This window comes from Triplophysa dalaica, chromosome 10 (assembly GCF_015846415.1).
Source record: "Triplophysa dalaica isolate WHDGS20190420 chromosome 10, ASM1584641v1, whole genome shotgun sequence".
Taxonomy (NCBI): domain Eukaryota; kingdom Metazoa; phylum Chordata; class Actinopteri; order Cypriniformes; family Nemacheilidae; genus Triplophysa; species Triplophysa dalaica.
In genome coordinates this window covers 750,641-894,819 of record NC_079551.1, presented here as the reverse complement: position 1 = coordinate 894,819, position 144,179 = coordinate 750,641, and the positions used below count along the sequence as shown (strand labels likewise).

The 144,179-nt window shown below is 39.3% G+C and overlaps 5 protein-coding genes and 1 long non-coding RNA gene across 8 annotated transcripts in view; 3 read left to right on the top strand and 3 right to left on the bottom strand.

Annotated features, from left to right (window-relative positions):
- Window positions 1-9,723, bottom strand: part of LOC130430247 (polyunsaturated fatty acid 5-lipoxygenase-like) — a 10,312-nt gene extending 589 nt beyond the window's left edge. The window contains exons 1-8 of the mRNA XM_056759283.1: window positions 9,559-9,723; window positions 8,903-9,034; window positions 8,586-8,783; window positions 7,833-7,919; window positions 5,764-5,933; window positions 5,539-5,660; window positions 5,294-5,394; window positions 5,043-5,213 (exon numbers count right to left, since the gene is read on the bottom strand). Coding sequence (XP_056615261.1) covers window positions 5,043-5,213; window positions 5,294-5,394; window positions 5,539-5,660; window positions 5,764-5,933; window positions 7,833-7,919; window positions 8,586-8,783; window positions 8,903-9,034; window positions 9,559-9,723 — 1,146 coding nt within the window. The remainder of the gene's footprint in view (window positions 1-5,042; window positions 5,214-5,293; window positions 5,395-5,538; window positions 5,661-5,763; window positions 5,934-7,832; window positions 7,920-8,585; window positions 8,784-8,902; window positions 9,035-9,558) is intronic.
- A 26,937-nt stretch (window positions 9,724-36,660) lies between these two features.
- LOC130430450 (uncharacterized) lies at window positions 36,661-39,250 on the top strand. Its single transcript, XR_008907803.1, has 3 exons — window positions 36,661-36,724; window positions 37,546-37,592; window positions 39,047-39,250. It is a non-coding gene; the product is annotated as an uncharacterized LOC130430450 (long non-coding RNA).
- A 55,639-nt stretch (window positions 39,251-94,889) lies between these two features.
- On the top strand, window positions 94,890-105,788 carry LOC130430244 (polyunsaturated fatty acid 5-lipoxygenase-like). The gene is made up of 9 exons (XM_056759280.1): window positions 94,890-95,054; window positions 95,579-95,710; window positions 95,830-96,027; window positions 96,694-96,780; window positions 98,687-98,856; window positions 98,960-99,081; window positions 99,226-99,326; window positions 99,407-99,577; window positions 105,609-105,788. The coding sequence occupies exons 1-9, from the start codon at window positions 94,890-94,892 to the stop codon at window positions 105,786-105,788; spliced, it is 1,326 nt and encodes a 441-aa protein (XP_056615258.1).
- Window positions 105,789-125,796: 20,008 nt separating this feature from the next.
- On the bottom strand, window positions 125,797-127,041 carry LOC130429815 (natural killer cell receptor 2B4-like; the record flags this gene model as incomplete). The annotated part of the gene is made up of 4 exons (XM_056758632.1): window positions 125,797-125,895; window positions 126,157-126,248; window positions 126,330-126,635; window positions 126,750-127,041. Coding segments are annotated over 4 exons (789 nt in total), but the record flags the coding sequence as incomplete, so codon positions are not given.
- Window positions 127,042-128,308: 1,267 nt separating this feature from the next.
- On the top strand, window positions 128,309-131,813 carry LOC130429512 (natural killer cell receptor 2B4-like). 2 transcript variants are annotated; one of them, XM_056758116.1, is made up of 5 exons: window positions 128,309-129,115; window positions 130,242-130,556; window positions 130,675-130,956; window positions 131,264-131,368; window positions 131,471-131,813. In XM_056758116.1, exons 1-5 carry the CDS (start codon window positions 129,070-129,072, stop codon window positions 131,653-131,655), a joined length of 933 nt encoding a protein of 310 aa, XP_056614094.1. In that variant the 5' UTR covers window positions 128,309-129,069; the 3' UTR covers window positions 131,656-131,813. The 2 variants fall into 2 exon arrangements, with proteins under 2 accessions (XP_056614094.1, XP_056614093.1); XM_056758115.1 differs by lacking the exon at window positions 128,309-129,115 and adding an exon at window positions 129,991-130,097.
- Window positions 131,814-133,237: 1,424 nt separating this feature from the next.
- LOC130429515 (SLAM family member 5-like) lies at window positions 133,238-143,932 on the bottom strand. Of its 2 annotated transcripts, none has more exons than XM_056758122.1 (6): window positions 143,829-143,932; window positions 141,202-141,516; window positions 140,793-141,089; window positions 134,656-134,772; window positions 134,507-134,574; window positions 133,238-133,567 (listed from the first exon to the last, which is right to left on the bottom strand). In XM_056758122.1, the coding sequence occupies exons 1-6, from the start codon at window positions 143,911-143,913 to the stop codon at window positions 133,514-133,516; spliced, it is 936 nt and encodes a 311-aa protein (XP_056614100.1). In that variant the 5' UTR covers window positions 143,914-143,932; the 3' UTR covers window positions 133,238-133,513. The 2 variants fall into 2 exon arrangements, with proteins under 2 accessions (XP_056614100.1, XP_056614102.1); XM_056758124.1 differs by lacking the exon at window positions 143,829-143,932 and adding an exon at window positions 142,376-142,665.
- Window positions 143,933-144,179: the final 247 nt, after the last annotated feature.

Here is a 144,179-nt window from a genome sequence, read left to right as displayed (position 1 = left end):
TGCGTATTCATCAACTTCAAGGTGGGAATCAAGAGATTCAAATCATCATTTTGACTCGTTCAATAAATAATAAATGATTCGTTCTTCGGTGTCTGACCATTTTTAGGTAAATTCACCTTCTCTGATCAAGTAATAATTGGAAATAATAAGTAAAGTTTAATTCTAATTTTTGATTATTTATTATTGATAATAATTAAGAAGATGAATGTTACCTGCTGACAATGGGTTAAACTTCCTCCATTTTCCTTCCTTCCTACATTGTAGGTTCTAAAGATTAACATGACATATGCAGAAACTGCATGTGTTGCCCCCGCTTTAATAATTATAATATATAAAATGATTTACACTTTAGTATTATTCTATAATTTATAATGTACAACAATAGTTTAACACCAGTCTTGTCACAAAAACAACAAGCATATTTCTAATTGCAGCATGTATTCTGTGCCTTAAAACTGTCTTATATTAAACATTCTTTTTAATTCCTAATCGTTTTGGAAAAAAAAATTATTTGTTTGATTGCCTATAAGCCAATTTGGCGTATAGTCATTATTAATCTTGTTAATTAAACTTCTGCTTATTTTTAGAGAGTGTAGTTCAGTTTTTTTGAGAGAGTAATAATGAACCCACCATTCAAGCAATTGCTGCCCAGAAAAGCCACTCATTCAAAAGTGAGCTGATACAATGTAAAATGTGTATGATCTCACACGCTGATGGAAAATATTCTCACCATCACATGCCTAATACATATGTGACCCTGGAGCACAAAACCAGTCATAAATGAGGTGAATGGATTATCTCCGCAAAGAGCTCAATAACATAGATTTAGACAGATTTGCCAACAAAATTAGAGAGACATTGGCCTTTTGTGTACATAGATAAAGTCTAAGATCTTTGAGTTCAGTTCATGAAAAATGGGGTTCCCTTTCTGTCGGTCTCTCGACGTTGTGTCGAGAACGACAGATGGGGTTCGCCCTTGAGAACCAATCAACTCTGACTACTATAGAAAAGGCCAATGAAATTTGGCGAATGAAATTTGCATGCCGGGCTCCGCCCCCGGATATCCGGTATAAAAGGAAGCCGGCGTGCAGCATTCATTTACCTTTTTTTCTTCAGAGCCTTCGCTCATGACTACGAACAGAACGAATTCTATGCATTCTTCGTCTTCTTCTACTGTCGGATCTACGACGTGTAGCAGCGGATAGTCCCTACCTGCAGCGACCTTCCCCTGGGCGTCTCGGCAGTTCCGAGGTGTGTGTGATTTTATCTAGAAGTCCTTTTCAGGACTGACAGAGCATTCTCCACACATCTGCACTGCGGGCAGATTGTCATTCAGAAGTTGCGGTCACGGGTGGCTGTCTTCCTACAGGAACCAGCCACAATTTCGTCTGCTACCCGGGCTGTGACATCTGTGGCTACGGCCCGGATGACCACCCACGTTAGCAGCGTTAGTGATATGGGGAACTCTGCAAACGTAAACCCGCCAGCTAAGTGCTCACGTGCCGATCGCACCCCGATTCGCTCTTCTGAACGTTCCCCAACCGGCGGTGGCATACCGTCCGGATTCTCACGCAAACACATCGGGAACGATGTGTGACGTAGATGAGATGTCGCTCGCAGCATCGGAGGGAGACTGACATCCGGCTCTGACGAATCCGAGCTCCACCCCCAGCGGTCGAGCTAGGAGGAAGCAGAAATGATGTCATTCATGCTAACCAGGGTTCCGGAGGTGCATGAGGAGCTGTGTAAAACTTGGAGCGCTCCACTCACGGACCGCTCCAGTGAAAACCAGCTCCACCTCCCTTACTTCCCTCGATGGTGGGGCAGCCAATGCTGCCTCCTCTCTCTTCGCCATGGCCAGCCTGCAGGTCCACCAGGCCAAGGCGTTGAGAGAGCCCCACGAGGGTAAGGCCGACCTGGGTATAATGCAGGATTTCCGTGCCGCCGCTGACAGCGCTCTACGGGCGACTATGGCGGCTGCACGGGCCCTGGGTCAGACGATGTCCACGGTAGTGGTCCAGGAGAGACACCCCCTGCTAAACCTTGTGCAGAAGAGTGACACCCAGACACTGTGCAAGGTCAGGGAATAGGAGCACCAAGTGTTATTGGTTACACCGCACTGGTTTAACCACACTTGGCTTCAGAGTTGATGCTCTGGACAGCGACTCCCCCTGAACACACCCTGACGGAGGACCTGCTCTCTCAGGGGAAGGACACGTTCTGGCATCCCAGATCAGACCTCTTGAACACCCAGGTCTGGTCTCTAGACGGGACAGAAGATCCTGAGATGGCTACTCCCCCTATACGGCTGAGACCATCACCCAGGCTAGGGCCCCATCTACTAGGCGTTTAGCCCCTCGGAGGTTCCGATCTTCCTCACCTGAGTAAGACGGCCCTCCTGTAGGCGCTCGCTTCCGTCAAGAGGGTAGGGGACCTCCAAGCATTCTCTGTGTCCCCATATTGCCTTAAATTCGGTCCTGGCTAACTCTCACGTTATCTTGAGAACAAGGCCCAGATGCGTGCCCAAAGTTCCCACTTCTCCCTTCGGGGACCAAGTAGTGGACTTGCAGGCGCTCCCCATCGGGGAGGAAGACTGGACCGCACGCAGAGCTTCAGTAGCTCTGACCAGCTCCTTGTTTGTGTTGGAGGACAGCAGAAGGGGAAGGCTGTCTCCAAGCAGAGGCTGGCGCACTGGGTCGTGGATGCCGTTACGACGACATTCCGATCTCAGACTCTCCAATGCCCATTGGCAGTGAGGGCTCACTCCACACGGAGTTTTGCCACCTCCTGGGCACTGGCAGAAGTGCCTCTCTAGCAGACATCTGTAGAGCTGCGCGTTGGGCTACGCCCAAACACCCTCGCAAGGGTTAACAACCTTCGCGTAAACCCGGTGTCAGCCCACGTCCTGCGTGGCGACATGTAGGACTGGCATCCGGGGGGGCGTATGCCTGCGAAAGCACCTTCCCACCCTCCAAGAGGTTGGGTTAGTGTGCTATCTACCCTTTTCTTCTTACCCAAACACATGGCTAAGAAACTGGTATCTCACCAACCTCCCTTCTTACCCAGACACTGGTTAAGAACAGGCACTCCATCCATCATTAAGCAAGCACCTCCTGGGGGTTGGCTGGGCAGAGCAGCCTTCCCCCTTAGGACGGGATACCTTATGACCTAACACAGATAGTTCTAACCGGACCTGTGCTATCGGACGCAGTAACACCCCCACCGTGGGCTGTTCCGTCTGTTATATCCTCATGACTATGGCTCCCACACCTGGTAACCCATGAACTTCCCCAGGTGGACCTCCACCTCGCGGTACTACCCAGTCCGCACGTTCCATGCGTTCTCCTCCACGGACGAGACCATATCATATCTCCACCATATTCCTCCCACGGGTAGGAGGTGGCCTCTGCAGCGCTTCTCTGATTAAGAGTTGCGCTTTTCCCGGTGTAAAACCGATCTGGACGGCCTCTCGCCTGTAGAGAGCTAAGGCCCTGTCCGTGAAAGCTTACCGGTCAGGGCTGTACCCATCTTTCTCCAAGAAAGCTCTGGAACCCCCGACCACCACACTGGAAGGTTACAAGTTTCACGAAAGCTTCGAGATGACACGCCCAGGCTTGTTACCGTCGCTTCGCTAGAGATTGTGATGCGATACAGCGTTGTGCCGTTTTCCATAGGCAACCCCATCTGTCGTTCTCGACACAACGTCTAGAGACCGACAGAAAGGGAACGTCTTGGTTACGTATGTAACCTCAGTTCCCTTATGGAGGGAACGAGACGTTGTGTCCCTTATGCCACAAAGACGTATCGTATTCTGCTGCAGTCGTGAGAGGCTCTCAGGCTGTTCAGAACAAGAGGTAAATAAATGCTGCACGCCGGCTTCCTTTTATACCGGATATCCGGGGGCGGAGCCCGACATGCAAATTTCATTCGCCAAATTTCATTGGCCTTTTCTATAGTACTCAGAGTTGATTCGTTCTCAAGGGAGAACCCCATCTGTCGTTCTCGACACAACGTCTCGTTCCCTCCATCAGGGAACTGAGGTTACATACATTACCAAGACGTTTTGTGTTTATAATTTCGTTCAGTGTATATAATTTGGTTTTACCCATTGTGATGAATGATTAAGGGGGTTTGGGCTTTGTGGTACTAATATTTATACTCCTGTGAAACAAGACATCATCACTGGACAACAGCATGTTTCTAGTCACCTTGGTGTGCTAAGAAATGTAAAATGTAATATTCAACACGGCTGGACTATTGGTACCTGGATACAGAGCGCGGTGGCAAACTACTTCCTTTTTTACCCAGAAGTGCCTAGAGAGCTCACAAAGACCTGGAACGCCGCCTTTCCCTCGACACAAAGCAGCTAAGGGATATGTTGATGTTCCCCAGGCTGAGCGTGCTGTTGTGGAACATTTGTCCCCGCAGATGACCGCCAGCTGAAGGGAGCGACCAAGGGTCCCTTCCAAAGCATCCTGCAAGTCCAACAGGCCAAGGCATTGAAGCAGCTCGAAGAGGGAAAGTGCTACCCAGCGGTTACGTAGGACTAAGGTTACGGCGAGCGCTGGGTCTTTTGATGTCTACACTGTTGAGACACCTATGCCTCAACCTAGCGCAGATGAGAGATGCTGAGAAGGAATGCTTTCTCGATCCGCGCATCGTGCAAGGTGGCCTGTTCGCGACACCATCAAGGAATTCTAATAGCAGTTCTCTGTAAAGTAGTAAAGAAGCAGACGGAGGCAATCAAGCACATCTTGCCCCGCCGCAACCTGGCGCGTCCTTCTCCGTACTCTAACAGTAACCAACATTGTATGTTAACAACTTTGCAACAATGCAAAATTCTGAATATGGCGCGATATAAGTAAAACAAAATTGAACTGTAGCAAGAAAATAATCTTCAGCTATTAGTATCATTTTAAATGTATTTGAACCAACATGCATTTTAAAATGATATTTGCCCTTCTGTGTTTTCATGTTATTTGAAAGAGGCTGCTGCCATGTCCTCTACAATTTAAAATGGAAAGTAAAATCAGATGTCAAACCTCATTTTCCTGGAACCGACTGAGCCCCCAAGCTGTTCCGAGAACATTAATGGAACAATCACGGTCAGGCAAAGTATCCATGATATATTCCAAATTCACAAAGTCCTTATTTTGTGGAGGCTGCTTGCGCATATTAGGAGGACTGTTGGGGATCCAGGCATGCCAGTCTAACTAGAACGCAGAAGTTTACTCTTTAAATATCATGCAGAATTTTGCCGGGCATAGAATAATCTGTAAATTTGTTATCTCACCTGTCCAAAATTGACGGCAGCATGCTGTGCTGAAGCATTGAATATCACTGCAGTCAGGTATTTAGACAGCTCCTCACGAGTTTTCAGAGAGTGTGGAAACTCTGTAAACGGTGACGATTTGCTTTTATCTTGTCTTCAATTAAAGTTGATTTAATGCACAAGCATACATTTAGAATATATAAAAATGGATTGCTAGTTCAGATTAACATACAGGGTCGTTCTGCTAAAGATGAACCTGTACTCACTTTCACCCTTGGTGTCCTGCATGCCATATTTGGAAACGTCCTTAACAAATTCTTGAATCTCCACATCTTTTTGAACCGCCTCGTCGCTGTCATAGTAGATTTCAATCACTTCAGAAACAAACCTACAGGAAGATCCATAAAATGATGCCAAACATGTTCATTGGGCTAATTTGTATTTTTGCACTAGTAGTACAGAATCTGAACCATTGTTACCCAACCACCTACCAGTTAATGGCCTCCCAGACCTTCATTCCATCATCTCTATAATAGTATTTGGGGGCATCTTCCATTCCTCGCTCTTTTATGGCCTCAGGGAAACACAGGGACTTGAAGGTAAAAGTCTTCGTGGCCCTCTTCATTAATTCATTAATCCCAGCAGCACTTAAGCTACTAATCTGGATACAGATAATTCAGTCATTAATTGTCTAAATATTAAGAAGTCTTAAGAAGCCAAACTGAGATAAAAGAATGGTGTTGTGTGCTACTAATTGAAAAGGATAAACACAAAGAAAAATACATATCACTTCAACAAATTGAATTACTAATCAACTTTTAGAACACGTCTTTATGTGTGTTTACCTGCAGCGCCTGCGCAACACTGCGGATGAGCGAGTGAGTTTTTCACTCCCGAACATTAAGATGTAATGTCATTTCCAGTTGCACCACTACCTGCTCATTTTGTACTTTATAATCTGCTCTGTTCAATTGTAATATGTATTGAGGCTCTAATTTGCATCAAACAACCCTAAACAATTTGCTTTTATTTATTTTCGTTTGATAGTTTATAGTTCTTTTATATTGGTTTTAACGCTTCTCTCTCAAAAATGATGAATGGCAAGACAATGTTAAAGGCAAGGTTAGTATTTTTTCAAAAGCGTTTGAGAATATTTTGAGTCGGGCCGAGTACAAAAACAAACTTGTAGCAAATCCGCAGTAAGGGGCATGTCTGCTCATGTTGATGGAAGGAAAAGAGTAAGCAGCCATTAGAAAGTAGGCTTGCACGGTGTTCCAGTGCTGTACGGTAGAATCACGACGCTAAAGCTTCTAAATTCCTGCAATGCTCCTTGCGTAGTGCCGTCACTAATGTTGCATATGCGCATAAACATTCATTTGAACACTTTCATCTGTATTTTTGCTGTGTTTCTCTCCTAAATGAATCTGTGTTTTGAATGAGCCGGATGAGATAATGATTCAGTGAGTCATTCATCAAGACAATTGCTTCGTTCTTGAATGGATCTGATGTTGAACCAGTTGGTTGAATAATTCACTGACATAAAAAATTGGGGCCACCTACTGGGCGTTTTAGTCACATTTAAAGTAAACCTAACATTTTCCTTTATAAGCAATGCTATAAATATAATTTGTCGCACATTTATTGAATAAGTTTCATTGTAAAAACATTAATTATTTAGTAGTTACTACAGTAAACGTTGCTAAAATTACTAGACACTTGTGTTTTTAAATCTTAACAAAGTAAATATTATAGTATACTACAGTATTTGCTAAAACTTATCCAATTTCTACAGTTAACACCAGAAAATATTGTAGTGGACAGTATAATACAGTTCACTAAATACAAGATATTTCATCTAGATCTGTGTATTAAATAGTTTTTGTTTATTTTGTAGATTTTAATTTTGAACATGACACAGCATTGCAATACTACGTGTTATTGTGGTACTTTATAAGGTATAGTATCGTACGATATGTTTATGGTACCGTGAAATCCCTATTAGAAAGACTGTAGAAATAGCGATGTCTTATGTATTACATAAAAGGTCTGTGGATTTTAAGTATAAAAGGAAGGATAAAGTCATGCAGGAGCTAGGACCCGAGTTAGCATTATAAATACTATCCAGCGAAGGCATGTTAGAAGACGCGGTATGGAAAAAGGCTTTTAGCCTAGAAACCCTAGGACCCACAACACTATGAAGGCTATCCAGCAGAGGGACGTTGGAGGGAAAGATAGTTTAAAGAAAACCCCCGAGCAGGTTGCTTTGATTCGGATCAGTTTGTCAGAGTCAAGATATTTTGTTGTTGTAAGGGAACAGTTTTGTGTGCTGCCCTCCCCTTAGAGAGTTAAGAAATGCGATTGGCAAGTTTATCGTAGAACCATTGATCTCTAGGATCAACTCATAATGCTGTTAACACTGTGTTCACCTTTAAACCTATGTCAAGGACAGAAATGATGCCTTGCCAGACAAAGACGATATAATCACATATGAACAGAATTGCTTTGGATCCAAACAAGATGCTGTTTATATGTGGATATATTAAATTAGATGCAAATCTACCTGGCAAAAGACCCCGTCTTCATTGATGAGTCTTTTACGGGCCTCTGTATTGATTGCAATTGTGAAACGGACATGAGGTGCCAGTAACTGTAAGAAGCAAAGAATTCATTGAACATGTGCATTACATCATAAAAATGTATTCGGGAAGCCTAACCTCAAACAAAAAAACAGAGGACACATTGGGGAATGCATCTGGAATGACTTGTGTGTGTCTTATCACAAACTTGATGAACTTGACATTGACTGGTAACAGCCAGTGATGTCACTACTGGTGCAACTGCAAATACAAAAGGGCTGAGCATGCCATTCACTCCTTGTGTTCAGTGTTAATTTTTTCGGCTGTGCTGTGCCTCAGCTTTTGAGCTGTAGTTTCCACAATATAAGAATGATGTTGGGCTTCCTCTCAATATAAGAATCATTGTGCACAAGCCCCTCTTCCATTTTATCAGTGTTATTATATTCAAAGGTCAATGCTACTGGCAGACGATAAGCCATGGTGGAGTGGGTATTGGTTCCCCAATGTGTGCACTAGGGCAGGGTTTCTTAGTTATCGAAGCGGTCCTGAAGGACCCCCAGCACTACACATCCTGATATATCCCTTATCTAACTTGAATCGGGTGTGTCTAATAAGGAAGGTATAAAAATGTGCAGGGATGAGGAACCTCCAGAACCAGGTCATACAGGATGAATAACACAATTTTCAGTTTTGCACTTAACCAACATAACATGACTGTGTATGAGAACAACACATACCTTGTATGCAGGGTGGACTGGAGAGAGCTGTCTGTACATGGCTACTTCAAAAACCTCTGACATCAGATGTGTCTTAAGAAGGTGTGTGACCAGCTGGTGTACATTAAAGTCTGAAGACTTTACCCACATCTTGGCAAGCATCCAAACGTAACCATCGTCATTTGGGAGAAAGATTGGGCTCCCTGGTTTTTGACTGAGCTGTTTCAGCCAAGCATACATTTTGGTCAAACAACACATATTCCTGAGCAAATTTCCTCACTTTAACTTTCAGTTCATTCCTTTTTTCAGTTCACACTGATTCTTTATGGGACACATACCTGAATGGCAATTGGCACAATTTGCTTCAGTCTGTTGTTGTACAGTAGGCAGATGGGTGCAGTCAAATAGTACTTGGGGGTCTTATCCAATCCATCCAAGATTTCATAATCCGCTATGTAGATGTTTCCTGCCTAGAATCACAGAGCTATTTTATAAAGTGAACACCTATGTATGTTAGTGTATCAATTCAAATCACCTTTATTGTCACACTTCCATATGCACAAGTGCAACAGTAGGTGAGAAGCTTGTGTGCAATTCTGGCAAATATAGCAGTACTAACAATTACAGGACACTAAATACAATACACATATTGTACAAAATCACAGTTCTGACAATAAACATTTTCTATACATACAACAAGTGACAAAGTTAAAGTAAAACTTTATACATGTAACTACATAGTAGCAATATAATGTGTGTATAAGGCACCTGAGCTAGCAGAATGACCGAATATGCTGTCAAGTGGTGGTAGTCTAGTTTAAATATTATATGAGATTTGTTATTAATGTGTTACAGTTTGAAACAAATGGTTTGTAAGTTAAAATAACATTGTAGAGAGTAATTTACTAAATGATGTAAAGGATGTAACAATGCATCAAGCAAGTCTTGGAAGTGATAACTGACCGGCTGTTCTAGTTATTTACAAGTTTCTGACCTCTAATTCCTGTTGTAAGGTAAGACCTCTCTGCAGAGAGCCCTCCACCATCTCATGTCTGACTGGAAATTTCGCTGGAAGATTCTCGCACTTCCTGATCATGACAGGATTGCAGCCATTCAAATATTGATAGCCAAACATGTTATCTGTAGTCCAGTTTTCCATCACACTCTCTGTCCGGTTTTAAAAGAAGAAAACTGAATCAAGCGTCAAAGGTTTTACACGTGTGAAAAATGGCCCCACATCGTTAGTTTTCCACAATCACTCTTGATAAAGAAACAATCCAAACCTAGATGAGTCTCCTTGAAGTGAAAAGCTTCAAATATCTTTGCAAAATCTGCTATATGCTCCCAGGATTGGAACCAACGTTTAAATTTGTCCAAATATGATCTAAAGATTCTGAAACAGAATATATACTGTGATTTTACACATTTTGGAAAAAATCATTACAAAATAAACGAGCACTGTGGCCATTATACATTTGCCCAAACGTACACTACACCGAAATTCCATTGAAAGTTCCATTTTTTTTCTTCATCAAACTGAACGTCAGAAGGCAGTTGATCCAGTTTGGTATCAATGATCTGAGGGAAGCCATCTTGCTCTTCTTTCCATCTTGAACAAGAAAAATTTAACATGACATTAAATTGACATGCTTCTGGCAGATGCTTTTGTCCAAAGTGACTTAGATTGCAATATTCTATACATTTATGTACAACCCCATGGGATCGAACCCACAACCTTGCGTTTATGAAATCACTGCTCTTACCACTGAGCTACACGAAAAACATTATTTACTTGTACAATCACAAAAAGAATTAACACAAGATAAAAAAAAAAAGATTTTTGAAGGAAAAGCCAGTTAGTTGATAAATTAGTAAATAAGATGTTTATTGGTCCTCTTTGGGAAATTATATCGGAACATTGGCATTTACAATGGCAAACTTCCTTTGGTATTAACAGAATCCTTGGCCAAAAGGCTCGCCAAATTACACGTTTAAACTTATTAAAGGGGAAGTGTTCATTTTGACCTGAAAATAGGATGTTTGGAGAATTGGGTGATATGATATGGATTTTAGTTTACTGTTTTGAGAATACAAGCCATCATTACAAGAAATGTGTCTAAGCAATCGAGAAAAACTTTTATCCGATCAACATCATATTCATGGCATTCTCATCTTAAGGATTTTGACTTTTCATTGGGGGACGTGACCCTGGTGGCCTGCTAAAATTTTCCGTTTTGCCTTGAACAGGAAGTCGTCAAACAGACCCCAGACTTCACACATTTGATAAAAGTCCTGGCCTGAAGACATCTAAATGGTTATATTCAGAAACAGTTATATGGTCACCTGCAGGAAACAGGAAGTGGCATGTTTTAAACTGTGATTAACTCATCATAGAGATTCAAACAGGTCGAAGCATAGCTGGAAATTATGATCTTCAGACTTTTGCAACTATACATTGCAAGATCCTGACTTTTCGTAGAGCGAGGGCCCTATGATATCTGCTTGCAGTTTTAATGTCTAATTTCTGGATTCTTGAAGTAAAAGATTTAAAATAACACATTTATCCAAAATAGATATCTTTAACAATATACACTCCAACATTACTGCTTAATAAATATTTATAAGAAAACATTTAAATTCATCTACAACATTAAAAGTACAGCAATTGAATCTTGTTCAAGACTAGAACCGTTTCATCAAACCTGAAAAACTTCTTTCTTTCTGATAGTTCGTTTTCTCTTTCCGTTCCAATTTTTATAGATTCATCCTGAGGCAATCGAGCTATGACACACAAATAAATACATAATAGACACAAAACAAAAACAACAACAGTTATGCTTTATTAACAACTGGATAATGAACAAAGTGCGTCTGTACATACCACTGCCCTCTCTGATAATCACTTCCTTTTTGTGTAACCAGCGATAACAGGGGAACTCAAACCACTTTCCAGAGGGAGCTTTCACTCTTATATTCCTACAAAACCATGAATAATTGTCCAGCTCAAGTTTCACATGGGTAATGTCTCCAAGGTCCTTTTCCGAACTGATGTCAAAGATGATCTCCTGTAAAAAAAAAAAATCCTTATTCCGAGACTGACAGAATGGGGTTTGACTTGAGAACCTATTATCTCCGATTATACTTTGAAAAGGCCAATGAACTTGGCGAATGGGACGGCATGTAAATGCCCCTTCATTCACCTTTTTGTTCTTTGGAACAAAGATTGATCTTCGATTCTTCCAACTTAACCTACGACGCAGAGCAGCGGAACTCATTCTGGCATTTTGCGACTTCCCTTGGGCGTTTCAGTAGCTGAAGGTGTCTTCACAGAGCATATTTCTAAAAGAGCAAATTCTCCAACAGGGTCCCTATGTCACCAGGCAAGCCTCGCTGCTGTAGTCTTAGGCGCGACCGCCTCATCCACGAGCCAGACAGGCACGATATCTGAGTCACATGTCTGGGTCCTCAGCATGCTGAGGTAGCCTTCGTGTTAATGGTATTGCGGTCACGTTTGGCCGTGTTCGCTTGGAAACGGCTACAACCCCGTTTGCTTCCTGCTCGCTACCAAGCAGTTTGCAGCAGCGAGTGGCGTTGCTGATTTGAGAATCCTGTGGACGTAAATCTGTTTCAGCATTGCCACGGACTGTCCGGGCCCTGTCACGGACCAACGGACCTGTCTTCTATGGGTGTCACAGATTGTCCCATAGCGGAACCACGCCTCATCATGCAAAGGATGAGAGTGCAGTTGCAACATTGGGTGGCAACTTTCTGACATCAGATGCTGAGGACTCCCTGCAGCTCCAGGCTACGGCGGGAACTGCACACCGCCACAGACCTTCCTTCTGGGCGACCAAACTGGTTCAATGACCATGATGTTACTGTGCTTGATTGGCCAGCAAACTCGCTTGACCTGAACACCATTGAGAATCCACCATCTTGTGTTTTTCTTTGTGTTTGTTCAAATGTTGAACAGCAGGCGAAGATTGTAGATAGGAGATCCTGTGGGTAGTCCCTGTGATGTCGAAGTGTAAGACATGTTTCTTTCAGTTGCTGGGCATGCGGGTACTTGTTGGCCTGTGAGATTTACTGTGTTAAGTCTACCACGATAAAATAGCAAAGGTATTTTTTCGTCGTTAGAAGCTTATTGAGTCCGGTTGCCAGCATTTTGGCCTGTACACGCATTCGCCAGCGTGTAAATGAATTTATTATTATTTTATATTTCTGCAACTAGATTACGCGCAGATTCACCCATTGTTAAACATGTGAACAATCACAAATAAAAACCCAAGATGACCCCTGTGCTCCAGTTTCATTCCATATATTCACACACATTTCATTCAATTGAATTGCATTCTATTTAGTTAGTCTATTTAGTCCATATATTAATGTTTAAATCCATATATTCATACTTTACTTCAATATATTCTGTTTCATGTTTCATTCCATATATTTGTTATATTAATTATAATATTTGGACTTTCATTCCATATATTTAACACTCTCATTCCATAGTTTCATACTGTAAATTGATAAATTCTAGTTTTATTCCATCTATACAGACTTTCATCCATATATTCAACCAATCATTTTATAAATACTTTAATTTCCTGAACAGCCTGCCATAACATGTATATACGCATAAACATATATATATATATACACACATATATATACTCATATACATATATATGTGCTCAAACAAAACACAACAATTTCAGACAAAACCATATTTATATATTATATTAAAATAATCAAATTCTTACCCTTCCCAAACCACCAAAAATGGTGGCAGACAGCCAAGATTTTGTCATTTGAAATCGCTCACTGCTCACTTTGCCCGAGGTTAGCAGCGTCAGGGAAAAACTTCTTACATTCTCACAACCAGTATTCAAAAACACCTTGTACGGCGGTCTGGCTGCATGAAAGAAAACATAAAAATATTAGTAAATGTTAATGTATTCAGTATGATTAAAATACAATATAATGTTCATTTATTCAGCACATTTAAAGAACAATGCAAGTTGATCAAAGCGACACACTGTTATGAAACTGCTCCGAGACATGAAGTGCTTTGGATCTAAATGAAACTTTAATCTACAGAGTTCCAGAAACAGGCAAAGATCAGGCAGGCAGCAAACATTCTAAGACAAAGTGATTGGCACTTTCGAAACAGGCTTCATGAAACCTCAATGCCCGTATAGAAACATTTGTATTGAATCAGTGCCATGAAATGCATATAAACTGGTTAAGTCACGTGATTTTAAGCAAACGAGGCTTCGTTACGTCATTACTTATTCGATATGTTTCATTGATGACATTTCGCCACTAGATTAGATTATATTCAACTTTATTATCACTACACATGTACAAGTCAACGAAATGTAGTTTTGTCTGAACCGAAGTGCAATAGCAGCAAGTGCAGGATAGAAAATAATCTGTATTATGAAGTAGTTTACAAATGGGTATGTACAATAAACATAATATACAGATGGCTATAACTATAAACAGAAATATACAGATGGGTATATACAACGATAAGTCAGGCTATGGTGAGTATTAGTGCAATTCAGTAGTGCAATAAATTATGGACAGAAGCTATCCAAGAAACAGTGCAGTGGAAGAAGTGCAAAAGACATTTCATAAATGTCTTAACACAAGTCTAGAGTGCCTATTTGAGTCAATTTGTCAGTGAGCCTTTCAATGGGATACATGGGCCTGTCCTTCTCTTAAGATCTTTACATTTCTTGGTGGAAGGGAAGCTACTGCTGTTATCAGACTATTTTCAAGGCAAAGTCTGTTTCTTTGTTTCGTTTTTATATGAGTCATTGCTTAAAATGAGGTTTCACAGAGATAGGTAGAGCCAAATGGGAGTAGGTGTTCCAAAGCATGTTCTCCCCTCACACACACCCAAAACTCTGTCAGGGAACAGTTTTCAAAAGTAGTCTCCGACCCATGGTCTGTGGATAAATCCAATAGCTCCTTCCTCAGGTGAACAGGTAGCGTGACCAACTTGTAGTGTCCCTGCCTTGCAGATTGAAGTGAAAATGATTCACCAGCCCTGAGTTTATCCACCAGTTGTTACATATCAGTCACCATCTTGTCAATTCTATGCGAAACTGTGTCATGTGACAGAGGTACAGTTTTGATCTTGTCTGCTGCGGTTTTATCCATTATGGTCTGAGCGAGCATAGCTCCAGCAGGAATTATCAATTCCTCAGCCAGGCTAAATGGGTTTTTAGCTTTCGCCAAAATTAAAGACACAGCATACGATGCTTCGAGTGTTTTTGCTGATGCACTTGTGGCTTTTTACATGTTCCCTTGGAATGTAAAATCATTCAATCATTAAATCTTTTTATCAGTTTAGTCATCCTCAGATTGAAGTGTCATCACTCTGCATGACAGTTTTGCTCCAGCAGCGTCTGACCTATTTGCGCATAGACGTATTTCACAGCGTGACGTGTACAAACCGGAAGTAGGTTAAACGCTTGTCTGGTCAATAGTCTAGCTCAGGGGATGGGCAAACTTTTCACCTGTGAGGGCCACATCAAGTTTTGGACTCCTTGTGTCATGACTTGTAGTGAAAATAGAGGGTCGGAGACTCAATTGCAGGAAATCTGTTTATTTGGTACAGTCCACAAAAAAAGAAGAGGAGAATCTAGGACTGTGTCTCTTCGCGAGTGCGTGGGGAGAAGCCTCTACCCACCGGCACTCACGGTAAGAATCTGAGAATAATCCGAACTGGATCTCTTGAGTCCTCCAGGAGCGAACGCTCAGCGGGGAGGAGTCTCGACCCGCCGGATGAATCCAGACGCGCCTGACGTTCCTTAGTGGAGAGGTGCTGGTAGTGGGAAGAACAGAGATCCGGAGCGCCAGAGAACATTAGGAGGTATAGGTAGAAAATAATAACGAGACAAAAACACTGGAGCTGTGATGAATCCGAGAAGCGGAACTATAGAATAACTATGATAATCTAACAAGACTTTAACAGTGCTAGACACGCTAGACTGACAGTCAGAACTGGCATATAACACGCAACGGTCTGACGCTGGACGAGAGCACAAAAGGGATTTAAATAGAGGGAAACTATCAGCGGAAAATAATAATAAGACAGTAAAGAATGAGAAACCAGGGGAGAGTACTAATGGGGACAAGCTACAGGAGTGTGGGTGATGAGGTGATGGAAACCCGGTGAGGGGAAAGCCTGATGAGGAGACAGGGGGGCGGGGCCAGTGATGTAGACACCAAACACGTGGAGGATAATAGAACGATTCTCCACGAAATGACAAAACAAACACACACAAGACCATGACAAAGACTGGGATCCTGACACCTTGTGAAGGGCCGCATATTAATCGCACATTAAATTAAATCTTTTTTATTTATTCCAAACTGAAATTTAACTACTGTAGTGTATGTGGATGCAATTCCTTCTAACCTGTGTTTTATAAACACTTTTGTATTGAAAATAAGGCAAAACATTTGCACACTGTCATAAGACACATTATTATAATAATTTACAGGATACATCATTTTTAATCTTGACATTTTTTCAAATATTCCTCTAATTCAGGGGTGTCCAATTAATCCCAAGGGGCCACATGGTAAAATGGGACTGTTCATTTAGAATTTCGCTCAATATCGAATTTATGGCTTTTAAAATGCAGTAAATATTTGATCTCATTTAACTTTTAAATTGAAAAAAACATTTGAACAGGTTATAGCTTACATGTATATACTAAAATCAGTTATGTAATATTTAGTTTTAAAATTAAAACATTGTGGTATTACAATAGGAGTTAAACAATTGTGAACCATATTTACAATTATTCTGGTTCTCGAATCTGATTGGCTAAGAGCCATGCCATATTTCACCAGTATATATATAGGAACTATATATATCTATGACGGGAACCATTTCACAAGTCGGACTTCAAGTCAAAGTTAAACCAGTCTCTCTAAAGCATTTCACAGCAACAGTTACCGAGTGCAGAACAACAGTACCATACTTCACAGCCGTATCTCTTTCTCAGTGCTCAGGGTGCAAGTGTCTTGAGACGCGCTTTTGATAACAGAAATTGCCATGTCATGCTATAGTAAACCAAAGCTCATAAACACTCGTCCCGCATCAGCGCGAGAAGCTTCAAAAGACACAAGACACGAACGAAGCAATGTTATTGAATACATTTAAAAACCGCCTTGAAATGAAATTGCTTGGGAGGCCAGATTTGGGGCCACGGGCAGTAGTTTGCCCACCTCTGCTCTAGCTCAAATCACTAAACAGAACAGTTGCGGAGACCAGAAGTTAGATATTTAGCGCTCCCTTTATGCTGATTTGTCTAACATATATCAGACCTTGATAATAAATAGACATCTCAAAAAACAATGTTTTGTAATGTTGGTTTTCCATATTTTTCCATATATCTCCCAGTAAACCATAAATAAATTTGATAACATATGCAACTTTTGTTTTTGGTAAATAAAATGAACGCCTGTAAGAAAACAAGCCAAATGAATGAATGAATGGCTATAGCAGCAGTGCGTCTGAGAGGGGTCTAGCTTCTAAAACCGCGGGGAAAACGTCTCCGGTTACTTTCGTAACTTCGGTTACCTGGAAGCGGGAAAGAGACATTGCGGAGAAACCGCATATGAAACTCCTCCCCTTTTTCACTTTTCCTGAAGTCTTATTGGATAACGGCAGTAAAAAAACTGGCCAATTGTCGCAAGAATGCAACAGTATGCAAATACTGACGAATCCAATCAGTATAAATACAGTGCATGTGACGACAATCCTCAGAATCTAAGAGAGAACGCCTGCACGGTAGTTATGCGCGGATGGCGGTTAAATCCGCAGGTGCGGTCGGGTAATAAAAAAATAGATTCTGATTCTGCGGGTGGGTCGCGAGTCGATAATATCATATACAATATTAACAAAATTTCTCAAAAAATACGAATATGTTTTAAACAAATTTTTATTCGAGCGCTAATTTGCAGTAATTTAAAAGAAATGCGCGCAACATTATTTATTCTCGTAACATTTCGACTTTATTCTCGAAACATTTCGACTTTATTCTCGAAACATTTCGACTTTATTCTCGTAACATTTTGACTTTATTCTCGTAACATTTCGACTTTATTCTCGTAACATTTCGACTTTATTCTCGAAACATTTTGACTTTATTCTCGTAACATTTCAACTTTATTCTCGTAACATTTCGACTTTATTCTCGAAACATTTCGACTTTATTCTCGAAATATTTCGACTTTATTCTCGAAATATTTCGACTTTATTCTCGAAACATTTCGACTTTATTCTCGTAACATTTCGACTTTATTCTCGTAACATTTCGACTTTATTCTCGAAACATTTCGACTTTATTCTCGTAACATTTTGACTTTATTCTCGTAACATTTCGACTTTATTCTCGAAACATTTCGACTTTATTCTCGTAACATTTCGACTTTATTCTCGAAACATTTCGACTTTATTCTCGTAACATTTCGACTTTATTCTCGTAACATTTCGACTTTATTCTCGTAACATTTCGACTTTATTCTCGAAACATTTTGACTTTATTCTCGTAACATTTCGACTTTATTCTCGTAACATTTCGACTTTATTCTCGAAACATTTTGACTTTATTCTCGTAACATTTCGACTTTATTCTCGAAACATTTCGAGAATTTGTTTTTATTTTTAACGTGGCACTAAAACGCCATCGTAGGAGGCAAATCAGATCCGAGAGAAATTTAAAAAGGGAGAATTGAAAACAAAACAAAAGGTAGGAAAGAAAAGTACCGTGTGGGAGCGTTTTAGCGAAGTGTTTAACAAGGTAGAATAAAGTGCTGGGTTTGAAATATGCAACTACTGTGACGCACTGTATGTATATGAAAGCGATAAGACTGGTACCTCTTATGGTACATCATGTGTGTGCTAAATCGAAAGATTAGATTTAAGCATTTACAGACAAAGACAGTGCTAGAAAATTTACTGAGTAATTAAAGTGATGATCGGGTCCGGGTCGGGTGCGGAAATCTATATCAGAGAAAATTTTACATGCAGACGGGTGGCGGGTGGATAATTTATTTGAAGCAGCGGATGCGGTTGACATTTTTGCTCATCCGCGCTTCTCTACTGCACGGTGATGAGCGGCGAACACGGCGATCTACGCAATGTCTCGTTCCCGCTCCTCAGGGAACCGAGGTTACGAAAGTAACCGGAGACGTTCCCTTTCGAGAGCGGTCACTTCGACATTGCGGAGAACCGCATATGGAACGGTAGTACAATCCCGCCGTGAGAGCTTGCAAAATCAGCCAGAAAAACTGGGTTAAAACACACACGCATGGGAAGCATACAATTTTAACCATTCGCGAGGTCGCCCTAAGCGTCAACAGCTGATTGGCTTAAATCGGCCAATTAACTGCTAAATCACTGAACAGGCCAATGAACTGCTAGATCGGGCTCCTGCCAAATTTGCTTATCCAAACCCAACAAATCCAGCGGGCTGCGCTGAAAGAGGGCAGACACCACAACAGTAAGAGCCAGCACGGATTCCCGGGCGGATATAACAGAGATCATAAAAGTACACCAAGCACAGCGTGAACAGCAACGCGGCAACAACTGTGTAACATAAGCGACAGGCAAAGAAATGACCTGTGCTCTAAATGGGGTAGACATAGACTTTGGCACATAACCCGATTTCGGCCGGAGAGTGACGTTGCAGTCGCCGGTTCCAAAATGAATGAAATCAGCACCGACTGAGAGCGCTTGTAGATCCCCTATGCGCTTAGCCGAAGCAAGGGCAAGAAGGAGAACAGTTTTTAGAGTGAGCTCTCTTATGGAAGCCGCGTCCAAAGGCTCGAATTGGGGAGAAGAGAGAGCCTTCAACACCAGCGCTAAATCCCAAGGCGGCACCGAAGGGGATCGCGTGGGAAAAAGTCTCCTCGCTCCTCTGAGGAATCTGACCACCAGCATGTGCCTTCCAATCGATTGCCCATCAACCGGGGAACGAAACGAGGCGATAGCAGCCACATAAACCTTCAGTGTTGACGGGAGTCCGCCGTTGTCCAGCCTGTGCTGCAGGAAGCATAAAATATCAGACCCGGGGCAGGACATCGGGTCGATATTGTTACTACTGCACCATTTAACAAACACAAATATGAGAGTGTATAAACGCCTAGTGGAAGGCGCACGACACTCCGAAATAGTGTCAAGAACACGCCGAGGAAGTGCATTTAAAACCCCCGAAGAGGCCAGGCATGAAAGCTCCACAGCTGCGGGCTGGGGTGAAATATCGTGCCGTTCGCTTGGGACAACAGGGAATCCGCCACGGCGGTGCCGTTAACAATTCGCTCAGGTCCGGAAACCAGGGTTGATTCGGCCAAAACGGAGCGACGAGGATCACCGTCGCCGTCTCCTCTCTGATTTTGCACAGCACCAGGGGCAAGATCTTCACCGGAGGAAACACGTAAAGCCGAACGTCCGGCTAACGCACCGTCAGAGCGTCGCTCCCCATGGGGGAGTGGGTCAGCGAGAAATACAGCGGGCAGTGCGCGTTCTCGCTTGTCGCGAATAGATCCACTTCCGCCTTCCCAAAGCGCTCCCAAAGTGACCGCACTGAGTCGGGATGAAGCTTCTATTGCCCGTGCGGAAGACCTTCCCTCGAAGGCATGTCCGCTCCGCAGTTCAGACGACCGGGGATATGCGCTGCCCTGACAGAGAGTAGATGCCGATCTGCCCACATTAGAAGACTCGCAGCCTGTTTGAAAAGAGTTCCTGAGTGGACTCCTCCCTGGCGATTTATGTACGAAACCACGGACATGTTGTCGGTGCGAATCAGGACATGTTTCTTCTCCAGCCTCGACTGGAAAGTATGGAGAGCTAGAGACACTGCCTTCAGCTCCAAACGATTTATATGCCATTTTCTCAGTGACTGTGTCCATGCCCTCGCACACTGCGCCCTATCCGGAGGACGACGCATCCGTCGAAACGACTATGCGTCTCGTAACCAGCCCCAGGGGAACTCCCCGACTGAACATGCTCAGGTCGCGCCACGGGCTCAGGGCACTGAGGAATTGAGTGTAACCGGGACTCGCACTCGACCCGCACCATGCTTTCCATGGAACCCGAGCCTTCAGCCAAAACTGTAGCGGTCGCATGTGCAGAAGACCCAGGTGGCAGACCACCGAGGCTGATGCCATGAGACCCAAAAGCCTCTGAAACTCCCTCAGGGGAACAGACCGACCCGGCCTGAGCAAATGTAGAGCTGAAGAGTTGGACTCCGTCCGCTCTAGAGAGAGTCGAAACATACCCCCAGATACGTTATACACTGACTCGGAATGAGCTTGCTCTTCTGCATGTTCACGCGCAGCCCCAGGGATGTCAACTGACGAAGCAGCATCTGCGTATGACCGGATAGCGCCTCCCGTGAATGGGCTAAAATCAACCAATCGTCCAGACAATTCAGAATGCGCTTACCGCTCGCTCTGAGAGGGGAAAGCGCCGCATCCACGCACTTCGAGAATGTGCGTGGAGCTAATGCCAGTCCGAACAGGAGTACAGCAAATTGGTACGCTAAATCCGCGAAAGCGAATCGCAGGAACTTTCGGTGATGTTTGGCTATCTGAACATGAAAATACGCATCCTTCAGATCCACGGATGCAAACCAGTCCCCGGGACGCACTTGTGCCAGGATCTGTTTTAGAGTTGTCATTCTGAACACTCGCTTGTGAAGGGCTCGGTTGACGGGTCTCAAATCCAGAATCGGCCCGAACCACCATCTCTCTTAGGCACTACAAAAAACCGGCTGTAAAACCCGCTTTCTCGCTCGTTCGGAGGGACGCGCTCGATCGCTCCTTTCGCAAGCAGGCTGCAAATTTACTGTTTCAGCACAGGCGCATTTTGCGCTGACGTAAGCGACGGAACCACACCGCTGAAGCAGGGAGGTCTGCGTCTGAACTGCAGGGTGTACCCGTGTTCTACCACATTTAGTAGCCAATGAGAAATGCCCGGAATGGCTTTCCACGCGTCCAGAAACAGACATAATGGCCGAATCTCTTCGGGCATTACCGTCAGTGGACCGTTTAGGGAAGCACGCTGGTGCAACGAGGCTAAGTGCACTGGCGGGGAAATGGCTCGTGCGTGAGACTCCAGCCGTCTCTCGAGAAGCTGGAGCGGAAGCAGCGTGCTGTTTGGCCGGTCTCTGCGTGGAGTGCAGCGCGGATGAAGAACGGGCTCTCGGAGACGGTTGATAAGAGCATCGCGGGACCACGTGACTCATGGCCTTGGCGCGCTTTACCACCGACACCACGACGTCACCAAAGAGGCCGGAGGGAGTGATAGGGCCGTTTAGAAGAGACTTACGATCAGCGTCCTTTAGGTCCGCCAACATAATCCACAGATGACGGTGGAGGACGACCATAAATCCCATGGATCGGCCGATAGCTTGTGCGGTCCGCTTTGTAGCCATCAGAGCAAAGTCGGTCGCTGCCCTCAGATCCCTCGTGGCGTACGCCTCCAGGCTGCCGCTATCCATGCCGCAGAATGCAGCCTCCGCATGAGCCAGGCCCAGGCAGGCAATGCAGTGCTCGTGCGTATCCTGCGGGTCAATGGGACCCGCGCAAAGACAACAGAAAGAAGCCATCGGATGCGGTGAAGAAGTATCCAGTTGCGTCTTCAACGATGGCAGCGTGAAAAAGAAGATTCTGAGGAATTTCATCACATGCACTGTATTTATACTGTCTGGATTCGTCAGTATTTGCATATATCCATTCCAATTGGGGAGGAGTTTCATATGCGGTTCTCCGCAATGTCGAAGTGACCGCTCTCGAAAGGGAACGCGAGCTGCACCGCATTCTCTTTTTTTCCAAAGTGCCTGACATTGCGCTCTCCTGGCGTCTGTCATCGTTAAGCAACCATGGGCTACGATAGCAGTTGAGAAGAGGAGGTATAAACATAGGATAAATGGATTGTATGCACTGAGAATACCTTGCAATAACTCTAATACTAGATTTACTTATGCTGTGATCATATGTGTCTCTATTTTCATTGAGCTTGTCTATATTGGCTGGTTGGTAGCCATAGACTTTCAACTAGCACAAAAAAAGTATCGCCAACCCTCATTTTAACAACTAATTTAACTTATCTACTCTACTTCTAATAACATGTTTTTTTTCCTGATAATACCAGCCAGGACAATTTGCCAGCCAGGACAATTTGAAGAATTACGTCGGAAGAAAAACTACATATCCCATGAAATATTGTGTGCTGGTGTCTCATCTATCGAGAGTTTCATGGCGAGTTCTTCTTGTTGAACAACGTAAGTTAAAGCCGTTGTTAGTTAAAGTTAAATATAAGAAAATGATTTACCAGTCGTCGTTCTTAATAATGTATTACCTTTCTCGTTACTGCTATTTTTCAGTAATGTTCAAAAAGTGGTGGAGACAGAATCGACGTTTGTCCATGGCTTTTAAGCTTTATTTTAGTGAGGAGGTGGGGCTGACCCTACTGCTACATTATTAAAATATAGTTTGGTTGTTAAGATTTTAATTCATTTTGTTTGAGTAATTTTAATTAATCCAACTCAATTTTATTATGTTAGAACCATTTAAACTGGTCAAATTAAGTTTACTTATTTTTTTGTGTTGAGACCACATTTATCATTTTTTTAGATATCACTAACTCGGCAGTTGATCTGTAGTTCCCAGCATACTTTGTATCTGACTGCATTAGGAGATACATTTTCAAGATTAAAGGTCATTTGTGTTTGTCATGAAGTGTGTTATTTCACATATTGAGCAGTTACTGTGCTAATACCAGTACAAAGACCACCAGTCTCTTTTTACTTGACCATCTGTGTTGTAAAAATTATATATATTCAATATGAAAGTAAGTGATTTGTGATGTTTAAGTAAGACATATGTTTTTGTTCAGCGTATAATATTTTGTTTTGTTTACTTTAAGTAATATTTACTTTATATTTTAACCAAAACTAAATGTATTTAATGAGTAGAATTAACTTTATTCTGGTTAGTAAGTTGTACTTGAATTATAGCAGCAGTTTTTACTTAACTTAAAAGTTATTGTTATATAATTTTTTTATTTGTTTCAGTTTTTATATAATTTCTTTATTTTTTTCCATGCTGTTAATGTCAACTTATGGGAAAGAAAATGAACGGTAACACAATACATTTATGCAATTGCTGTTATTGTTTGTTTGATCACTATAGAAAGCTGTGACAGAACCAAATCATGTTTGCCGCATATCTGCACTTCTCCATTTGGTAAATTTGTTAATGTAGTGATTTCTTCTATTTCTGCGGCTATGGCATTTCTGCGCTGTATTCGAGATGTCGGCGTGTCTCAGAATCTGTCAAACAAACATGAACCCTGCATGATCTAATTTGCTGTGTCTAATTAAATCACTATCATTCAATTTAATGGAATTTAATTTTATGGCGCTTTTACAATTTGCATTGCATCAAAGTAGCTGAACAAGAAAACTAAACTAACCAATACATTAAACACACACACAAAAAAATCTGATAAACCTAAAAGTAATATGGAAATTGTCATGCACTGCAACACATTTCTTCTCACTTTTCGTATTTTGTCCAGTTTGTGTGCTGCTAAAGAAACGCTTAATTCTCTTTAAAGTCCTCCTTGCTACTAACAGTTATGGACCTTAAGTTGATAGGAGTAGCGAGGAGGACTGTTACAAGACCTAAGAGTTTCTTTAGCAGCACAGAAATGGACGTATTGATGAACCTGTGCTATCCGTGTGGGGAACCACTGAAATAACTAACGAATGTTAGATAAAATAATCTACAATGAAAACCGGAATACATTTTAATAAGTAAGCTTTTAAATGTTTCTTTTTAGTTTAATTTGCCACTGAGACTCCATAAACTTTCACTGTATTTCTGTGTCTCAAGGGTGCACTTTTATTATCCAGATTTAGCATAACTGGCCTTACCTCTTTGTTGAAGAGGAACCTTCTTGTAAGTTGATTTCTTGGGTGTCCTTGTGGAATGCACGGTTGAAGACATTAAGTCAAACATGGGCTCTTCTTCTTGATTGGCAGTCAGTTGACCTTGTAAAAAACAACATGTATCCATGTGAAGGGTTCAGATGCAAAGCCCTCTAAAAGATACCTCCATCAAAAATGATATTATGATGTCAAAGGAATACTTCACCCAATAATTTTACCATTTACTCACACGAGTTGTTTCAAATCTATATACCTTTCTTTGTTCTGATGAACACCGAGAAAGATATTTAGAAGACAGATTATAACCAAACAGATCTCAACACCTCCAATAGCTGGAAATAACAATGTTACTCAAAGGTGCCCCAGAACTGTTTGCTGTAATTTTTCTACTATAGGAATCAATGAGTGTCGAGATCTGTGAATATGAATTCTTCCAAATATCTTTCTCCGAGCTCATCCCCAGCAAACACAGAACGTTCCCCTATCATTAGTTCTTGGTTCCCTTTTGGTAATTTTTTTGGGAACCAATAATTACGTTCTTAGAACGTTCTTTTAAGGTTTTATTTTTCAACCAGAAAGTAACGTTCCTTAAACGTTGCAGGCTGTTTTTTTAAATAACCAGAAAATGACCAGAAATAGTTTTTGGGTTATTATTTTGCAACCAGAAGATAACCCGAACATAACGTTCCTGTGGTAAGGAAGACGTGACGAGTGCAGTGAGGTGGGGCCGGTTGTGTGATTGATAGTTTGAATCAGCTGTGGGCACACCGGTCCCGCATCTCATGGCAGAGATTGGGAGCATAAGAGGACGAGCGACGGGACTGTTGACAAGAGAGGACCGGGCCCGAACATGTTTTATGGTTGAATTTTTTGTTTTGTGATTTGTTTTGTTCGCCGGCGGTCGGCTATGAGGGGCCGTCGGCTGTAATTAATTATATTAAAACTTTATTTTAAATGTCTGCCGGTTCCCGCCTCCTTCCATCCCTACTTTGAATTTTTCTACAGTTCCCTTTTTTGTTTATTTTCTAATGGTAAAAATAGTCAATTCTACTAAAAGTCAGTCATATCTGAAATGCTAAGATCACATTAACACATGTTGTACTGACCAAATGAAATCAATAAATGTGGCCTTTAACGGCTGAAAATAATAAACTAATTAAGTTTAATTAAAATACAATCATATATATTCATGTGTATTTCTTTAGTGTGGTTGTCTGTTACTGTATGTGTGTGTCATTTAAAAATGAATGATCATTTGGTTTTACCTCACCCACCATCACATTAGTTTAGCGGTTTATTTTTTATTAAAAAACGTACAGATTTGAGAGTAAACTTGTATTTTAGTGATTTTTGATTGATTTGACACATCTAAATCAACAGACCATGATGTAAGGACTGAAACTCAGGGCTTTTGATTGTTACATCTAAAGACAGAGCCGTGCTATACTTCTGTGGTGAGACAAGAATATCATTAGTCTGAAGATAATTAAATGTTGTAACGAGGAAGGCAGGGCGAGTGCAGTGGCTTCATGGCTCTCGGCCCACCTTCCACGTTACAAATGTTTATTCTTCAGTCAATAAAAAAGTGTGTTGAAGTAATTGCTTATTTTATTTCAATAACTAAAATGTCTGATGTTGAGGTAGGCCTACACACAGTGTGGTTTTATTGGAAATGATATACTGTGCTGTTTAATTAAAGAAATAAGGCTACTTCAGTAATGGAAGAGGAATTATTAGGCTAAAAGTATAATCTAATGCATTGATTTCATCGTTCCATATTGTGTGTGATGATGTATTTTACTTATTTTAATTAGATGAGACATGCGATGGATAAAAACACAGCACGTTTTCATTCGTTGTGCCGTGTAGAGGCCAAACGGAGCAGAGAAAAATATTTTAGGTTAATGTTCTGAGAACGTTCCCCTAACGTTAGTTTCTGGTTCCCAGAAAGCTTTTGTAAGGTTTGTTTTTGGTTATCTTACTGAAATAAAACTTTAGTTTCATGGTTTCTACACGTAAAGATAACCTTTCCCTTACGTCAGTTTTTGGTTCCCAGGACGTTATGGGAGCCTGAAACTAACGTTCTACTACATAAAGAGAACTTTCCTAGAGAGCCAAAAACGAGAATTAGAAAATAACGTCTGGGAACCAAAAATTGTTAGCTGGGTCAGAACAAGGAAATGTATACACATTTGGAAGAACTCGAAGATGAGTAAATGATGACAGATTTTTCATTTTTGTGTGAAGTATTACTTAAAGTGAATGCTCTCCACACATGGTATACGTTCATCAAATAAAATCGGCAATCTGCAATTTTATGTTTCAAACAGAGAGTAAAAAATTGCAGCTTCAAAAATACATAAAACTTATAAAAAATATTACAAATGCATTGGTAATTTAAATGCTCTTGAACTCGTTTGAAAAATAATTTTCTAATAATGTTCTCAAATTGTCATTGGCAAAAAAATAGATGATGAACTCACATACCTTCATCATTAGGTGCTTTTTTTGTGTTTCTCCGTTTAGATGTTTGCATAGACGCCCCTGGAGAATATTCCTGTGTCGACGCCATCATAAAGGATTGCTTTACATGTGAGTGAGCGACACCTCTTTTATAGTCAGTGGACAAAGACATGGATTTTTCCTGCCTTTCTTGATTGGTTAAACTAGTGAATAGTTACATTTATGATGTACACGCCTCAAAGCCTGAGGCTCAAGGCTGTGGTTTATTCTGCCTTTATGTGCACTGGCCCATACACAGATAAAGAAAACCTCTGCTCTAACCTTCCTGTCTCTTAGCAGGTACTACCAGTGGTGTAGACCTTAAAATGTATATAACATGTATTAAGTTATATCAATGTACACTGCAACCAATTGTTGTAGTAAAACCATTGTGTGCCAAAAAATATGTTTTTCAAACTGGCTTTGTTGTCCTCACTTCCCTCGAGGGGGAGTAGCTAGGGGCTAAGTTTTAGTCTAAGGTCAATATAGTCAGTTTCTGTTCCTGTGATGCCTGTGTTTATCATTTATCTTGTTCCTGTTTTACCCCCTTGTGGGTTTTTGCTTTGTGTTTTGTCTAAATAAATTATTGTTAACCCCTTCATCCGTGTTGCTGCCTGTGCTTGGGTTCTTCTGCCTCAGTTTGAACATCACAAGACAAACTGTCATCACTCCACTGAGACACCGATACTGCCTACAGCAGTAAACAAAACAATACCCCATACCAAGTCATTAAACCACTTGACGATTACAGTTGAAGGTGCAGCAGTTCACATAATGAAGCTCTGCACAAAATGCAACACAGCTCAAAACGACATGTCTCCAAAACAACAGTTCCATAGATCCCACACATGCAAGATTCTGCGAAGAGGATCAAGTTACATCACGAAATGCATTGGAAGTCTAACATTCATGGTGGATCACGATGAAGTTCAATTAACCATCACAAACTCAACACACTGGTCAAATCCGAATGCAACCCGGATCTCATGGACTCGAAGAGTACCTCCTCACAGCAGGACCTTTAACAACACAGTACACATCTGACAAACAAATAACCTCCATTGCTAAAACAACTACAGAGCACCAGCAAGAGAAATCAAACATTGATGAAGAATTGGGTGCCACTGTAGAGTCCTGTTCTACTAATATTCCTGTACCGTCTGTTTCAGGGTCAACCAAAAGCCTGAGTACTCAACAAACAGCACAAAAAAGACCTACACAATCTGAGTGCCCAACACCAGACGAAGTTCAAAAACCTATAAACCCCAGCAAAGTACCACAACCTCTTCCAATCTACAAGTGTTGTGTCAAATTCGATCTTCAAATGTTGAGTTAAAAACGAAGACCAAGAAGTCTAGTTTCAAAGGTTTCAATCTTTAATTTGTTTGAACAACTCAAAGAGGGACATACAGAGTTCATCTGTAGATGCCCAACGAATACACATCTGACTTCATTTTTTATACATTGTTTTCAAGTTGTTATAACAGTTTAAAGCAATCATGTTTACTTGACATCATCTTCTTCCAATCATTTTTCGTATGATATCACCTTTTCACTAGCCCGTCCCTCTGTGCTCATAGTTCTGGCCTACCATATTAGGATTTAATGGTTGCGTGCACCTCTCAAAAACAAGTGCCTCTTTATCTTGACACTTTTCCAGGGCTTTCGGATGATACATCATTTACACTTGGTTTTATTACAAAAGAAGAAAGCAAATGTAAAACATTTTACAATGCAGACAGCACATCATCTATTAAACTACATCTATGGAACACATACATCAATCTTGTATGAAACAACCAATCTTAGTGTTTCACATCAAGCCACTGAAGACACAAACTATGCCTAAAACAGCAAACAAACCTGTCATGGTTCCACTATCATGTCATGTTTTATTCTTGTTTTACTTTGGAGCCATGGCATAGCCTTTGGTTATGTGGTGGGAGAGAGACTGTTGTAACACCTATGTGTCTGCATACTCTCTCTCTCTCTCCGGTCTCTGTCATTTTTCCGCCATCTCGTTCCTCGTCAGCCTTTCCTTAGTGCTAATCCCCAGCACCTGTTCCACGTTAATGATCCTGTGTTTGTCACCCTTTAAAACACCCTCGTGTTCATTGTCATGTGCTCGTTCATTGTACGTCCTACTTCGTCCGTAAGCTGTATGTGCGTGTATATCATACCTTGTTCTTTGTATCAGATTTTCCTTGTTGCTGTCTTGCTGTTCCTGTACGTTGTACCTCGTTCCTTGTGCTTTGTCAAGTAAGTCTAGTTTAGTCAGTGTAAGTGATTAGATTCAAGTGTTTGTTTTCTTAGTTTAGTTAGTCCGTGTCCTTGTTTTTGTTTATAGTTTATTTCAGTCTTGTTTTCCCCATCGTGGGTTTTGTTTTGTCTTTTAGTAGTGTTTATTGTTAATAAATATCATTGTTTACCCCTACCATCTGTGTGTGCCTGCAATTGGGTTCTCCTGCCATGTCTCCCTGTGTATTTCATGACACAGAACCATGCCCCATACCAAGTCAGTAAACCATGTTATGTCTTCACAAACATTTTCAAAGGTAACAAAAAGAAATGTAACGGTTCATATTTTTTTAAACTAAACTTAATAGTTGGATGTGAAGTTTCATAAAATGCAATACTGTAAACAATTTGAAGTTATTTATTTCTGTACTGTACAAGTATATTTTGATTTTGATGATGTTAACTAAAGCTCAAAATATTTTCAAATTTATTTTCAAATAACAAGAACATTGCCTTATATGTTGATAAATGTAGAACCCTTTGTAAATATCTCAACCCTTATTTTATTCACTTCAAGTTCAAAAAATTCTGTAATTTTAGTATAAATTTTGTACATTTCTACATTTTGTCTAAAATAAATTGTATTTTCACATCTTAAATGCATCTAGATATATATACATATTTTTTATTATACGATACCAAATAGCACTGTTTAACTCTTAATGTTACGTAAAAAACGTGTTCTATACCTGTCGTGAATACATATATAACACTTATTTTATACACTGCATGTTAAAACAGTTCTTTAACCTATGTATAAACAATATACATTTTGTCTTACTCTTATAAATCTGTCTACTGACAATCACAATTTTGCTAGTGCATTTCTTTGTTAAAAGCAATGACAATACATAGTTTCAAACAAACTTCATCTTTGTCCACATGTTATTTTATTCAAACCAGGGTTCCTACACAATTTCCATATCAAAATTCCCTACTTTTCCAGACTCAAACATTCGGACTTACCTGGAGATTTTTTGCACCATATATAACATCTTAAAAAATTACTTGTTATAAAAAATGTTCTGTTCACATGTACATATTATAAACGGCCAACAGTCTGCTTTCAAAAGACACCAAACTTATGCTTTTAGTGCAAAGGCTTTATGATAATGTGATAGTTTTCTGGGGACACTGCCTGGAAGATCTTGTGAAAGGTAGTCATTAAAAAATTCAAAAGAATGACGAAATATCTTAATTTCCTATGAAATCCCCCCCCCCGCATGTCACTCAAACTAAATGCTCAAAGATGTTTTGCTGTCATTGGATGCATTTTTACTGATGAATGATACGTAAAGTCATTAAAAATTTCAAAAGAAAATAAGGTTACGAAATAGCGTCATTTCCTAAGAAAATAACCCGCCCGCATGTCACTCAAACTGAATGCTTAGGAAGCAGTGACAACTCCTTAATAACTGGTTTGTATTTGAATCGAAATTTCAACTTTTTATCAATAATTATTTACATTCAAACTCCACAGAATTCATCAGTGTTGGTTTGGTTCCGATCAAGCGAAAAACCAGAGACTAGTTTGAAAACGTGTAAGTTGCATAAAATGCTAATTAGTGGAAAACCTTTCCGGGTGCAAATAAAATTGGAGATAAAGGTTTTGTTCGGCTTTAGCCACCACTTGGGTGTGCGACAAACGGTTTAGGAGTTATGAGCCTAAACGCGTTTGTGATCGCTGTAGCGCCCCGTACCGATTTGGCCGTCTTTCTGTCTCTGAGTAGCCAACAGGAATACAACCATCTGACAAACTATCAAGTCTCTGGCCTTACGGTTCGGGCTGCACGATCAGTTTTGGGGGGGAAGTGCCCTGTGAGCAATTATAAATAACATTAAAGCTCCAAGCAGCATTTAGCGGGTTCGAGCAATTTAAGGTGTTTAAGGTACTTCTGCAATCGCCGACCAGGCTCGGGAATCGCACCATAGCAGATCCACGACAGACGACACTCTAGCACACTAAGTAAAATGTCAGAAACGTGTAATACAGTTGCAGAGACATAGATCTTGCTAAAAGGTTGCTAAGTTAATCCGTTTGGTTGCTATGGGCTGGGAATGGCACCTGCCAATTAATAACACATCAAACCACAAGTCATGCGAAACAACCCCAGTGTCTCTATGATGCTCTATTGCAGAGATAGTGGTCTAGCTTAATGGTTGCTAAGTTAACAGTTTAGTTGATATGGGTGTGGTATCTAACCTGCCAATTGATAACACATTAAGCTACAAGTGAAATTAACCGAACCCCTGTGTCTTTACAATATTCAACTGCAGAGATATAGGTCTATGTAAATGATTGTTAAGCTAATCTGTTTAGTTGCTAGGGGCATAGCTTGTCACCTGTCATATTATAATACACTTTTCCATTAGTAGAACGAAGCAACTTCTTCGTCTCTATGACATTCGATGGCAGAGATGTAGGTCTATTTTGTTAATTTAATGCATATTTTTCAAAATAGCCTCTTTTGTGTTTTGAAGAATTCATATTGAATAAAAAATCTAGGACCATTTTAAATGGATACATTGATTCATATTCATGAATACATTGTGGTCAGTAGGACATTGACATTGTCTGCAATAATAATTTAGAAGGCCGTGCCATTTAAATTATGTTTCTTTGGTACACACACCTCACATGATATATCAGATTTCTTCTCAATTTTGATGTTTGGTTTGAACTTCAGGAAGTCATGTTTACCATGTCTAAATACTTTAATGCATTGAGTTGCTGCCATGTGACTGGCTGAGTAGCAATTTGGGTTTACATGCAATTAAACTGGTGTACCTAATAAAGGTGTGTTAAATATATAAATCAGCACAGCATCTTAAAGACAGCCAGACATGTGCTATATTTGTCAAGGTGAGACATGGTCAGAACCCAATTGCAGGCAGACACAGATGGTAGGGGTAAATACGGGTATTTCTTATTTAAACAGGAAACAAAACAAAGACCCACGATGGGGTAAAACCGAACAAACAGAATACGGGTTAAAGACTAACTAACACAAGACTGAACTAAATATCACTTGATAAAAACTAAATTTAAACACTTACTAAGACTGGACAGGAGCTTTGACAGGTACAACCCAGCTAACAGGGAACGTTCCCGTAACTTTGGCTAACGTTCTCTGAAGGTTCTCTCAAAGTTAGCAAAAACGTTGTTTGTAGAACGTTTTCTTAACGTTATCGGCAATTTATAAACGTTCTTAAAACGTCCGCATTAAAAACGTTATAGTTGCATTGTTAGCAAAACGTTCTTAAAACATTTGCTTTGAAAACGTTGCTATTGCGTTGTTAATGTAACGTTCTTAAAACGTTAGCATTAAAAACGTTATAGTTGCATTGTTAGCAAAACGTTCTAAAAACATTAGCATTGAAAACGTTACCTTTGCGTTGTTAATGCAACGTTCTTAAAACGTTAAGATTAAAAACGTTATAGTTGCATTGTTAGCAAAACGTTCTAATAACATTAACATTGAAAACGTTACCTTTGCGTTGTTAATGTAATGTTCTTAAAACGTTAGCATCAAAAACGTTATAGTTGCATTGTTAACAAAACGTTCTAAAAACATCTGCTTTGAAAACGTTACCTTTGCGTTGTTAATGTAACAGCCTTAAAACGTTAGCATTAAAAACGTTATAGTTGTATTGTTACCAAAACGTTCTAAAAACATTAGCTTTGAAAACGTTACCATTGCGTTGTTAATGTAACATTCTTAAAACGTTAGCATTAAAAACGTTATAGTTGCATTGTTAGCAAAATGTTCTAAAAACATTAGCATTGAAAACGTTACCTTTGCGTTGTTAATGTAACGTTCTTAAAACATTAGCATTAAAAACGTTATAGTTGCATTGTTAGCAAAACGTTCTAAAAACATTAGCATTGAAAACGTTACCTTTGCGTTGTTAATCCAACGTTCTTAAAACGTTAAGATTAAAAACGTTATAGTTGCATTGTTAGCAAAACGTTCTAATAACATTAGCATTGTAAACGTTACCTTTGCGTTGTTAATGTAATGTTCTTAAAACGTTAGCATCAAAAACGTTATAGTTGCATTGTTAGCAAAACGTTCAAAAAACATCTGCTTTGAAAACGTTACCTTTGCATTGTTAATGTAACGGCCTTAAAACGTTAGCATTAAAAACGTTATAGTTGCATTGTTACCAAAACGTTCTAAAAACATTAGCTTTGAAAACGTTCCCATTGCGTTGTTAATGTAACATTCTTAAAACGTTAGCATTAAAAACGTTATAGTTGCATTGTTAGCAAAACGTTCTTAAAACATTAGCATTGAAAACGTTACCTTTGCGTTGTTAATGTAATGTTTCCTAAAACGTTAGCATCAAAAACGTTATAGTTGCATTGTTAGCAAAACGTTCTAAAAACATTAGCATTGAAAACGTTACCTTTGCGTTGTTAATCCAACGTTCTTAAAACGTTAAGATTAAAAACCTTATAGTTGCATTGTTAGCAAAACGTTCTAATAACATTAGCATTGTAAACGTTACCTTTGCGTTGTTAATGTAATGTTCTTAAAACGTTAGCATCAAAAACGTTATAGTTGCATTGTTAGCAAAACGTTCAAAAAACATCTGCTTTGAAAACGTTACCTTTGCATTGTTAATGTAACGGCCTTAAAACGTTAGCATTAAAAACGTTATAGTTGCATTGTTAGCAAAACGTTCTAATAACATTAGCATTGTAAACGTTACCTTTGCGTTGTTAATGTAATGTTCTTAAAACGTTAGCATCAAAAACGTTATAGTTGCATTGTTAGCAAAACGTTCAAAAAACATCTGCTTTGAAAACGTTCCCATTGCGTTGTTAATGTAACATTCTTAAAACGTTAGCATTAAAAACGTTATAGTTGCATTGTTAGCAAAACGTTCTAAAAACATTAGCATTGAAAACGTTACCTTTGCGTTGTTAATGTAATGTTTCCTAAAACGTTAGCATCAAAAACGTTATAGTTGCATTGTTAGCTAAACGTTCTTAAAACATTAGCATTGAAAACGTTACCTTTGCGTTGTTAATATAATGTTCTTAAAACGTTATCATTAAAAACGTTATAGTTGCATTGTTAGCTAAACGTTCTAAAAACATTAGCATTGAAAACGTTACCTTTGCGTTGTTAATTTTAACGTTCTTAAAACGTTAAGATTAAAAACGTTATAGTTGCATTGTTAGCAAAACGTTCTAAAAATATTAGCATTGAAATGTTACCTTTGCGTTGTTGATGTAACGTTCTTAAAACGTTAGCATTAAAAACGTTATAGTTGCATTCTTAGCAAAACTTTCTAAAAATATTTGCTTTGAAAACGTTACCTCTGCGGTTTTAATGTAATGTTCTTAAAACGTTAGCATTAAAAACGTTACAGTTGCATTCTTAGCAAAACGTTCTAAAAATATTTGCTTTGAAAACGTTACCTCTGCGGTTTTAATGCAACGTACTTAAAACGTTAGCATTAAAAACGTTATTGTTGCATTGTTAGCAAAACGTTCCGAAAACATTTGATTTGAAAACGTTACCTTTGCCTTGTTAATATAATGTTCTTAAAACGTTAGCATTAAAAACGTTATAGTTGCATTGTTAGCGAAACGTTCTAAAAACATTAGGATTAAAAACGTTACCTTTGCGTTTTTAATGTAATGTTCTAAAAACTTCACACCCACCACCAGACGTCTTTTTGACGACTGGGATAAGCATTACAAAAGCTATAATTGCATTGTTAGGGGGACATTCAAAAAAAATTAGCAATGAGTGCCATCAATCAGCCGGACTTGGTTCTGTGGTGCAGCGCCAGGACAGTCCTCATAGTTGAGTTGACTGTACCTTTGGATGAGGTCATTAACAAAGCATTTGAAAGAAAGAATCTAATGCCAACTTGTCAGCGAAGGCTGAAGATCGGAGCTGGACATCGAAAGTGTTCCCCGGTGGAAGTGGGCTACAGGGGCTGTGTTTCCAATTCCACTATAAGGCTGCTTAAGAAAGTGGGGATCATAGGAAAGACCAAACGAACACTAGTCAAAGAACTTGCCACTCTCGTTGCGAGTTAGGCCACTGGCTCTGGTTGAAACAGAATGACAGAATATGGGCTGCCAAGTGACCACATAAAAAAATAGTGTTGTTTTATGATGCCATATGGGACCAGGGGCTCTGAGCTAACATTAACGGAGCCAGTGGGACTATAACAGCCTTAGCCAATGGTTTGGTGTATTTGGTTGCGTTCATTTTGGTAATGTGTTGTAATGGTATGCCATACAGGACTGTGGGGGACTGAGCGCGCATTAACGGTTTGGGTAGTCTTGGCCTAATGGTTAGAGAGTCGGAATCGTGACTAGAAGATTGCCGGTTCGATTTCTCAGGGCCGCCAGGAAACGACTGTGGTGCCTTTGAGCTGCTGTGATAGCTGCACACTGCTTCTGCCAGATGACCTTGTAACAATGCGCAACACACCCAGGTCTGATTAATCTGCGGTGGGCCTACCTTGGCTGAGGGTGTCTTGTGATAAAGGGCTGAAACACCCAATGAGGCTGAGGTGCACAACTGACGATGTGTCGCATTGATGGGAACCATACAAAGGGCACTATCAGCAGCACCTCACCAAAAGGCATGGTATTGTGATGAAATTGGGACACACAACTCATGAGATGTCTCTCTGACAATGACAAGGAAAGGTAAGTATGCTATGTATTATAATCATTTATGACCAGACACAGAGGATGGCTACCCGACGAACCAGTGCAATCTCAGACATCCTTTACTCTATTCATATTCTTGATTGCTTCCCTCTGTATAAGGCATGGGAAATGTCTTATTGGGCAATTTAACTGTGCTGTAATGCGATTATAACAACTAGTCCTATTAAGCGAATCTGTTAGGAGATTTTTTTTCGCTCATTTTTGCTCATATTTCTGATCCGAAATACAATTCTCAAAACTACTTATTCAAACTCCACAACATTTCTCAGCAGCGGAAGTTGTAGTGAATGGGAGAGTACCACAAATATTTTTTCCATTCCCATTTGCTCAAATAGCCAAAAATAGCCACAAAATAGGAAAAAATATAGAACTGAATGCAGTCAGCAGAGAGAATGAAATCAAGTTTACAGAAGCTGCATAAGAAACACCCCCACATTAGCATTAACTAGTTTTTTTTCTTGTAATTTGATACAAAGGCAGTATAATACCAAATATAATCTTATAAATGTACATTTGTTTAAAAAATATAAATACATATGAAAAACTTTCAAGGATTAACGATGCTGAAGACCGTGATAGTATGGGCGTGGTTTAAGAGAGCACACCACGTGCGTTTTCAAACAGCGGGACTAACGGACGGACGACTTCAGAGCTACTTCGAATTTCAGGTAAGCAAAGAGACATTTGCTGATTCTATGAAAAATACATTAATAACAATGTTGATCATCTTAGTTTTGCAGCAGTTACTATTGTTTTAATGAGGTTATGATTGGGTTAACCGTAGGATTGAATTATCTCGAAAACTGCGGCCGTTATTCACAGAGCTGTTAGCTATAGCTATAGGCTAACGTTATTTAACGTAAGGAATACAGTTGAATGTCTTTGATAAATGTTTTTGCTAAGGCGATGTTTTTCCCGACCATTTAGTTCACTCTTTTGATTTATCGAAATGTTTTTCGTTGGACCACTTTCTTGATATTCAAACCAAATCGGCTAAGAGCCTCGTCGGTCCTGGAGGGCCGCGTTAGAGTTTATAGCTCCAACCTTAATAAAACACACCCTAAAAAGCTAATCTGTGTATCGTGATTAACGTTATTAACCCAGATAGCAAGACTTGTGTTTGATGAGGGTTGGATCGAGTTAAACTCAGCTAGCGCGGCCCTCAGTACCGACGTTGCCTTCACTGGGCTAAAATTAGATGACCGGATGAACAAGACGCGCAATTTTACCCAAAGAGTTAAAGTTAGTTTGACGTTTGATATTCATTAGACATTTAGGCATTTGCGCGTGTTATGTTTTCATATACGGTACTGAATCCATGTTTTTATGTTTAATATGATGTACTTAAATTCATTTAACTCTGCCACCGTTTCAGATAAAGTTATCAAACCAACTGTCAAATTATCAGAATATTATTCACTATAACGCATCAGGCTGGTTTTATTTTCAGATTAATTAATTTGTCTGTTTTTTCTCATTTCTTTGACAGTGGTAAGTTTACAAAATATATCCCTCATGGAGTCTGACCGGGACTGGGTATGACCATTTTGTTCCCCCCTTTTAGTTTTTTTTATTTAAATTATTTTTTATATTTAAATTCAATTATTTTCAATATTTGCCATGTTAAAAATGTCTTTAAAATATTATTTTGCGCAAGGTAGAAAATTGAAACTCTTGTAAATAAAAAATATTTTTAACGATACAATAGCGAGACTATTTTGATGCAGTAATGCTCAGTGTTTGAATATTAGTTGTAAATACAAATGAAGAGTTTGGTTTTCAATTTTCAAAAATCATGTTTTTTTATTATGTTTCATTGTGTTAATTAGCTGTATTTTTTGAGTTAGTATGTCTTAAATCAAAACAAACAAACTGCAGTTTGATTGATATCACTCAATTGGAATGAACAATAATTTTTTTTAAACATAACTTTATTTTGGAATTATTGTTATCTCATTTTGGAGCATACTCTTCAAATACTAACTTAAAGGAACACCTGTCCATAACTCTGACTAATCATTAGTTCATAATACTTAAACAATAAAAAAAATATTCGCTCCTTTTTTTATAAGATCTTCTGCATGAGCAACTACAGTGTTCCAGTTATTTTATACTAAATCTCGCCTCACTTAAAGGGGAAGTTCACCCAAAATTATACTTGGTGTGATTTTTTTTTTTTTTACTCACCCACATGACGTTAATCATGTTTATACAACTTCCGGCATCTTTGGACTACAAATAAAGTTATTTAGGTGACATCCGAGAAATTTCCAGGCCTCCTCATAGACATCATGGTGTCAGTTTTGCTAAGGTCCAGAAAAGTACTACAGACATCGTCAAATTGGTCCACCCGTGCATTGTGGCTCAGTTGAAATTTTTTGAAGCGACGAGAATGCTTTATGTGCGAACAACACACCAAAATACAGATTTAATCGATACATTCTCCTCTGTCTTTTCAGTGTATTCACAAGAGCACTTCTTCATCTTCTTCTTCTTGAATGAGAGCACATTGACGCATGCGTATTAGGTTTGTGTGCCGAACAACGCATGGGGATTGCCCCTATTGGGCATTCTTACTCATAACACGGAAGCGCAACTCTGTGTTTCTTCATGCAGAAGAAGTGCTCTTGTGAACGCGTGGCATACACTGACATTCGTCAGACACTGACACAAAACGGTAGTTTGGTTTGTTTTTCAAACATAAAGCATTCTTGTCGCTTCAAAAAATTCAGCTGAGCCACTATGCACGGGTGGACCAATTTAACAATGTATTTAGTACTTTGCTGGACTTTGGCCAAAACTGACACCATGATGTCTATGAGGAGGCCTGGAAGTCTCTCTGATGTCACCTAAATATCTTCATTTGTGCTCCAAAGAAGCCGGAAGTTCTCTAAACCTGTTTAACGTCATCTGGGTGAGTAAAAAATCACACAAAATTGATTTGTGGGTGAACTTCCACTTACAATACTGTTGTCTTTTTGTCGTTCCAGTATCTCCCAACATTCTCTGAAGCTTAGGTCCACTAAGATGTCCCGTTGATTGAAGCTGACATGGAGTCACAGTGACATCCTTAAAAACTGTTGTCATGTATAATACATCTCTGCATCTTAAAGTATTTCTCTGCATCTTTAAATATTTGTTTTTTTATTTTTTGTCTATGTTTAAGATTTAAGTGTTTAAGCTGTTTTCATGAAAAAATGTTGCCATGTCTACCTTTTTTTATGAATGTTCTAAATATTTTGAATAATTTCAATCCATTTAAAATTCTTAAAGTTCTTAATTTTGTTTTGTTTTGATTGTTTTTCATGTTTTATATTGATGTGAACTGGAAATACTGTTTGATCTGCAAGTTAATTATATTATAAACGGAATATAACTAAAATATAAAGTATACATTGAATTGTATCTTTGTACATGTCATTGATTTTGTATCCATACTATCTATACATTTGACCCATACAATGTATTGTTTGCTGTTGCTACAAAGAACCGGAATAGTATTTTTAGTTTCCTTATGTTTTATATAACGTTCTTAGAACATTTTTATAACAAGAGACTGGAACGTTCTTAAAAGATTTTGCTAACTTTCTTATAGCCAAACAATAACGTTAATACAATGTTTTAAAACTGGTAGTTTTGAACGTTCCAAGAATGTTCAAACATAAACGTTTTTAAAACTTTATGTGAACGTTAGGAAAACGTTCTTAGAATATTAATATAATGGCAAATGGAACGTTTTAATAACATTTTAAAAAACGTTCTTGGAACATTACTATAATGGAAAATGGAACGTTTTAAAAACGTTCTTAGAACATGTTTATAATGGCAAATGGAATGTTTTTATAACGTTTTTAAAAACGTTCTTAGAACATTAATATAACAACAAGTGGAACCGTTCTAAAAACGTTTTGAATAACGTTCTTATAACCAAACAATAACGTTAATACAACGTCTAAAAAACTGGACGTTTTGAACGTTTTTAGAACGTTAAAACATAAACGTTTTTAAAACTTAATGTGAACGTTAGGAAAACGTTCTTAGAACATTCATATAATGGCAAATGGAACGTTTTAAAAACGTTCTTAGAACATTGTTATTATGGCAAATGGAATGTTTTTATAACGTTTTTAAAAACGTTCTTAGAACATTAATATAACCTCAAATGGAACCGTTCTAAAAACGTTTTGAATAACGTTCTTATAACCAAACAATAACGTTAATACAACGTCTAAAAAACTGGACGTTTTGAACGTTCTAAGAACGTTAGAACATAAACGTTTTTAAAACTTAATTGAAACGTTACAGGAACGTTTTTATAACGTAAAATTGTTAGCTGGGAAGGTAAACAGGTAATACAGAACTAGGCAAGGCACACTCTGCATAACAAACAGCTATAAGACATGAACATCTCAAACAGCTACAATGAACGAGCACAAGAATAAACATGACATGATAGTGGATCCATGACAATATTTATAGATGTGTAAATATGGAGCAATGTTTAATGTGTAATACATTTTTTTCTAACACTGTCTTCCTGTGAGACACCTTTCATTCCACACACATGCACAGTCTCAATCACACACAACACACAGAACTATACAGTACATGCACACTCTTATTATACAGAGAGAAATAATATCCATAAATACACACACACCAACAGAATATGTAATACATACACACGTATGCACATATAATACACACTGCAGTGCACGAGACTACAACGCGTTTCAGTGGATAGTGAACACAGCTGCAAAAATATTTTTTCAAAACTACATGCATTGTGATCTGCTGCCAATAAAAAAGTCATTTGAATTAATGATATTTCACCTTTTTGAATGTCATGAAGGCATGCCTCTTCCAATGAGCATCATTTTGCATGCTTGTTTAGTTTCATAAGATGTATAATATTACGTAATGGCAAGTCAGTTGGATTATTCATTAAGGAGCAGCAAGCTTTCAGGTGGACTTTTTAGGTTAATATAATAAAGGACCCTGTTATGGTCACACAAATGAAAAAGTTCAACATGTCTTTGATAATTATTCATCTAGAGAGTCCAGAGAATTGTACTTTGGTGGAAATTTTTAAATTGCTTGAAAGACCTAAAATTAGTATGCAAAAGTAGGTTTTAAAATCATCATCGATAACTCCCGAAATGTTTGATAGACATCAATGGATAAAGAGGCAACGTTGTTCAGAATGAGGAGAACTATCATCTGCTTATATTAGTTTGAGTGAATGACAAATGTCACGTGACACACAATTGTTTAAGCAATGAAATGCGCATCAATTTTGCCATTTTTACTGTTTTAGCGCCACCTAGTGTCCAAACGACACGTTGTTTTGTAGATGAGTTCACAGTGATGGTCTTAACAAATAGACCGAGCCCCATGATGATATACTAAAAGGTTCTGGATTAATGGCCATTTTAATGGTCTAGGCTCCGCCCATTTTTATATTTTAGAGCCCCTAAGCGACCGTAAAAGGAAATTTCTACTTTTTTTCGATAATTATTTACCTTCACTTTCCACACAAGTCATCTACATTGGTTTGGTTCTGATCGGTCAAAAACTCAGGCACAAGCTTGCAAAGAAAGTTTTTTTTTCCTTATCTGCGATAACTCACGAACCGTTTGATCGACAGAAGTGGTTCCAGAGTCAAGGTTGCTCAGAATAAGGAGAGCTATCATATGATTCCATTAGTTTGGGTATATGTCAAATGTCACGTGATACACAATTGTTTAGAATCTCCTAAAGCGTTATTTCGCCCCCCGGTGGCCGAATGAGTTCACATTTCTTACAGACCTTGAGGACGATAAGACGAATAAGCCCAGCGAGTGTCGTTTTAATCGGCCTTAGTTAACCCGGTGTAATGAGTGCTGAAACTTCTTTGGCCAATGGCGGCCATGTTTTTTGAGATACGGCCTTTTGAATATTAATAGTGCATGAGACAAAGACACATCATTACAAATATCAAGTTTTTCAGGCAAAAGGTTGTGTAGTTATAGCCTTTTTCTAGTTTATTAGAATTATAGCGCCACCCTGCGGGCTCGAACCCTAATAAAACATACAAATACAATAGGTTTCTAGCCCTTCGGGCTCGAACCCTAATAAGAAGAAGAATAAAACATACAAATACAATAGGTTTTTAGAATTTCGGGCTCGAACCCTAATTAAAGCTGCAAGCAGCCTTTTCCGGGTTCGAGTGCTTAAATGGCTCTTATGTAGGTTTGCCTGGCATGTTTGGTATCGTAGTTCGAAGTTGTGAGCCTGCAAATAGATAAACGACTGAGGGGATTTGCCAAAGTTGTCATTTTCACTGTTATAGCGCCACCGTGTGTTCAAATACCAAGTTGTTTTGTAAGTAACCTTGGAGTGACGGTCCGGTCGCTTGTTCTCTTATGCTCCCGATCTCCTCCGTGACACGAGACCGGTGCACGCACAACTGGCGCTCACTAACACTCATTTAATTAAATTGTTATAAAGGGTCTTACCACTGGAAAGTGACTTTTACTTGTGATACTGGACTGTTGTGCTTTGATATTCATCACTTAACTTCGGTTGTATTAAAATACATCAAGTTCTGAGACGCAAGTACAGCGTGATACGTCACAAGCATACTAATTACCTCCTAACGCCACCTTGTACCATAGTGAAGGGTAATAATAGATTATGACCGATTTTTACGAGCCTGTCAGTCAAAAGGACAAAATAAAAAAGTGTAGGTCATCCTCTGGTGTCTATGTCTGTAACTGCGTGTAATGCAGTCAGACAGAGAGGTGAGGAGCCTGTCAGTTAAACAGAGTGGATGTAACAGTGGATGATGAAAGAAGATGAAAAAAACAATTATTGTGAATAATGTTAAGTTAAGGCCTGAATCTTCCAAAAATCATAAGCAATGCTCTGACGTGGAGTCGTCCAGCTCCTAGGTTCTGTCAAGCCCTGCTCCATTTATCTTGAGATCTTTTCATTTTAAATCTCAGTTCAGTGAAGCGCTTTAAGCACAAACACTTTTTTAGTAAGTAACCTTTCTTGTAGATTTGTGCTTCAAATAAAGAACTTTGTGTTGCTCAGATTGTTAATTAATCATTTACAAGTACATTTTGACTCTATGGACATAAAAAAAGGAACTTGTAAAACCATTTAAATGTTAAATGCGTTAAATGCGATGCGGTTGAAAATTTGGGTGCACCTAAAGTTTGTGCCGGTGCACCTAAGAAAAAAAGTTAGGCGCACCAGTGCAACAAGTTAGTCTAGAGCCCTGTGATGTTTGAAACTTGAAGAAAACTGAGCATCTTCTCATCTCACCATAGACAGTCAGATTGAAGTGTTTGATGAGAACAGTATTTCCAGTGATCTCTAGTTTATAGCGTCCAGTGTGTTGAGTTGTGATGATGAGAGATCCAATCTGATCATCTATCTCTACATGATTCTTCAATTTCTCAATGATAGATGATTTATGGTTTTCCTGTTGATTTCAGCTATAATTAGATTAGATTAGATTCAACTTTATTGTCATTACACATATACAGGTACAGTGTAACGAAATGTAGTTTAGGTCTAACCAGAAGTGCAATTAGCAAGTGCAGATATACTGTGTGAATAAATACAGAATACAATATTAGGAAAATAATTTACGATGGGCATGTACTATGAAAATATGACAATCGGTATGTACTATGAACAATATATACAGAAGGCTATATACTGTGAACATTAATGTACAGGAGGTTATGAACAGATAACAATATAGACTATACAATAGTGCAAGTGACTTGAGTGTGCATTAATTACAGACATTAGCTATTAAGGTTACAGTGCAGTAGATGAGTTAATGTGGTTATTAAAGGTACGGTGCGATACATGAGTAGATGCAGATATACAGTTACAGTGCAGTAGATGAGTTATTGCAGTTATTAAAGTTACAGTGCAGTAGATGAGTTAATGTGGTTATTAAAGGTACGGTGCAATACATGAATAGATACAGATATACAGTCACAGTGCAGTAGATGAGTTAATGCAGTTATTGAAGTTATAGTGCAATAGATGAGTAGATGCAGTTAGTTATGCGATAGATGCAATAATTCAATAGATGAGTTACAGTGCAGTAGGTGAGTTAGTGCAGTTATTAAAGTTCCAGTGCAGTAGATGAGTTAATGCAGTTATGAAGTAGTCCATTAGTGCAAATGAGCATTCAGTGTAATGTTCCTGGTGTGCAAGTGAGCAGTATAGAGTGCAAGTGATGCGTGTAAACAGTCCGGTAGAGCAGATACATGAAGTACTGGTGTGTACAGTTCCGTCATGCATGGCAGCCCTGTAGTGCAATGTAAACATTGTAATAGCAACATTAAGTTAAAGTTATGAGAGGTAGTGAAATCAGTGGGGAGCAGAGTTCAATAATGAAACAGTTCTGGGAAAAAAGCTGTTTCCTAATCTGCTGGTTCTTGCCCGGAGGCACCTGAAGCGCCTACCCGAAGGCAGGAGAGTAAACAGTCTATGAGCGGGGTGAGAGGAGTCCTTGAGAATGCTGCGAGCTCGACGCAGACAGCGTTTCTTCTGGATGTCCTCAATGGAAGGGAGTGTAGTTCCTGTGATGCGCTGGGCTGTTTTCACCACCCGCTGCAGTGCCTTGCGCTCAGCAACAGAACAGTTCCCGTACCAGACTGTGACACAGTTGGTCAGGATGCTCTCTATCGTGCAGCGATAGAAGTTCACCAGGATAGTTGAAGACAGTTGGTTCTTCTTCAGTGTCCTCAGAAAGAAGAGACGCTGGTGAGCCTTCTTGACCAGGCATGAGGTGTTGGTGGTCCAGGACAGGTCCTCCGAAATGTGGGTCCCCAGGAACTTAAAACTGGAAACACGTTCAACAGCCGTCCCGTTAATGTGGATGGGGTCGTGTGTGCCTCCTTTCGCCTTCCTGAAGTCCACGATGATCTCCTTTGTCTTTGAAGTGTTAAGGAGCAGGTTGTTGTTTGAGCACCATGTGGCAAGGTGCCGTACCTCCTCCCTGTAAGCAGTCTCATCGTTGTTGCTGATGAGACCAATCACTGTTGTATCGTCTGCAACTTGATGAGGGAGTTAGATCCATTCACAGGCCTGCAGTCGAGTGTGAAAAGGGAGTAGAGAAAGGGGCTCAGTACGCAGCCCTGTGGTACACCAGTGTTGAGGGTGGTTGTGGTGGAGCAGATGTTGCCTAACCTAACAAGCTGAGGCCTGTTCGTCAGGAAGTCCATAATCCAGTTGCAGATTGAATTGTTAATGCCTAGGTTTCCAAGTTTGATGATTAGCTTGGAAGGGATTACGGTATTGAATGCAGAGCTGAAGTCTACAAACAGCATGCGTGCATAAGTGTCCTTATTGTCCAGGTGTGTGAGCACGGAGTGCAGCGCCATGGACACTGCATCATCTGTGCTCCTATTGCTACGGTAGGCAAATTGGTATGGGTCCAGTGTGGATGGTAAAGAGTCTTTTAGGTGTGACAGGACCAGCCGCTCAAAGCACTTCATAACAATGGGTGTGAGTGCTACAGGGCGGTAGTCGTTCAGGCATGTCGGGCTTGAATGTTTTGGAATGGGCACAATGGAGGTGGATTTGAAACATGCTGGAACCACTGCTTGGGCGAGGGACAGGTTGAAGATGTCCGTGAAGACCCCAGCGAGCTAATCTCATCTGGACTCTGAACACCAAACATCCACTCGATCAAATCATGTGTGTGCAGTTGAGTATCAGTGTGTAGAGTAACAGAATGTCCATCCATCACTGACACTGACTTCACTTCATCACCAAACACACCGGAACAACACAAACATATTTTAAGAGGCTACAACACATTTTAACACATTCACGAGTTCACCTGAGCAGATAGAAGGGGTAGTAAAAGTATGCGTGTTTGGCGTGCTGTCCGGGGAGCAGGTTCCGAGCTCGCCTATTCCATCCGATCCCGGAACGCTCCCGCCCCCCAATAGGGGCGAGTAAACAGAGCTCGGAAACGGCCGAACCCAGAACTCACCCCCCGGAGTTCTGCTATCAACAAGAGCTCAAGTAGAGGAGCCGGGGAGGTGGTGGGATGTGTAATCCTTTAGAGATGGCTTCAGATAAAAATCTTTCTCTACTTATGTGCTGGATCGCTTGAGCTAATAAGGTAGAGTCTATGATTGCTGATTGCGAACCAGCCGGTCTTAATTATATGCTCTGGCTTCTCCCGAACTTTGTTAATCTACAGTCATCCATTAACAGCATTTACAGTTGAAAGAAAAAGTATGTGAACCCTTTGGGCTTACTTGGATTTCTTCATAAATTGGTCATAAATGTGTTCTGATCTTCATCTAAGTTTATTTAGATTCTGATTCATTTGAAGTTGATGGTGATTCTCGTCTGGATCTGATGTCATAAACCAGAACAGCAGCAGTAGCCACGCCCATTACAGCAGAGACGACCAATCGGATCACAGTTTTAATGAAACTGCAACGGAGGACACCATCTAAAAAATAATTAAAGAAACACTTTGTTAAACATGATATAAGAACAAAATATAGCTGCAAGCAGCAATCTCGGGATTCAAGCGATTTCTAAGGAACCCTTACCTTCACCGAGTAGGCTCAGGACTCGCACCCTAACACAACCAAGATGACCAAAACTTTTTTTGAAGGTGCTGCTTCATCTTATGGTGCCGTCTTATATTATATTCTTTACAAACAGTAACAACTTTGTTGCAGATAAACCACATCGGCTTGCATTCACTTAACATTTTCATAGTTGTCTTTCCATTCTTTTGTATGCCCTATTTTCACTGCCAACTTTCCTCTTTAGACTCTTTGATAGGCCATCTTCTCTCACCATCCAGCTGGCGTAAATATTAAGATCATTCTGTACGTGAGGTAATATTGAACCCCCAGCAGACAAAAAAAATGCAGTTTAGTATGTGAGGATTGTAAAAAATAGGCTACTTTAAATAATGATATAACTATTATATATTATAACTATATATTTTAAAGTAGGCTATTATTTTATATTATATATTTTTCATCAATTGATTTCTGAAATTATCCTTTGACGATGTTCTGGTGGATTAGTTTTTTTGGCCTGATGCCAAATTTACTTGCCGACCCCTGGCCTATAAAGTGTAACGCTGTGATGTCACACACAGGAAATCACAAATAGACGAGAAGCTGAAATACACTTTATATTAATAAAACAATCCATGTTCATCTAAAAAATATTATACAGTTGTGTTCAAAATTATTCAACCCCCACTGAAATTGACTGTTTTGGTCGGTTTGACATTGACTATGATCATTCAGTCATCCTGCTTACAATTAAATCAAAGAGGCACGTGTAGGTCAGAAAAATATAACATAACATTTAATGAAATAACCACAAATGTCTTTTCTGAGCTATTCATAGGCCCTCCTCCAAACATAGCGTTGATCCATGGGCCCAAACAGTTCTAATTTTGTTTCATCAGTCCACAGAACACTATCCCAAAACTTCTGTGGTTTGTCCACATGACTTTTGGCATACTGCAGTCGACTCTTCTTATTCTTCGGGGACAGCAAGGGGGTGCGCCTGGGAGTTCTGGCATGGAGGCCTTCATTACGCAGGGTGCGCCGTATTGTCTGAGCAGAAACTTCAGTACCCACATCTGACAAATCTTTTCTCAGTTCCTCAGCAGTCACACTGGGACTTTTCTCCACTCTACGCTTCAGGTAGCGCACAGCAGTCGAAGTCAGCATCTTCTTTCTGCCACGACCAGGTAGCGTTTCAACAGTGCCCTTTGCCTTGAATTTGCGAATGATGCTTCCTATGGTGTCTCTTGGTATGTTTAACATCTTTGCAATCTTCTTATAGCCATTGCCCTTCCTGTTCTCTTGTCTTCCTGGACCATTCTCTTGACCTCACCATGTTTGTAACCACACCAGTAAATGTCTAGAAGGAGCTGAGTATCACAGTCATTTTAAAGCTGCCTAATTGGTGCTTATTAGGCTTTATTGCTGCTCCCTGATATCCACAGGTGTTTCAATACCTGATTGAAAACACTTCATTGAACCTCTGTTCTTCAGAGTGGTAGTCTTTAAGGGGTTGAATAATTATGTCAATGAAGAATTCACAAAAGAAACATTTACTACTGTATTACAAAACTAATTGATGTCATTTTAGTTGCATATGGTTCTTTAAGAAGTCCTTGTAGGATTTCATTCTGAATACAATTACAAATGTACACTAAATTCCCTAAAACCATTTACAGCATTGGGGGTTGAATAATTTTGAACAAAACTGTATTGTTTGAAAATATCTGTCAGTGTAAAACCTGTGAGTTTGAGTGGCGTGTGTTGATTGAGCAACAACTGAATGTCTGAAAACCTCAAGACTTCACCTGCCAGTCGAATAACACGAACACAAATCATCTTCTGACACATTCCTGATGCTTTGATCTCTTTATAAAGATTATTATGTAACAGATACAAAAGATTTAAACACACAAAAGATCACTAGAGAGATTTATTGTGTGTGTGTGTTTATGCTCCTCCTCCATCAGTCACACACACACACATATAATTTATTTATAATCTATTGAACAATGTGCTTGTGATTTGATTCATAAACACTAAAAACTTAAAAACATAAAAAACATGTAAAAAAAATACTGACACGTGTATTTAAAAGCAGATGCAGTAAATGAAGATAAAACATCTTATGGTCTTTGTGTGGTTATGGACAGAGAACACACACACACACACAAACAGACAGATATACACACACACTCACACTTATCTGTGATCAAATATGTGTTTTGGGTCAAAAATGTCGTGCCAAGCCTAAGTAACATTTATTGTTAGACCACACAATTAATATGACGTGTGTGTGTGTTATTTCCATTGAAACCACAATCAACTCAACAATCTCTGTGTGGTCAGATCTGATGTGTATTTGATCTTTCACAACATCACTTCACCACAGCAGGACATTCTGTCTCTTTAGTCAATGATTTAAAGTCACCAAATCTAAACAACACAATTTCACATCAGGGTTTATTTAAATATATTTTAAACGTCATGTAAAAGCTTTAGTTTGACTTCACTTACATAAACACTCATTTATTAACTCCTCAGATCAATAAATAAATGTGAGGCCTCCATCTGATCTGTGTAAAGTCACCTGCAGTTTCTTCTATTAAACACTAGAGGTCTCTATTACACAGAGTTGTGTTTTATTTATCATCGTCTAGATGTTTTGGTGTGTAAATATACACTTTCCAGCTACATCTCATATAATATATGTTGATTCTATCTTCATTTATTTCTCTGTTTTAATGTATTGATGTATTTATTTACTATTTATTGTATTATATTTATTTATTGATAAATTCAGATTTAAGGTGAGCATCACTTGTCATGATTCTGCCCCATCATGTCATATTTCTCTTGATCTAGTGACAGGATCATGACAACTTATTCGATATTTAAATGCATTTAATTGTTATTTCGTATGGAACTTGATAAAAACAAACAAGCAAACAAACATAAAAAGTGGATGGTGTTTAATTTGAAAAATGCATTGAAAGCTGCAGTGACCAAAAACATTTATTTTTGTTTGTTTGTAAATATGTTTACTTAACGTTCATAATCTTTAGCAAAGACAAATGAGTTTGCTCTAATTTATTTCTCTAGTCCTATAAAATGGCAATTTTGATTGATGAAGAATAAAATTCAGTAGTTGAAACTTGACACGTTTTTCCTGCACATATTTAAATCCAAAAATAAACGTTTTGAGACGTTAAATCAAACTCTTCTTTAAACTTAACACACATTTGATCTGTGTCACATTTATTCTACATCAGTAGATGTCAGTCTTTTTGACTTCAATGCGTATCATTCTAGAGCTTAAGATACCTAGAAGAACATGTTTTCATGATAATAATATCTCAAGATTGATTTAATGTCTGTTGTGTCTGGAGAGGAGGAGAGTTGAGCTTTAAAGATGTGAAATTAACTCCTGCAGTTTCCTCAGATGAACACCAGATGTCACTAACACACGCTGATAGAATGTCATGATGAAGAGTTTGTGTCAGTAAAATGATCTTTATTATATTTCATCATCTTAGAGGTCACTGTACATTACAGTACAGATGATTTGTGTATTATGATATTTTAATCTGGACAGGTTTTATTAGGTGACCCACAGTCTCCAGATATCAGACATCAGTTTCATCATCTCACCACTAGAGGTCATCATAACACAACACACAACTGCCTCTCAATGAAACATGTACTTGTGTGAGTTTAATGATAGAAATGATATTAAAAGTGAATGAAAAGTCAAATACATCTCTGTTTTAAACACTGAGTTCAGTCAATTTGATTTTAATTTAATTAGTTGAAATGCTGTAATATGTGTAAAGCACCTCCGTCATCTCAGACTCCTGTAAGAAAACAGAAAAGAGACGAATATATGAGACCAGTGAGTGGAAGAAAACAGCATTTCATTTTCATTTCATCAGATCTTCTTTTATAAAATAAATCCCTTCTTCAACCTTTTGAACAGACTGAGACTTTGTGTTCATCAATAAAATATTTTCTTTCTGCAAAATTATAGGATACAAGGATAGAAATAAAGTAGTTTTCTCCATTTTTCTTGTAAATGTGTCGTCTTGTTCTGTAATTTTATAGTTTTTCTATTTCAAAAATAAACTGAAGAAAAAGAAATCTTATTAAAATAACAGAAATTTTCTGCCAGCTGTGAAGAGGCTGGAGAGCCGGAAATAAACTTCAGAATAACAGTTATTTCCTGTAAAATACACTTTCCTCCTGGTTGCTTGTAATTTTACGTTTTTTGACCACATTTAAAAAATACATTAAAAAATCTGTAAAAAACAACAGAAAATTCCTTTATTTTCACAGTGATGTCGATCACATGATCCTTTAGTGTTGTAAACTCACTTCACGATGAGTGTTAAATCAGAACCAGAGGATAAATCTCTCACATCTTTATCAGAACTCAACAATAAGAGACTTGTGTTGACATTAACACACATAACAAACTCTCTTAATCCCTCAGTGACAAACACACAATGACCCTTACTGCCCCCTAGTGGATAAAACATGTATAAATACACCACATCTAGTGTTATGAGTTTGATTTCAGATGTATTTTCAGAAGTTGATTTGAATGAATGACTGTAATAACTACACATGATCAGTCATGAATGATCTCACCGGTTTATGTGTTGTTCTTTCACACAAGGTTGGTTCTGCATAAGTGATCTCATCTTCACCGGTCTGATCTGTTTCAGTAATAATGAGTTTAGTTTCATCAGTATTCACATTTCATTTATGAACATTTAAATGTTTTATATATAACTTACAATCTTTATTTGTTTTTCTGTGTTTCCTGCTGATGAAGAAGATCAGAAGTGTCGTTACAATCATCAGAAATCCAACAACTGCACAACACATCACAACTTTATGAATGAAGGTGAGACTCGATTCTGTAAGAAATAAAGTCAGTGAATCTGTCAGTCTGATATTAAATCATAAATAACTAATAGTCATGTCTGATATTACCTGCACACGTGTGACAGAGTTGAGTGATGTGTAGATGTTGTGTGAGGTTTGTGATGGGATTGTTGACCACACATCTGTATGTGTTTGTATCCTGATATTCCACCTCCAGAGGTAGAGAGAGTCTGATGTTGAGATCAGACACACTGATGCTGGACAATAAACTCTTTCCTTTGTACCAGGAGACACTCACATCATGTGACACATTCATCACTGAACACAACACACAACAACAGTGCAACAAGTTAGTCTAGAGCCCTGTGATGTTTGAAACTTGAAGAAAACTGAGCATCTTCTCATCTCACCATAGACAGTCAGATTGAAGTGTTTGATGAGAACAGTATTTCCAGTGATCTCTAGTTTATAGCGTCCAGTGTGTTGAGTTGTGATGATGAGAGATCCAATCTGATCATCTATCTCTACATGATTCTTCAATTTCTCAATGATAGATGATTTATGGTTTTCCTGTTGATTTCAGCTATAATTAGATTAGATTAGATTCAACTTTATTGTCATTACACATATACAGGTACAGTGTAACGAAATGTAGTTTAGGTCTAACCAGAAGTGCAATTAGCAAGTGCAGATATACTGTGTGAATAAATACAGAATACAATATTAGGAAAATAATTTACGATGGGCATGTACTATGAAAATATGACAATCGGTATGTACTATGAACAATATATACAGAAGGCTATATACTGTGAACATTAATGTACAGGAGGTTATGAACAGATAACAATATAGACTATACAATAGTGCAAGTGACTTGAGTGTGCATTAATTACAGACATTAGCTATTAAGGTTACAGTGCAGTAGATGAGTTAATGTGGTTATTAAAGGTACGGTGCGATACATGAGTAGATGCAGATATACAGTTACAGTGCAGTAGATGAGTTATTGCAGTTATTAAAGTTACAGTGCAGTAGATGAGTTAATGTGGTTATTAAAGGTACGGTGCAATACATGAATAGATACAGATATACAGTCACAGTGCAGTAGATGAGTTAATGCAGTTATTGAAGTTATAGTGCAATAGATGAGTAGATGCAGTTAGTTATGCGATAGATGCAATAATTCAATAGATGAGTTACAGTGCAGTAGGTGAGTTAGTGCAGTTATTAAAGTTCCAGTGCAGTAGATGAGTTAATGCAGTTATGAAGTAGTCCATTAGTGCAAATGAGCATTCAGTGTAATGTTCCTGGTGTGCAAGTGAGCAGTATAGAGTGCAAGTGATGCGTGTAAACAGTCCGGTAGAGCAGATACATGAAGTACTGGTGTGTACAGTTCCGTCATGCATGGCAGCCCTGTAGTGCAATGTAAACATTGTAATAGCAACATTAAGTTAAAGTTATGAGAGGTAGTGAAATCAGTGGGGAGCAGAGTTCAATAATGAAACAGTTCTGGGAAAAAAGCTGTTTCCTAATCTGCTGGTTCTTGCCCGGAGGCACCTGAAGCGCCTACCCGAAGGCAGGAGAGTAAACAGTCTATGAGCGGGGTGAGAGGAGTCCTTGAGAATGCTGCGAGCTCGACGCAGACAGCGTTTCTTCTGGATGTCCTCAATGGAAGGGAGTGTAGTTCCTGTGATGCGCTGGGCTGTTTTCACCACCCGCTGCAGTGCCTTGCGCTCAGCAACAGAACAGTTCCCGTACCAGACTGTGACACAGTTGGTCAGGATGCTCTCTATCGTGCAGCGATAGAAGTTCACCAGGATAGTTGAAGACAGTTGGTTCTTCTTCAGTGTCCTCAGAAAGAAGAGACGCTGGTGAGCCTTCTTGACCAGGCATGAGGTGTTGGTGGTCCAGGACAGGTCCTCCGAAATGTGGGTCCCCAGGAACTTAAAACTGGAAACACGTTCAACAGCCGTCCCGTTAATGTGGATGGGGTCGTGTGTGCCTCCTTTCGCCTTCCTGAAGTCCACGATGATCTCCTTTGTCTTTGAAGTGTTAAGGAGCAGGTTGTTGTTTGAGCACCATGTGGCAAGGTGCCGTACCTCCTCCCTGTAAGCAGTCTCATCGTTGTTGCTGATGAGACCAATCACTGTTGTATCGTCTGCAAACTTGATGAGGGAGTTAGATCCATTCACAGGCCTGCAGTCGAGTGTGAAAAGGGAGTAGAGAAAGGGGCTCAGTACGCAGCCCTGTGGTACACCAGTGTTGAGGGTGGTTGTGGTGGAGCAGATGTTGCCTAACCTAACAAGCTGAGGCCTGTTCGTCAGGAAGTCCATAATCCAGTTGCAGATTGAATTGTTAATGCCTAGGTTTCCAAGTTTGATGATTAGCTTGGAAGGGATTACGGTATTGAATGCAGAGCTGAAGTCTACAAACAGCATGCGTGCATAAGTGTCCTTATTGTCCAGGTGTGTGAGCACGGAGTGCAGTGCCATGGACACTGCATCATCTGTGCTCCTATTGCTACGGTAGGCAAATTGGTATGGGTCCAGTGTGGATGGTAAAGAGTCTTTTAGGTGTGACAGGACCAGCCGCTCAAAGCACTTCATAACAATGGGTGTGAGTGCTACAGGGCGGTAGTCGTTCAGGCATGTCGGGCTTGAATGTTTTGGAATGGGCACAATGGAGGTGGATTTGAAACATGCTGGAACCACTGCTTGGGCGAGGGACAGGTTGAAGATGTCCGTGAAGACCCCAGCGAGCTAATCTCATCTGGACTCTGAACACCAAACATCCACTCGATCAAATCATGTGTGTGCAGTTGAGTATCAGTGTGTAGAGTAACAGAATGTCCATCCATCACTGACACTGACTTCACTTCATCACCAAACACACCGGAACAACACAAACATATTTTAAGAGGCTACAACACATTTTAACACATTCACGAGTTCACCTGAGCAGATAGAAGGGGTAGTAAAAGTATGCGTGTTTGGCGTGCTGTCCGGGGAGCAGGTTCCGAGCTCGCCTATTCCATCCGATCCCGGAACGCTCCCGCCCCCCAATAGGGGCGAGTGCACAGAGCTCGGAAACGGCCGAACCCAGAACTCACCCCCCGGAGTTCTGCTATCAACAAGAGCTCAAGTAGAGGAGCCGGGGAGGTGGTGGGATGTGTAATCCTTTAGAGATGGCTTCAGATAAAAATCTTTCTCTACTTATGTGCTGGATCGCTTGAGCTAATAAGGTAGAGTCTATGATTGCTGATTGCGAACCAGCCGGTCTTAATTATATGCTCTGGCTTCTCCCGAACTTTGTTAATCTACAGTCATCCATTAACAGCATTTACAGTTGAAAGAAAAAGTATGTGAACCCTTTGGGCTTACTTGGATTTCTTCATAAATTGGTCATAAATGTGTTCTGATCTTCATCTAAGTTTATTTAGATTCTGATTCATTTGAAGTTGATGGTGATTCTCGTCTGGATCTGATGTCATAAACCAGAACAGCAGCAGTAGCCACGCCCATTACAGCAGAGACGACCAATCGGATCACAGTTTTAATGAAACTGCAACGGAGGACACCATCTAAAAAATAATTAAAGAAACACTTTGTTAAACATGATATAAGAACAAAATATAGCTGCAAGCAGCAATCTCGGGATTCAAGCGATTTCTAAGGAACCCTTACCTTCACCGAGTAGGCTCAGGACTCGCACCCTAACACAACCAAGATGAACAAAACTTTTTTTGAAGGTGCTGCTTCATCTTATGGTGCCGTCTTATATTATATTCTTTACAAACAGTAACAACTTTGTTGCAGATAAACCACATCGGCTTGCATTCACTTAACATTTTCATAGTTGTCTTTCCATTCTTTTGTATGCCCTATTTTCACTGCCAACTTTCCTCTTTAGACTCTTTGATAGGCCATCTTCTCTCACCATCCAGCTGGCGTAAATATTAAGATCATTCTGTACGTGAGGTAATATTGAACCCCCAGCAGACAAAAAAAATGCAGTTTAGTATGTGAGGATTGTAAAAAATAGGCTACTTTAAATAATGATATAACTATTATATATTATAACTATATATTTTAAAGTAGGCTATTATTTTATATTATATATTTTTCATCAATTGATTTCTGAAATTATCCTTTGACGATGTTCTGGTGGATTAGTTTTTTTGGCCTGATGCCAAATTTACTTGCCGACCCCTGGCCTATAAAGTGTAACGCTGTGATGTCACACACAGGAAATCACAAATAGACGAGAAGCTGAAATACACTTTATATTAATAAAACAATCCATGTTCATCTAAAAAATATTATACAGTTGTGTTCAAAATTATTCAACCCCCACTGAAATTGACTGTTTTGGTCGGTTTGACATTGACTATGATCATTCAGTCATCCTGCTTACAATTAAATCAAAGAGGCACGTGTAGGTCAGAAAAATATAACATAACATTTAATGAAATAACCACAAATGTCTTTTCTGAGCTATTCATAGGCCCTCCTCCAAACATAGCGTTGATCCATGGGCCCAAACAGTTCTAATTTTGTTTCATCAGTCCACAGAACACTATCCCAAAACTTCTGTGGTTTGTCCACATGACTTTTGGCATACTGCAGTCGACTCTTCTTATTCTTCGGGGACAGCAAGGGGGTGCGCCTGGGAGTTCTGGCATGGAGGCCTTCATTACGCAGGGTGCGCCGTATTGTCTGAGCAGAAACTTCAGTACCCACATCTGACAAATCTTTTCTCAGTTCCTCAGCAGTCACACTGGGACTTTTCTCCACTCTACGCTTCAGGTAGCGCACAGCAGTCGAAGTCAGCATCTTCTTTCTGCCACGACCAGGTAGCGTTTCAACAGTGCCCTTTGCCTTGAATTTGCGAATGATGCTTCCTATGGTGTCTCTTGGTATGTTTAACATCTTTGCAATCTTCTTATAGCCATTGCCCTTCCTGTTCTCTTGTCTTCCTGGACCATTCTCTTGACCTCACCATGTTTGTAACCACACCAGTAAATGTCTAGAAGGAGCTGAGTATCACAGTCATTTTAAAGCTGCCTAATTGGTGCTTATTAGGCTTTATTGCTGCTCCCTGATATCCACAGGTGTTTCAATACCTGATTGAAAACACTTCATTGAACCTCTGTTCTTCAGAGTGGTAGTCTTTAAGGGGTTGAATAATTATGTCAATGAAGAATTCACAAAAGAAACATTTACTACTGTATTACAAAACTAATTGATGTCATTTTAGTTGCATATGGTTCTTTAAGAAGTCCTTGTAGGATTTCATTCTGAATACAATTACAAATGTACACTAAATTCCCTAAAACCATTTACAGCATTGGGGGTTGAATAATTTTGAACAAAACTGTATTGTTTGAAAATATCTGTCAGTGTAAAACCTGTGAGTTTGAGTGGCGTGTGTTGATTGAGCAACAACTGAATGTCTGAAAACCTCAAGACTTCACCTGCCAGTCGAATAACACGAACACAAATCATCTTCTGACACATTCCTGATGCTTTGATCTCTTTATAAAGATTATTATGTAACAGATACAAAAGATTTAAACACACAAAAGATCACTAGAGAGATTTATTGTGTGTGTGTGTTTATGCTCCTCCTCCATCAGTCACACACACACACATATAATTTATTTATAATCTATTGAACAATGTGCTTGTGATTTGATTCATAAACACTAAAAACTTAAAAACATAAAAAACATGTAAAAAAAATACTGACACGTGTATTTAAAAGCAGATGCAGTAAATGAAGATAAAACATCTTATGGTCTTTGTGTGGTTATGGACAGAGAACACACACACACACACAAACAGACAGATATACACACACACTCACACTTATCTGTGATCAAATATGTGTTTTGGGTCAAAAATGTCGTGCCAAGCCTAAGTAACATTTATTGTTAGACCACACAATTAATATGACGTGTGTGTGTGTTATTTCCATTGAAACCACAATCAACTCAACAATCTCTGTGTGGTCAGATCTGATGTGTATTTGATCTTTCACAACATCACTTCACCACAGCAGGACATTCTGTCTCTTTAGTCAATGATTTAAAGTCACCAAATCTAAACAACACAATTTCACATCAGGGTTTATTTAAATATATTTTAAACGTCATGTAAAAGCTTTAGTTTGACTTCACTTACATAAACACTCATTTATTAACTCCTCAGATCAATAAATAAATGTGAGGCCTCCATCTGATCTGTGTAAAGTCACCTGCAGTTTCTTCTATTAAACACTAGAGGTCTCTATTACACAGAGTTGTGTTTTATTTATCATCGTCTAGATGTTTTGGTGTGTAAATATACACTTTCCAGCTACATCTCATATAATATATGTTGATTCTATCTTCATTTATTTCTCTGTTTTAATGTATTGATGTATTTATTTACTATTTATTGTATTATATTTATTTATTGATAAATTCAGATTTAAGGTGAGCATCACTTGTCATGATTCTGCCCCATCATGTCATATTTCTCTTGATCTAGTGACAGGATCATGACAACTTATTCGATATTTAAATGCATTTAATTGTTATTTCGTATGGAACTTGATAAAAACAAACAAGCAAACAAACATAAAAAGTGGATGGTGTTTAATTTGAAAAATGCATTGAAAGCTGCAGTGACCAAAAACATTTATTTTTGTTTGTTTGTAAATATGTTTACTTAACGTTCATAATCTTTAGCAAAGACAAATGAGTTTGCTCTAATTTATTTCTCTAGTCCTATAAAATGGCAATTTTGATTGATGAAGAATAAAATTCAGTAGTTGAAACTTGACACGTTTTTCCTGCACATATTTAAATCCAAAAATAAACGTTTTGAGACGTTAAATCAAACTCTTCTTTAAACTTAACACACATTTGATCTGTGTCACATTTATTCTACATCAGTAGATGTCAGTCTTTTTGACTTCAATGCGTATCATTCTAGAGCTTAAGATACCTAGAAGAACATGTTTTCATGATAATAATATCTCAAGATTGATTTAATGTCTGTTGTGTCTGGAGAGGAGGAGAGTTGAGCTTTAAAGATGTGAAATTAACTCCTGCAGTTTCCTCAGATGAACACCAGATGTCACTAACACACGCTGATAGAATGTCATGATGAAGAGTTTGTGTCAGTAAAATGATCTTTATTATATTTCATCATCTTAGAGGTCACTGTACATTACAGTACAGATGATTTGTGTATTATGATATTTTAATCTGGACAGGTTTTATTAGGTGACCCACAGTCTCCAGATATCAGACATCAGTTTCATCATCTCACCACTAGAGGTCATCATAACACAACACACAACTGCCTCTCAATGAAACATGTACTTGTGTGAGTTTAATGATAGAAATGATATTAAAAGTGAATGAAAAGTCAAATACATCTCTGTTTTAAACACTGAGTTCAGTCAATTTGATTTTAATTTAATTAGTTGAAATGCTGTAATATGTGTAAAGCACCTCCGTCATCTCAGACTCCTGTAAGAAAACAGAAAAGAGACGAATATATGAGACCAGTGAGTGGAAGAAAACAGCATTTCATTTTCATTTCATCAGATCTTCTTTTATAAAATAAATCCCTTCTTCAACCTTTTGAACAGACTGAGACTTTGTGTTCATCAATAAAATATTTTCTTTCTGCAAAATTATAGGATACAAGGATAGAAATAAAGTAGTTTTCTCCATTTTTCTTGTAAATGTGTCGTCTTGTTCTGTAATTTTATAGTTTTTCTATTTCAAAAATAAACTGAAGAAAAAGAAATCTTATTAAAATAACAGAAATTTTCTGCCAGCTGTGAAGAGGCTGGAGAGCCGGAAATAAACTTCAGAATAACAGTTATTTCCTGTAAAATACACTTTCCTCCTGGTTGCTTGTAATTTTACGTTTTTTGACCACATTTAAAAAATACATTAAAAAATCTGTAAAAAACAACAGAAAATTCCTTTATTTTCACAGTGATGTCGATCACATGATCCTTTAGTGTTGTAAACTCACTTCACGATGAGTGTTAAATCAGAACCAGAGGATAAATCTCTCACATCTTTATCAGAACTCAACAATAAGAGACTTGTGTTGACATTAACACACATAACAAACTCTCTTAATCCCTCAGTGACAAACACACAATGACCCTTACTGCCCCCTAGTGGATAAAACATGTATAAATACACCACATCTAGTGTTATGAGTTTGATTTCAGATGTATTTTCAGAAGTTGATTTGAATGAATGACTGTAATAACTACACATGATCAGTCATGAATGATCTCACCGGTTTATGTGTTGTTCTTTCACACAAGGTTGGTTCTGCATAAGTGATCTCATCTTCACCGGTCTGATCTGTTTCAGTAATAATGAGTTTAGTTTCATCAGTATTCACATTTCATTTATGAACATTTAAATGTTTTATATATAACTTACAATCTTTATTTGTTTTTCTGTGTTTCCTGCTGATGAAGAAGATCAGAAGTGTCGTTACAATCATCAGAAATCCAACAACTGCACAACACATCACAACTTTATGAATGAAGGTGAGACTCGATTCTGTAAGAAATAAAGTCAGTGAATCTGTCAGTCTGATATTAAATCATAAATAACTAATAGTCATGTCTGATATTACCTGCACACGTGTGACAGAGTTGAGTGATGTGTAGATGTTGTGTGAGGTTTGTGATGGGATTGTTGACCACACATCTGTATGTGTTTGTATCCTGATATTCCACCTCCAGAGGTAGAGAGAGTCTGATGTTGAGATCAGACACACTGATGCTGGACAATAAACTCTTTCCTTTGTACCAGGAGACACTCACATCATGTGACACATTCATCACTGAACACAACACACAACAACATGATGATGAAGATGATGAAGAACATTGAGAAGAGTCTCTGATGATGACAGGAACAGACAGACCAGCTGAAAAACACAAAGAATCAGAGTAAATAACAGCAAATCAAATACTTATGCTCGTCCAAAGTTTATAATAATCTATGAGTTCTTATCACACACAGAATTATTAAACAATGATATGATGTTTGAAACTTGAAGAAAACTTCTCAACTCACCATAGACAGTCAGATTGAAGTGTCTGATGAGAACAGAAGGTTTTCTGATGATCTCTACTTTATAAAGTCCAGTGTGTTGAGTTGTGATGTTTGTGATGATGAGAGATCCAGTCTGATCATGGTCCCTGTACTTTTGCGTCCATTCGTTTTTCTTTTTTTAACCATGACGATAAAAATAAAATATAAACGGTTGTTGTATTTTAAGCAAAAAAAGTTACATTCAAAATTTTGAATTAGAACTGTATTCAGAACATTCTACGAAAAAAATGTATATTGACTTATTTTCAGATTTTTGTTTATGACTTTTTGCACCTTACTTTACATTTATAAAATACACAAATTAATATCGAATAAAAGCGAATTGTACTAGTTTTCTGAGGCCAAATTAGTGACCCGGAAATATTTTTTCCCGCACCATTGAATGCGAAGCACCATGTCTCTGGAACCGTACAGACATGATTTTAAAACATCACACACACAAGGACGTTGCTGAGCATCTGTCTCAAATTGGTGTTGGACGAGGTTGTTCGGCGAGGACTGTTAGAAGATTTAGATTTTTGAAGCCATGATCCCGAGCTATCCGTAGTGCAACTAACACAAATTGCATATACATTACATTAAATATCCAGAAGTTAGACAAGAATTATTTAAAAAAATTGCATTTTTGTAAAACTGAAAAAATAGTTGTATACCAATAATTTGATTTTCATTTATAAAATAATTTTAAATAAGAAAATGTACTTTGTTTGTGGTTAATCTCTCCATTAACTTGAAAACAAATATAAAGAAAAGCACATTTTTTGTTTTTTATATAGTTGTTAAAAAAAGAAAAACGAATGGACGCAAAAGTACACGGACCGATCATCTATCTCTACATGATTCTTCAATCTCTCACTGATAAATGATTTATTCTCTACTCTGTTGATTTCAGCTATAATCTCATCTGGACTCTGAACACCAAACATCCACTCGATCACATCATGTGTGTGTAGTTGAGTATCAGTGTGTAGAGTAACAGAATGTCCCTCCATCACTGACACTGACTTCACTTCATCACCAAACACACCTGAACAACACAAATATTAAGTGTCTAAAATACATTTTAACACATTATATTCACGTGCATATTTTCAAATAATTCTAATATTGTCGCTTATACAAATCCTATAAGAAGTAAAATCATAAAAAGCATAAAGAATTGACTCACCGTTCAGACGCCACACACACAAACACAGTAAAACTGTCACACAAATCATATTCTGCTGAAGTGTGTTTGAGAAACTGAGCGTCACTTGTGATGTGACAGGAAACATCAGTACATGTGTTTATCTTCACCTTAAAACAGTCACATGAACACACACACATGAACATACACACATGAACACACACACACATGAACACACACACACACACGCCATAATAATTGTGTGGTCTAATAATACATGTTAATTGGGCTTGGCACGACATTTTTGACCCAAAATACATATTTGATCACAGATAAGTGTGCATGTGTGTGTATATCTGTCTGTGTGCGTATTTGCGTGTGTGTTTGTGTGTGTGTTCTCTGTCCATAACCACACAGACACTATCAGATATTTTGTCTTCATTTACTGCATCTGCTTTTAAATACACGTGTCAGTATTTTTTTTACATGTTTTTTATGTTTTTAAGTTTTTAGTGTTTATGAATCAAATCACAAGCACATTGTTCAATAGATTATAAATAAATTATATGTGTGTGTGTGTGACTGATGGAGGAGGAGCATAAACACACACACACAATAAATCTCTCTAGTGATCTTTTGTGTGTTTAAATCTTTTGTCTCTGTTGCATAATAATCTTTATAAAGAGATCAAAGCATCAGGAATGTGTCAGAAGATGATTTGTGTTCGTGTTATTCGACTGGCAGGTGAAGTCTTGAGGTTTTCACACATTATGTTGTTGCTCAATCAACACACGCCACTCAAACTCACAGGTTTTGCACAGACTGATATTCTCTAACAATATAATATTTTTTAGATGAACATCCATCCATCCATTTTCTACCGCTTATCCGAACTACCTCGGGTCACGGGGAGCCTGCGCCTATCTCCAGAGTCATCGGGCATCAAGGCAGGATACACCCTGGAGGGAGTGCCAACCCATCGCAGGGCACTAGATGAACATGAATTGTTTTAAAATGTATAAAGTGTATTTCAGCTTCTCGTCTATTTGTGATTTCCTGTGTGTGACATCACAGCGTTACACTTTATAGGCCAGGGGTCGACAAGTAAGTTTGGCGTCGAGCCAAAAAAAATAATCCGCCAGAACATCGTCAAAGTATAATTTCAGAATTGATGAAAAATATATAATATAAAATAATAGCCTACTTTAAAATATATAGTTATAATATATAATAGTTATATCATTATTTAAAGTAGCCTATTTTTTTACAATCCTCACGTACTAAACTGCATTTTTTTTGTCTGCTGGGCAAAGCAGACCCCCCCCCACAGATCACACAACCTTGGATGGATGGCCGGCCGGCCCACATTATTATTATTATTAATCATCAGGAGCGGTAGGTAGGCCTATTATCATTACTAGGCTATTGTTATAATTGGCAGTAGAACCAGACTCCTAATGTGAGCTTGCAGACATTATTATTATGATTATTATGAGTAGTAGTATGCCTATCATCATTACTAGGCTATTGCTATATAATTATATGAGGTTAAATGCTTTATTGTTGTTGTTGTTGTTATTATTATTATTATCATCAGTATAGGCCTATTATCATTTCTAGGCTATTGCTATAATTGGGAATTGGCACCAGACCTCTGATATTAATGTATGCTTTATTATTGTTATTATTACTAGGCCTAATAGTAGGTATCATCTGCATTTTGTAACAGAAGCTTGCAGGTACGTGATGTTAATGCGAGACCTGAGCCTGCTTTGCCTTGCAAAGATCCCCAATTCTTGGCTCAATGTTTGATAAACATAGTCTCAAATCATCCTCGATTTTTGCACGATTGCGGTATTTTGTTTTGAGTGCAGTCATTTTTGAGAATCCTGCCTCACACAGATATGTCGATGCGAAAGGAAGGAGACTCTTCAAGGCGACGTCACAGAGTTCAGGATAGTCCTCCATCAATCCTGCCCAGAATGACGAAAGAGGGCAGGAGTTAAAGAGTTCCTTCAGTCTACTGTCACTCTTCAGCTCAATAAGCTGTTCCTGCATATCAAATGATAGCTCGTTTGCTGTGCACACAAATGGATCTCGAACCCATGCAAAAGAGCGATAATCCTCTTTAAAGTACATCGCAAATTGTTTTCTCATTGCTGACAGGTGCTCAGACGCTGATTGAAGTAGGGATGAGAAATCGTGTGACGTGCCTGCATCAGTGATAAAGTCTGCAAGGCTGGGAAACATGTCGCAGTTCCCTCGACTGATGCGGCCATGCCAGAGGTCTAGTTTTTGTGTGAAGGCATTTACTTTGTCTGCAAGGAGCAAAATATGAGTTCCAATGCCTTGCAAAGACAGGTTGAGGTCGTTCAAGCGGTCAAATATATCGGCCAAATAGGACAGAGACGCAAGCCACATAGTGTCATCCAGATGCTTCGCCAGATCTGATTTGATTTCTGTCAAAAACCACTTCACCTCCTCTCGCAGCTCATACAACCGCTGTAGCACCCGCCCCCTGGAGAGCCAGTGAACTTCAGTGTGCAGAAGCAGCTGTTCGTGCCCTGACCCCATCTCCTGGCAGAGGACCCCAAACAAGCGAGAGTTTAACGGCCGTGATTTAATAAGATTCATCATTTTCACGGATTGGTTCAGCACGGAGTCAAAAAGAACCGGCATTTTTTTAGCAGCTAGTGCTTAGCGATGGACCATGCAATGTGTCCATTTCACAAGTGGAGCTACTTGCTGAACCCGAGCAGCTAGGCCACGCTTATGCCCCGTCATTGCTTGCGCACCATCCGTGCATTGGCCAACGCATCGGTCCCAAGCCAAACCCTTTTCAAGGATAAAAATATTAAGGACATTGAAAATGGCTTCTCCTGTAGTGTGCAATTGAAGAGGCCGGCAAAACAGGACATCCTCCTCAATCGCCTTGTCCCGCAGATACCTGACATAGGTGAGGAGCTGTGCCTGCCCTGCACTATCAGTGGATTCGTCCAGTTGCAGCGCGTAGTAAGGACTCTTTTTTACGAACTCTATCAGTTGCTCTCTGATATCATTGGACATGTCTATAATTCTCCTAGCGACTGTGTCATTGGACAGTGGTACTGCACCGAGTTTGGCTGCTGCACTATCGCCTATCATTATTCTGCACATGTCTTGCGCTGCCGGCAAAATGAGAGTCTCTGCGATTGTATGCGGTTTACCCAGTTTACCGATTCTTTGGGCCACTACATACGATGCCTCCAAACACTGTTTAGACACAGTGCTGTGCACTGAAATGGTTGCCTGTTGCTGATGGGGGCCATCAAGCTTTCTTTTAAAATATTCAGCTGGCTTATTTTTAATGCCAGGATGCTTTGTTTCGCGGTGCCTTTTTAATTTGCAGGGCTTCATACTGTCGTTTGCCAGCACCTCGGCACACACGACACACTGAGGTCTCAGATCAGCCGTAACTGTAAACCCAAACTGCAGGTATGCTTCATCGTACCTTCGAAGCTTTTTTGCAGCTGGTGGTGCGTCGGTTGGCTTGTTGGTCCTCACAAGAAATTTCTCCATTTTTGTTATGTGTTTTAAATAAAGTTTAGGCAATATGTAACAGTGTGTGTGGCTATGTATAGAGACGTATCAGGGGCTAATCAATCGGGACTTAGGGACGATCTGTAATTAAACGAACAAAATAATTATTTTTAATAGATTTTATTTTAATACTTAAAGATTGTAGTGTGTGTGTGTGTGTGTGTGTGTCTTAGTCGTGTGGGTAGTTTAAGCTAAGTGTAGCTACTGCCTAGCAGTTAAAAAAAAATACTGGCAAGGGCTGAGATTTGATCTAATCTTTAGCAAGAATGTTTGTGGGTTTAGTCTTTAAAAAGTCTGTTGGGGTTGTAGTAAAGGCCTATGTAAATCGAGAATGATAATAGACTAGCGAGAGCTGGCACAAGTGAACTTGGCAAGAGACTAGACCAGAGTGAATGGAGAGCTATGTCGTGAGTTAATTTAAATGCAGTTATTTATTTTTGTGTGAGAGTGAGTGAACATTTACATTTACAACACGCTCTGTAAGCTAGGGCGGGAACGGCGGCCATATGCATGCGTGATTCATTCGCAGCAACTTTTGAGGCTTGCGCAGCTTCTCGAGGAGAAATCAAACAAATGAGCGCTGTTTTCTAAAGTCTATGAGCGCACCACACACAAATAAACTAAATTGACATACTGCAGTTAAATGTGGTGTTTTTATATTTATAACTTTTGAATGCAGTTCAGCAACATGCATCACACCTCCTGACGACCAAGAGAGCTGACAATTGACCATCACTTAATTTACCATCACCTCACGATTGAAAATGTGACACTGATTTCAGATGACACTTCAACAAACAAGTTATTATTATTAAGTCACTTACATTTTAGACGAAATAATGACTGTTTTGGTCTATTTTAGCAGCGAAAATAGATCCGATGAATCCAAACAAAGATCACAGCATAGCGCATCTCACAGCAACAATCAATCGTGTTTTGAATGATTCAGTGTTTTGAACGAATCGATTGAGTCATAGATTCAATAACCCATGCACAAACATCTGTATCATTCTTAATGAATCGGCCGTTTGAACGTTTGAATGAACGACTCAATGACTCGCTTTATAAAACCGCTTTTCACCTGCTTTGCGCTCAATCAAATCTGTTCAAAACTCTTTTTTTAAATCAGTCCAAACACATTTGAATTTTTTATTTAGGAGTTATGTATATACAAAACTATAACTTTTTATGAAAGTATTTTAGTGAATTTCAATTTTTTCAGTTTTTTTTCTCCCATCCTGTAGCCTACTCGCGCCCCCCCGGGAGAGTGTTCGCGCCCCCCACCGGTTGAGAACCAGTGTGATATATCATGTGAGGTGTGTCGCCAACACCTGTAAAATTGCATTATATCATGTGAGCCATGTCGCCAACACCTGTAAAATTGCATTTTTCCATTTTAAGAATATATCTAAATTACGTCATATGCTGTCACTGTCAGATGCAGAGAAATTAATTCATGCATTCATGACATCAAGAATAGATTACTGTAATGGACTTCTAGGTGGTTGCCCTGCGGGCCTATTACAAAAACTGCAACTGGTTCAAAACGCGGCAGCTCGAGTTCTTACACGTACAAAAAAGTATGAGCATTTAACCCCGGTTCTGTCAACCTTGCACTGGTTACCTATAAAGCATCGCATTAACTTTAAGATCTTGCTTATTACCTATAAAGCCCTACATGGTCTAGCGCCGCAGTATTTGAATGAACTTCTATTGTATTACAGACCTCCACGTACATTACGCTCTAAGGGGTCCTGTCAGTTGGTAATACCTAGAATTTCAAAATCAAGTGCAGGTGGTAGATCCTTTTCTTATCTAGCGCCTAAACTTTGGAATATTCTTCCATGCACGGTCCGGGAGGCAGACACACTCTGTCAGTTTAAATCTAGACTAAAGACTCATCTTTTTAATCTTGCATACACTATACCTCCATAATATTAATCCTCAAAGGATTTAGGCTGCATTATTTAGATCAACCGGAACCAGGAACACATCCAACAACAAATGATGTACTTGTTGCATCAAAGAGTGCAGAACAGTACTCTACTCTCAGCCAGTCTTGTCTCTTTGTTCCAAGGTTACCGCAGGATGCAGTTCATGCCCAGACCTGATGGCAGAGCTGAGAATGGGAAGCGGTGACCTGACAAGAGCTAAGAGGATAGAGCTGGATAAAGGACGCGACAACTTTGTTTTTCCTACAACATTTCAAATGCTATTAGATTGTTAATGATAATCTTAAATCCTTAATTTTTATATTTTTATTAAGCCTTGTTGTGCAAGCACTGATGAGCTTGTGCAGAGGCAGCAGCTTTTGCCAGAGGGGAACTGGAATCCCCTGGTTGGGCCTGGGTTCCCCTGAGTTTTTTTTTCTCGATGGGAGTTTTGGGTTCCTCACCACCGTTTGCATATTGTTTTGCACTATCTGCCTGGCCGGGGGGGCTTCTTTAGAATTCATACTTGTATTAAATGTGTCTCATGTACAGCTGCTTTGTAACAATGAAAATTGTAAAAAGCGCTATATAAATAAAGTTGAGTTGAGTTGAGTTGAGGTGTGTGTACCAAAGAAACATAATTTAAATGGCACGGCCTTCTAAAATATTATTGCAGACAATGTCAATGTCCTACTGACCACAATGTATTCATGAATATGAATCAATGTATCCATTTAAAATGGTCCTAGATTTTTTATTCAATATGAATTCTTCAAAACACAAAAGAGGCTATTTTGAAAAATATGCATTAAATTAACAAAATAGACCTACATCTCTGCCATCGAATGTCATAGAGACGAAGAAGTTGCTTCGTTCTACTAATGGAAAAGTGTATTATAATATGACAGATGACAAGCTATGCCCCTAGCAACTAAACAGATTAGCTTAACAATCATTTACACAGACCTATATCTCTGCAGTTGAATATTGTAAAGACACAGGGGTTCGGTTAATTTCACTTGTAGCTTAATATGTTATCAATTGGCAGGTTAGATACCACACCCATATCAACTAAACTGTTAACTTAGCAACCATTAAGCTAGACCACTATCTCTGCAATAGAGCATCATAGAGACACTGGGGTTGTTTCGCATGACTTGTGGTTTGATGTGTTATTATTGGCAGGTGCCATTCCCAGCCCATAGCAACCAAACGGATTAACTTAGCAACCTTTTAGCAAGATCTATGTCTCTGCAACTGTATTACACGTTTCTGACATTTTACTTAGTGTGCTAGAGTGTCGTCTGTCGTGGATCTGCTATGGTGCGATTCCCGAGCCTGGTCGGCGATTGCAGAAGTACCTTAAACACCTTAAATCGCTCGAACCCGCTAAATGCTGCTTGGAGCTTTAATGTTATTTATAATTGCTCACAGGGCACTTCCCCCCCAAAACTGATCGTGCAGCCCGAACCGTAAGGCCTAGAGACTTGATAGTTTGTCAGATGGTTGTATTCCTGTTGGCTACTCAGAGACAGAAAGACGGCCAAATCGGTACGGGGCGCTACAGCGATCACAAACGCGTTTAGGCTCATAACTCCTAAACCGTTTGTCGCACACCCAAGTGGTGGCTAAAGCCGAACAAAACCTTTATCTCCAATTTTATTTGCACCCGGAAAGGTTTTCCACTAATTTGCATTTTATGCAACTTACACGTTTTCAAACTAGTCTCTGGTTTTTCGCTTGATCGGAACCAAACCAACACTGATGAATTCTGTGGAGTGTGAATGTAAATAATTATTGATAAAAAGTTGAAATTTCGATTCAAATACAAACCAGTTATTAAGGAGTTGTCACTGCTTCCTAAGCATTCAGTTTGAGTGACATGCGGGCGGGTTATTTTCTTAGGAAATGACGCTATTTCGTAACCTTATTTTCTTTTGAAATTTTTAATGACTTTACGTATCATTCATCAGTAAAAATTCATCCAATGACAGCAAAACATCTTTGAGCATTTAGTTTGAGTGACATGCGGGGGGGGGATTTCATAGGAAATGAAGATATTTCGTCATTCTTTTGAATTTTTTAATGACTACCTTTCACACGATCTTCCAGGCAGTGTCCCCAGAAAACTATCACATTATCATAAAGCCTTTGCACTAAAAGCATAAGTTTGGTGTCTTTTGAAAGCAGACTGTTGGCCGTTTATAATATGTACATGTGAACAGAACATTTTTTATAACAAGTAATTTTTTAAGATGTTATATATGGTGCAAAAAATCTCCAGGTAAGTCCGAATGTTTGAGTCTGGAAAAGTAGGGAATTTTGATATGGAAATTGTGTAGGAACCCTGGTTTGAATAAAATAACATGTGGACAAAGATGAAGTTTGTTTGAAACTATGTATTGTCATTGCTTTTAACAAAGAAATGCACTAGCAAAATTGTGATTGTCAGTAGACAGATTTATAAGAGTAAGACAAAATGTATATTGTTTATACATAGGTTAAAGAACTGTTTTAACATGCAGTGTATAAAATAAGTGTTATATATGTATTCACGACAGGTATAGAACACGTTTTTTACGTAACATTAAGAGTTAAACAGTGCTATTTGGTATCGTATAATAAAAAATATGTATATATATCTAGATGCATTTAAGATGTGAAAATACAATTTATTTTAGACAAAATGTAGAAATGTACAAAATTTATACTAAAATTACAGAATTTTTTGAACTTGAAGTGAATAAAATAAGGGTTGAGATATTTACAAAGGGTTCTACATTTATCAACATATAAGGCAATGTTCTTGTTATTTGAAAATAAATTTGAAAATATTTTGAGCTTTAGTTAACATCATCAAAATCAAAATATACTTGTACAGTACAGAAATAAATAACTTCAAATTGTTTACAGTATTGCATTTTATGAAACTTCACATCCAACTATTAAGTTTAGTTTAAAAAAATATGAACCGTTACATTTCTTTTTGTTACCTTTGAAAATGTTTGTGAAGACATAACATGGTTTACTGACTTGGTATGGGGCATGGTTCTGTGTCATGAAATACACAGGGAGACATGGCAGGAGAACCCAATTGCAGGCACACACAGATGGTAGGGGTAAACAAGGATATTTATTAACAATAAACACTACTAAAAGACAAAACAAAACCCACGATGGGGAAAACAAGACTGAAATAAACTATAAACAAAAACAAGGACACGGACTAACTAAACTAAGAAAACAAACACTTGAATCTAATCACTTACACTGACTAAACTAGATTTACTTGACAAAGCACAAGGAACGAGGTACAACGTACAGGAACAGCAAGACAGCAACAAGGAACATCTGATACAAAGAACAAGGTATGATATACACGCACATACAGCTTACGGACGAAGTAGGACGTACAATGAACGAGCACATGACAATGAACACGAGGGTGTTTTAAAGGGTGACAAACACAGGATCATTAACGAGGAACAGGTGCTGGGGATTAGCACTAAGGAAAGGCTGACGAGGAACGAGATGGCGGAAAAATGACAGAGACCGGAGAGAGAGAGAGAGAGTATGCAGACACATAGGTGTTACAACAGTCTCTCTCCCACCACATAACCAAAGGCTATGCCATGGCTCCAAAGTAAAACAAGAATAAAACATGACATGATAGTGGAACCATGACAGGTTTGTTTGCTGTTTTAGGCACAGTTTGTGTCTTCAGTGGCTTGATGTGAAACACTAAGATTGGTTGTTTCATACAAGATTGATGTATGTGTTCCATAGATGTAGTTTAATAGATGATGTGCTGTCTGCATTGTAAAATGTTTTACATTTACTTTCTTCTTTTGTAATAAAACCAAGTGTAAATGATGTATCATCCGAAAGCCCTGGAAAAGTGTCAAGATAAAGAGGCACTTGTTTTTGAGAGGTGCACGCAACCATTAAATCCTAATATGGTAGGCCAGAACTATGAGCACAGAGGGACGGGCTAGTGAAAAGGTGATATCATACGAAAAATGATTGGAAGAAGATGATGTCAAGTAAACATGATTGCTTTAAACTGTAATAACAACTTGAAAACAATGTATAAAAAATGAAGTCAGATGTGTATTCGTTGGGCATCTTCAGATGAACTCTGTATGTCCCTCTTTGAGTTGTTCAAACAAATTAAAGATTGAAACCTTTGAAACTAGACTTCTTGGTCTTCGTTTTTAACTCAACATTTGACGATCGAATTTGACAAAACACTTGTAGATTGGAAGAGGTTGTGGTACTTTGCTGGGGTTTATAGGTTTTTGAACTTCGTCTGGTGTTGGGCACTCAGATTGTGTAGGTCTTTTTTGTGCTGTTTGTTGAGTACTCAGGCTTTTGGTTGACCCTGAAACAGACGGTACAGGAATATTAGTAGAACAGGACTCTACAGTGGCACACAATTCTTCATCAATGTTTGATTTCTCTTGCTGGTGCTCTGTAGTTGTTTTAGCAATGGAGGTTATTTGTTTGTCAGATGTGTACTGTGTTGTTAAAGGTCCTGCTGTGAGGAGGTACTCTTCGAGTCCATGAGATCCGGGTTGCATTCGGATTAGACCAGTGTGTTGAGTTTGTGATGGTTAATGGAACTTCATCGTGATCCACCATGAATGTTAGACTTCCAATGCATTTCGTGATGTAACTTGATCCTCTTCGCAGAATCTTGCATGTGTGGGATCTATGGAACTGTTGTTTTGGAGACATGTCGTTTTGAGCTGTGTTGCATTTTGTGCAGAGCTTCATTATGTGAACTGCTGCACCTTCAACTGTAATCGTCAAGTGGTTTAATGACTTGGTATGGGGTATTGTTTTGTTTACTGCTGTAGGCAGTATCGGTGTCTCAGTGGAGTGATGACAGTTTGTCTTGTGATGTTCAAACTGAGGCAGAAGAACCCAAGCACAGGCAGCAACACGGATGAAGGGGTTAACAATAATTTATTTAGACAAAACACAAAGCAAAAACCCACAAGGGGGTAAAACAGGAACAAGATAAATGATAAACACAGGCATCACAGGAACAGAAACTGACTATATTGACCTTAGACTAAAACTTAGCCCCTAGCTACTCCCCCTCGAGGGAAGTGAGGACAACAAAGCCAGTTTGAAAAACATATTTTTTGGCACACAATGGTTTTACTACAACAATTGGTTGCAGTGTACATTGATATAACTTAATACATGTTATATACATTTTAAGGTCTACACCACTGGTAGTACCTGCTAAGAGACAGGAAGGTTAGAGCAGAGGTTTTCTTTATCTGTGTATGGGCCAGTGCACATAAAGGCAGAATAAACCACAGGCTTGAGCCTCAGGCTTTGAGGCGTGTACATCATAAATGTAACTATTCACTAGTTTAACCAATCAAGAAAGGCAGGAAAAATCCATGTCTTTGTCCACTGACTATAAAAGAGGTGTCGCTCACTCACATGTAAAACAAACGGAGAAACACAAAAAAAGCACCTAATGATGAAGGTATGTGAGTTCATCATCTATTTTTTTGCCAATGACAATTTGAGAAGATTATTAGAAAATGATTTTTCAAACGAGTTCAAGAGCATTTAAATTACCAATGCATTTGTAATATTTTTTATAAGTTTTATGTATTTTTGAAGCTGCAATTTTTTACTCTCTGTTTGAAACATAAAATTGCAGATTGCCGATTTTATTTGATGAACGTATACCATGTGTGGAGAGCATTCACTTTAAGTAATACTTCACACAAAAATGAAAAATCTGTCATCATTTACTCATCTTCGAGTTCTTCCAAATGTGTATACATTTCCTTGTTCTGACCCAGCTAACAATTTTTGGTTCCCAGACGTTATTTTCTAATTCTCGTTTTTGGCTCTCTAGGAAAGTTCTCTTTATGTAGTAGAACGTTAGTTTCAGGCTCCCATAACGTCCTGGGAACCAAAAACTGACGTAAGGGAAAGGTTATCTTTACGTGTAGAAACCATGAAACTAAAGTTTTATTTCAGTAAAGATAAACAAAAGCAAACCTTACAAAAGCTTTCTGGGAACCAGAAACTAACGTTAGGGGAACGTTCTCAGAACATTAACCTAAAATATTTTTCTCTGCTCCGTTTGGCCTCTACACGGCACAACGAATGAAAACGTGCTGTGTTTTTATCCATCGCATGTCTCATCTAATTAAAATAAGTAAAATACATCATCACACACAATATGGAACGATGAAATCAATGCATTAGATTATACTTTTAGCCTAATAATTCCTCTTCCATTACTGAAGTAGCCTTATTTCTTTAATTAAACAGCACAGTATATCATTTCCAATAAAACCACACTGTGTGTAGGCCTACCTCAACATCAGACATTTTAGTTATTGAAATAAAATAAGCAATTACTTCAACACACTTTTGACTGAAGAATAAACATTTGTAACGTGGAAGGTGGGCCGAGAGCCATGAAGCCACTGCACTCGCCCTGCCTTCCTCGTTACAACATTTAATTATCTTCAGACTAATGATATTCTTGTCTCACCACAGAAGTATAGCACGGCTCCGTCTTTAGATGTAACAATCAAAAGCCCTGAGTTTCAGTCCTTACATCATGGTCTGTTGATTTAGATGTGTCAAATCAATCAAAAATCACTAAAATACAAGTTTACTCTCAAATCTGTACGTTTTTTAATAAAAAATAAACCGCTAAACTAATGTGATGGTGGGTGAGGTAAAACCAAATGATCATTCATTTTTAAATGACACACACATACAGTAACAGACAACCACACTAAAGAAATACACATGAATATATATGATTGTATTTTAATTAAACTTAATTAGTTTATTATTTTCAGCCGTTAAAGGCCACATTTATTGATTTCATTTGGTCAGTACAACATGTGTTAATGTGATCTTAGCATTTCAGATATGACTGACTTTTAGTAGAATTGACTATTTTTACCATTAGAAAATAAACAAAAAAGGGAACTGTAGAAAAATTCAAAGTAGGGATGGAAGGAGGCGGGAACCGGCAGACATTTAAAATAAAGTTTTAATATAATTAATTACAGCCGACGGCCCCTCACAGCCGACCGCCGGCGAACAAAACAAATCACAAAACAAAAAAATTCAACCATAAAACATGTTCGGGCCCGGTCCTCTCTCGTCAACAGTCCCGTCGCTCGTCCTCTTATGCTCCCAATCTCTGCCATGAGATGCGGGACCGGTGTGCCCACAGCTGATTCAAACTATCAATCACACAACCGGCCCCGCCTCACTGCACTCGTCACGTCTTCCTTACCACAGGAACGTTATGTTCGGGTTATCTTCTGGTTGCAAAATAATAACCCAAAAACTATTTCTGGTCATTTTCTGGTTATTTAAAAAAACAGCCTGCAATGTTTAAGGAACGTTACTTTCTGGTTGAAAAATAAAACCTTAAAAGAACGTTCTAAGAACGTAATTATTGGTTCCCAGAAAAATTACCAAAAGGGAACCAAAAACTAATGATAGGGAAACGTTCTGTGTTTGCTGGGGATGAGCTCGGAGAGAGATATTTGGAAGAATTCATATTCACAGATCTCGACACTCATTGATTCCCATAGTAGGAAAATTACAGCAAACAGTTCTGGGGCACCTTTGAGTAACATTGTTATTTCCAACTATTGGAGGTGTTGAGATCTGTTTGGTTATAATCTGTCTTCTAAATATCTTTCTCGGTGTTCATCAGAACAAAGAAAGGTATATAGATTTGAAACAACTCGTGTGAGTAAATGGTAAAATTATTGGGTGAAGTATTCCTTTGACATCATAATATCATTTTTGATGGAGGTATCTTTTAGAGGGCTTTGCATCTGAACCCTTCACATGGATATATGTTGTTTTTTACAAGGTCAACTGACTGCCAATCAAGAAGAAGAGCCCATGTTTGACTTAATGTCTTCAATCGTGCATTCCACAAGGACACCCAAGAAATCAACTTACAAGAAGGTTCCTCTTCAACAAAGAGGTAAGGCCAGTAATGCTAAATCTGGATAATAAAAGTGCACCCTTGAGACACAGAAATACAGTGAAAGTTTATGGAGTCTCAGTGGCAAATTAAACTAAAAAGAAACATTTAAAAGCTTACTTATTAAAATGTATTCCGGTTTTCATTGTAGATTATTTTATCTAACATTCGTTAGTTATTTCAGTGGTTCCCCACACGGATAGCACAGGTTCATCAATACGTCCATTTCTGTGCTGCTAAAGAAACTCTTAGGTCTTGTAACAGTCCTCCTCGGTACTCCGATCAACTTAAGGTCCATAACTGTTAGTAGCAAGGAGGACTTTAAAGAGAATTAAGCGTTTCTTTAGCAGCACAGAAACTGGACAAAATACGAAAAGTGAGAAGAAATGTGTTGCAGTGCATGACAATTTCCATATTACTTTTAGGTTTATCAGATTTTTTTGTGTGTGTGTTTAATGTATTGGTTAGTTTAGTTTTCTTGTTCAATACTTTGATGCAATGCAAATTGTAAAAGCGCCATAAAATTAAATTCCATTAAATTGAATGATAGTGATTTAATTAGACACAGCAAATTAGATCATGCAGGGTTCATGTTTGTTTGACAGATTCTGAGACACGCCGACATCTCGAATACAGCGCAGAAATGCCATAGCCGCAGAAATAGAAGAAATCACTACATTAACAAATTTACCAAATGGAGAAGTGCAGATATGCGGCAAACATGATTTGGTTCTGTCACAGCTTTCTATAGTGATCAAACAAACAATAACAGCAATTGCATAAATGTATTGTGTTACTGTTCATTTTCTTTCCCATAAGTTGACATTAACAGCATGGAAAAAAATAAAGAAATTATATAAAAACTGAAACAAATAAAAAAATTATATAACAATAACTTAAGTTAAGTAAAAACTGCTGCTATAATTCAAGTACAACTTACTAACCAGAATAAAGTTAATTCTACTCATTAAATACATTTAGTTTTGGTTAAAATATAAAGTAAATATTACTTAAAGTAAACAAAACAAAATATTATACGCTGAACAAAAACATATGTCTTACTTAAACATCACAAATCACTTACTTTCATATTGAATATATATAATTTTTACAACACAGATGGTCAAGTAAGAAGAGACTGGTGGTCTTTGTACTGGTATTAGCACAGTAACTGCTCAATATGTGAAATAACACACTTCATGACAAACACAAATGACCTTTAATCTTGAAAATGTATCTCCTAATGCAGTCAGATACAAAGTATGCTGGGAACTACAGATCAACTGCCGAGTTAGTGATATCTAAAAAAATGATAAATGTGGTCTCAACACAAACAAATAAGTAAACTTAATTTGACCAGTTTAAATGGTTCTAACATAATAAAATTGAGTTGGATTAATTAAAATTACTCAAACAAAATGAATTAAAATCTTAACAACCAAACTATATTTTAATAATGTAGCAGTAGGGTCAGCCCCACCTCCTCACTAAAATAAAGCTTAAAAGCCATGGACAAACGTCGATTCTGTCTCCACCACTTTTTGAACATTACTGAAAAATAGCAGTAACGAGAAAGGTAATACATTATTAAGAACGACGACTGGTAAATCATTTTCTTATATTTAACTTTAACTAACAACGGCTTTAACTTACGTTGTTCAACAAGAAGAACTCGCCATGAAACTCTCGATAGATGAGACACCAGCACACAATATTTCATGGGATATGTAGTTTTTCTTCCGACGTAATTCTTCCAAATATGGTGCAAATTGTCCTGGCTGGTATTATCAGGAAAAAAAACATGTTATTAGAAGTAGAGTAGATAAGTTAAATTAGTTGTTAAAATGAGGGTTGGCGATACTTTTTTTGTGCTAGTTGAAAGTCTATGGCTACCAACCAGCCAATATAGACAAGCTCAATGAAAATAGAGACACATATGATCACAGCATAAGTAAATCTAGTATTAGAGTTATTGCAAGGTATTCTCAGTGCATACAATCCATATAGCCTATGTTTATACCTCCTCTTCTCAACTGCTATCGTAGCCCATGGTTGCTTAACGATGACAGACGCCAGGAGAGCGCAATGTCCAGGCACTTTGGAAAAAAAGAGAATGCGGTGCAGCTCGCGTTCCCTTTCGAGAACGGTCACTTCGACATTGCGGAGAACCGCATATGAAACTCCTCCCCAATTGGAATGCAATTGGAATTGCATTCCAATTGTCGCAAGAATGCAGCAACTGGATACTTCTTCACCGCATCCGTTGGCTTCTTTCTGTTGTCTTTGCGCGTGTCCCATTGACCCGCAGGATACGCACGAGCACTGCATTGCCTGCCTGGGCCTGGCTCATGCGGAGGCTGCATTCTGCGGCTTGGATAGCGGCAGCCTGGAGGCGTACGCCACGAGGGATCTGAGGGCAGCGACCGACTTTGCTCTGATGGCTACAAAGCGGACCGCACAAGCTATTGGCCGATCCATGGGATTTATGGTCGTCCTCCACCGTCATCTGTGGATTATGTTGGCGGACCTAAAGGACGCTGATCGTAAGTCTCTTCTAAACGCCCCTATCACTCCCTCCGGCCTCTTTGGTGACGTCGTGGTGTCGGTGGTAAAGCGCGCCAAGGCCATGAGTCACGTGGTCCCGCGATGCTCTTATCAACCGTCTCCGAGAGCCCGTTCTTCATCCGCGCTGCACTCCACGCAGAGACCGGCCAAACAGCACGCCGCTTCCGCTCCAGCTTCTCGAGAGACGGCTGGAGTCTCACGCACGAGCCATTTCCCCGCCAGTGCACTTAGCCTCGTTGCACCAGCGTGCTTCCCTAAACGGTCCACTGACGGTAACGCCCGAAGAGATTCGGCCAATATGTCTGTTTTTCTGGACGCGTGGAAAGCCATTCCGGGCATTTCTCATTGGCTACTAAATGTGGTAGAACACGGGTACACCCTGCAGTTCAGACTTAGACCTCCCTGCTTCAGCGGTGTGGTTCCGTCGCTTACGTCAGCGCAAAATGCGCCTGTGTTGAAACAGTAAATTTGCAGCCTGCTTGCGAAAGGAGCGATCGAGCGCGTCCCTCCGAACAAGTGAGAAAGCGGGTTTTACAGCCGGTATTTTGTAGTGCCTAAGAGAGATGGTGGTTCGGTCCGATTCTGGATTTGAGACCCGTCAACCGAGCCCTTCACAACCGAGCGTTCAGAATGACAACTCTAAAACAGATCCTGGCACAAGTGCGTCCCGGGGACTGGTTTGCATCCGTGAAGCTGAAGGATGCGTATCTTCATGTTCAGATAGCCAAACATCACCGAAAGTTCCTGCGATTCGCTATCGCGGATTCAGCGTTCCAATTTGCTGTACTCCCGTTCGGACTGGCATTAGCTCCACGCACTTTCTCGCTCCTTTCACTTTACCCTCTCAGAGCGGTATGCGAATTCTGAATTATCTGGACGATTGGTTGATTTTAGCCCATTCACGGGAGGCGCTATCCGGTCATACGCAGATGCTGCTTCGTCACTTGACATCCCTGGGGCTGCGCGTGAACATGCAGAAGAGCAAGCTCACTCCGAGTCAGTGTATAACGTATCTGGGGGTATGTTTCGACTCAGTGGAGATGCGCGCTCGCCTCTCTCTAGAGCGGACGGAGTCCGACTCTTCAGCTCTACATTTGCTCAGGCCGGGTCGGTCTGTTCCCCTGAGGGAGTTTCAGAGGCTTTTGGGTCTCATGGCATCAGCCTCGGTGGTCTGCCACCTGGGTCTTCTGCACATGCGACCGCTACAGTTTTGGCTGAAGGCTGAGGTTCCATGGAAAGCATGGTGCGGGTCGAGTGCGAGTCCCGGTTACACTCAATGCCTCAGTGCCCTGAGCCCGTGGCGCGACCTGAGCATGTTCAGTAGGGGAGTTCCCCTGGGGCTGGTTACGAGACGCATAGTTGTTACAACGGATGCGTCGTCCTCCGGAGAAGAAACATGTCCTGATTCGCACCGACAACATGTCCGTGGTTTCGTACATAAATCGCCAGGGAGGAGTCCCCTCAGGAACTCTTCTCAAACAGGCTGTGAGTCTTCTAATGTGGGCAGATCGGCATCTACTCTCTGTCAGGGCAGCGCATATCCCCGGTCGTCTGAACTGCGGAGCGGACATGCTTTCGAGGGAAGGTCTTCCGCACGGGCAATGGAAGCTTCATCCCGACTCTAGACTCCCGATCTATTCGCGACGAGCGAGAACGCGCACTGCCCGCTGTATTTCTCGCTGACCCACTCCCCCATGGGGAGCGACGCTCTGACGGTGCGTTGGCCGGACGTTCGGCTTTACGTGTTTCCTCCGGTGAAGATCTTGCCCCTGGTGCTGTGCAAAATCAGAGAGGAGACGGCGACGGTGATCCTTGTCGCTCCGTTTTGGCCGAATCAACCCTGGTTTCCGGACCTGAGCGAATTGTTAACGGCACCGCCGTGGCGGATTCCCCTCAGGAGAGACCTGTTGTCCCAAGCGAACGGCACGATATTTCACCCCAGCCCGCAGCTGTGGAGCATTCATGCCTGGCCTCTTCGGGGGTTTTAAATGCACTTACTCGGCGTATTCTTGACACTATTTTGGAGTGTCGTGCGGCTTCCACCAGGCGTTTATACACTCTCATATTTGTATTTGTTAAATGGTGCAGTAGTAACAATATCGACCGGATGTCCTGCCCCGTGTCTGATATTTTATGCTTCCTGCAGCACAGGCTGGACAACGGCGGACTCCCGTCAACACTGAAGGTTTATGTGGCTGCTATTGCCTCGTTTCGTTCCCCGGTTGATGGGCAATCGATTGGAAGGCACATGCTGGTGGTCAGATTCCTCAGAGGAGCGAGGAGACTTTTTCCCACGTGATCCCCTTCGGTGCCGCTTTGGATTTAGCGCTGGTGTTGAAGGCTCTCTCTTCTCCCCAATTCGAGCCTTTGGACGCGGCTTCCATAAGAGAGCTCACTCTAAAAACTGTTCTCCTTCTTGCCCTTGCTTCGGCTAAGCGCATAGGGGATCTACAAGCGCTCTCAGTCGGTGCTGATTTCATTCATTTTGGAACCGGCGACTGCAACGTCACTCTCAGGCCGAAATCATTTCTTTGCCTGTCGCTTATGTTACACAGTTGTTGCCACGTTGCTGTTCACGCTGTGCTTGGTGTACTTTTATGATCTCTGTTATATCCGCCCGGGAATCCGTGCTGGCTCTTACTGTTGTGGTGTCTGCCCTGTTTCAGCGCAGCCCGCTGCATTTGTTGGGTTTGGATAAGCAAATTTGGCAGGAGCCCGATCTAGCAGTTCATTGGCCTGTTCAGTGATTTAGCAGTTAATTGGCCGATTTAAGCCAATCAGCTGTTGACGCTTAGGGCGACCTCGCGAATGGTTAAAATTGTATGCTTCCCATGCGTGTGTGTTTTAACCCAGTTTTTCTGGCTGATTTTGCAAGCTCTCACGGCGGGATTGTACTACCGTTCCATATGCGGTTCTACGCAATGTCGAAGTGACCGCTGTCGAAAGGGAACGTCTACGGTTACTTTCATAACCTCGGTTCCCTGAGGAGCGGGAACGAGACATTGCATAGATCGCCGTGTTCGCCGCTCATCACCATGCAGTAGAGAAGCGCGGATGAGCTAAAATGTCAACCGCATCCGCTGCTTCAAATAAATTATCCACCCGCCACCCGTCTGCATGTAAAATTTTCTCTGATATAGATTTCCGCACCAGACCCGGACCCGATCATCACTTTAATTACTCAGTAAATTTTCTAGCACTGTCTTTGTCTGTAAATGCTTAAATCTAATCTTTCGATTTAGCACACACATGATGTAGGCTACCATAAGAGGTACCAGTCTTATCGCTTTCATATACATACAGTGCGTCACAGTAGTTGCATATTTCAAACCCAGCACTTTATTCTACCTTGTTAAACACTTCGCTAAAACGCTCCCACACGGTACTTTTCTTTCCTACCTTTTGTTTTGTTTTTAATTCTCCCTTTTTAAATTTTTCTCGGATCTGTTTTGCCTCCTACGATGGCGTTTTAGTGCCACGTTAAAAATAAAAACAAATTCTCGAAATTTTACGAGAAAAAAGTCAAAATGTTTCGAGAATAAAGTCGAAATGTTACGGGAATAAAGTCGAAATGTTACGACAATAAAGTCAAAATGTTTCGAGAATAAAGTCAAAATGTTATGAGAATAAAGTCGAAATGTTTCAAGAATAAAGTCGAAATGTTACGAGAATAAAGTCGAAATGTTACGAGAATAAAGTCGAAATGTTTCGAGAATAAACTCGAAATGTTTCGAGAATAAAGTTGAAATGTTACTAGAATAAAGTCAAAATGTTACGAGAATAAAGTCGAAATGTTACGAGAATAAAGTCAAAATGTTACGAGAATAAAGTCGAAATGTTACGAGAATAAAGTCGAAATGTTATGAGAATAAAGTCAAAATGTTACGAGAATAAAGACGAAATGTTACGAGAATAAAGTCGAAATGTTTCGAGAATAAAGTCGAAATGTTACGAGAATAAAGTGGAAATGTTACGAGAATAAAGTCGAAATGTTTCGAGAATAAAGTCGAAATGTTTCGAGAATAAAGTCGAAATGTTACGAGAATAAAGTGGAAATGTTACGAGAATAAAGTCGAAATGTTTCGAGAATAAAGTCGAAATGTTTCGAGAATAAAGACGAAATGTTACGAGAATAAAGTCAAAATGTTACGAGAACAAAGTCGAAATGTTTCGAGAATAAAGTCGAAATGTTACGAGAATAAAGTCGAAATGTTACGAGAATAAAGTCGAAATGTTTCGAGAATAAAGTCGAAATGTTACGAGAATAAAGTGGAAATGTTACGAGAATAAAGTCGAAATGTTTCGAGAATAAAGTCGAAATATTTCGAGAATAAAGTCGAAATATTTCGAGAATAAAGTCGTCGTAAAACGTATTTTGTTTACGTGAATGTTGTATTTTAAGAGTTTAAGTTAAGTTTAAGCGTTATCTGAACCAATTAATTAGTTCTTAGTTCTACGGAAGCCTTGCAAACACCAGCAGTCATTTTTAAAACCTAATAGTTCACATTTGTACATTTTTATAAATCCTTAAGGATTGTGGCTTTTATAAACTTGATGCAACCAGATTCTTGTACATTAGGTAATCAAGCTTTGTATTAATATTTCAATGTTTGTATTCTATTTCAATATTTCAATGTTTGCTTCAGTTTATCATTTGAATCCATATATGCCACAACGCGTTGGGACCCCCGCTGAAGTACTTTATCCAAATCCTCCACATCCATTGTATCACTACGAGTTTATTCTCGCAACATTTCGACTTTATTCTCGTAATATTTCGAATTCATTCTCGAAATCTTGGATTTTTTTTATTTTTAACGTGGCACTAAGACGCCGTCGTAGTCTCCATCTCTGCTTTAAGAAACAGACGTTCTCTACCGCCGACACGCGCGCATTTCTTTTAAATTACTGCAAATTAGCGCCCGAATAAAAATTTGTTTAAAACATATTCGTATTTTTTGAGAAATTTTGATAATATTGTATATGATATTATCGACTCGCGACCCACCCGCAATTAATCAGAATCTATTTTTTTATTACCCGACCGCGCCTGCGGATTTAACCGCCATCCGCGCATAACTACCGTGCAGGCATTCTCTCTTAGATTCTGAGGATTGTCGTCACGTGCACTGTATTTATACTGATTGGATTCGTCAGTATTTGCATACTGTTGCATTCTTGCGACAATTGGCCAGTTTTTTTACTGCCGTTATCCAATAAGACTTCAGGAAAAGTGAAAAAGGGGAGGAGTTTCATATGCGGTTTCTCCGCAATGTCTCTTTCCCGCTTCTCAGGTAACCGAAGTTACGAAAGTAACCGGAGACGTTTTCCCCGCGGTTTTAGAAGCTAGACCCCTCTCAGACGCACTGCTGCTATAGCCATTCATTCATTCATTTGGCTTGTTTTCTTACAGGCGTTCATTTTATTTACCAAAAACAAAAGTTGCATATGTTATCAAATTTATTTATGGTTTACTGGGAGATATATGGAAAAATATGGAAAACCAACATTACAAAACATTGTTTTTTGAGATGTCTATTTATTATCAAGGTCTGATATATGTTAGACAAATCAGCATAAAGGGAGCGCTAAATATCTAACTTCTGGTCTCCGCAACTGTTCTGTTTAGTGATTTGAGCTAGAGCAGAGGTGGGCAAACTACTGCCCGCGGCCCCAAATCTGGCCAATTTAAAATTTAAATGAGATCAAATATTTACTGCATTTTAAAAGCCATAAATTCAATATTGAGCGAAATTCTAAATGAACAGTCCCATTTTACCATGTGGCCCATTGGGATTAATTGGACACCCCTGAATTAGAGGAATATTTGAAAAAATGTCAAGATTAAAAATGATGTATCCTGTAAATTATTATAATAATGTGTCTTATGACAGTGTGCAAATGTTTTGCCTTATTTTCAATACAAAAGTGTTTATAAAACACAGGTTAGAAGGAATTGCATCCACATACACTACAGTAGTTAAATTTCAGTTTGGAATAAATAAAAAAGATTTAATTTAATGTGCGATTAATATGTGGCCCTTCACAAGGTGTCAGGATCCCAGTCTTTGTCATGGTCTTGTGTGTGTTTGTTTTGTCATTTCGTGGAGAATCGTTCTATTATCCTCCACGTGTTTGGTGTCTACATCACTGGCCCCGCCCCCCTGTCTCCTCATCAGGCTTTCCCCTCACCGGGTTTCCATCACCTCATCACCCACACTCCTGTAGCTTGTCCCCATTAGTACTCTCCCCTGGTTTCTCATTATTTACTGTCTTATTATTATTTTCCGCTGATAGTTTCCCTCTATTTAAATCCCTTTTGTGCTCTCGTCCAGCGTCAGACCGTTGCGTGTTATATGCCAGTTCTGACTGTCAGTCTAGCGTGTCTAGAACTGTTAAAGTCTTGTTAGATTATCATAGTTATTCTATAGTTCCGCTTCTCGGATTCATCACAGCTCCAGTGTTTTTGTCTCGTTATTATTTTCTACCTATACCTCCTAATGTTCTCTGGCGCTCCGGATCTCTGTTCTTCCCACTACCAGCACCTCTCCACTAAGGAACGTCAGGCGCGTCTGGATTCATCCGGCGGGTCGAGACTCCTCCCCGCTGAGCGTTCGCTCCTGGAGGACTCAAGAGATCCAGTTCGGATTATTCTCAGATTCTTACCGTGAGTGCCGGTGGGTAGAGGCTTCTCCCCACGCACTCGCGAAGAGACACAGTCCTAGATTCTCCTCTTCTTTTTTTGTGGACTGTACCAAATAAACAGATTTCCTGCAATTGAGTCTCCGACCCTCTATTTTCACTACAAGTCATGACACAAGGAGTCCAAAACTTGATGTGGCCCTCACAGGTGAAAAGTTTGCCCATCCCCTGAGCTAGACTATTGACCAGACAAGCGTTTAACCTACTTCCGGTTTGTACACGTCACGCTGTGAAATACGTCTATGCGCAAATAGGTCAGACGCTGCTGGAGCAAAACTGTCATGCAGAGTGATGACACTTCAATCTGAGGATGACTAAACTGATAAAAAGATTAAAGATTGAATGATATTACATTCCAAGAGAACATGTAAAAAGCCACAAGTGCATCAGCAAAAACACTCGAAGCATCGTATGCTGTGTCTTTAATTTTGGCGAAAGCTAAAAACCCATTTAGCCTGGATGAGGAATTGATAATTCCTGCTGGAGCTATGCTCGCTCAGACCATAATGGATAAAACCGCAGCAGACAAGATCAAAACTGTACCTCTGTCACATGACACAGTTTCGCATAGAATTGACAAGATGGTGACTGATATGTAACAACTGGTGGATAAACTCAGGGCTGGTGAATCATTTTCACTTCAATCTGCAAGGCAGGGACACTACAAGTTGGTCACGCTACCTGTTCACCTGAGGAAGGAGCTATTGGATTTATCCACAGACCATGGGTCGGAGACTACTTTTGAAAACTCTTCCCTGACAGAGTTTTGGGTGTGTGTGAGGGGAGAACATGCTTTGGAACACCTACTCCCATTTGGCTCTACCTATCTCTGTGAAACCTCATTTTCAGCAATGACTCATATAAAAACGAAACAAAGAAACAGACTTTGCCTTGAAAATAGTCTGATAACAGCAGTAGCTTCCCTTCCACCATGAAATGTAATGATCTAAAGAGAAGGACAGGCCCATGTATCCCATTGAAAGGCTCACTGACAAATTGACTCAAATAGGCACTCTAGACTTGTGTTAAGACATTTATGAAAACTAAACTGTTAGTTAAAACACACTAAAACTTAGTTGAAACTGTCCAGAGATCAATACAAACATGGTTCTTTTTTTATTTCTTGATTTACAGTTAAATAAGTTATGGACACTGGTTTATGAGTTCATTTTCAGATCAACACCCCCTTCAAGTTCCTGTGGATCCAAACCTTGGCAGACCTATCCTGGACGACCAACAGTTCCAGCCTGGTCAAGAAGGCTCACCAACGCCTTTTCTTTCTATGAACACTGAAGCAGAACCAGCTGTCCTCTGCAATCCTGGTGAAGTTCTGTCGCTAGGGAATAGAGAGCAACCAACTGTATGGTAGGTATGATAGCTGCTCAATTGCATAGTGCAATGCACTGATCATCGGCCAGCACATCACAGAGATTCCACTTCCATCCATTGAGGACATCCAGAAGAAATGCTGTCTCCGTTGAGCTTGCAGCAGTCTATGGGACTCCTCTCATCTCACACAGACTGTTTTCTCTCCTGCCCAGGACCAGCAGACTGAAGAAGCTTTTTCCCAGAGCTGTCCCTTTACTGAATTCTGCCCCCACTGCCCTGATATACCGCTGCACTTTTTTCTCCCCCCTAACTAACTGCACACATGGCTAAAGTTTTGTTATTTGCACTACTGGACTGTTCAGTACTCTACTGGACTGTCTACACATTACATTTTTGTTCATTTGCACTACCGGTCAGCTCTTTTGCACTTCTTCCACTGCACTGTTTCTTGGATAGCTTCTGTCCATAATTTATTGCACTACTGAATTGCACTAATACTCACCATAGCCTGACTTATCGTTGTATATACCCATCTGTATATTTCTGTTTATAGTTATAGCCATCTGTATATTATGTTTATTGTACATACCCATTTGTAAACTACTTCATAATACAGATTATTTCCTATCCTGCACTTGCTGCTATTGCACTTCGGTTCAGACAAAACTACATTTCGTGACTTGTACATGTGTAGTGATAATAAAGTTGAATATAATCTAATCTAGTGGCGAAATGTCGTCAATGAAACATATCGAATAAGTAATGACGTAACGAAGCCTCGTTTGCTTAAAATCACGTGACTTAACCAGTTGATACGCATTTCATGGCACTGATTCAATACAAATGTTTCTATACGGGCATAGAGGTTTCATGAAGCCTGTTTCGAAAGTGCCAATCACTTTGTCTTAGAATGTTTGCTGCCTGCCTGATCTTTGCCTGTTTCTGGAACTCTGTAGATTAAAGTTTCATTTAGATCCAAAGCACTTCATGTCTCGGAGCAGTTTCATAACAGTGTGTCGCTTTGATCAACTTGCATTGTTCTTTAAATGTGCTGAATAAATGAACATTATGTTGTATTTTAATCATACTGAATACATTAACATTTACTAATATTTTTATGTTTTCTTTCATGCAGCCAGACCGCCGTACAAGGTGTTTTTGTATACTGGTTGTGAGAATGTAAGAAGTTTTTCCCTAACGCTGCTAACCTCGGGCAAAGTGAGCAGTGAGCGATTTCAAATGACAAAATCTTGGCTGTCTGCCACCATTTTTGGTGGTTTGGGAAGGGTAAGAATTTGATTATTTTAATATAATATATAAATATGGTTTTGTCTGAAATTGTTGTGTTTTGTTTGAGCACATATATATGTATATGAGTATATATATGTGTGTATATATATATATATGTTTATGCGTATATACATGTTATGGCAAGCTGTTCAGGAAATTAAAGTATTTATAAAATGATTGGTTGAATATATGGATGAAAGTCTGTATAGATGGAATAAAACTAGAATTTATCAATTTACAGTATGAAACTATGGAATGAGAGTGTTAAATATATGGAATGAAACATGAAACAGAATATATTGAAGTAAAGTATGAATATATGGATTTAAACATTAATATATGGAATAAATAGACTAACTAAATAGAATGCAATTCAATTGAATGAAATGTGTGTGAATATATGGAATGAAACTGGAGAACAGGGGTCATCTTGGGTTTTTATTTGTGATTGTTCACATGTTTAACAATGGGTGAATCTGCGCGTAATCTAGTTGCAGAAATATAAAATAATAATAAATTCATTTACACGCTGGCGAATGTGTGTACAGGCCAAAATGCTGGCAACCGGACTCAATAAGCTTCTAACGACGAAAAAATACCTTTGCTATTTTATCGTGGTAGACTTAACACAGTAAATCTCACAGGCCAACAAGTACCCGCATGCCCAGCAACTGAAAGAAACATGTCTTACACTTCAACATCACAGGGACTACCCACAGGATCTCCTATCTACAATCTTCGCCTGCTGTTCAACATTTGAACAAACACAAAGAAAAACACAAGATGGTGGATTCTCAATGGTGTTCAGGTCAAGCGAGTTTGCTGGCCAATCAAGCACAGTAACATCATGGTCATTGAACCAGTTTGGTCGCCCAGAAGGAAGGTCTGTGGCGATGTGCAGTTCCCGCCGTAGCCGGGAGCTGCAGGGAGTCCTCAGCATCTGATGTCAGAAAGTTGCCACCCAATGTTGCAACTGCACTCTCATCCTTTGCATGATGAGGCGTGGTTCCGCTATGGGACAATCTGTGACACCCATAGACGACAGGTTCGTTGGTCCGTGACGGGACCCGGACGGTCCGTGGAAATGCTGAACAGATTTCCTTAAATCAGCAACGCCCGTCGCTGCTGCAAGAGGCTTGGTAGTGATCAGGAAGCAAACGGTTTTGTGGCCGTTTCCAAGCGAAAACGGCCAACTGTGACCGCAATACCATTAACACGAAGGCTACCTCAGCATGCTGGGGACCCAGACATGTGACTCAGATATCGTGCCTGTCTGGCTCGTGGATGAGGCGGTCGCACCTAAGACTACAGCAGCGAGGCTGGTCTGGTGACATAGGGACGCTGTTGGAGAATTTGCTCTTTTAGAAATATGCTCTGTGAAGACACCTCTGACCAGCTACTGAAACGCCCAGGGGAAGTCGCAAAATGCCAGAATGAGTTCCGCTGCTCTGCGTCGTAGATTAAGTTGGAAGAATCGAAGATCACTCTTTGTTCCAAAGAACAAAAAGGTGAATGAAGGGGCATTTACATGCCGTCCCATTCGCCAAGTTCATTGGCCTTTTCAAAGTATAATCGGAGATAATAGGTTCTCAAGTCAAACCCCATTCTGTCAGTCTCGTCACAACGTAGAGAGACCGTCAGAAAGGGAAGTAGGATTATTTTTATTTTTTTTACAGGAGATCATCTTTGACATCAGTTCGGAAAAGGACCTTGGAGAAATTACCCATGTGAAACTTGAGCTGGACAATTATTCATGGTTTTGTAGGTATATAAGAGTGAAAGCTCCCTCTGGAAAGTGGTTTGAGTTCCCCTGTTATCGCTGGTTGGACAAAAAGGAAGTGATTATCAGAGAGGGCAGTGGTATGTACAGACGCACTTTGTTCATTATCCAGTTGTTAATAAAGCATAACTGTTGTTGTTTTTGTTTTGTGTCTATTATGTATTTATTTGTGTGTTTACTTAGCTCGATTGCCTCAGGATGAATCTAAAAAAATTGGAACGGAAAGAGAAAACGAACTATCAGAAAGAAAGAAGTTTTTCAGGTTTGATGAAACGGTTCTAGTCTTGAACAAGATTCAATTGCTGTACTTTTAATGTTGTAGATGAATTTAAATGTTTTCTTATAAATATTTATTAAGCAGTAATGTTGGAGTGTATATTGTTAAAGATATCTATTTTGGATAAATGTGTTTTTTTAAATCTTTTACTTCAAGAATCCAGAAAATGTTGACCAAAATTCAGTTTGGCATCTTACGTATACATTAAAACTGCAAGCAGATATCATAGGGCCCTCGCTCTACGAAAAGTCAGGATCTTGCAATGTATAATTGCAAAAGTCTGAAGATCATAATTTCCAGCTATGCTTCGACCTGTTTGAATCTCTATGATGAGTTAACGTCTTTGATACGTATGTAACCTCAGTTCCCTGATGGAGGGAACAAGACGTTGTGTCGAGAACGACAGATGGGGTTCGCCCTTAAGAACCAATCAACTCTGACTACTAAAGAAAAGGCCAATGAAATTTGGCGAATGAAATCTGCATGCCGGGCTTCGCCCCCGGATATCAGTATAAAAGCATTCAGCATTCATTTACCTCTTGTTCTGAACAGCCTGAGAGCCTCTCACGACTGCAGCAGAATACGATACGTCTTTGTGGCATAAGGGACACAACGTCTCGTTCCCTCCATCAGGGAACTGAGGTTACATACGTAACCAAGACATTCCCTTTCTGTCGGTCTCTCGACGTTGTGTCGAGAACGACAGATGGGGTTACCTATGGAAAATGCCAGAACGCTGTATCACATCACAATCTCAGCGAAGCGACGGTAACAAGCTTAGGCGTGTCAGCTCGAAGCTTTGTGAAACTGTATCCTTCCAGTGTGGTGAACGGGGGTCCCAGAGCTTTCTTGGAGAAAGATGGGTACAGCCCTGACCGGGAAACTTTCACGGACGGGACCTTAGCTCTCTACTGGCGAGAGCCCGTCCGGCTCGGGCTTACACCGGGTGAGCGCAACTCTTAATCAAAGAAGCGCTGCAGAGGCCACCTCCTACCCGTGGGGAGGAATATGGTGGATATAAGTATGGTCTCGTCCTTGGAGGAGAACGCATGGAACGTGCGGACTGGGTAGTTAACCGCAATGTGGAGGTAACTTGCTTAGTGATGGATGGAATGCCTGTTCTTAACCAGTGTCTGGGTAAGAAGGAAGGTTGGTGAGGTACCAATTTTCTTAGCCATGTGTTTGGGCAAGAAGAAAAGGTAGAGAGCACACTGACCCAACCTATTGGAGGTTGGGAAGGTGGTTTCACAGGAATACGCCCCCCCGGATGCCAGTCCTACATGTCACCACGCAGGACTTGGGCTGACACCGGGTTTACGCCAAGGTTGTTAACCCTTGCAAAGGTGTTTGGGCGTAGCCCAACGCGCAGCTCTACAGATGTCTGCTAGAGAGGCACTTCTGCCAGTGCCCAGGAGGTGGCTAAACTCTGTGTGGAGTGAGCCCTCACTGCCAATGGGCATTGGAGAGTCTGAGATCGGAATGTCGTCGTAACGGCATCCACGACCCAGTGCGCCAGCCTCTGCTTGGAGACAGCCTTCCCCTTCTGCTGTCCTCCAACACAAACAAGGAGCTGGTCAGAGCTACTGAAGCGAGCGCCAACAGGAGGGACGTCTCACTCAGGTGAGGAAAATCGGAACCTCCGAGGGGCTCTCAAGAGGGTTTTGAGCGGAGATGAGGCGGATTCCGCCCTCTCGCGCCCATTAGGAACCTGGTGACCAGGTCGTGTTGCCCTCGAAACTTTCCATCAACTGAGTCGTGATGAGTGGCGATAGCGACTACATACACTTTCAGTGTGGAGGGGAGATGTTAGTCTCAAGTCTCGTGAGGACAACACAATCCTGATGAAGCACCTCAGTGGATCTTTCTCGTTGAGAAAGACACCAGGAAGAGAAGAGGCCCCGTCTAGAGGCGTGTAACCGCCTAGTAGATGGGGCCCTAGCCTGGGTGATGGTCTTTGCCGTAGAGGGGGAGTAGCCATCTCATGAACTTCTCGTCCTGTCTAGAGACCAGACAGGGGTGTTCCAGAGGTCTGATCTGGGATGCCAGAACGTGTCCTTGCCCTGAGAGAGCAGGTCCTCTGTCAGGGGAATGGTTCAAGGGGAGTCGCTGTGCAGAGCATCAACTCTGAAGCCAAGTGTGGTTAAACCAGTGCGGTGTAACCAATAACACTTGGTGCTCCTCTTCCCTGACCTTGCACAGTGTCTGTGCAAGGAGGCTCCTGGGGGGAGGAAGGTGTGCTTCCGCCCGTCCCGTGGTCAGCTGTGCGCCAGGGCATCTGTGTCGAGGGGGGCCTCGGTCAGGGAGTACCAAAGCAGACAATGGGTGGTGTCATGGGAGGCAAAGAGGTGCCTGTCCGAACAGCAGCCAAATGAGCTGGACCGTGGGTGGAGTCGCCACTCTCCGCAAGGCGTATTCTGACGAGAGAGCGCGTCGGCTGTCTGGTTCAGTTTGCCTGGGATGTGTGTGGCCCGCAGGGAGCGGATCACCTGCTAACTCCACAGGAGGAGGCGTCGGGCAAGTTGTGTTAGCTGCCGTGAGTGTACGCCACCCTGGTCCCGGAGGACCAACATGTGCTGGCCCTGCACTAGAGGCCGGCGCCTTCTCAGCGCAAGTAGCACAGCCCACAACTCTAGGCAATTGCATGCCAGCGCTGACGGGGGCCCGTCCAGCGCCCCGCTACTGCGTGCCCGTTGCACACTGCACCCCACCCCTGCAGCAAAACATCCGTCGTCACCACGACTTGCCTCGTAACCTGCCGAGGGGAACCCCCGCCCGGAGGAAAATCATGGAAGAGCAAAGGGTTACGGTGCGTCGGCAGCAGGGCGTCATCACCATGCGCCTGCTGCCGTTGTGCCACGCTATCCTCGCAACTCGACTCTGTAGCCAGTGTTGAAGCGGTCTCACGTGCATCAATCCCCGCGGGTATTATCCCCGCGGAGGATGCCATGTGTCCCAGGAGCCTCTGATCAGAGCCGTGGCTATGAAGGTTCGGGATAACCCGGGGGGATCTCGACGTAGTCCTTGGCTGCCCCACCAACGAGGGAAGTAAGTGAGCCGGAGCTGGTTTCACTGGAACGGTTCGTGAGTGGTGTGTTCCAAGTTTTACACAGCTCCTCATGCACTTGCGGTTGGCACCGCACTCCGACCTCAGGAACCACGCATCCCCGGGTTAGCATGGATTACCTCACTTCTGCTTCCTCCTGAACTCGACCGCTGGGGGTGGAGCTCGGATTCGTCAGAGTCGGATGCCAGTCTCCCTCCAATGCTGCGAGCGACATCTCATTTACGTCACACATCGTTTCCGAGTGTGTGCGTGAGGATCCGGACGGTATGCCACCGCCGGTTAGGGAACGTTTACAAGAGCAAATAGGGGTGCGATCGGCCCGTGAGCACTTGGCTGGCGGGCTTACGTTCGCAGAGTTCCCCATATCACTAACGCTGCTAACGTGGGTGGTCATGGGGCCGTAGCCACAGATGTCACAGCCCGGGTAGCAGACGAAATGGTGGCTGGTTCCCGTAGGAAGACAGCCACCCGTGACCGCAACTTATGAATGAAAATCTGCCCGCAGTGCGCGCAGATGTGTCAACGAACGCTGCTTCAGTGTGCTGGACGCCCACACACCTAATGCAGCGATCGTGTCAGTCCCCTGCCGCACCCAAGAGAACAGCGGGACATGTCGTTCTCGATGTGTGTGCGTGAGAATCCGGACGGTATGCCACCGCCGGTTGGGGAACGTTCAGAAAAGCGAATCGGGGTGCGATCGGCCCGTGAGCACTTAGCTGGCGGGTTTACGTTCGTAGAGTTCCCCATATCACTAACGCTGCTAACGTGGGTGGTCATCAGGGCCGTAGCCACAGATGTCACAGCCCTGGTAGCAAACGAAATGGTGGCTGGTTCCCGTAGGAAGACAGCCACACGTGACCGCAACTTATGAATGAAAATCTGCCCGCAGTGCGCGCAGATGTGTCAACGAGCTCTGCTTCAGCGTGCTGGACGCCCACACACCTAATGCAGCAATCGTGTCCATCCCCCTCCTCGATCTGGGTGCCGCACCCAAGAGAACAGCGAGACATGCCGCGCTGGAGAATGCTCAGTCAGTCCTGAAAAGGACTTTTTAGAGAAAATCTCTAACACCTCTGGAACCGCCGAGACGCCCAGGGGAAGGTCGTGCAGGAAGGGACGATCCGCTGTAACACGTCGTAGCACCAGCAGTGTAGTTGTAGAGGATTGTGAATCCTGAGTTGTACTCATGAGCGATGGCTCTGAAGAACAAAAGGTAAATGAATGCTGCACGCTGGCTTCCTTTCATACCGGATATCCGGGGCGGACCCCGGCATGCAAATTTCATTTGCCAAATTTCATTGGCCTTTTCTTTAGTAGTCAGAGTTGATTGGTTCTCAAGGGCGAACCCCATCTGTCGTTCTCGACACAACATCGAGAGACCGACAGAAAGGGAATCACAGTTTAAAACATGCCACTTCCTGTTTCCTGCAGTTGACCATATAACTGTTTCTGAATATAACCATTTAGATGTGGGCCTGTTGGACGACTTCCTGTTCAAGGCAAAACAGAAAATTTTAGCAGGCCACCAGGGTCACGTCCCCCAATGAAAAGTCAAAATCCTTAAGATGAGAATGCCATGAATATGATGTTGATCGGATAAAAGTTTTTCTCGATTGCTTAGACACATTTCTTGTAATGATGGCTTGTATTCTCAAAACAGTAAACTAAAATCCATATCATATCACCCAATTCTCCAAACATCCTATTTTCAGGTCAAAATGAACACTTCCCCTTTAATAAGTTTAAACGTGTAATTTGGCGAGCCTTTTGGCCAAGGATTCTGTTAATACCAAAGGAAGTTTGCCATTGTAAATGCCAATGTTCCGATATAATTTCCCAAAGAGGACCAATAAACATCTTATTTACTAATTTATCAACTAACTGGCTTTTCCTTCATAAATCTTTTTTTTTTATCTTGTGTTAATTCTTTTTGTGATTGTACAAGTAAATAAAGTTTTTCCCTGTAGCTCAGTGGTAAGAGCAGTGATTTAATAAGCGCAAGGTTGTGGGTTCGATCCCAGGGGGTTGTATATAAATGTATAGAATATTGCAATCTAAGTCGCTTTGGACAAAAGCATCTGCCAGAAGCATAAATGTAAATGTAATGTCATGTTAAATTTTTCTTGTTCAAGATGGAAAGAAGAGCAAGAGGGCTTCCCTCAGATCATTGAAACCAAACTGGATCAACTGCCTTCTGACGTTCAGTTTGATAAAGAAAAACAATCTGACTTTTTCTGGAATTTCGGTGGAGTGTACGTTTGGGCAAATGTGTAATGGCCACAGTGCTCGTTTATTTTGTAATGATTTTTTCCAAAATGTGTAAAATCACAGTATATATTCTGTTTCAGATTTGTTACATCATATTTGGACAAATTTAAACGTTGGTTTCAATCCTGGGAGCATATAGCAGATTTTGCAAAGATATTTGAAAATGTTCACTTCAAGGAGACTCATCTAGGTTTGGATTGTTTCTTTATCAAGAGTGATTGTGGAAAACTAACGATGTGGGGCCATTTTTCACACGTGTAAAACCTTTGACGCTTGATTCAGTTTTCTTCTTTTAAAACCGGACAGAGAGTGTGATGGAAAACTGGACTACAGATAACATGTTTGGCTATCAATATTTGAATGGCTGCAATCCTGTCATGATCAGGAAGTGCGTGAATCTTCCAGCGAAATTTCCAGTCAGACATGAGATGGTGGAGGGCTCTCTGCAGAGAGGTCTTACCTTACAACAGGAATTAGAGGTCAGAAACTTGTAAATAACTAGAACAGCCGGTCAGTTATCACTTCCAAGACTTGCTTGATGCATTGTTACATCCTTTACATCATTTAGTAAATTACTCTCTACAATGTTATTTTAACTTACAAACCATTTGTTTCAAACTGTAACACATTAATAACAAATCTCATATAATATTTAAACTGGACTACCACCACTTGACAGCATATTCGGTCATTCTGCTAGCTCAGGTGCCTTATACACACATTATATTGCTACTATGTAGTTACATGTATAAAGTTTTACTTTAACTTTGTCACTTGTTGTATGTATAGAAAATGTCTATTGTCAGAACTGTGTTTTTGTACAATATGTGTATTGTATTTAGTGTCCTGTAATTGTTAGTACTGCTATATTGGCCAGAATTGCACACAAGCTTCTCACCTACTGTTGCACTTGTGCATATGGAAGTGTGACAATAAAGGTGATTTGACTTGATACACTAACATACATAGGTGTTCACTTTATAAAATAGCTCTGTGATTCTAGGCAGGAAACATCTACATAGCGGATTATGAAATCTTGGATGGATTGGATAAGACCCCCAAGTACTATTTGACTGCACCCATCTGCCTACTGTACAACAACAGACTGAAGCAAATTGTGCCAATTGCCATTCAGGTATGTGTCCCATAAAGAATCAGTGTGAACTGAAAAAAGGAATGAACTGAAAGTTAAAGTGAGGAAATTTGCTCAGGAATATGTGTTGTTTGACCAAAATGTATGCTTGGCTGAAACAGCTCAGTCAAAAACCAGGGAGCCCAATCTTTCTCCCAAATGACGATGGTTACGTTTGGATGCTTGCCAAGATGTGGGTAAAGTCTTCAGACTTTAATGTACACCAGCTGGTCACACACCTTCTTAAGACACATCTGATGTCAGAGGTTTTTGAAGTAGCCATGTACAGACAGCTCTCTCCAGTCCACCCTGCATACAAGGTATGTGTTGTTCTCATACACAGTCATGTTATGTTGGTTAAGTGCAAAACTGAAAATTGTGTTATTCATCCTGTATGACCTGGTTCTGGAGGTTCCTCATCCCTGCACATTTTTATACCTTCCTTATTAGACACACCCGATTCAAGTTAGATAAGGGATATATCAGGATGTGTAGTGCTGGGGGTCCTTCAGGACCGCTTCGATAACTAAGAAACCCTGCCCTAGTGCACACATTGGGGAACCAATACCCACTCCACCATGGCTTATCGTCTGCCAGTAGCATTGACCTTTGAATATAATAACACTGATAAAATGGAAGAGGGGCTTGTGCACAATGATTCTTATATTGAGAGGAAGCCCAACATCATTCTTATATTGTGGAAACTACAGCTCAAAAGCTGAGGCACAGCACAGCCGAAAAAATTAACACTGAACACAAGGAGTGATTGGCATGCTCAGCCCTTTTGTATTTGCAGTTGCACCAGTAGTGACATCACTGGCTGTTACCAGTCAATGTCAAGTTCATCAAGTTTGTGATAAAACACACACAAGTCATTCCAGATGCATTCCCCAATGTGTCCTCTGTTTTTTTGTTTGAGGTTAGGCTTCCCGAATACATTTTTATGATGTAATGCACATGTTCAATGAATTCTTTGCTTCTTACAGTTACTGGCACCTCATGTCCGTTTCACAATTGCAATCAATACAGAGGCCCGTAAAAGACTCATCAATGAAGACGGGGTCTTTTGCCAGGTAGATTTGCATCTAATTTAATATATCCACATATAAACAGCATCTTGTTTGGATCCAAAGCAATTCTGTTCATATGTGATTATATCGTCTTTGTCTGGCAAGGCATCATTTCTGTCCTTGACATAGGTTTAAAGGTGAACACAGTGTTAACAGCATTATGAGTTGATCCTAGAGATCAATGGTTCTACGATAAACTTGCCAATCGCATTTCTTAACTAAGGGGAGGGCAGCACACAAAACTGTTCCCTTACATCAACAAAATATCTTGACTCTGACAAACTGATCCGAATCAAAGCAACCTGCTCGGGGGTTTTCTTTAAACTATCTTTCCCTCCAACGTCCCTCTGCTGGATAGCCTTCATAGTGTTGTGGGTCCTAGGGTTTCTAGGCTAAAAGCCTTCTCCATACCGCGTCTTCTAACGTGCCTTCGCTGGATAGTATTTATAATGCTAACTCGGGTCCTAGCTCCTGCATGACTTTTATCCTTCCTTTTATACTTAAAATCCACAGACCTTTTATGTAATACATAAGACATCGGTATTTCTACAGTCTTTCTAATAGGGATTTCACGGGACCATAAACATATCGTACGATACTATACCTTATAAAGTACCACAATAACACGTAGTATTGCAATGCTGTGTCATGTTCAAAATTAAAATCTACAAAATAAACAAAAACTATTTAATACACAGATCTAGATGAAATATCTTGTATTTAGTGAACTGTATTATACTGTCCACTACAATATTTTCTGGTGTTAACTGTAGAAATTGGATAAGTTTTAGCAAATACTGTAGTATACTATAATATTTACTTTGTTAAGATTTAAAAACACAAGTGTCTAGTAATTTTAGCAACGTTTACTGTAGTAACTACTAAATAATTAATGTTTTTACAATGAAACTTATTCAATAAATGTGCGACAAATTATATTTATAGCATTGCTTATAAAGGAAAATGTTAGGTTTACTTTACATGTGACTAAAACGCCCAGTAGGTGGCCCCAATTTTTTATGTCAGTGAATTATTCAACCAACTGGTTCAACATCAGATCCATTCAAGAACGAAGCAATTGTCTTGATGAATGACTCACTGAATCATTATCTCATCCGGGTCATTCAAAACACAGATTCATTTAGGAGAGAAACACAGCAAAAATACAGATGAAAGTGTTCAAATGAATGTTTATGCGCATATGCAACATTAGTGACGGCACTACGCAAGGAGCATTGCAGGAATTTAGAAGCTTTAGCGTCGTGATTCTACCGTACAGCACTGGTACACCGTGCAAGCGTACTTTCTAATGGCCGCTTACTCTTTTCCTTCCATCAACATGAGCAGTCATGCCCCTTACTGCGGATTTGCTCAAAGTTTGTTTTTGTACTCGCCCCGACTCAAAATATTCTCAAACGCTTTTGAAAAAATACTAACCTTGCCTTTAACATTGTCTTGCCATTCATCATTTTTGAGAGAGAAGCGTTAAAACCAATATAAAAGAACTATAAACTATCAAACGAAAATAAATAAAAGCAAATTGTTTAGGGTTGTTTGATGCAAATTAGAGCCTCAATACAAATTACAATTGAACAGAGCAGATTATAAAGTACAAAATGAGCAGGTAGTGGTGCAACTGGAAATGACATTACATCTTAATGTTCGGGAGTGAAAAACTCACTCGCTCATCCGCAGTGTTGCGCAGGCGCTGCAGGTAAACACACATAAAGACGTGTTCTAAAAGTTGATTAGTAATTCAATTTGTTGAAGTGATATGTATTTTTGTGTTTATCCTTTTCAATACAATACAACAGCATTAGTAGCACACAACACCATTCTTTTATCTCAGTTTGGCTTCTTAAGACTTCTTAATATTTAGACAATTAATGACTGAATTATCTGTATCCAGATTAGTAGTTTAAGTGCTGCTGGGATTAATGAATTAATGAAGAGGGCCACGAAGACTTTTACCTTCAAGTCCCTGTGTTTCCCTGAGGCCATAAAAGAGCGAGGAATGGAAGATGCCCCCAAATACTATTATAGAGATGATGGAATGAAGGTCTGGGAGGCCATTAACTGGTAGGTGGTTGGGTAACAATGGTTCAGATTCTGTACTACTAGTGCAAAAATACAAATTAGCCCAATGAACATGTTTGGCATCATTTTATGGATCTTCCTGTAGGTTTGTTTCTGAAGTGATTGAAATCTACTATGACAGCGACGAGGCGGTTCAAAAAGATGTGGAGATTCAAGAATTTGTTAAGGACGTTTCCAAATATGGCATGCAGGACACCAAGGGTGAAAGTGAGTACAGGTTCATCTTTAGCAGAACGACCCTGTATGTTAATCTGAACTAGCAATCCATTTTTATATATTCTAAATGTATGCTTGTGCATTAAATCAACTTTAATTGAAGACAAGATAAAAGCAAATCGTCACCGTTTACAGAGTTTCCACAGTCTCTGAAAACTCGTGAGGAGCTGTCTAAATACCTGACTGCAGTGATATTCAATGCTTCAGCACAGCATGCTGCCGTCAATTTTGGACAGGTGAGATAACAAATTTACAGATTATTCTATGCCCGGCAAAATTCTGCATGATATTTAAAGAGTAAACTTCTGCGTTCTAGTTAGACTGGCATGCCTGGATCCCCAACAGTCCTCCCAATATGCGCAAGCAGCCTCCACAAAATAAGGACTTTGTGAATTTGGAATATATCATGGATACTTTGCCTGACCGTGATTGTTCCATTAATGTTCTCGGAACAGCTTGGGGGCTCAGTCGGTTCCAGGAAAATGAGGTTTGACATCTGATTTTACTTTCCATTTTAAATTGTAGAGGACATGGCAGCAGCCTCTTTCAAATCACATGAAAACACAGAAGGGCAAATATCATTTTAAAATGCATGTTGGTTCAAATACATTTAAAATGATACTAATAGCTGAAGATTATTTTCTTGCTACAGTTCAATTTTGTTTTACTTATATCGCGCCATATTCAGAATTTTGCATTGTTGCAAAGTTGTTAACATACAATGTTGGTTACTGTTAGAGTACGGAGAAGGACGCGCCAGGTTGCGGCGGGGCAAGATGTGCTTGATTGCCTCCGTCTGCTTCTTTACTACTTTACAAAGAACTGCTATTAGAATTCCTTGATGGTGTCGCGAACAGGCCACCTTGCATGATGCGCGGATCGAGAAAGCATTCCTTCTCAGCATCTCTCATCTACGCTAGGTTGTGGCATAGGTGTCTCAACAGTGTAGACATCATAAGACCCAGCGCTCGCCGTAACCTTAGTCCTACGTAACCGCCGGGTAGCACTTTCCCTCTTCGAGCTGCTTCAATGCCTTGGCCTGTTGGACTTGCAGGATGGCCATGGCATGAAGTTCGGTGGCAGCTTGATCCGCAGCAGTGTAAGCTTTTTACACCAGAGATGAAGAAAATGTGCACGCTTTGGAAGGGACCCTTGGTCGCTCCCTTCAGCTGGCGGTCATCTGCGGGCACATATGTTCCGCAACAGCACGCTCAGCCTGGGGAACATCAACGTATCCCTTAGCTGCTTTGTGTCGAGGGAAGTCAGGGTGATTTCGCCGTGAAAAAAGGGGGTGTTCCAGGTCTTTGTGAGCTCTCTGGGCAATTCTGGGAAAAAAGGTACCTAGCAGAATTGGTTTGCCACCTCGCTCTGTATCCAGGTACCAATAGTCCAGCCGTGTTGAATATTACATTTTACATTTCTTAGCACACCAAGGTGAATAGAAACATGCTGTTGTCCAGTGATGATGTCTTGTTTCACAGGAGTATAAATATTAGTACCACAAAGCCCAAACCCCCTTAATCATTCATCGCAATGGGTAAAACCAAATTATATACACTGAACGAAATTATAAACACAAAACTTTAGTTTTAGCCCCCATTTTTCATGAACTGAACTCAAAGATCTTAGACTTTATCTATGTACACAAAAGGCCAATGTCTCTCTAATTTTGTTGGCAAATCTGTCTAAATCTATGTTATTGAGCTCTTTGCGGAGATAATCCATTCACCTCATTTATGACTGGTTTTGTGCTCCAGGGTCACATATGTATTAGGCATGTGATGGTGAGAATATTTTCCATCAGCGTGTGAGATCATACACATTTTACATTGTATCAGCTCACTTTTGAATGAGTGGCTTTTCTGGGCAGCAATTGCTTGAATGGTGGGTTCATTATTACTCTCTCAAAAAAACTGAACTACACTCTCTAATACTAAGCAGAAGTTTAATTAACAAGATTAATAATGACTGTACACCAAATTGGCTTATAGGCTATCAAACAAATCATTTTTTTTTTCCAAAACGGTTAGGAATTAAAAAGAATGTTTAATATAAGACAGTTTAAGGCACAGAATACATGCTGCAATTAGAAATATGCTTGTTGTTTTTGTGACAAGACTGGTGTTAAACTATTGTTTTACATTATAAATTATAGAATAATACTAAAGTGTAAATCATTTTATATATTAAAATTATTAAAGCTGGGGCAACACATGCAGTTTCTGCATATGTCATGTTAATCTTTAGAACCTACACTGTAAGGCAAGGCAAGGCAAGGCAAGGCAAGGCAAGTTTATTTATATAGCACATTTCATACACAAGTGCAATTCAAAGTGCTTTACATAAAATGATTGACAGAAAGAAATAAAATGTATCTTTTAAGTGCAAATGATTTAAAATCGCAAAAACTTTAGATTTTTAAGAAACAGTAAAACAGCAATAAAATTTATTAAAAAATGTAAAAAGAATAACAGCAAAAAAAAAAATTAGAAATAAAAATGCAGTTGATGTTAACCAGCACAGTGCTCAGGTTGTGAATGCACAGCTAAACAAGTGTGTTTTTAATCTGGATTTAAAAGAAGCTTCTGTTGGTGAATGTCTGATGTCTTCTGGAAGCAGATTCCAGCTGCAGGTGGCGTAATGACTAAACGCTGACTCGCCCTGTTTTGAGTGAACCCTTGTTATCTCTAACTGACTTGATCCTGATGATCTGAGATGTCTGTTTGGTTTATATTCAATGAGCATATCTGACATGTATTTAGGTCCTGAACCATTGAGTGATTTATAGACAATTAATAATACTTTGAAGTTGATTTTAGAAGTAACTGGTAACCAGTGTAAGGACCTGAGGATTGGAGTGATATGCTCAGATTTTTTGGTTCTGGTCAGAATCCTGGCAGCAGCGTTCTGTATGAGCTGCAGCTGTCTGATGGTCTTTTTGGGAAGACCTGTAAAGAGTCCATTACAGTAATCCACCCTGCTGGTGATGAAAGCATGAACTAGTTTCTTTAAATCTTGGCTTGAGACAAAACATCTGATTCTGGCTATGTTTCTGAGATGGTAGTAGGCTGATCTGCTTATTGCTTTGACATGACTGCTGAAACTACCTTACTACCGTACTCTGTGTCTTTAGACCTCTTAAGTCAAGGTATTTATTTAACTTGTTAGTTTCATCCTTGTCACTAAAAACAAGGAGTTAAGTTTGTTTTTATTTAAATGAAGGAAGTTTTGACACATCCAGCTGTTAATTTCATCAATGAACTGTCAAACAGAGTCAATAGGCTTGTAGTCATTGGGTGAGAGGGCTAGATAGATCTGAGTGTCGTCTGCATAGCTGTGGTAGGCAATTTGGTACTTTTTAATTATTTGGCCATGTGGGAGCATATACAAGTTGAAGAGGAGCGGAGCAAGAATTGAGCCCTGTGGAACACCACAAGTCATGGGTGTCCAGTCAGATTTGTGGTTGCCTATGTTCACATAGTAACCTCTCCCTTTAAGGTATGACCCGAACCATTTAAGTACCAATCCAGAAAGCCCTACCCAGTTTTCCGGTCTATGTAGGAGTATGGTGTGATCTACCGTGTCAAAAGCAGCACTGAGATCTAATAAAACCAGAACTGATATTTTGCCTGAATCAGAATTCAATCGAATATCATTAATTATCTTTATGAGCACTGTCTCTGTGCTATGATGCTGACGGAAACCAGACTGGTAATTGTCCAGGTAGCCATTTAAGTTCAAGAATTTGGTCAGCTGATTGAAGACAACCTTTTCAATGATATTGCCTATAAAAGGAAGATTTGATATTGGTCTGTAGTTTGACAGTAAGGTTTTGTCTAGATTGCCCTTTTTTAGAAGAGGTTTGACAACTGCATTTTTTAGGGACTCTGGGAAAGTTCCTGAGAGCAGTGAGGTATTAACTATTTTTAGGAGATCTGCTTCCAAACAGTTAAACACTCTTTTGAAAAAGGATGTGGGAAGTGTGTCAAGGCTGCAAGTTGATGCCTTAAGATGCTGTACTGTTTCCTCCAGTGTTTTGAGATCAATTGTCTGAAACTCAGACAAAGTAACTAATTTCTGATGTACTGAAGTCAGACTGACCTGACTGGCGCATGGAGCTTTGGCGATTCCCATTCTGATATTACTGATCTTTTGAAGGAAAAATGTTGCAAACTCATTGCATTTGTCATCAGACAGCATTTCTCTCGGAACTTGACTAGGGGGATTTGTTAGTCTCTCTACAGTAGCAAAAAGGGTGCGAGTGTTATTTATTTTGGAGTTTATAATGTTAGAGAAAAAAGTTTGTCTAGCTTTGCCTAAGTCAACATTGAATGCATGCAGACTGTCTTTATAGATGTTATAGTGAACTTCAAGTTTAGTTTTTCGCCACATACGCTCAGCTTTTCTGCATGTTCTTTTCATGCTTTGTACTTCTGGTGTGTTTCTCCAGGGTGCTTTACGCCTGCCAGTTATCGCGTCGACCTTTACCGGAGTAATGGCATCGATTGCATTTTTGACTTTTGCATTAAAGCTATCGAGGAGAACATCCATTGAGTCTGCAGATATACTCGCTGACAAAGACATAGCATTCATAAATAGCTCACTGGTGTTCTCATTTATGAATCTCTTTTTTATAGAGACGGGTCTATCTTCAGTGGCAGGACTGATTGATATATCAAAGAAAATACAGAAATGATCAGACAGTGCCACATCTCTAATAATAGTGGATGAAATGTTTAGACTTTTGCTAATGAGCAGATCCAGAGTGTGTCCACGATTGTGTGTGGGACCGAGTACATGCTGGATCAGATCAAAAGTGTTTAAAACATTTAAAAGTTCATTTGCAGTGTTGTTTTCTGTCTTGTCTACATGAATATTAAAATCTCCAGCAATAACAAAGCAGTCAAATTCTGAGGAAATAGCTGATAGCAGTTCTGAAAAATCATCAAAAAAAACTGGGGAGTATTTGGGAGGTCTGTAAATAATTGTAAACAGAATGCGTGTTGCACCTTTTAAAGCAATACTCAAATATTCAAAGGACAGGTAGTCACCAAGTAAAACCTTCTTGCAGTCATAGAGATCTTTAAATAGAGCAGCTATTCCTCCACCTCTCCTTACAGCTCTGCAAACATTTATAAAAGTAAAGTTTGGGGGGGGGCCGATTCATTGAGAATTGTAGCACTACAACTATCATCTAACCAAGTTTCATTTAGAAACATGAAGTCCAGTTTGTTACTGGTGATGAGGTCATTGACCAAAAAGGATTTGTTTTTTAGTGAACAGATGTTTAAAAGTGCTAATTGAATAGTAACTGTTTTAGGTTTTTTACCCCTGTCATTCTCAGAATGATATCTAAAATGTATTAGATTAGATAGCTTTGCCATACGGCTGGAAAGGGCCTTAGTTTTGCGTTCACTTATCAGGACAGATGTAGGGAAAACTAAAGGAACACTGGGTTCCCACTTGTTCTACAAATATTTGAGATTGTTGCTGTTATCATAGCAGGGACCCAATTCATATCAGTTACCAGTGCTCTTTGCAGTCTTGTTTAGTCCATCTCCAGCAGATGGGGGTTTGTGTGATCCCTGTCGTTGTGGCAGAGGCCGGAGAGCTCTTTGAGGTTGACCCAGAGGCTTTAGTGGTTGTGGGGCCCGTCGCTTTTTAGTTGAAACCTGTGGACTCGCGACAATAGAGTGGGAGAGTTTTGTTCCAGCAAATACTAGTTCCTCCATTTTCTCTGAGAAGCTCAAAAGAGATGATGTGGTAGAGAGGGAGAAAGTGTGTAGTGAGAGGGGCTGTGAGTCTGGTGTTTCTGAAGACTGAAGTATGTTCAGTAAATAAATAAAATGGAGGAAGTTTAACCCATTGTCAGCAGGTAACATTCATCTTCTTAATTATTATCAATAATAAATAATCAAAAAATATAATTATACTTTACTTATTATTTCCAATTATTACTTGATCAGAGAAGGTTGAATTTACCTAAAAATGGTCAGACACCGAAGAACGAATAATTTATTATTTATTGAACGAGTCAAAATGATGATTTGAATCTCTTGATTCCCACCTTGAAGTTGATGCATGCGCACAGTTCTATGGCTAATATTTTAGGGTACATTTTACTTCATATTGTAATGTTGTCATTATTAATGTAAAGAAATGGGAAGAATGCACTCATTTATAAACATTTTACTGTAACTAATATCCTTACGTTTTATGTGTTGTTTTTATCACCCTCCAGAACCAAATTTAGGGTATGTTTGCCATTATTACTCTAAAAAAATAGGTAGTGCATGTACCCATTCTTATTTATTAAGTTTACTAACCAATACACATTGAGTCACGTCTACCTGATTTGAATGTTTTTTATACTACTCTGGCGAATAGTTAAGCTTGAGAAGCCAGCATGTTTAACAGTGTGAAGAAGACAGATCCATGAAACAGGATTGAACCCCACCATTAAATAAAGGATCAATTTATCTTGTAAAAATAATGATGTTCTTTTCTTTTCTCCGAAGCGGTTCTTGGGCATGTATCCAGATAGGCACTTTATAGAGGAACCAGTGAAGGAAGCCATTAAGACTTTCCGCATGAAACTAGATGACCTGACCGACAGCATCAAGTGCCGCAACAAAGGATTAACAATGAGTTATTCTTATTTGTCCCCAGACAAAATCCCCAACAGTGTTGCAATATAAGAAAATGTCGCCACATCTAACAGTAGCATTTATGGCCTGAATGCTTGATATAGAGAAGAACACCTCTGCTTACAATATGTAAAGGTGTCACAATTTTGGTTCTATGTTTTTTGGAACTGTTATGTTGAAGTGTGCTTTCCCCTTATTAGTTTCCATGATGTCACTGATTATTTCATACTGTACCGGTCTTTCATTTATACTTGTATTGAATCTCTGTGTTTCATTTGTCTTTTGATGGTCATCGTCTTTTGTTTGCTTCTGTGTTCTTGGTTCTGGTCTAGATCTAGTTTTTGCTGCATTTGGATCCTCTTTTCCTCATCCCTGCCCTTTTGTGACAAAAAGTTGTAGCAAAACACAGAGCATTGTGCCATTTCCAAAAAAATATGTTTGATATAGAGATATTATCTTAGGGGTAACTGTTGGTCCGGCTCATGGCAGGAAAGCAGAACGTTTATTTGGCCACGCTTTTAAAGAGCACACAAACTTCAGTTATAATCCATTCATCGTTCTTTCTATTCGTTTCTTTATTCATATAAACTTGCCTGATCAGATATCCATACTATGGTAACCATCGACACATCTTTTGATTGATTTATTTGTTTACATAGTCTTTTTACTCATGGGGTATGGTTTGTGTTTTAAATGATCATTTCACTACAGTTAAATGGAAAGCTTTCACATGTATTGATTTAGATTTCCTTGTGAAATATACGGGTTCAGTGGCTGTGTGACTTACAGTAGATGGTGGATGGAATAATAGTTTTAGTTTACAGTATATTCGGTATGAGGGAGGGATTTTTAGTGTCTTACCTTCAAGGTTAGCAAATGAAGATTTACATTCACATCATGGATAAGAAATATTTGTTTCATGAATGGTGTAAAGGAATTGTTTTTATATAACGTGTTTTAAACTATTTCTGACTACGCTTCAGATGGTTCTTAAATTGTGTTTTCTTTTATACCCTGGACTTCTCAAAATAAAAAGTAAAAATCATGTTTTCCATTACATAGTATCTCAATTGTTTTGCTTTGTTGTGTTCTCATTACAGTTGTTTTTTATAATCATAAGCATTTTTCCCTTAGCTAAGTCATCTGATAAATGCTACTGGGTCTTTACATGGTTTATTTTTTTAAATTTTATGGACTTCAACTTTATCACAATATTTTCTGATATTTATTGTAATAACAATATTGTGTTGATGACGTGGGCGTGAACTAGAGATGCACGGATGAGCTAAAATGTCAACCGCATCCGCTACTTCAAATAAATTATCCACCCGTCCGCATGTATAATTTTCTCTGATATAGATTTCCGCACCAGACCCGGACCCGATCATCACTTTAATTACTCAGTAAATTTTCTAGCACTGTCTTTGTCTGTAAATGCTTAAATCTAATCTTTCGATTTAGCACACACATGATGTACCATAAGAGGTACCAGTCTTATCGCTTTCATATACATACAGTGCGTCACAGTAGTTGTATATTTCAAACCCAGCACTTTATTCTACCTTGTTAAACACTTCGCTAAAACGCTCCCACACGGTACTTTTCTTTCCTACCTTTTGTTTGGTTTTCAATTCTCCCTTTTTAAATTTCTCTCGGATCTGTTTAGCCTCCTACGATGGCGTTTTAGTGCCACGTTAAAAATAAAAACAAATTCTCGAAATGTTACGAGAATAAAGTCGAAATGTTACGAGAATAAAGTCGAAATGTTACGAGAATAAAGTCGAAATGTTTCAAGAATAAAGTCGATATGTTTCGAGAATAAAGTGGAAATGTTACGAGAATAAAGTCGAAATGTTATGAGAATAAAGTCAAAATGTTACGAGAACAAAGTCGAAATGTTACGAGAATAAAGACGAAATGTTACGAGAATAAAGTCAAAATGTTACGAGAATAAAGTGGAAATGTTACGAGAATAAAGTCGAAATGTTATGAGAATAAAGTCGAAATGTTACGAGAATAAAGTCGAAATGTTACGAGAATAAAGTCGAAATGTTACGAGAATAAAGTCGAAATGTTACGAGAATAAAGTCGAAATGTTACGAGAATAAAGACGAAATGTTACGAGAATAAAGTCAAAATGTTACGAGAACAAAGTCGAAATGTTACGAGAATAAAGACGAAATGTTACGAGAATAAAGTCAAAATGTTACGAGAACAAAGTCGAAATGTTACGAGAATAAAGACGAAATGTTACGAGAATAAAGTCAAAATGTTACGAGAACAAAGTCGAAATGTTACGAGAATAAAGACGAAATGTTACGAGAATAAAGTCAAAATGTTACGAGAACAAAGTCGAAATGTTACGAGAATAAAGACGAAATGTTACGAGAATAAAGTCGAAATGTTTCAAGAATAAAGTCGAAATGTTACGAGAATAAAGACGAAATGTTACGAGAATAAAGTCGAAATGTTATGAGAATAAAGTCAAAATGTTACGAGAATAAAGTGGAAATGTTACGAGAATAAAGTCGAAATGTTACGAGAATAAAGTCGAAATGTTACGAGAATAAAGTCGAAATGTTTCAAGAATAAAGTCGATATGTTTCGAGAATAAAGTGGAAATGTTACGAGAATAAAGTCGAAATGTTATGAGAATAAAGTCAAAATGTTACGAGAACAAAGTCGAAATGTTACGAGAATAAAGACGAAATGTTACGAGAATAAACTCGAAATGTTTCAAGAATAAAGTCGAAATGTTTCGAGAATAAAGTCGAAATGTTACGAGAATAAAGTCGAAATGTTATGAGAATAAAGTGGAAATGTTACGAGAATAAAGTGGAAATGTTACGAGAATAAAGTCGAAATGTTATGAGAATAAAGTCGAAATGTTACGAGAATAAATTCGAAATGTTACGAGAATAAAGTCGAAATGTTTCGAGAATAATTAAAATTGTTACACTGTAAAATGTAATTAGTTGATCTTACTTAAAAAAAGCATGCAAACCGATTGCCTTATAAAAACTAAGTAAAGTGAAATGGTATTGTTGAGTTCAAGTAACTTAAAATATAAGTTCAGATGTATTCTTATCTTAGTTTGGAGTACTCAAAATTAACTATTTTTACCAATTTAAGAATTTCTATTGGATTTATTGCATCCATCATAGTTTTAAGTTCACAAAAATTTATTTTTTACTTCACATAAATATTATTCTAAAAATGCATAAATCAAACACCTTGACTTGTGCAACACAAAATGAGCAAGAGGAGACTGATCTCAGAACTGTATGCACAGACTATCATTGGTAAAACAGACTACTCATTGGTAAAAAACACACGAGGTCCACAGACCCTAATCACATGCACCTATCTTCTAAACAGTGGTAACCACAAAACTGAAAAATATGTCAAACTCTTCTAAATATCTAAGAGAAGTGAACATTAAACACTATCAAGTCTTTAACTTTACTAAAAACATATAAAAGAATCATATTATTAGCGTGAACAGTGACACGGACAGACGTTAAGGCACGCAGATAACAGTACACCTAGGGCCGGTTTTGGCCCGCTGACTTACCTGCCTGGCGGAGAGCGGTGGCGGCTGTAATGTGTGTTCAAGCCTACGTCTCGCTTATCCGTGAGGTCGGGTTGCCGAACACAGTCCATTGGAGTTTTTAACTCTGGGTTTTCATTTATATTAAAACTGTACCGTTTTTCTTTAGAGTGAATTAGATACATCAAAAACCATCATCCATCCTCACATTACAGTTTTTTCTTATGGCTTACACACGTTTTCAAAACTATGTCACCTTTTCTCAAAACTCTAAACACAATTCCCAAAAATGAACACACAAAATGCAAAATGCCTCACATCTCCTTCAAAATGTAACACTGCATTCAAAATACCATAAACACATGTCAGAATGAAGCATTTGCATCAAATGGCAAACACTTCTTTCATAATACTGAATAGTTTCGATATACCATGTAAACACTGTTGTTCTTAATTTAAAGCTCTTTGGTCTTTCATGGGTTTATATCTATATTTCAATACAATGTTCAACAGTGAAAGTAATCCGCTGAGAGTGGTAACAAGTACACTGTAAACACAATTGCAATGTACCAACAGAAAATATTTATTAGGCCAAAGATTACTGTTTTATACAGTAGAATTCAACAAAACCATAAACATCTGTAAACAAGCGTCTTCGTCCTCCATGATATCTTTGCCTTTCCACTCTGTACAGAATTGAAACACAGTATGTGTTCAGCATAGGAACTTCAAACAACTTACAACACAAACTGTAGTACAGCATGATAACAAACCTCATTCATTCAATGCAGTGCAGTAAATGGATGGTTTAGAATTACAAATGTTTATGCAATACTATGTAGTAATGGGTATTTTTACTGTACATTACTTTATAGCTAAAATAGTCATTAGATAGTTCCACACCTGTTCTCATTTCTGAAAGTTCGAATGATTGACGCCACTGTAAATCGACTCAAGTTGGGCTGGACTATCATTCCAGCCTCTCTCATGGTCAAACCGTGGTTGATCACATGATCAACAAGTGTTGCCCTAATCTCATCAGAGATTGCTCTCCTTCGTTCTCTTCTTTGCCCTCGCCCTCTTCCTCCTCTTCTTCTTCCTTCTCTTCTCTTCTTTGCCCTTGCCCTCTTCCTCCTCTTCTTCTTCCTTCTCTTCCTCCTCTTCCTCCTCTTCTTCTTCCTTCTCTTCCTCCTCTTCCTCCTACTCCTCCTACTCCTTTTGCTCTCTGTTTCCATTGTTGGCATCCATTGTTCAAAACAGGTAATCTGACCTTCGATCTATTTATAGGCCAATACTACCATAAAGCAGTGATTGGATAGTGATCAGTTAAGCAATTAGTGTTTCCACATGTGAGGAGTGTGTGTGTGACCTGGTGAATAAGTGTAGCATTTTGATTGGTTGTGTTTGGAAAAGGAAAGCAAATCACTTCCTGTTAGATTTTTGTGTTTTAGGTAGAGAATTGTGTGTAGTGTTTTGAAAAAAGTGTATTATGCAATAAACACTGAGTCAAATGCTGAGAAATAGCTTATGGTTTTGGAGATTTGGTGTGTAGTTTTGCACTTTGAGTGAGAGGTTTCAAAAAGCATGTGACATGAAAAGATTTTGTGTGTAAGCAGTTGAAAAAAACTGTAATAACATCCAACATCGTGGCCATGTATTACAAAGCAGAGCAGATTCTTTCCTTTACATGTTCTCAAAAATGTTAGTTCCCTTTCTGTCGGTCTCTTGACGTTGTGTTGAACTGACAAATGGGGCTTTACTTTAGAATCTGTCATCTTCTGACCTCGAAATGTCAGCCATACTTTCCCAGGAAGTCTTGAGCATTGGGCTGCAGTGCACCGCCCCTGGATAAGTGGACATCTGCTCTGAGCACGACTCCAAGCCGCACCCGGCCACGGTACCATATTTCCTGGAAGTGCATGAGGTAGTCAATAAGACCTGGAACACCCCTTCTCAGCGTGTTCCCGTCAAACTAGTTTCGCTGCCCTTACATCCCTCGACGGTGGGGCAGCTAGGGGCTATGTCGATGTGCCCCACCTTTTCGGCATCTCTGAAATAGGTCCACCAGGCCAGGCGTTGAAAGAGTCCCACAAGGGTAAGACCTACCCAGGACTTATAAAGGAACTCCGCACCTCCACTGACCTCGCCATACGTGCGACCATGGTGACCATAGTCACATTCCTTTTATACAAGGCTCTGACCGAGTCTGTTTCCACCTGAAAATAATAATAGCTTTTAATAGTTTTAAAGCATTCCCTTGTTAACATTCCATCTGAATCCTTGTAAGGTAGAGGCCTCCGTTTCTGGGGCAGGTTGTGAAAAATCCTACAGTTAAAGGGATAACTGTTTTTATTCTACACATTTAAATATGTACCATTATTAAAAAGTCCAGTGCTTTCACCTCAGAAAACACAAACAGAGTGTCATCATCTGCTTCACTGTAATAAAGGAAAGTAGGACAATGTAAAGTAGAACCTGTTTGCGTGTATGTGTCCTGGCACGCTGTCATTTCTTCTACTGCAGAACATACAGTCAGCCATATTTAAAAATAAAAAGTAGTAAAGCTCTCATTCCCAGTATCACTTGCTTAGAGGAGCCAGCACCAGGGTCAGAGTGTACAGCACCTGTACAGAGTGTACATTTTCTCACAATTTATAACATTTAGATAATGGTTTAAAATTCATTTTTTGAATTCTCTTTAAGTTTGGAAAACACCTGTGTTGCGTTTGTAACCTCAGTTCCCTGATGGAGGGAACGAGACGTTGTGTCGAACCGACAGATGGGGTTCGTCCTTGAGAACCTATCAACACTCGCTTAGAAAAGGCCAATGAAATAACATTTGCATGCAGGGCTCCGCCTCCGGATATCTGGGTTTAAAAGGAAGACGGCGTGCAGTGTTCATTCACCTTTAGTTCAGAGGAGCCTGAGAGCCTCTCACGACTGCTGCAGCGGGCGGGACGCGTTGTGGCATAAGGGACACAACGTCTCATTCCCCTCCATCAGAGAACTGAGGTTACATCCGTAACCAAGACATTCCCTTTCTGTCGGTCTCTCGAGGTTGTGTCGTGCCGACAGTTGGGGTTCGCCTTTGAGAACCTATCAACTCTGACTACTATAAAAGAGGCCAATGAAATTTGCATGCCGGTCATCGCCCCCGGATATCCAGTACAAAAGGAAGACTGCATGCAGCATTCGTTTCCCAAACCGACGGTGGCAAAATGCCAGGATCCTCAGCCATCAGAAACGATGCGTGACTATATTGAGAAGTAACTCGCAGCATCGGAGTGAGACTTGTGGCATCCGACGCTGAAGACTCTGAGCTCCCCCTCAAGGGGGGTCAAGCTCAGGGTGAAGCAGATGTTGAGATGTCAACCATGCTTACCCGGGCAGCCGCAGGCATTGGGTTGCAGTGCACACCACTGCCTCCTACCCAACACTCGCGGCTGGATACATGGTTCCTGAGGTAGTCGCGCGGTGCCATACTGCGCCCACCCCTAGTGCCATCCTTCCAGGAGGTGCATGAAGAGCTGTTCAACACTTGGAGCGCTCCAATCACTGCTTGCTCCAGTCAAACCAGTTCTATCTCCCTTACTTCCCTCGATGGTGGGGCAGCCAAAGGTTACGTCGATATTCCCCAGGTGGAACGTGCGGTCACGGTGCAGATTTGCCCGCAGACGGCTGCCACCTGGAGGAATCGGCCACGCCTACCGTCTAAAGCGTGTAAGACTTTGGCATCACTTGTGTCGAAGGCTTATGCTGCTGCAGGGCAGGCTGCCTCCTCCTCTCTTCACGCCATGGCCATCCTGCAGGTCCACCAGTCCAAGGCAGGTATTATGGAGGATCTCTGGGTCGGATGATGTCAAAGCTAGTGGTCCAAGAGAGATATTTCTCCCTAAACCTTGCGCAGATGAGTGACACCGAGAAATTCAGCTTTCTCGACGTACCAATCTCGCAGGGGGGGCTGTTTAATGAAGAAGCAGACAGAGGCTATTAGCCACATTCTACCTCGCTGCGACTCGGCCCCCCAAAGTCCTCTGAGATCTTGTGCGACGTCTGCTTCCCAGCAGCCCAGGCCCCCTTCGACATCAGCTCTGGTTCCTTTGCTCCCAGCTCAGGTTGCACCCCGGAAGAGGAAGTCGAGGGGGAAAACCTCCACCCCGTCAGCAACCTTCTCGCAAGAAGCGCCCCTGACGGGAAGACTCCACGGAGTACAAAATCGGGTCCGACCATCACAGCCACCCCTCTGATCGGTCGGTACGGGACGGTTCCTGCCTTGTCTCAAAGCCGGGCACTTCTTAGGGCCTGGCACCCACTTACTCACAAAGGGACACTCACGAGATGTGGTGTCCCTTGCAGCCGCTCTCACACTCCAATGGACTGTGTTCGGCAACCCGACCTCACGGATTAGCGAGACGTAGGCTTGAACACACATTACAGCCGCCACCACTCTCCGCCAGGCAGGTAAGTCAGCGGGCCAAACTTCCCTCCGGGGTCCCCCCCGCGAGATGTGGTTAGCTCCACCAGCCGACGAACCACCCCAAGTGGGAATGGTGAAGCAGACCGTCCCCATGTCTCAGTCCCTGTCTGTCTTGGCTGCTCAATCCAGATTCGCAGAAACCCTCCGAAGTTGTGGGGCATGCTCTCCACCTCTGTCAGGGGCAGGGACACCTTCCTACTTCAGGCAGAGATCGCCACCCTTCTGGCGAAACAGGCCATAGGCTCATCCCTCAAGCCAAGATGTCCAGCAGGTTTTACAGCCCGTACTATATCGTTAGCAAGAAAGACGGCAGGTCGCGCCCCATTCTAGATCTGCGTACACTGAACAAGCTACTTCACAGTGAACCCGCACTGCCAATGGGCAGGGGATATCTTGTGATCGTTATGCCGCCGTGACGGCATCCACGATCCAGTGGGCCAGTCTCTGTTTGGAGACAGCCCTCCCCTTCTGCTGTCCTCCAGAACAGACAAAGAGCTGGTCAGAGCTCCTGAAGGGTGTGTAGCGGAGACAAGGCAGATATTGCCTACTCGCCTCCTTCAGGAACCTGGAGACCAGGTCGAGCTGCCCTAGAGACTTTGCCCGATCGAGCAACTCCGTGGGTCTTCTCGTTGAGAGAGACCCCAGGACGAGAAGAGGTGGCATTTATAGGCGTATAACCGCCTAGTAGATGGGGCCCTATCCTGGCTGAAGGTCTCCGCCACAGACGGGGGTTGCCTACTCAGGTTCAACCTCCTGGTTGCTTGTAATTTTACGTTTTTTGACCATATTTAAAAAAATACATTAAAAAATCTGTAAAATTCCATAAAATTCCAGTCTATTTTTACAGTGATGCCGGTCACATGATCTTTTGTGTTGTAAACTCACTTCATGATGAGTGTGAAATCAGAACCAGAGGATAAATCTCTGACATCTTTATCAGAACTCAACAATAAGAGACTTGTGTTGACATTAGCACACATAACAAACTCTCTTAATCCCTCAGTAACAGACACACAATGACCCTTACTGCCCCCTAGTGGATAAAACGTATAAATACACCACATCTAGTGTTATGAGTTTGATTTCAGATGTATTTTTCAGAAGTTGATTTGAATGAATGACTATAATAACTACACATGATCAGTCATGAATGATCTCACCGGTTTATGTGTTGTTCTTTCACACAAGGTTGGTTCTGCATAAGTGATCTCCTCTTCACCGGTCTGATCTGTTTCAGTAATAATGAGTTTAGTTTCATCAGTATTCACATTTCATTCATGAACATTTAAATGTTTTATATATATCTTACAATCTTTATTTGTTTTTCTGTGTTTCCTGATGATGAAGAAGATCAGAAGTGTCGTTACAATCATCAGAAATCCAACAACTGCACAACAGATCACAACTTTATGAATGAAGGTGAGACTCGATTCTGTAAGAATTAAAGTCAGTGAATCTGTCAGTCTGATATTAAATCATAAATAACTAAAAGTCACGTCTGATATTACCTGCACACGTGTGACAGAGTTGAGTGATGTGTAGATGTTGTGTGAGGTTTGTGATGGGATTGTTGACCACACATCTGTATGTGTTTGTATCCTGATATTCCACCTCCAGAGGTAGAGAGAGTCTGATGTTGAGATCAGACACACTGATGCTGGACAATAAACTCTTTCCTTTGTACCAGGAGACACTCACATCATGTGACACATTCATCACTGAACACAACACACAACAACATGATGATGAAGATGATGAAGAACATTGAGAAGAGACTCTGGAGATGACAGGAACAGACAGACCAGCTGGAAAACACAAAGAATGAGACTTAACAACAGCTAACAAGATGCTCTTTATACAAATGTTCATTTAAAGTTACATCAATCTATTAGTTCTGATCACACACAGAGACTGTGAATGATTATGATGTTTAAAATTGAAAGAAACTACAGTTTTCAACTCACCATAGACAGTTAGATTGAAGTGTCTGGTGAGGACAGAAGGTTGTCTGTTGATCTCTAGTTTATAAAGTCCAGTGTGTTGAGTTGTGATGTTTGTGATGATGAGAGATCCAGTCTGATCATCTATCTCTACATGATTCTTCAATCTCTCACTGATAAATGATGTTGAATTGGCTTCTCTGTTGATTTCAGCTATAATGATCTGATCTGGACTCTGAACACCAAACATCCACTCGATCACATCATGTGTGTGTAGTTGAGTATCAGTGTGTAGAGTAACAGAATGTCCCTCCATCACTGACACTGACTTCACTTCATCACCAAACACACCTGAACAACACAAACACATATTAAGAGGCTAAAATATATTTGTTTTTATTATATTCACATACATATTTTCAAATAATGCTAATATTGTGGCTAATACAGATCCTATAATAAGTAAAATCATAAAAAGCATTAAAGAATTGACTCACCGTTCAGACACCAGAGACACAAACACAGTAAAACTATCACACAAATCATATTCTGCTGCAGTGTGTTTGAAAAACTGAGCGTCACTTGTGATGTGACAGGAAATATCAGTACATGTGTTTATCTTCACCTTAATACAGCCAGTCACAAGAACACACACACACATGAACACACACACACTCACAAGAACACACACACACATGAACACACACACACTCACATGAACACACATGAACACACACATGAACACACACACACATGAACGCGCTTGATCTGAAACACAGACAGACAAAGAGGAAGAGACTTCAACACACACACAACACAAGAAAGTGTTACACTGTGACGTGTGAGGAATAAAACACACAAACATGAGTGTTTAGAGGTTTTAACTGAATGTTGATAGAATTGTGGCGACATGAGAATAGATTGAGTGATTTTTATGATCTGTTGACTTCTGAGAGATGATGTTTGTCTGTCTTCTCATCCACCTGCTGTTGAGCAGCTCTGACCTTCAGTCACATTATTATAGTCTCAAATATACAGATTAAAAACATTTGACACTGTTTTGTTCTAAACTTAACAAAATGTTTCCATTATCTTTAAGACATTTATCTGTGATGTGTGAGGTTGTGTTTGACCTCTGTGTGTCTGTAGATGATTCTGGACTGAAGTTCATCAGATATCAGTGGAAACTTTTCCCCAGAAAACACACACACGCAAACTGACCACAAACACACTAATAGACGTTTTGTTTGTCCACTGAACAGATGAGACCACACGTGTGATGAGACCACAACAGTTTCACTTTGACTCACTCATCTGTGTGTTAGTGGATCTTCATCTTTTAGACGTCAATGTCCATCATTTTAAAACAGTGAAACATTGATTTAGTCTCATAACTATTTCATTGCTTGTTATGTGTTATTTTAAACGAGTTTAAGTGACATTGAGGCACTATTCAAAGTTTACATCATCTGAAGGATGTGAGTGATTGTTTTTTCATCATTGATTGTTGTTTATCAGTCAGTTGAATGTATTATTTGTCCATCATCTGTGTTGTTGTGTGACACTGACTGAAGTCTTCACTTCCTCATGATGATGACTGATAACATCTCTACTTTCTACAATTAGACACTGTGAGTGAGAGTCCTGAAATAGAGAAAGATTCAGTTTAACACGTAAAGTCCCTGTTGAGTTGTATGAGAACTCTATGACAAGAATGAATGACATTATGCTTCAGTAGTCAAACACACGGCAAAGAATCATGCAGGTTTTCATCTATTTATTTACTTTTTATACCAGATGTCCCAGTTGAGATCTAAATATGAGGTGTACTCCAAAAACTTATTTTTTTTAAAACTTCCAAACTTCCCTTTAAAAATCATCTGCCAAATGCGTAAATGTGAATATAACTATTAAACCGATGAGCAGCGACCTCAATGCATATAAACATGTGTGTAGTGATGAAGGGGTGTGCATCATGATCAAAACCCGCCCCTTCCTGTGGTCCCCATGGCCTATAGCTGTGGTCGCCAATAAGGGGCCAAAAACTGTCAATAATATCTGACCGCACCAGCAGCATTATTTTGAATTTGTTTTGAAATTGATCCGTCACAATAACGTCTTTAGTGAATTTGCCTTCAAAATAAAAGTATGAGAACGTTTTTACAGCATGTTTTTTTTTAATGAATTTAGAGCTTTTAATGTGAAAAGTTCAAAAAGATATTCAAAGGAGTCTGTTGAACTCAAAACACACTTCTGAAATAGCCGTCAGGAAATATGAGGTGTGAAAAAACTAACAGTGATGCATTGAAACGTTTGCTTATAACACAGGGCCTCAGCACCAACACATGAACAATAACAGATTTTACAGTTTAGTACGTGAGGATTGTAAAAAATAGTCTACTTTAAATAATGATACAACTAGTATATATAATTATAAAATAACTATCTTTTAAAAGTAGGCTATTGTAGTTGTATTTTTCATAAATGAATTTCTTAAATTATACTTTGACGATGTTCTGACGGATTAGTTATTCTGGCCCGAGGCAAAACTTACTTGTCGACCCCTGGCCTATAAAGTGTAACGCTGTGATGACACACACAGGAAATCACAAATAGACAAGAAGAAGCTGAAAAACACTTTATATTAATAAAACAATCCATGTTCATCTAAAAAATATTATATTGTTAGAGAATATCAGTCTGTGCAAAACCTGTGAGTTTGAGTGGCGTGTGTTGATTGAGCAACAACTGAATGTGTGAAAACCTCAAGACTTCACCTGCCAGACGAATAACACGAACACAAATCATCTTCTGACACGTTCCTGACGCTTCGTTTCCATTGAAAACCACAATCAACTCAACAATCCATCTGTGGTCAGATCTGATGTGTATTTGATCTTCCACAACATCACTTTACCACAGCAGGACATTCTGTCTCTTAAACTAAAGTCAATACAGGGTTTCTTTAAATGTATTTATATAAACATCATGTAAAAGCTTTAGTTTGACTGCACTTACACAAACACTCATTTAGAACAAACTAATTCAACCAAATCTGTCCTCAGATCAATAAATAAATGTGAGGTCTTCATCAGATCTGTGTAAAGTCACCTGCAGTTTCTTCTTTTAAACACTAGAGGTCTCTATTACACAGAGTTGTGTTTTATTTATCATCGTCTAGATGTTTTGTTGTGTAAATATACAGTTTACAGCTACATCTCATATAATATATTTTGATACTATCTTTATTTATTTCTATGTTTTAATTTATTGATGTATTTATTTACTGTTTATTGTATTATATTTATTTATTGATAAATTCAGATTTAAGGTGAGCATCACTTGTCATGATTCTGCCCCATCATGTCATATTTCTCTTGATCTAGTGACAGGATCATGACAACTTATTCGATATTTAAATGCATTTAATTGTTATTTTGTGTGAAACTTGATAAAAACAAACGAGCACACAAACATAAAAAGTGGATGGTGTTTAATTTGAAAAATGCATCATAAACTGCAGTGACAACACACATATATTTTTGTTTGTTTGTAAATATGTTTACTTTACGTTCATAATCTTTAGCAAAGACAAATGAGTTTGCTCAAATTTATTTCTCTAGTCCTATAAAATGCCAATTTTGATTGATGAAGAATAAAATTTAGTAGTTGAAACTTGACACATTTTTCCTGCACATATTTAAATCCAAAAATAAACGTTTTGAGACGTTAAATCAAACTCTTCTTTAAACTTAACACACATTTGATCTGTGTCACATTTATTCTACATCAGTAGATGTCAGTCTTTTTGACTTCTATGTGTATCATTCTAGAGCTTAAGATACCTAGAAGAACATGTTTTCATGATAATAATATCTCAAGATTGATTTAATGTCTGTTGTGTCTGGAGAGGAGGAGAGTTGAGCTTTAAAGATATAAAATCAACTCCTGCAGTTTCCTCAGATGAACACCAGATGTCACTAACACACGGTGATAGAATGTCATGATGAAGAGTTTGTATCAGTAAAATGATCTTTATTATATTTCATCATCTAAGAGGTCACTGTAGATTACAGTACAAATGATTTGTGTATAATGATATTTTAATCTGGACAGGTTTTATTAGGTGACCCACAGTCTCCAGATATCAGAGATCAGTTTCATCATCTCACCACTAGAGGTCATCATAACACAACACACAACTGCATTTCAATCAAACATGTACTTGTGTGAGTTTTATGACAGAAATGATATTAATAGTGAATAAAAAGTCAAATACATCTCTGTTTTAAACACTGAATTCAGTCAATTTGATTTTAATTTAATTAGTTGAAATGCTGTAATATGTGTAAAGCACCTCCGTCATCTCAGACTCCTGTAAGAAAACAGAAAAGAGACGAATATATGAGACCAGTGAGTGGAAGAAAACAGCATTTCATTTTCATTTCATCAGATCTTCTTTTATAAAATAAATCCCTTCTTCAACCTTTTGAACAGACTGAGACTTTGTGTTCATCAATAAAAATAAATAAAATCTGTAAAATTATAGGATACAAGGACAGATATTAAGTAGTTTTCAAATTTTTTCTTGTAAATGTGTCGTCTTGTTCTGTAATTTGATAGTTTTTTTTTTTTTTAACTTATTAAAATAACAGAAATTTTCTAATATATTTAAAAAAATACATTAAAAAATCTGTAAAAAATAACATACAATTCCAGTTTATTTTTCCAGTGATACCGATCACAGGATCTTTTGTGTTGTAAACTCACTTCACGGTGAGTGTTAAATCTGAACCAGAGGATAAATCTCTGACATCTTTATCAGAACTCAACAATAAGAGACTTGTGTTGACATTAACACACATAACAAACTCTCTTAATCCCTCAGTAACAGACACACAATGACCCTTACTGCCCCCTAGTGGATAAAACATGTATAAATACACCACATCTAGTGTTATGAGTTTGATTTCAGATGTATTTTTCAGAAGTTGATTTGAATGAATGACTGTAATAACTACACATGATCAGTCATGAATGATCTCACCGGTTTATGTGTTGTTCTTTCACACAAGGTTGGTTCTGCATAAGTGATCTCATCTTCACCGGTCTGATCTGTTTCAGTAATAATGAGTTTAGTTTCATCAGTATTCACATTTTATTTATGAACATTTAAATGTTGTTTATATATAACTTACAATCTTTATTTATTTTTCTGTGTTTCCTGATGATGAAGAAGATCAGAAGTGTCGTTACAATCATCAGAAATACAACAACTGCACAACAGATCACAACTTTATGAATGAAGGTGAGACTCGATTCTGTAAGAATTAAAGTCAGTGAATCTGTCAGTCTGATATTAAATCATAAATAACTAATAGTCACGTCTGATATTACCTGCACACATGTGACAGAGTTGAGTGATGTGTAGATGTTGTGTGAGGTTTGTGATGGGATTGTTGACCACACATCTGTATGTGTTTGTATCCTGATATTCCACCTCCAGAGGTAGAGAGAGTCTGATGTTGAGATCAGACACACTGATGCTGGACAATAAACTCTTTCCTTTGTACCAGGAGACACTCACATCATGTGACACATTCATCACTGAACACAACACACAACAACATGATGATGAAGATGATGAAGAACATTGAGAAGAGACTCTGGAGATGACAGGAACAGACAGACCAGCTGAAAACATAAAGAATCAGACGAAATAACAACAAACCAAATACTTTTATTTACTGTATTCACATAGACAAGATGGCGCCGTTGTGTGTGGTTAGCTGTCTGTCGCTCCTTCTATAATAGTCTCTGTTTCTGAGAAGCGGTTGATAACCTTCTACGATCATAAAACACTGATTAATATTGGGACCTCAGCTATAAATATAGAATATGATATTATTAATGGTTCTCACTCGCATCAGTAATGGAGTCCACCCTCAGTTTCTCTGCTCACTTAACAGAGAATCTCCAACAGAGAGAGCTCCACCGCCCCTATGATGGCATTACTCAACGTGTGGTCTTTGGTAAATAAGACTTTTATTCAACATGACTTGTTTTTCTCGCTGAAACTGGATTTTCTTTTCATGACGGAAACATGAACAAAAGAGGGGGACTTGAGTCCTTTCAGTCAGGATTCAGAAAGCTTCACCGTACCGAATCTCCCTCATTGAAAGTCACTATCGACATTATGCTGGCTACACATATCAGGAGTGATGTAGCTTTGGTCCTTTCACATCTTAGCTCAGATTTTGATATGGTGGATCATTCAATTCTTATTCATAGACTGGAAATCAGGGCACAGTTGAAGATGTTCCTGTGCATTGGAAAACACACTTCCTCAGCAGCACATCTCCTCTGTGGTGTTCCTCAGGGATCTATTCTTACTTCAACTCTCTTCTCTCTACTGCCATTGGGTGACATCTTTTTCAAATATGGAGTCTCCTTTCACTTCGCTGATGACACCCAACTATATCTGCCCCTGAAACACATTGATTCAAGCTCCATAGAGGTCCTGCGGGCGTGTCCACAATAAGTGAAATTATGGCTTACACACAATCTTCTGGCATTAGATGAGAACAAAACTGAGTATTACTGATTTACTGAGTGATTTTTATGATTTGAACTCATTTATGAGTTCTTATGTCTCCCCATTTGCGAAAAATCTAGGTTATTTATCTGACCGTATACATTGTCATAATCCGTCCAGGGCACTGATCCGGCAACCATAGAGTACTTTCTGTTGATAAATCGAGGTTAAAACATTGAGGGGACCGGTCTATCGCAATAGTTGGCCCCAAACTCTCGAACAGCCTCCTGATATCGATACGATTGGTATCATCACTCTTCTCTTTTAAATCGAAACTGAAAGCTCATTTAGTTAATGTGGGTCTTTAATGTATTAGTCCAATTATTGTATTGTATTGTATTATTTACTTATTTTTCTTTTTTCATTTCTTTTATCTTATAGATTTTTAAGGATTTTCTTTTTTATTTGAGCTTCCTGATCTGTGCAGCACTTTGGCCAACCCTGGCTGATTTTAAATGTGCTTTAGAAATAAATAATGAAATTAAATTAATGCTTATATAAGGTTTATAATAATCTATGAGTTCTTATCACTCACAGAATTATTAAACTATGATATGATGTTTGAAACTTGAGGAAAACTGAGCAACTTCTCAACTCACCATAGACAGTCAGATTAAAGTGTTTAATGAGGACAGTACTTCTGCTGATCTTCAGTGTATAAAGTCCAGTGTGTTGAGTTGTGATGTTTGTGATGATGAGAGATCCAGTCTGATCATCTATCTCTACATGATTCTTCAATCTCTCATTAATAGATTTAATATTGACTTCTCTGTTGATTTCAGCTATAATCTCATCTGGACTCTGAACACCAAACATCCACTCGATCACATCATCTGTGTGTAGTTGAGTATCAGTGTGTAGAGTAACAGAATGTCCCTCCATCACTGACACTGACTTCACTTCATCACCAAACACACCTGAACAACACAAACACAAATTAAGAGGCTACAATACATTTTAACACATTATATTCACATGGCTATTGTCAAATAATTCTAATATTGTGGCTGATACAAATCCTTTAAGAAGTAAAATCATAAAAAGCATAAAGAATTGACTCACCGTTCAGACACCAGAGACACAAACACAGTAAAACTATCACACAAATCATATTCTGCTGAAGTGTGTTTGAGAAACTGAGCGTCACTTGTGATGTGAAAGGAAACATCACTACATGTGTTTATCTTCACCTTAATACAGTCACATGAACACACACACATGAACACACACACACACACACATGAACACACACACACACACACACACACACACACATGAACAAACACACACACACACACACACACACACACATGAACACACACACATGAACACGCACACACACATGAACACACACACACACACACACAAACACATGAACACACACACATGAACACGCACACACACATGAACACACACACGAACACACACACACACACACATATGAACACACACACCTATGAACACACACACACACACACGAACACACACACATGAACACACACACACATGAACACACACACGAACACACACACACACACACACATGAACACATGAACACACACACACATGAACACACACACATGAACACACACACACATGAACACACGCACACACACCTGAACACACACACACACACACACACACATGAACACTTACACACACATGAACACACACACACAAATGAACACACATAAGCACGCTATTTTACTAAGCACGCTTAGTAAAATACATTAGATGAGTTTGGAGTGAAGTGCATAAAGATATCAGAGGAAACTTTTCACCTGAGTAAAACACATAAACTGACCACAAACACACAAATAGAGATGTTTGTTTGTCCACTTGACAGATGAGATCACATGTGTTATAAGACCACAACAGTTTCACTTTGACTCACTCATCTGTGACCTGTGTCACACTTATTCACACAATTAATATAAAACACCTTCCTCATACTCTCTTAAAATATATTTGACAGATGTTCATTCTTGTTGTGAAGATTGTAGAGATTTATTTATATTCTGTTTGATGTTGATTCTCGTCTGGATCTGACGATATAAACTAGAACCCTATGTGGGTCAGTTGTGGCCTAGTGGTTAGAGAGTTGGACTCGTACTTTGAAGGTTGCTGGTTCAATTCTCAGTGCCACCAGGAAATGACTGAAGTGCCCTTAAGCAAGACCCCTAGCCCCTGTTTGCTCTTCAGTGATAGCTGTCCACTGCACCCTACTTGTAAGTCGCTATGAAAAAAAGTGTCTGATAAATGAATAAATGTAAATGTAGAACAGCAACAGTAGCCACGCCCACTACAGCAGAGACAACCAATCGGATCACAGCTTCAGTAAAACCACAACTGTGACAGACAACTTAAGGAAAGAAAAGAAAACCATTGAGAGTCTCTGCTGATGAAAGAACACACAGATGAGATGGAAAAAATGTTTTAATATGAACAACAAAGCAAAGGCCTTTTTTAAGGATTTTATAATCCTGTATTGTGATATTAAAACGATTTATGAATCATGTGTAATAGTCTATGTGACTGTTTTAATGATTTATTTGTGTGAAATGTGTAGTTATATCTCGACTGAAGTGATCAGGAGGAGGAGAGTTGAGCTTTAAAGATGTAAAATCAACTCCTGCAGTTTCCTCAGATGAACACCAGATGTCACTAACACACGGTGATAGAATGTCATGATGAAGAGTTTGTGTCAGTAAAATGATCTTTATTATATTTCATCATCTTAGAGGTCACTGTACATTACAGTACAAATGATTTGTGTATTATGATATTTTAATCTGGACAGGTTTTATTAGGTGACCCACAGTCTCCAGATATCAGACATCAGTTTCATCATCTCACCACAAGAGGTCATCATAACACAACACACAACTGCATTTCAATCAAACATGTACTTGTGTGGGTTTAATGATAGAAATGATATTAATAGTGAATGAAAAGTCAAATAGATCTCTGTTTTAAACACTGAATTCAGTCAATTTGATTTTAATTTAATTAGTTGAAATGCTGTAATATGTGATAATTGACAAACAGTGAAAGTATAAATCTACAAGATTAATGTTGACAGCACGACATGTGATGAGAATTGTTATAGATTTCATATATCAGTTCTTAGCTTTAATAACTCACACTATTATAATTTAATCTGAATAATCACAATTAACACCTTGTAGCGGTTGTGAACTATCTATTGCTTTAAGCTGAATATAAAAGATGAATTTCCCTGATTTATTTATCAAGAATGTTTTATGTGACCTTTATATAGAGATACTGAGTGAAACAGAAGAAACTTACAGAAAAGTACACACGCATGCCAGCCGACCACAAACACACATTAACAGGAAAACTGTTGGACAGATGAGACCACAGTCGGTTTCACTTTCAGCTACACAATAAATAAAGTGTCTTCACAATCATGTGTGTGTTTGTCTTTAAACAAGCGTTTGTATTGCTTCTGAATGTTCAGTGTTGTGTGTTCTTCATCAGCTCATGTTCAGATTGACGGTGAACAGACTGACTAAAGCATCACTTCCTGATGACTCTGATGAGTCTTTACTAAAATGCTGTCTTGCAAATGACGACTGAGGCAAGAAATAAAAACTCCATATTAAGAAAACTATCTTTGATTACTTTATAAATGAGAAAAGATCAAGTTTTAACAAAGACACCAGTCTAAAAACAAATGAAAAGAATATTTCTCAAATGATTTATATATAGCGCTTCGTACATTGGTTCAAAGCTGCTTTGCATGAAACACAGGAATCAGGAACATTATGAATCATTTTTATTAAAAAAAATGAGGATATCTAATTCATCAGAGGTGATTCTCATCAAGATCTGACCTCATTAACCAGAACAGCAACCGTAGCCACACCCACCACAGCAGAGACGACCAATCGGATCACAGCTTCAGTAAAACCACAACCGTGGACGCCACCTGAAGGACAGAAATGAAAGAGAACGTTATGTTTCAACTTTTATAATCGAAAAACAAAACTGAAGCAAAACATCACATGTGACTCACCTGAAGACATGTGACAGAGTTGAGTGATGTGTAGATGTTGTGTGAGGTTTGTGATGGGATTGTTGACCACACATCTGTATGTGTTTGTATCCTGATATTCCACCTCCAGAGGTAGAGAGAGTCTGATGTTGAGATCAGACACACTGATGCTGGACAATAAACTCTTTCCTTTGTACCAGGAGACACTCACATCATGTGACACATTCATCACTGAACACAACACACAACAACATGATGATGAAGATGATGAAGAACATTGAGAAGAGACTCTGGAGATGACAGGAACAGACAGACCAGCTGAAAAACATTTGAGAATCAATTCAATTGTAAACAAACAAAATAAATATATATGAATTAATGATAATACTATAATGATATTTGAAAGAGTGATTATAATATTTCTCATCTCACCATAGACAGTAACATTGAAGTGTTTGTTTTGAACAGTATTTCCAATGATATTTACTTGATAAAGTCCAGTGTGTTGAGTTGTGATGTTTGTGATGATGAGAGATCCAGTCTGATCATCTATATGTAAGTGATTCTTTAATGTCTCATTAATAGATGTTAGTTTGTCTTTACTGAAGAATTCAGCTATAATCTCATCTGGACTCTCAACACCAAACGTCCACTCGATGTCATCTTGACTCTGTAGTTGAGTATCAGTGTGTAGAGTAACAGAATGTCCCTCCATCACTGACACTGACTTCACTTCATCACCAAACACACCTGAACAACACAAACACTGACATTATAGAAAGTGCTGAAAACTGACTTATTTTTACAAATTTGAGAAATGCCATCAGAGAACATCTGAGTTTAAACAGATCAAAATATGACTCACCGTCCACGTGCCACACGGATAAACACAGAATGCCCATAAAACAAGTCATATTCTGCCACATTGTGATGATTTGATGTTATCTGCAAACAATATTAAGTTCCAAAGGGTTTAAACAAACTAAAGTCACTACTAGAGAGCTTGTGGCAGGTGTGTTTGAGTTTCCGTGTGCTTGTGGGTTTAGGTGAATGCACAGCATGAGCTCACCACTACGCAAGCACGCATACGACGTAGACCCTTACAACACATGTACAAAAGTAAATGAGTTAAAATTAAATTAAAATAAGTCTAGTCAATAGAAAATGTTAATATTCTTCTTAAACACTTTAATCAATATGAGCAATATTTACATCGTCTAGCCTTAAAGTGTCTTAAGTCAATTCTTACAAATAACAACAAAATAAACGAGGTCTGACACATAAACCAGTCCATGTGAAAAGATCCCCTGTGAGCACTTCACCAAGCCATGTGGAATGATCTGATCTCACGAGGTGTTTCATTATAATCACCTGCAGTTTTCTCCTCTCACCACTAGAGGTCAGTGAATTAAAGTCTACATCAGGTGCAGTGCATTACCGAGGCGCGCACATAGAGGGCGCCATCCGCTTGTTACGTCGTGACGTGGTGATCCCCGTTCTCCAGATATAGAGTCATTGGAACTTGTTTTATTTATGCAAATTATCCACAAAAAAAAAACTGTGTGATGACCTCAATGCTTGGTTGAGTTTGAAATATGTAAAGCCTGTCTTTGATTTTAAAACTGTAAAATATTTGTCAGAATTGTGATGTTGAATTCTTGGTTAATAGTATTCTAATCTCGGCCAATAACTTGACTGAACGAATGAATGAATGAGGCATTTATATAACACTTTATTGTGTATTGCTGTACACACACCTGGATGATTTATTCACATTATGACACTTGTGTTACAAACCGTGATCTAACTTTAACTAACAGTTAGTGTAACTGATCACTGTAGTCAGTCGCCTCGTCCGCAAAGTTTTTTTTTTTCTTCATATGATTCAGAAATCTCAATTTTCACCTGATTAATGACTCTTCGTCTACAGCTTCTATATTTCACAACATCACAACAATGAAGCACCAAATTTCCACTACAAGCCACTGAAACCAGATTAAAATCAAAATCTCTTTTATTATCACTCAAACAAATACACAAGTGAAACAGTTAAGGTGAAAACTTGGGTACAGATAATTAGACATTATTACAATCATTTACAATAATCTTTTCTATACTCAAATTACACAAGAAACATTTCTTTACAGTTATTAATCATAACAGTACATCAGATGACAGATTTTTATATAAACTTGTATTTTATAATATACAGTAAACACGCATTAGGCTGTCGGTGTTACTGAGTTATGATGTAGAATCTCATAATTTTATAATCTTATTTTAATAATGTACAATCAACTACAGTGCTAAAAAAGTACAAATAATAATAATTTATGCGCTTCAGGAAATCCTGGATAAAATGGCGTTTACTCCTCTGAAATAAACGTTACATATGCTGTCAACTGTGTTCCTAAAGTTGCGTAAGTAAACGTTGTCAATAAAGTCTTAAAATAAGATACTTTTAGAACTATTTTAGAATAGACCAAAAGTAACTTCACAATATTCCAAACATACTTTGAAAGTCAGCATTACTTGAAACAGAGAGTTGAATCTGTTGTTCAATGATCTCAACAGAACATGTTAAACTCAAAAGACATTTGACATGAATTTGTGCTCATCTGTCTCCGCCGTACATCCACCGAGAACTCTTTACCCGATGAAGACCGGTCCTCCCATATCACTTCAGCAGTGAAAGCTCTTCAGTCGCAGATCCTCATCTCCAGCACAACAAGAACAACTTTAACTATTAATAATGAATATCTTCATTTTCTTTGGTTGTCTCATCTTTGTTGTAAATGGTAAGTCGAATTCTTCAATCTATTTTATTCTCATTTAACATTAAATCTTTAGATTAAAGGTCTTTGTGTTTCAAATTAGTTCTATGACTCTTCAAATAGAAAAGTTTGCCTTTTTTTCTTACATTTTACACACTTATTACCGTTCACAGTCGGCTTCCAGCTCAAGAATGATTCGTTTTTCTAGAAAGTTCTCGATAGGTTGGGGCATGTTTGTTCAAACAACGGAAGAAGTCATACCTCCCAGTTGACGTCATTGTATTACATAACATACATTTGCTTTAGATGGTTAAAAAGATTTTCTTTTATGTAAATTCCAGTATTAAAATACTCATGATATTGAGCTCGAGATGTAAAGCGTATTAAATAATCAGCGTGGAAAAAAAAATTGGGTTTAAGCAGAGTTGTAGAGGTTCACACAGAACACTGGTTCACCTGTCAAACAGGTTTATCCGCTGATTTCCAAAGTCAGTTTGTTCTAAGGGTGGAGACTCCCATTGACGTCATTGTATTGATACATAGCCCAAGAAAGAAAAACATCCTAGAACCATTAAGAAAAACATTAACTTGGAGCTATTATCCTAGTGGGCAGTGCTCCGGTGTGGTTGTGCATCAGTCAACCCGAGTTCAATTCCCATCTCGTGGTCTTTTCCTGATCCCACCCCCTTCTCTCTCCAACGTCACTTCCTGTCCTCAACGAGCTTTACAATTAAAGGCTAAACGCCAAAAAAGTAATTTTAACTTTATTCAATTAATCATTTTTTGGTGTCCAGGCAGAAATGTCTAGAAAAGTGAGATTCATCATTTTTTCTGTAAACAGTTCTTCACTGTTTTCTATTGTTTGTCTGAGCTGAAGTGCAGATCACAATAGTGTTTAAGGACAATATTTAAAGCTTAACTATGAGTTTACTGCAAGTTAAACATATGATTCAGGTTGGTGCCGGTGGTCCAGTGCAGTGTGTGCTGAAAGCAGTAGTGAACCCAAGTATGAGTCCCCTGTTCATCCATTCTGCTTCAGTCTAAAAAAATATATTCAGTTAAATTCACGAAAGTGTGTTGTTAAGAAAAGCTTTTTATTAACGTGTTAATGTAGTCATCTTGAAAATAGTTTTGTGTTTGTGTTGTTCAGGTGTGTTTGGTGATGAAGTGAAGTCAGTGTCAGTGATGGAGGGAGAATCTGTTACTCTACACACTGACATACAGAGAGAAGATGGGATAAAGTGGTATTATGGACCTGAAAACACAGTTGTAGCAATGATCAATGGAGTGGCCAGTAGCACCAATATTTCTAATGATGAGAGATTCATAGACAGAGTGATGATGGACAATCAGACTGGAGATCTCATCATCACACACATCACATCTCAAAACTCTGGACTTTATAAACTGAGGATCAGCAGAAACAAGAAAGTCTCATACAAGAACTTTAATCTCACTGTCTATTGTAAGTATTACAGTGAAGAATGGTGAGCTAAGAAATCCACCCCTTCAGTTTTCAATATACTCTGTTAATATAAACAAATATAAACAGCTTCTTTATTCATATGTTTGTTATTTTTCAGCTCATCTTCCTGTTCCTGTCATCTCAAGAGTCTCTTCATCAGAACGCTCAAACTGTAGTGTGTTGTGTTCAGTGATGAATGTGTCACATGATGTGAGTGTCTCCTGGTACAAAGGAAAGAGTTTATTGTCCAGCATCAGTGTGTCTGATCTCAACATCAGACTCTCTCTACCTCTGGAGGTGGAATATCAGGATACAAACACATACAGATGTGTGGTCAACAATCCCATCACAAACCTCACACAACATCTACACATCACTCAACTCTGTCACATGTCTTCAGGTGAGTCACATGTGATGTTGTAACACATTCTGTTGACTGGATGTGAGGTCTTTGTGTGTCTTGTCTGTATAATTCATTTCACATCATATTCTTCACATCAAGCAGCTTCACAGGATTCAGTGTCTGTGTTGTTTTGAACACATTTGTTAGTTGGAATCATGAACATTGTATTGTTGTAAACTATGAGAAATCATAAAAACTATTATTATTGACATTATATTCTTAAGTGCAGTTATAAATTGACTGAATGTAAAATGCTGAATCAGATGTTATTAAAGTTTTAACTGATTTCTCTTTACTCCTGTAGATTCTCCTCCCGTGTGGGTCATTATAATATCAGTTGTGTTTGCTCTTCTGATCTGTGTGATCTTCATCATCATCATCATCATACTCAAAAGAAAGCATCACAAAGGCAAGTCTTACCTTCAGTTTACAGTATATATCAAACTAAAACTTTACTGCACAATTGTGACATCGCTGCGATTTCATATAATGTCACTTTATTTTTCAGCAGGTCTCATAAAAACATCAGATGGTGAAGTTCCTCAGACAGATGAAGAGAGCAGTATAGACTCCAGCAGCACCTCTGAGGGAGAAGCCGTGATGTTTCTGAATAGACCAGCAGCTTCAATAAACATGTTTTGTGCAAAGTATACAAAGAAAAAGCAGGAAATCCACATGCAGGAGACGACAGACTAAAACTTTGAAAAACAGAGAGACATTTTCAAACATCTAGTTGGTATTGAAACACTGACCACATCCATCCAGAGTCAGACTGTGTTTGTGTTCTGATTCTCTCTGTTATATTCTGTGTTTCGCTGTGTTCTGTAAATATTGTAAATAAAATGTGACATTTATTCACTTGGTGTAATAATTAGGGCCCAAGCCCCCGATGTGTTCCTGTTGTTTTGCTTAAAAGTATCTTTGTTTTCAGTGTTTCAGGGCAATTTAGGGTCCTTGACATGCTCTTGAATCTGAGACACACCTCAGATTCATCGGCCATTAGGCCCAGACAAAGGATGATATATAAACGTGACGGGGGGCTCTATAGCGCAGCCCCCCCCCTAATGGATCACATAAACCTGAGGCCAAGTTTGCGCATAGATGTTTATAGAAAACACAAACAAAACAAACACACACTGACAAAGAAGAAGATTGTCCTCTGCTACATGAGATCACAGCAGTTACTCAATGATCTGTAAGGGTCACATATACATGATAAAAACATATTTACAGAGAGATATCAGCTCACAATATTTTATTAATTTCAAACCTTTAATACAGTCACCTAAAGGATTATCATGAACACCACACTAATACTGTGTTTGACCCCCTTTAGCCTTCAGAACTGCCTTAATTCTACGTGGCATTGATTCAACAAGATGCTGAAAGCATTCTTTAGAAATGTTGGCCCATATTGATAGGATAGCATCTTGCAGTTGATGGAGATTTGTGGAATGCACGAAGCTCCCGTTCGACCACATCCCAAAGATGCTCTATTGGGTTGAGATCTGGTGACTGTGGGGGCCATTTTAGTACAGTGAACTCATTGTCATGTTCAAGAAACCAATTTGAAATGATTTGTGACATGGTGCATTATCCTGCTGGAAGTAGTCATCAGAGGATGGGTACATGGTGGTCATAAAGGGATGGACATGGTCAGAAACAATGCTCAGGTAGGCCGTGGCATTTAAACGTTGACCAATTGGCACTAAGGGGCCTAAAGTGTGCCAAGAAAACATCCCCCACACCATTACACCACCAGCATAATTGCATTAATGAGAAATTGAACAGGTGTTCCTAAAAATCCTTTAGGTGAGTGTAGAAGACAACACACAGCATTAGACTGCCCTCTTCAGGTCATCACAACAACTTACACTTCATTGTCATTCTACAAAAACCAAGTGCCACATAAAATAACTATTCAGTGCATTTAAATATATACTAATAAGTTTAAAATTATATTATTTGTTTGCAACACTATCTTACAAATCTTAACAAATGAATTGCAAATAAACTAATAAATTAAAACATATAAATACATAAAGATAGTATCAAAATATATTATATGGGATGTAGCTGGAAACTGTATATTTAAACAACAAAACAGTGTAAAATGAGCATTTATCCTTCTCACTTTGACTCTCATCATCAAGAATTAATTCACAACACATACTTACAGTATTACAGTAAAAGTAAAATTTTAGGATTCAGTTGTATACTACAGGTGAAGGTCTATGTATGAGATTGAACACATGTTGGCTAAACACAGACAGGATGATTATTTTATTTATATTTATTTATTTATATATTCTTAATGATTTGTGTATAATGATATTTTAATCTGGACAGGTTTTATTAGGTGACCCACAGTCTCCAGATATCAGACATCAGTTTCATCATCTCACCACTAGAGGTCATTATAACACAACACACCACTGCATTTCAATCAAACATGTACTTGTGTGAGTTTCATGATAGAAATGATATTAATAGTGAATGAAAAGTCAAATACATCTCTGTTTTAAACACTGAATTCAGTCAATTTGATTTTAATTTAATTAGTTGAAATGCTGTAATATGTGTAAAGCACCTCCGTCATCTCAGATTCCTGTAAGAAAACAGAAAAGAGACGAATATATGAGACCAGTGAGTGAAAGAAAACAGCATTTCATTTTCATTTCATCAGATCTTCTATTATAAAAATAATCCCTTCTTCAACCTTTTGAACAGACTGAGACTTTGTGTACATCAATACAAGACAGTTCATTGTAGATACAGGTACTATACTTGTGTGTGTTCAGAGGGAGGGTGACACCATCACTACTTCTGTTGAATTTAATGTAAAACATTTTTTTTTAATCTGTAATATATGTATATATATATATCTAAACCGGAAGACTGATATATACAGAAAAATATTTTTTTTCTGTAAAATTATAGGATACAAGGATAGATGTTAAGTAGTTTTCTCCATTTTTCTTGTAAATGTGTCGTCTTGTTCTGTAATTTTATAGTTGTTTACCGTATTTCAAAAATAAACTGTAAAAAAAAGAAATCTTTCTGTCAGCTGGGATGATCTGGAGTGCCAGAAATAAACTTCAGAATAACAGGTATTTCCTGTAAAATTACACTTTCCTCCTGGTTGCTTGTAATTTTACGGTTTTTGACCGTATTTAAAAAAATACATTAAAAAATCTGAAAAAACGACAGAAAATTTCAGTTTATTTTCACAGTGATGCCGATCACATGATCCTTTTGTGTTGTTTACTCACTTCACGATGAGTGTTAAATAAGAACCAGAGGATTAATATCTGACATCTTTATCAGAACTCAACAATAAGAGACTTGTGTTGACATTAGCACACATAACAAACTCTCTTAATCCCTCAGTAACAGACACACAATGACCCTTACTGCCCCTAGTGGATAAAACATGTATAAATACACCACATCTAGTGTTATGAGTTTGATTTCAGATGTATTTTCAGAAGTTGATTTGAATGAATGACTGTAATAACTACACATGATCAGTCATGAATGATCTCACCGGTTTATGTGTTGTTCTTTCACACAAGGTTGGTTGTGCATAAGTGATCTCATCTTCACCGGTCTGATCTGTTTCAGTAATAATGAGTTTAGTTTCATCAGTATTCACATTTCATTTATGAACATTTAAATGTTGTTTATATAACTTACAATCTTTAAGTGTTTTTCTGTGTTTCCAGATGATGAAGAAGATCAGAAGTGTCGTTACAATCATCAGAAATACAACAACTGCACAACACATCACAACTTTATGAATGAAGGTGAGACCTGTAATAAAGCAATAAGCATGTGAAGCAGTGGGTTACAGAAATAAAATGTACTGTAACAAACTTATTCCATCTGTGTGGCAAGATTTCATAAAATAAAGTAAATAAAGTGATATTTAGGTTGTGTAATGCGGACAGCAGTTATAAATCGGGGCCTTTTATAACAGCCTCAGCCAATCAGAATCACACCGCATACTAACCAAACGCGGCCCGATGAGATTCCTGCGATAAGCAAAATGTCTGTGCATACCGAACGAAAAAGGGGCGGGAGGCGACAATCAATCACAAGACACAGCCAATCAGAACAGCTGTAAAGTACAAACCCGCATTGTGAGTTTATATTGTGAAGTTTCCTCACTGCATAAGGCCAGCAATGAAACGATCACTGATTATATTATTCGAGCAGAGACTATATCCACGTCATTGAGAAGAGCATACGAGCATATTAGCGATGGGCTTCAAATAGCCATGGTAGTAAAGGGGCTACTTGATTCATACAAGCCATTCGTCGTACACATCACCCAGACAAATGACAGTGTAACGTTCGGTGAGTTTAAAACAAACTGCGAAGTTATGAGAGTACTGAAAAATATGGGAAGAGTGACGTGAATGTAGGAGAAGACAACGTGATGAAGCCGTGACCATGTAAAGAAAGCTGATGGAGAGACAGTAGCAGAGCCTACATCATTCTGCTTCTTCAACGCGAGTGACTGTCCTACACAAAGAAGAGACAAGAAATATAGCTTCAGTGCAAGTTCTGCCAGGAAGACTCAATCCTGCATCACTCACTACCAATCAGCACCTAACCAATCACCTTCCAACATGGAACATAAAAGATAGCCACTTACCCCTTTCTACGTCCGCAGTCGAAGCAACAGTGATTCGCCCCCATCCTCCCCACCACCACCAGGAGGTCCCTGTCAATATAACCCCAGGGGGGTCGGCTACGCCCCCGCCTTCATCTCAAGGCGGGAAGTGGAGGACTTCTTGGCCCTCTGGATGCGAGCCACGGACAGGGCCTACTCCAAAGACCCCCAATGTCCATCTTTACTATAACCATATATTCTGTCTAATGAACGTTCAATACTCAACATTCGCCTCCCGAGTCTTTCTGGTAGAAGGGTCTAATGGTCGACTGCGGCACCACAACACACATGATCAACGACGCCACGAAGTTCAAAACAGCGGATAAGAGCTTCAGACCCGAGGACCACATGATCGAGCTAGCCGACAGGACCAAAGCAAGTGGGAAGGCGAAGATGAGGGGAGATGCCAAAGTCTACTTGCTGGACAGCGAGGGACGACAAGTGAAAATGAGGCTCAAGCAAGCACTCTACATCCCATCGTTTCCACAAAACATTTTTTCAGATAAAGCTGCGACAACCAACGGAGCCGAGGTCCACTTCAAAGACGGTGATAACTGGCTGGTCCACAAGGATGGGACAAAGTTCAAAATGGACGTGTATGGTAGGCTGTATTACCTTAACACTGTAGAAGAAGAAAAGGTTGATGAAGTGTATGGTTGTCATGACATTCAAACGTGGCATAGAATACTTGGCCATTGTCATTTTGATGATGTTTCCAAATTAGAGAAGGTGGTTAAAGGAATGTCTATAAAAGGGAAACATGATAAGTCTAATCAAAACTGTGAAATATGCACACAGGGCAAGTTTACACAAAGCAGAAATAGACAAGCAGAGGCTAAAGCTACACCTGTATTAGAGCTAGTGCACACAGACCTATGTGGTCCTATTGAACCAGCAGATAAAGAGTCGGTAGCTTAATACACATTATGACATGTACCAGACCTGACCTGAGCTGGGTTGTTAGCAAACTAACACAATACCTAGCAGAACCAAAGAAGCAGCATTGGGCTACAGCTAAACACCTACTGAGGTACTTAAAGGGTACTACGGTTCAAGAACTACATTTCCAAAAATGTGAGGGAAGCCTACAGCTTGAGGGATACAGTGATGCTGATTGGGCAGATGATACAAATGACAGGAGGAGAACAGCTGGATACCAAGCCAGTGACAAAGGCCTAGTTTGACAGGTTCAAGGGGTATTTGTTGGAGAGTAATGTAAATTGGCAGAAAAGTTTTTTGTTGTTGTTGTTTTTATAGAAAACTGCCAGTATGTCAAACGTTTAATTATTAATATAATTAATATTTTTTTGTTTACCACTATAGATAGCTATAAACATGTCTTTGAGTGGGAGTGTTAAGCATGTTTTATTATATGAGTAGCAAAGCCATGTCATGTGTCTGCGCGCACAAGGATGTTATTGTGAGCATGCGCAGAATAAAACGGTCTGTGTTTTGAATCCTTAGACCAAGGAAAGTGGTGGTCTGTCTTTCTTTTTCTCTCGTGAATATTAGCCATCAGCAGGTGATAGCTAACCACTTAGGTGACTGTGATAACGATAGACGGCTGTAGAAATGACAAATGCTACATAAACGTATGTAATCAAATGTATATAGCCGTCTTCATCCATGTTTAGAGATTAATATTCATAAGGTGCAGAACTTACATCCAATGAGACCATTGTGTGGGCGAAGCTGTCAGACGCGACGTGGCAGAAATAGAAACAGTTTGTAAAATAGAAACGACAGTTGCTCGTCGCGGCTTGTCAGGACTAGTGATGGGAAGTCCGGCTCTTTTCCGCGAACCGGTTCTTTCGGACAGTTCGTTTCAATGAACCGGTTCATCGGTTCATTTACGCCAGAACGTAATGACGTACTGTAATGACGTAACGACGTTCGGTCGGTATGAAAATACACTTGGCTGAACATTTAATGAAGACACTTTTCATCACTTAAAACATCATCATGATCTGATAAGTTTATCACATTTAAGTTTGGCAAATAATGCACACAGATACAGACAAAGGCAGTAATATGCAAGCGAACGTTATGAAGTGAATAATCTGTTATTAATTAAATTTACGTTTTGTCAGATTGCCCCACTCGTCGTCGTCACTCGTGTTTATTGTGTTCATACTTCGGTTTTTCTAAATTCCAAGAATCTTTTTAACTTCAGAGTGAGAGAAGCCTGCTAGTTTTCACACGCACGCATGCGCAGCCGCAGTTTATCAACTCACTTGCGTTGATCAACCGGTTCACAAATCGGACGTGTCCGAAAAGACACGGCTCTCGGTTCATGACCCAAAAGACACGGCTCTCGGTTCATGACCCAAAAGACACGGCTCTCGGTTGATGACCCAAAAGACACGGCTCTCGGTTCATGACCCAAAAGACACGGCTCTCGGTTGATGACTCAAAAGACACGGCTCTCGGTTGATGACTCAAAAGACACGGCTCTCGGTTCATGACCCAAAAGACACGGCTCTCGGTTCATGACCGCAAAGCCAATGCAATGCAACCGATTGGATTTTGTGACTCAAGATTCTCTGCGAGAACGATTCAATCCGCTTGTTTCGTTCCAGTGCATGATAACGTTTAGATTTGTATCATCTTGTTTAAATATGAAATAAGATATGTTCATGAAAATACCATTGATTCAACATGAAACAAATGAATATGTAGTTTAGTTTTACAAACTGATAGCCTAGGAATTGTTTTCAATCTTTAAAGTAATTATAAAGCAAAAATGCACAACATTAATGCATTTAAGCCACGTTAACAAATAAATAAAATACAAATAGATCTGACAATTATAAAGTTGTGTTCCATGTTAATGTTTTATTCTGCAAATGTAGTTTCTTATATGTATAGTATATGTTTTGTATTTAATTATATTTTGGTGTATTTGAAAAAGCACAATAAACATTTTTGTACACACTTTGTTTTTTCTTACATTATTACATTTTATTCTCAAAATATTTTTAAGTATAAACGTTAAAAGGAATATAAAGCAAACTATTATCTAGGCAAAGGGCTTATTAATATGCTTAGACTCTGCCAAGACGCACGTGCATCAGCTGAGCTCATCAGTTGAACCGGTCTGGTTCACATCTCGAACGTGTCCGAAAGACAATGAACCGGCTCTTGGTTCAATGAATGTACTGGTGACAGTGGCGCCACCAGGGGGTGGCCAGGGGTGGCCACGGCCACCCCTGGCCGACTACTGGCCACCCCACTGGCCAGTATACATTTTAGTAGCATCAGTTATGCATTTCATCCCTAATGCACAGCCAGGCAGGCAAGTCGCTCTAGACCTTCGATCGCTCCCCCGCCCCTCCGTTCATGCCGCTTTAGCGCAGCAACAGCTCAGCGCGTGCCCGTCTGTCAACAATTTCAAAAGAAGTTAAGAAAGAAGACGAAGAAGACTACCGGTAAGTAAATAAGTCAAAAATATTCCTTAGTAAAAGAAGACGGGGAATGATGTGTCGTGACGTGCTTTTTAAGTGCCAAATAGTTACAGTATACTGTTACAGCAGCTTTTTTATGTGTCTTTGACACGTTTTGACAAGAGTTACCTAGCTAACGCCATTAGCTGGTGCGTATATATGTTATGTCAATTTTCAGACAATGAAGAGAAAGTCCACAGACATCTCTTCTTATTTTAGGAAGAAAAGTACGGAAGGAGGAGTGAAAGAGTTTCCATTAAATTACAAATCATGACATAATCATAATCGTAATAAGTGCAGTGTAAGTCGCTTTGGATAAAAGCGTCCGCTGATGGACTCTATATGTCTTATTAAAAAACTCCTTCACTGGCAAATGACTAAATGTAAATGTAAATGATCACTTAAAGCTTCTGATTCATGTGTAACAAAGGCAAGTAAGTAAAGTGCTGTGCAGTATGTAGGTTGATGTGCAGACATTAAATAAGCGTTGTTTAGCGTCATAGCTGGAGCGCCCGACTCCCATTCCGGACCGATGCGGTTCGAGGCCCGTCTGGAGCGGGTTTAGTTTCGTTCCTGTTATATATGTTTATGGTAACACTTTAGAATACTATATCTTACTTAATGCATAACTAATAAGGAATTATTGAAGAACTAATTCTTTATTAACACTTAAGTCACTAACTACTAAAGAAGATGCGTTATGCAATTTGGGTGTGCTGAGTGTAGAATCAAGAAGGGCTCAGGCCATAAATCTTGATGACTTTGTGGATGTGTTAGCCAAAACACATAGCAACAGCCGAATAAAGCTATTCTGAAGCCTGGTAATCAGAATCAGAGACTATTGATCCCTGTTGGGAAGTTCTTTTTGTAACAGTAATAATTACTTTTGTTTTACATTAAGCAAAGATATGTTTCTTACACATACTGTATAGGCTGGTAATCAGAATCAGACTATTGATCCTTGTTGGGAAAGTCCTGTTACATAAACCAAAGGTGTGATTGTTTCTGTCCTTGCTTTTATTTGTATCTGCCAGTATCTTCTTTCCCCCAGTAACTGTTTTGTTTGCAATAAATGTACACCTTATGCCAAATATAATTGCAAAATAAAACAGAATTGTTGTACAACTCAAAATGTTAACTGTACTGTAATTAGTCTATGCACATTATATCATTAGTAACATTAAATATAACAAGTATATCAGTAGAAGTTTCCTTAAGTCTTTCTGATAGTTTTCTACAGGCCGGTTTAGTTTACTACAACAGTAGAATACAATTCTGAAATTATGGTATATAGTTTTGGTGTGCCACCCCAAGATTTTAAGTGGCCCCACCTGGCCACCCCTATGAAAAATTTCTGGAGGCGCCACTGACTGGTGATCCAAAAACTGTTGCAACCGATTCTTGAATCATTAACGAGAACCGCGCTTGGGGTTCCGTGCGTAGGTAACTGAGGAAATATGTGGATACGTGCTTTCTGGAGGCGCGAACCGCTTTGAACGATTCAGTTCGATTTGGTGAACCGGTTCGACCGGCTCACTATAAAGAGCCGGTTCAAAAGAAAAAAATTTTCACGAACCGGCCATCACTAGTCAGGACATAACCTCTGAATAACATGGAAAAGAAACCTGTTATCACACGTCGCGTTTGGTTGGGACACGTTGTCTGGTTTAAAAGGAATAAGTGAATAAAGAAAAATATCTTGTGTGTCTTACCTGAACACTCGTGACAGAGTTGAGTGATGTGTAGATGTTGTGTGAGGTTTGTGATGGGATTGTTGACCACACATCTGTATGTGTTTGTATCCTGATATTCCACCTCCAGAGGTAGAGAGAGTCTGATGTTGAGATCAGACACACTGATGCTGGACAATAAACTCTTTCCTTTGTACCAGGAGACACTCACATCATGTGACACATTCATCACTGAACACAACACACAACAACATGATGATGAAGATGATGAAGAACATTGAGAAGAGACTCTGGAGATGACAGGAACAGACAGACCAGCTGAAAAACATTTGAGAATCAATTATTAATTGTAAACAAACAAAATAAATATTTTTGAATGATAATACTATCAGGATATTTGAAAGAGTGATTATAATATTTGTCATCTCACCATAGACAGTAACATTGAAGTGTTTGTTTTGAACAGTTTTTCCAATGATGTCTAGTTGATAAAGTCCAGTGTGTTGAGTTGTGATGTTTGTGATGATGAGAGATCCAGTCTGATCATCTATCTCTACATGATTCTTCAATCTCTCACTGATAAATGGTTTTGTTTTTGCTTCTCTGTTCAGTTTAGCTATAAATGAACCCTGAACACCAAACCTCCACTCGATCACATCATGTGTCTGTAGTTGAGTATCAGTGTGTAGAGTAACAGAATGTCCCTCCATCACTGACACTGACTTCACTTCATCACCAAACACACCTGAACAACACAAACACAATGAAGACTTGACCAGTTTGTACGGGTTTACGGATGCAAAAATGTTCTTTTGTATACTATAGCATTTACTATAGTAAATTGTAGTAACATTAGACTGTATGCTATATTTTTGAATAGTACTATGCTAAACATTAAAGTATAAAACAATTTATCAACTAACAACAACTATAGTAAATACTGTAGTATACTCGGTAGCAGTGTTAACCAGTACGCAAACCAAGCAAATGCATAGAGCCCTGCATGTGCCCCCAGTGGCCACAAGCAGAAAAATCATTTGATGATTGCTTTTGACTGCCATCGATACGTGTACTTCACCGGATGAACCTTATAACAGACAAACCAATTAAACTTCTAAAGCTAGGGGGTGGGAGACCTGAGCTTTGATGCTCAGCCAGAGGCGCGATCATCCATTCGTCACATTTTGCTTAAATTTACAGGAACAACATTCTTTGTGTAGAGTCCTTCAAATAAAGTAAGTCTTGCTGGATAAATGTATGCTGCAATGGAGTAAAGGGACACAGCGGAATCTGCTGACTGATATTAAGTGTAACTGCACTGATCCAATAAATCACGGCCACGAATCATACAGATGTCTTTTAGACTTTTATTTTGCTCTCTCTTTCCTGTGTCGATCCGAAGATGTCACGGTCTAAGAAAGACACCGTGAAAACTACAAATAAAAGACATATACAACTTAAACACACCTCTTTTACAACAGAATCCCATAACAAATAGTCCAATTTGCCTCATTGTTACAATACAGAACACGTTACATTACACACATTAAAGCACATAAACTCAAACATAAAAATTATAACATGCAACAAATATAAACAAATACCGTGTGCGCCTTTAGGACCATATGCAGAGATTATACGTTTTGAAGGAGCCGCACGTGTTACGACCTGTTCGCATCCATTGCTCTCTGACCCACAGTTCTTCACTCCCTCTCTTAGTCATGTGACGCATTACGCATTATTAAAGGAACATTACATACAGAAAAGCTTTTCATTTTTAAACACAATATAAACAATTTATAATCAACAATTTTCTCTAAACATTGTATTTTAACCATGTTTCAAAAAACCTCAATGAACTTTACAAATCATATCAATAAGCATTACAATATGTCATCGGACATTTACATTAAGAATTCAATTAAGCTTAGGTGTATCTGCGAAAATTATATGATAATGAGACGCTGTCTCCATAAAGTGTTATAAGCAAACTGCATGATATATGTTTCATTGACAAATGAGTCATGACAGACAAAAAGATGATTAGAAGCCAATGCTTCGAACTGTGGTCTTTAGGTCTCAGTCTTTATCTCTCCATCTATCTTGTATTTGACACACTTAAATATTTTCAGCAATTACATTTTTACATTTGCAATGTGAGTTCACCATAGTCTGGAAAGAAAGCACTGAAATATTGAGGGCTCTTAAATAAAATGAATTTCTATAATATTTACTTGATTTGTGTTCATGCTATTAAGTTTAAATTATTATGGACAACTCAAATGGTATAACATTTTAAATGATCAAAATTTGAAGTGCGCATATCAAATATTAGATTGCAAAACAAAGAATGTTTATTCTTATACCAACCTGTAAACATTTTTGAGTGCTGTTATAAGGTTCAAAGTCAAATAAATCCAGTTTTTTTTATAATAAATCCATACGACTGTTGTGCAATTCAAATTTTCATCATTTTTTTTAGTATGCATGTGTGGGGGCCTAAGGTCTTGACTTTGCTTAGGGCCCCCAAAATGGTAATCACGCCCCTCTATTTCTACATCGTCTTGCAATTACGTAAGAGAACAATATGTATATAGTATATACTGTATAATCAATTCTTATTTTTGTCAAAATCTGTGACAGCCAAGTCAGTTAACAATTATGCATTAAAATTGAACTATACCATAACTACTTTAATGGGATATGTATTCATGTGATATTGCTTATAAATATTTAAGGTTGCCTTTTATCTGCCGAAGTTTTGGTAGGCACGGAGCTAAAATAGTTAAATATTAAATGATCATGTTCGTACTTCAACCATTGAAGAATATTGACGAAAATAGATTTTTTTCTAAAACAAATACAAAACGTGTAGGCTTGTAGACTATGACTTAAGTCGTACTGATAACCATCGACATATAATCCTTATACTAATAAAATTCTTAATGTGGATTCTATGTGTACCTGGCAACCATGCGTTTTTCAACATTCTGTAAAAGCATTTAATTTTCACAATGTGCACAAACTAAAAGTTAAAGAATGTTAAATATCACTTACCGTTGAAATGCCACAAACACAACTGCACAAGAGCAAGTACACAAACCATATTCTGCAGAGATGTGTGAAGACAAATAAGAGTCATTTGTTATGTGACACAAACTGTGTGATTTCCTTCAGACACACATACAGACGCTCGCGTGAACGCGCACGCGCTTCTGATCTCTGCGTCAGACAGACGGAACAACTTTAACGCACAAACTTTCTTTAATGTATTTTTATTGGTTCTCATCAAGGAGGAGATGTTAAAAACGTCATCAAGGTTGTCAAGAGAATTGAATCTCTGACTGAAACTTGGGGATGTGACCACATCTGAGATCATCTGAATCTCTTCATCTACGACTCTGTGAC

What these genes read in the sequence shown, in the direction of transcription:
- LOC130430244 (XM_056759280.1), top strand. Translation starts at nt 94,890, where the DNA reads ATGGAAAACTGGACTACAGATAACATGTTTGGCTATCAATATTTGAAT. An exon ending in TTGTGCCAATTGCCATTCAG is followed by an intron (nt 95,711 to 95,829) that starts GTATGTGTCCCA and finishes TGGCTGAAACAG; the next exon opens with CTCAGTCAAAAACCAGGGAG. An exon ending in GTCTGGGAGGCCATTAACTG is followed by an intron (nt 98,857 to 98,959) that starts GTAGGTGGTTGG and finishes ATCTTCCTGTAG; the next exon opens with GTTTGTTTCTGAAGTGATTG.
- LOC130429512 (XM_056758115.1), top strand. Translation starts at nt 130,013, where the DNA reads ATGAGTTTACTGCAAGTTAAACATATGATTCAGGTTGGTGCCGGTGGT. An exon ending in GAAAGCAGTAGTGAACCCAA is followed by an intron (nt 130,098 to 130,241) that starts GTATGAGTCCCC and finishes TGTGTTGTTCAG; the next exon opens with GTGTGTTTGGTGATGAAGTG. An exon ending in CTTTAATCTCACTGTCTATT is followed by an intron (nt 130,557 to 130,674) that starts GTAAGTATTACA and finishes GTTATTTTTCAG; the next exon opens with CTCATCTTCCTGTTCCTGTC.
- LOC130429515 (XM_056758122.1), bottom strand. Translation starts at nt 143,913, where the DNA reads ATGACTCTTATTTGTCTTCACACATCTCTGCAGAATATGGTTTGTGTA. An exon ending in ACTCTGTCACGAGTGTTCAG is followed by an intron (nt 134,773 to 140,792) that starts GTAAGACACACA and finishes GCTTTATTACAG; the next exon opens with GTCTCACCTTCATTCATAAA. An exon ending in CAGAAAAACACTTAAAGATT is followed by an intron (nt 134,575 to 134,655) that starts GTAAGTTATATA and finishes TTACTGAAACAG; the next exon opens with ATCAGACCGGTGAAGATGAG.